The sequence below is a fragment of the Hordeum vulgare genome, chromosome 1H (genome assembly GCF_904849725.1).
Source record: "Hordeum vulgare subsp. vulgare chromosome 1H, MorexV3_pseudomolecules_assembly, whole genome shotgun sequence".
In the NCBI taxonomy this organism is placed as follows: Eukaryota; Viridiplantae; Streptophyta; class Magnoliopsida; order Poales; family Poaceae; genus Hordeum; species Hordeum vulgare.
The window spans coordinates 328275451-328419629 of NC_058518.1; positions in this window are offsets into that span (position 1 = coordinate 328275451).

Genomic DNA, 144179 nt, shown 5'->3' on the forward strand with positions numbered 1-144179 from the left:
GAACATTCGCTTTAATGAGGTGATTAAAGCGTTTGGGTTCATACAGGTTTACGGAGAAGCCTGTCTGTACAAGAAAGTGAGTGGGAGCTCTGTAGCTTTCCTCGTACTATATGTGGATGACATATTATTGATGGGGAATGATATAGAGATGTTGGAGAGCATAAAGGCCTATTTGAACAAGAGTTTTTCAATGAAGGACCTTGGAGAAGCTGCATACATATTAGGCATCAAGATCTATAGAGATAGATCGAGACGCCTCATAGGTCTTTCGCAAAGTACATACCTTGACAAGATACTGAAGAAGTTCAATATGGAAAACTCAAAGAAAGGGTTCTTGCCAGTTTTGCAAGGTATGAGATTGAGTAAGACTCAGTCACCGACCACGGCAACAGATAGAGAGAAGATGAGTTCTGTCCCCTACGCTTCAGCCGTGGGCTCCCTAATGTATGCCATGCTATGTACCAGACCTGATATAAACCTTGCGATAAGCTTGGTAGGGAGGTACCAAAGTAATCCCGATGCAGAACACTGGACAGCGGTCAAGAATATCCTTAAGTACCTAAAAAGGACTAAGGAAATGTTTCTCGTTTATGGAGGTGACGAAGAGCTCGTCGTAAAGGGTTACGTCGATGCTAGCTTCGACACAGATCCGGATGACTCTAAGTCACAAACCGGATACGTATATGTGTTGAATGGTGGGGCAGTGAGCTGGTGCAGCAGCAAGCAAGAAGTCGTGGCAGCATCTACATGTGAAGCGGAATACATAGCTGCTTCAGAAGCGGCTCATGAAGGAATTTGGATGAAGGAGCTCATCACCGACCTTGGAGTGGTTCCAAGCGCGTCGGGTCCTATGACACTCTTTTTTGACAACACTGGAGCCATTGCCATAGCCAAGGAGCCCAGGTTTCACCGGAAGACGAAGCACATCAAGCGCCGCTACAACTCCATCCAGGACCATGTCCAAACTGGAGTGATAGATATTTGTAAAGTACACACGGATCTGAATATTGCAGACCCGTTGACTAAACCTCTTCCACGAGCAAAACATGATAAACACCATGATGCTATGGGTGTTCGATACATCACAATGTAACTAGATTATTGACTCTAGTGCAAGTGGGAGACTGTTGGAAATATGCCCTAGAGGCAATAATAAAATGGTTATTATCATATTTCCTTGTTCATGATAATCGTCTATCGTTCATGCTATAATTGTATTAACAGGAAACAGTAATACATGTGTGAATGAATAGATCACAATGTGTCCCTAGCAAGCCTCTAGTTGGCTAGCTCGTTGGTCAATAGATGATCATGGTTTCCTGATCATGGACATTGGATGTCATTGATAACGGGATCACATCATTGGGAGAATGATGTGGTGGACAAGACCCAATCCTAAGCCTAGCACTAGATCGTATTGTTCGTATGCTAATGCTTTTCTAATGTCAAGTATCTTTTCCTTCGACCGTGAGATTGTGCAACTCCCGGATACCGTAGGAGTGCTTTGGGTGTATCAAACGTCACAACGTAACTGGGTGACTATAAAGGTGCACTACGGGTACCTCCGAAAGTGTCTGTTGGGTTGGCACGAATTGAGATCGGGATTTGTCACTCCGTGTGACGGAGAGGTATCTCTGGGCCCACTCGGTAGAACATCATCATGAGCTCAATGTGACTAAGGAGTTAGTCACACGATGACGTGCTACGGAACGAGTAAAGAGACTTACCGGCAACGAGATTGAACAAGGTATAGGTATACCGACGATCGAATCTCGGGCAAGTTCTATACCGACAGACAAAGGGAATCGTATACGGGATTGATTGAATCCTTGAAATCGTGGTTCATCCGATGAGATCATCGTGGAGCTAGTGGGAGCCACCATGGGTATCCAGACCCCGCTGATGGTTATTGGCCAGAGAGGTGTCTCGGTCATGTCTGCCTGTCTCCCGAACCCGTAGGGTCTACACACTTAAGGTTCGATGACGCTAGGGTTATAGGGAATTGTTGTACGAGGTTACCGAAAGTTGTTCGGAGTCCCGGATGAGATCCCGGACGTCACGAGGAGCTCCGGAATGGTCCAGAGGTAAAGATTGATATATAGGACGGATGGTTTCGGACACCGGAAGTGTTTCGGGCATCACCGGTAACGTCCCGGGACCACCGGGACCACCGGAGGTGGTCCCGGGGGACCACCGAAGGGGGGCTGCGACCCCAAGAGGTAAGATGGGCTAAGTGGGGGTGGGAACCAGCCCCTAGTTGGGCTGGTATGCCTCCCCACTAAGCCCATGGCGCAGGGGAAAGGAAAAGAGGGGGGGGGGAACCCTAATTTAGGTGGGCCTTAGGCCCACCAGAGGGGTGCGCCACCCCTCCCCCTTGCCCTGGCCGCCACCCCTTCCCCATCTGAGGGCTGCCGCACCCCTTAGGGGTGGGAACCCTAAGGGCTGCGCCCCCTCCCTCTCCCCCTATATATAGATGAGGTTCGGGGCTGTTTGAGACACGGTTTAATCTCTCTCTCTCTCGCAGCCCTGCCCTCTCCCTCCTCCTCTCTGCCGGTGCTTGGCGAAGCCTTGCCGGGAGACCTCGTCTCTCCACCAACACCACGCCGTCGTGTTGCTGGTCTTCTTCCCCAACCTCTTCCTCCTCCTTGCTGGATCAAGGTGCGGGAGACGTCACAGGGCTGCACGTGTGTTGAACGCGGAGGTGCCGTTGTTCGGCACTAGATCGGAATCGCTGCGAGTACGACTCCATCAACCGCGTTCTAGCAACGCTTCCGCTTAGCGATCTTCAAAGGTACGAAGATGCTCTTACCCCTCTCATTGCTGGTCTCTCCATAGGAAGATCTGAATATGCGTAGGAAAATTTTGAATTTATGCTACGTTACCCCAACATATTTGACATACAAAGAACTCATTATCATATGATTTTGTGAAAAGAGTTGGATCGAGTGAACCAGGTTTGAAGCCTTTCTTCATGAGGAATTCCTTCAATGTATCATACCATGCCCGAGGGGCTTGCTTGAGGCCATACAGAGCCTTTTTTAGTCTGAAGACTTTGTCTGGATTCTTTGGATCCTCAAAACCCGAGGGCTGAGCAACATATACTTCTTCCTCAAGCTTACCATTGAGGAATGCACTTTTCACATCCATTTGATATAAGGTGATGTTATGATGATTAGCATAAGCAAGTAGAATTCGAATAGCTTCAAGTCTAGCAACAGGTGCAAAATTTTCATCGAAATCTATTCCTTCAACCTGGGTGTAGCCTTGGGCTACAAGTCGTGCCTTGTTCCTCACCACTTGACCGTCCTCATCTTGCTTGTTTCGGAAAATCCACTTGGTGCCGATGATGTTATGCTTGCGAGGATCTGGACGTTTGACGAGCTCCCATACGTCATTCAGCTTGAATTGAAGAAGTTCGTCTTGTTGGAAATATGCCCTAGAGGCAATAATAAAATGGTTATTATCATATTTCCTTGTTCATGATAATCGTCTATCGTTCATGCTATAATTGTATTAACAGGAAACACTAATACATGTGTGAATGAATAGATCACAATGTGTCCCTAGCAAGCCTCTAGTTAGCTAGCTCGTTAGTCAATAGATGATCATGATTTCCTGATCATGGACATTGGATGTCATTGATAACGGGATCACATCATTGGGAGAATGATGTGGTGGACAAGACCCAATCCTAAGCCTAGCACTAGATCGTATTGTTCGTATGCTAATGCTTTTCTAATGTCAAGTATCTTTTCCTTCGACCGTGAGATTGTGCAACTCCCGGATACCGTAGGAGTGCTTTGGGTGTATCAAACGTCACAACGTAACTGGGTGACTATAAAGGTGCACTACGGGTACCTCCGAAAGTGTCTGTTGGGTTGGCACGAATCGAGATCGGGATTTGTCACTCCGTGTGACGGAGAGGTATCTCTGGGCCCACTCGGTAGAACATCATCATGAGCTCAATGTGACTAAGGAGTTATTCACACGATGACGTGCTACGGAACGAGTAAAGAGACTTACCAGTAACGAGATTGAACAAGGTATAGGTATACCGACGATCGAATCTCGGGCAAGTTCTATACCGACAGACAAAGGGAATCGTATACGGGATTGATTGAATCCTTGACATCGTGGTTCATCCGATGAGATCATCGTGGAGCTAGTGGGAGCCACCATGGGTATCCAGACCCCACTGATGGTTATTGGCCAGAGAGGTGTCTCGGTCATGTCTGCCTGTCTCCCGAACCCGTGGGGTCTACACACTTAAGGTTCGATGACGCTAGGGTTATAGGGAATTGTTATACGAGATTACCGAAAGTTGTTCGGAGTCCTGGATGAGATCCAGGACGTCACGAGGAGCTCCGGAATGGTCCGGAGGTAAAGATTGATATATAGGACGGATGGTTTCGGAGACCGGAAGTGTTTCGGGCATCACCGGTAACGTACCGGGACCACCGGGACCACCGGAGGTGGTCCCGGGGGACCACCGAAGGGGGGCTGCGACCCCAAGAGGTAAGATGGGCTAAGTGGGGGTGGGAACCAGCCCCTAGTTGGGCTGGTGCGCCTCCCCACTCAGCCCATGGCGCAGGGGAAAGGAAAAGAGGGGGGGAACCCTAACTCAGGTGGGCCTTAGGCCCACCAGAGGGGTGCGCCACCCCTCCTCCCTCATCTGGCCGCCACAAACCCCATCTGGGAGGGCTGCCGCACCCCCTAGGGTGGGAACCCTAGGGGTGGCACCCCCTCTCCCCTTCCCCTATATATAGTGGGCACTTTTGGCCTTTGGAGGATACAATTTTCCCTCTCCCTCGGCGCAGCCCCGCACTTCTCCCTCCTCCTCTCTGCCGGCGCTTGGCGAAGCCCTGCCGGGAGACCTCGTCTCTCCACCAACACCACGCCGTCGTGTTGCTGGTCTTCTTCCCCAACCTCTCACTCCTCCTTGCTGGATCAAGGTGCGGGAGACGTCACCGGGCTGCACGTGTGTTGAACGCGGAGGTGCCGTTGTTCGGCACTAGATCGGAATCGCCGCGAGTACGACTCCATCAACCGCGTTCTAGCAAACGCTTCCGCTTTGCGATCTTCAAAGGTACGAAGATGCTCTTACCCCTCTCTCGTTGCTGGTCTCTCCATAGGAAGATCTGAACATGCGTAGGAAATTTTTTGAATTTATGCTACGTTACCCAACAGTGGCATCCGAGCCAGGTTTTCTATGCGTAGATTCTATGCACGAGTAGAACACAAAAGTTGTGGGCGATGGTTTGTCAATTTGCTTGCCGTTACTAGTCTTATTCTTTTCCGGCGGTATTGTGGGATGAAGCGGCCCGGACCGACCTTACACGTACGCTTACGTGAGACTGGTTCCACCGACAGACATGCACATCGTGCATAAAGGTGGCTAGCGGGTGTCTGTCTCTCCTACTCTAGTCGGATTGGATTTGATGAAAAGGGTCCTTATGAAGGATAAATAGCTTTGGCATATCATCGTTGTGGCTGTCACGTTGGTAAGAAGGCGTTCTTGCTAGAAACCCAAATCAGCCACGTAAAACTTGCAACAACAATTAGAGGACGTCTAACTTGTTTTTGCAGGGTTTGACATGTGATGTGATATGGCCAAAGTTGTGATGTTGCATGTATGATGTATGAGATGATCATGTTATTGTAATAGGTTTCACGACTTGCATGTCGATGAGTATGACAACCGGCAGGAGCCATAGGAGTTGTCTTAATTTATTGTATGAGATGCAACGCCATGTGCTTGCTACTTTTACTTCATTGCTAACGGTTAGCCATAGTAGTAGTGATAGTAGTAGTTGGCGTGACGACTTCACGGAGACACGATGATGGAGATCATGATGATGGAGATCATGGTGTCACGCCGGTGACGATGATGATCATGCGATGCCTGAAGATGGAGATCGAATGAGCAAAGATGATAATGGCCATATCATGTCACTATATGATTGCATTGTGATGTTTATCATGTTTTACATCTTATTGCTTAAAACGACGGTAGCATAATAAGATGATCCCTCCTAAAATTTCGAGAACGTATTCCCCTAAGTGTGCACCGTTGCGAAGGTTCGTTGTCTCGAAGCACCACGTGATGATCGGGTGTGATAGATTCTAACGTTCGCATACAACGGGTGTAAGCCAGATTTACACACGCAAAACACTTAGGTTGACTCGACGAGCTTAGCATGTACAGACATGACCTCGAATACAAGAGACCGAAAGGTCGAACATGAGTCGTATGGTTGAATACGATCAGCATGAAGTTGCTCACCATGGTGACTAGTCCGTCTCACGTGATGATCGGACACGGGTTAGTCAACATGGATCATGTATCACTTAGATGACTAGAGGGATGTCGATTTAAGTGGGAGTTCATACTTAATTTGATTAAATGAACTTAATTGTCATGAACTTAGCCTAAAAGTTGTCTTTATAAATATTGTAGATGTCCAACGTCAACCTCAACTTCAACGCATTCCTAGAGGAAAACAAGCTGAAAGATGATGGTAGCAACTATGCGGACTCGGTTCGCAACCTGAAGCTCATCCTTGAAGCAGCTAAAAAGGCTTATGTCCTTAATGCGCCGCTAGGTGACCCTCCCGCTCCCGCAGCAGCCCAGGACGTTCTAAACGTCTGGCAAGCGCGGAGTGATGACTACTGTCTGGTTAGGTGTGGCATGTTATACAGTTTAGAAACGGGGCTCCAAAGACGTTTTGAGCAACACGGGGCATATGAGATGTTCCAAGAGCTGAAGCTAGTTTTTCAAGCTCATGCCCGTGTCGAGAGATATGAAGTCTCCGACAAGTTCTTCATCTGTAAGATGGAGGAGAACAGTTCTGTCAGTGAGCACATACTCAAAATGTCTGGGTTACACGGTCGTCTGACTTCACTTGGAGTCAAACTTCCGGATGATGCTATCATTGACAGAATCCTCCAGTCTCTCCCACCAAGCTACAAAGGCTTTGTGCTTAACTACAACATGCAAGGGATGGAGAAAACCATTCCCGAGTTGTACTCGATGCTCAAGTCTGCAGAAGTAGAAATCAAGAAGGAGCATCAAGTGTTGATGGTCAACAAGACCACTAGTTTCAAGAAAGGCAGGGGTAAGAAGAACTTCAAGAAAGACGGCAAAGCTATTGCCGTGCCCGGTAAACCAGATGCCGGGAAGAAGAAAAAGAACGGACCCAAGCCTGAGACTGAGTGCTTCTACTGCAAGGGAAAAGGTCACTGGAAGCGCAACTGCCCCAAATACTTAGCGGACAAGAAGGCCGGCAACATTAAAGGTATATGTGATATACATGTTATTGATGTGTACCTTACCAACGCTCGTAGTAGTTCCTGGGTATTTGATACCGGTGCTGTTGCTCACATTTGCAACTCAAAGCAGGAACTGCGGAATAAGCGGAGACTGGCCAAGGACGAGGTGACGATGCGCGTCGGGAATGGTTCAAAAGTCGATGTGATCGCCGTCGGCACGCTACCTCTACATCTACCGTCGGGATTAGTTTTGAACCTCAATAATTGTTATTTAGTACCAGCTTTAAGCATGAACATTGTATCAGGGTCTTGCTTAATGCGAGACGGCTACTCATTTAAGTCAGAGAATAATGGTTGTTCTATTTATATGAGTGATATGTTTTATGGTCATGCTCCACTGGTGAATGGTTTATTCTTGATGAATCTCGATCGTGATGTTACACATATTCATAGTGTGAGTACCAAAAGATGCAAAGTTGATAATGATAGTCCCACATACTTGTGGCACTGCCGCCTTGGTCATATCGGCGTTAAGCGCATGAAGAAGCTCCATACTGATGGACTGCTAGAGTCTCTTGACTTTGAATCATTTGACACATGCGAACCGTGCCTCATGGGCAAGATGACTAAGACTCCATTCTCAGGAATAATGGAGAGAGCCACCGACTTATTGGAAATAATACATACTGATGTGTGTGGTCCAATGAACGTTGAAGCTCGCGGTGGTTATCGTTATGTTCTCACTCTCACCGATGATTTGAGTAGGTATGGGTATATTTACTTGATGAAGCACAAATCTGAGACGTTTGAAAGGTTCAAGGAATTTCAGAGTGAGGTTGAGAATCAACGTGACAGAAAAATTAAATGTCTACGATCTGATCGTGGAGGAGAATATTTGAGTCACGAATTTGGCACACACCTAAGAAAGTGTGGAATCGTTTCACAACTAACGCCGCCTGGCACACCGCAACGCAACGGAGTGTCTGAACGTCGTAATCACACCTTATTAGATATGGTACGATCTATGATGTCTCTCACCGACTTACCGCTATCATTTTGGGGATACGCATTAGAAACTGCAGCATTCACTTTAAATAGGGCACCGTCTAAATCCGTTGAGACGACACCGTATGAACTGTGGTTTGGCAAGAAACCTAAGTTGTCATTTCTTAAAGTTTGGGGCTGCGATGCTTATGTGAAGAAACTTCAACCAGAAAAGCTCGAACCCAAAGCGGAGAAATGCGTATTCATAGGATACCCTAAGGAAACTATTGGGTATACCTTCTATCTTAGATCCGAAGGTAAAACCTTTGTTGCCAAGAACGGATCCTTTCTAGAGAAAGAGTTTCTCTCGAAAGAAGTAAGTGGGAGGAAGGTAGAACTTGATGAGGTAATTACACCCCCTCTCGAACAGGAAAGTAGCGCAGCGCAAGAAGTTGTTCCTGTGGTGCCTACACCGACTGAAGAGGAAGTTAATGATGATGATCATGAAGCTTCGGATCAAGTTACTACTGAACCACGAAGGTCCACAAGGGTACGCTCCGCACCAGAGTGGTACGGCAACCCTGTGATGGAAATCATGTTGTTAGACAACGGTGAACCTTCGAACTATGAAGAAGCAATGGCGGGCCCGGATTCCAACAAATGGCTTCAGGCCATGAAATCCGAGATAAGATCCATGTATGAGAACAAAGTATGGACTTTGGTGGACTTGCCCGATGAACGGCGAGCCATAGAAAATAAATGGATCTTCAAGAAGAAGACTGATGCAAACGGTAATGTAACCGTTTACAAAGCTCGACTTGTCGCAAAGGGTTTTCGACAAATTCAAGGAGTTGACTACGAAGAGACTTTCTCTCCCGTAGCGAAGCTGAAATCAGTCCGAATCATGTTAGCAATTGCCGCCTTTTATGATTATGAAATTTGGCAAATGGACGTCAAAACAACGTTCCTTAACGGGAATCTTAAGGAAGAGTTGTATATGATGCAACCAGAAGGTTTTGTCGATCCTAAAGGTGCTAACAAAGTATGCAAGCTCCAGTGCTCCATCTATGGGCTGGTGCAAGCATCTCGGAGTTGGAACATTCGCTTCAATGAGGTGATTAAGGCGTTTGGGTTCATACAGGTTTACGGAGAAGCCTGTCTGTACAAGAAAGTGAGTGGGAGCTCTGTAGCTTTCCTCGTACTATATGTGGATGACATATTATTGATGGGGAATGATATAGAGATGTTGGAGAGCATAAAGGCCTATTTGAACAAGAGTTTTTCAATGAAGGACCTTGGAGAAGCTGCATACATATTAGGCATCAAGATCTATAGAGAAAGATCGAGACGCCTCATAGGTCTTTCGCAAAGTACATACCTTGACAAGATAGTGAAGAAATTCAATATGGAAAACTCAAAGAAAGGGTTCTTGCCAGTTTTGCAAGGTATGAGATTGAGTAAGACTCAGTCGCCGACCACGGCAGCAGATAGAGAAAAGATGAGTTCTGTCCCCTACGCTTCAGCCGTGGGCTCTCTAATGTATGCCATGTTGTGTACCAGACCTGATATAAACCTTGCGATAAGCTTGGTAGGAAGGTACCAAAGTAATCCCGGTGCGGAACACTGGACAGCGGTCAAGAATATCCTTAAGTACCTGAAAAGGACTAAGGAAATGTTTCTCGTTTATGAGGTGACGAAGAGCTCGTCGTAAAGGGTTACGTCGATGCTAGCTTCGACACAGATCCGGATGACTCTAAGTCACAAACCGGATACGTATATGTGTTGAATGGTGGGGCAGTGAGCTGGTGCAGCAGCAAGCAAGAAGTCGTGGCAGCATCTACATGTGAAGCGGAGTACATAGGTGCTTCAGAAGCTGCTCATGAAGGAATTTGGATGAAGGAGCTCATCACCGACCTTGGAGTGGTTCCAAGCGCGTCGGGTCCTATGACACTCTTCTGTGATAACACTGGAGCCATTGCCATAGCCAAAGAGCCCAGGTTTCACCGGAAGACGAAGCACATCAAGCGCCGCTACAACTCCATCCAGGACCATGTCCAAACTGGAGTGATAGATATTTGTAAAGTACACACGGATCTGAATATTGCAGACCCGTTGACTAAACCTCTTCCACGAGCAAAACATGATCAACACCATAATGCTATGGGTGTTCGATACATCACAATGTAACTAGATTATTGTCTCTAGTGCAAGTGGGAGACTGTTGGAAATATGCCCTAGAGGCAATAATAAAATGGTTATTATCATATTTCCTTGTTCATGATAATCGTCTATCGTTCATGCTATAATTGTATTAACAGGAAACACCAATACATGTGTGAATGAATAGATCACAATGTGTCCCTAGCAAGCCTCTAGTTAGCTAGCTCGTTAGTCAATAGATGATCATGATTTCCTGATCATGGACATTGGATGTCATTGATAACGGGATCACATCATTGGGAGAATGATGTGGTGGACAAGACCCAATCCTAAGCCTAGCACTAGATCGTATTGTTCGTATGCTAATGCTTTTCTAATGTCAAGTATCTTTTCCTTCGACCGTGAGATTGTGCAACTCCCGGATACCGTAGGAGTGCTTTGGGTGTATCAAACGTCACAACGTAACTGGGTGACTATAAAGGTGCACTACGGGTACCTCTGAAAGTGTCTGTTGGGTTGGCACGAATCGAGATCGGGATTTGTCACTCCGTGTGACGGAGAGGTATCTCTGGGCCCACTCGGTAGAACATCATCATGAGCTCAATGTGACTAAGGAGTTAGTCACACGATGACGTGCTACGGAACGAGTAAAGAGACTTACCAGTAACGAGATTGAACAAGGTATAGGTATACCGACGATCGAATCTCGGGCAAGTTCTATACCGACAGACAAAGGGAATCGTATACGGGATTGATTGAATCCTTGACATCGTGGTTCATCCGATGAGATCATCGTGGAGCTAGTGGGAGCCACCATGGGTATCCAGACCCCGCTGATGGTTATTGGCCAGAGAGGTGTCTCGGTCATGTCTGCCTGTCTCCCGAACCCGTGGGGTCTACACACTTAAGGTTCGATGACGCTAGGGTTATAGGGAATTGTTATACGAGATTACCGAAAGTTGTTCGGAGTCCCGGATGAGATCCAGGACGTCACGAGGAGCTCCGGAATGGTCCGGAGGTAAAGATTGATATATAGGACGGATGGTTTCGGAGACCGGAAGTGTTTCGGGCATCACCGGTAACGTACCGGGACCACCGGGACCACCGGAGGTGGTCCCGGGGGACCACCGAAGGGGGGCTGCGACCCCAAGAGGTAAGATGGGCTAAGTGGGGGTGGGAACCAGCCCCTAGTTGGGCTGGTGCGCCTCCCCACTCAGCCCATGGCGCAGGGGAAAGGAAAAGAGGGGGGGAACCCTAACTCAGGTGGGCCTTAGGCCCACCAGAGGGGTGCGCCACCCCTCCTCCCTCATCTGGCCGCCACAAACCCCATCTGGGAGGGCTGCCGCACCCCCTAGGGTGGGAACCCTAGGGGTGTCACCCCCTCTCCCCTTCCCCTATATATAGTGGGCACTTTTGGCCTTTGGAGGACACAGTTTTCCCTCTCCCTCGGCGCAGCCCCGCACTTCTCCCTCCTCCTCTCTGCCGGCGCTTGGCGAAGCCCTGCCGGGAGACCTCGTCTCTCCACCAACACCACGCCGTCGTGTTGCTGGTCTTCTTCCCCAACCTCTCCCTCCTCCTTGCTGGACCAAGGTGCGGGAGACGTCACCGGGCTGCACGTGTGTTGAACGCGGAGGTGCCGTTGTTCGGCACTAGATCGGAATCGCCGCGAGTACGACTCCATCAACCGCGTTCTAGCAAACGCTTCCGCTTAGCGATCTTCAAAGGTACGAAGATGCTCTTACCCCTCTCTCGTTGCTGGTCTCTCCATAGGAATATCTGAACATGAGTAGGAATTTTTTTGAATTTATGCTACGTTACCCAACACGTCTTGCATGGCTTGGATCCACTCCGGTTCCAGAAAAGCCTCAGCTACTTTTGAGGGTTCTGTGATGGATACAAAGGAAAAATGCCCACAAAAGTTAACTAAGTGTGAAGCTTTTGAGCGAGTGAGAGGACCTGGCGCGTTGATGTCGTTGAGGATTTTGTCAAGTTCTACTTCATTTGCAATCCTCGGATGAGCTGGTTGAGGATTTTGTCTGGGCTGAGGAAGTGGTGCTGTTGCAATTTCCTCAGGAGCATCTTCTTGGTTTTTATCAGCTATGGGGATCGTTTCTTCACCAATTTCCTCAGTGGGGACAATGTCTTCAGTAGGCTTAAGCTTTATTGCTTCCTCAGGAGACAATTTATCTGGATCAGAAGGCAATTGCTCTCTTTGCGAGCCATCTACAGTTTCATCAAACCGCACATCTACAGTTTCAACAACTTTGTTGTGATAGTTGTTGAAGACTCTGTAGGTGTGCGAGTCCTTTCCATAACTGAGCATAAAACCTTCATGTGCCTTAGGTGCAAATTTTGAGCTATGATGGGGATCTCTAATCCAGCATTTTGCATCGAAGACTTTGAAATAACTTACATTGGGTTTCTTGTCAGTGAGGAGTTCATATGAGGTTTTCTTGAGGAATTTGTGAAGATATACCCTGTTGATGATATGGCATGCACTGTTGATTGCTTCAGGCCAGAAGCGACGAGGAGTCTGATATTCTTCAAGCATAGTTCTTGCCATTTCAACCAGAGTCCTGTTCTTTCTTTCGACGACACCATTCTGCTGAGGAGTATAAGGAGCAGACAATTCGTGAGTAATACCAAGTTCATCAAGATAATCATCAAGACCAGTGTTTTTGAACTCGGTTCCATTATCACTCCTGATATGTTTGATCTTGATGCCGAAGTTCGTCGAGGCCCTTGAAGAAAATCATTTGAAGATTTCTTGCACTTCAGTTTTATACACTATAATATGCACCCAAGTGTATCTGGAATAATCATCAACTATGACAAAGCCATATAGAGATGCTGCATTGGTTAGTGTGGCATAGTGAGTAGGTCCAAATAAATCCATATGAAGCAATTCGAATGGACGTGTAGTGGTCATGATGGTTTTGGAGGGATGCTTGGATCTGGTCATTTTCCCAGATTCACAAGCACCGCAGAGATGATCCTTGAGGAATTTGACCGATTCGATGCCGATGACATGCTTCTTCTTAGCGAGCGTATGCAAATTCCTCATGCCTGCATGACCTAGTCTTCGGTGCCACAGCCATCCTTCTGAGGTTTTTGCTAGTAAGCAAGTGGCTGGTTGAGGACCTGTAGAGAAATCAACAATGTACAAATCCCCTCTTCTTACACCTTCGAAGACTTTGGATCTATCAGATTCCATGATGACTACACATCTATATCTACCAAAGATAACAATCATATCAAGATCACAAAGCATTGAGACTGACATAAGGTTAAAACCAAGGGATTCAACAAGCATCACTTTGTCCATATGCCTATCCTTGAAAATAGCCACTTTGCCAAGTCCCAATACCTTGCTTTTACCTTTATGAGCATATGTGATTTGCTTCAGAGGTGATGGAGTTAGTGGCATATTCATCAGTAAGCTTTTATCACCAGTCATGTGATGTGTGCAGCCAATATCGAGAACCCACTCAGTATTTTTGGGTTTGTCATCCTGCAGATGAATTAGTACAGCTTACCATCTCATATACTTCAGATTTAAAGAATATGATACTAATTTCATCAGATCACTAATTTCATCATAACAGAAATGTAAGGACATGTGAAATATTTCTATTTCATCAATCATTAGCTTGCGTCCTATCAAGCATTTCTTCAGGTCTCCAGCAAATTCTTCAGATGATGATTTTCATCTGGAGACCTGACCTGTAGAAGTGATTAGTTTGATTTCTTCACCAGCCACATCTGAAGGGGTGGCAAAGCGTTCATCATCCTGTGAGCACCATATGAGAAAGGTGACATTGAAGCTAATGCACTTCTCTTAACAGTAGGGGGATTAAAGTACTCATATGAATATGTAGAGAACTGGTTTGAGGATTTATGAACATAATGATTTGAGGAATAACGCTCATATTCATATTCCTTATAGTTTCCCTGCATGTTAGACGCATAAGCACGGGTACGAGCATAGTTTTGACCAGCTGAGGACTTTGATCCTCTTGAAGACTTTGGTCCTCCCGAGGAATTTGATCTGGGGTTCAGATTCTTCAGTGGTGGTGTCATGAGGACATTTACCTGAAAATTTTCAAGACAACTTTTGGGAACCCAGATTTTCCTCAAAGGAGGGCCATTCCTGCAGTTAGTTCCAACATATCGAGCAAATACTTCACCAGATTGATTTTTGAACAGTTTATAGTTGGAATCAAATGACTCATCCGAGGAATAGGATAATTCACATGCAAAGCCAGTTAGATTAGATGGATCAAAAGGAGGCCCAGTAGCAGCAACCCATGAGGTTTTGGGATACTGCTTAGGTTTCCAATAAGATCCATCATCATTTAATTTCCTCTCAAAGGCAATTCCTTCCTTCCTCGGGTTCCTGTTCAAGATCTGCTTTTTGAGCACATCACAAAGGGTTTGATGTCCTTTGAGGATTTTGTACATGCCTGTCACGTACAATTCCTTCAACCCTGCATTTTCATCAGTAACATTTGTGTTTTCCTCAAGTGAGGAAATAGACACAACAGGTGCAGTTGAAGAATTTGTAGCAATGGTAGCATTTGATGATTCTGGTGAGGAATTAGCAGTTTCGCGTTCAATGCATTTAAGACATGGAGGAATAAATTCAACTTGACTAGCGCTAATCTGTTGAGCTAGTAATGAATCATTTTCCATACGAAGATCATCATGAGACATCCTCAGCTTCTCAAGATCAAGCTTCCTTTGAAGAAATTCGTAGGAAAGCTTCTCATGATCAGTGAGGAGTGTATCATGACGATCCTGAAGATTATCAAATCTAGACTGAAGATTTTTCATGTCATCATCGAGGATTTGATTGAGATTCATTTCATCATTCAACAGATCATCACTTTTGTCTAGGAGTTTTTGAAGTTTTTCCAGAGCAGTTTGTTGTTTAGTGGCAATTATAGCAAGTTTACTGTAACTGGGTTTCTTATAATCATTATGTTCACAGTCACTTGAATCAGAGGTGGAGGCATGATTTGATAACTTTGAACCTTTTGCCATGAAGCAATAGGTTGGAGCGATGTCATGAGGATAGTCATCAGTATGGATGGTGCACTCATTTTCTTCAAGATTGAAGATTGACTTGCTGACGAAAGTGGTAGCTAGTGCAAGACTAGCCTGTCCGGATTCTGAGTCTTCTCCAGAGCCTTCTTCTTCATCACATTCCTCTGATTCTGCCTCGGAATCCATTTCCTTGCCAATAAGTGCCCGAGCCTTTCTGAAGCTAGTCTTCTTGTGTGAAGAGGACTTTGAAGATGAGGATTTTGAAGATTTCTTCTTCTTCTTCGAGTCATCAGAACTGTCATCCTTATATTTCTTCTTCTTTGATTCCTTTCCCCAGCGGGGACAATCAGCAATGTAATGACCTGATTTCTTGCACTTGTGACAGGTCCGTTTCTTGTAGTCCTGAGATGCAGATTCTGATTTCCTCATGTCTCTTCTTGATGATTTACCGAACTGGCCTCGTCGTGTAAATCTCTGGAATTTCCTCACAAGCATTGCAAGCTCCTGACCAAATTCTTCAGGGTCACAACTGCTGTCATCTGTGTCTTCTTCTTCAGATGAGGAAATTGCTCTTGCCTTCAGTGCACGTGGTCTGGAATAGCTTTGTCCATATAGATCTCTCTTTTATTCTAGCTGGAATTCATGAGTATTTAGCCTTCCGAGGATATCAGCTGGATCTAGCATCTTGTAGTCTGGTCTTTCTTGAATCATCAGAACTAGAGTGTCAAATGAAGAATCTAAGGATCTCAGCAGTTTCTTCACAACTTCGTGATCAGTGATGTCTCGAGCTCCGAGTGCTTGCAGTTCATTTGATATGTCAGTGAGGCGATCAAAGGTGTCTTGGCAGCTTTCATTGTCATGTCTCTTGAAGCGATTGAAGAGATTGCAAAGAATATCAATACGAGAGTCACGTTGGGTTGATACTCCTTCATTTACCTTGCATAGTCTCTCCCAGATCAGTGTTGCAAAGCCCAAGGCACTTACTCTTCCAAACTGGCCAGGGCTCAGATGACCACAGATGATGTTCTTTGCTTGAGAATCGAGTTGCTTGAATTTCTTCACATCAGCTGCAGTGACACTGGCAGAGATGATGGGGACTCCATTTTCTACAATATACCATAGATCATTATCAATAGCTTGTAAATGCATTTGCATTTTGTTCTTCCAGAAGGGAAAGTTCTTTCCTTCGTAGGTAGGACATCCTGCAGTCAACTTAAACATGCCTCAGTCGACATAACTAAAACTCCAGGTGGTTAAACCAAAATCACACAGAATAAGGGAGTACCTTGCTCTGATACCAATTGAAAGTGCGTTATATCGACTAGAGGGGGGGGGGGTGAATAGGAGATTTTTAGAATTTCATCGCTGAGGAAATTCCTTTTGAGGAAATTCCTCACCGATGACTAACTTACAGCGGAAACAGTTACGGATCAGACATGCAAACTTTCACAATAGCAGTATTACAGAGTGAAGAATGTGAAAAACAGATTGCACAATAAGCAGGCACGCAGAATACAGATGATGATTAACTTAAGTGAAGAATTTGGGGTTGAGGAAATTCAGAGAAAGTCTTCAGCAAATTCTTCAAACAGTCACAGTGAAAGTCATCAACACATAATACAGAGAAAGTAAAGAGTTGAGGAATTAGAACCCGATTCTTGGTGAAGACTGTTGTTGATGACCCAGTTCCAACTGCTCTGACAGTCGTACGTCTGGTTTGGAGCGGCTAGGTATTGAAACCAAAGGACACCCAGTCCCGGGACACACAGTCCCTACCGTATTCTCCTTGAGCTAAGGACACACAGTCGTCGCCCAACACTCGTGGTAAGTCTTCAGGGCAGACTTCCAAACCCTCACAAACTCGGTCACCCGGCGATCCACAATTGACTGCTGGATTGCTCTAGACCATGACGCCTAACCGTCTGGAGGATGCACAGTCCTCAAAGGTAAAAGGCTTCAGTCCCACACAGGAACAACTTCTTCAGTGATGCTCAATCACTAGGTTTGGTTTGTGGTTTCGGTGGGTGGTGTATTTCCTCACTGATGATTTACTCTCGAAGGCTCTGAGGAATTTGGGTTGATCTTATGACAAGTGTCAGTTTCTAACGGAGCAGCCAACCAGCTAGTGGTTGTGGGGGGCGGCTATTTATAGCCTGGGAGCATCCCGACATGATTTGACAATAATGCTCTTAAATAATATGACCGTTGGAGTGGATAAGACCAGTGACTTGGCGTGGTTATTGAAACGGTCGGGACCCTCAACTGTGAGAGTCCTCATGTCACTCATATTCCTCACTTGAGGCTTTTGGTAGGATTTGGCTTGGGTTGAGCATCATGAGGAAATTCATTCCATAGTGTTACTTTGACCCCCTTTAATAGTACGGTGTCCCTATTCATCAAATGCGAAGAAAGTAAAAGAGAAAACATAAATCTTCATGCTTCAATTTCTTCAGAATGATTTTATTCAGGAACCACCGGTATTTTCAATATCAGTGTCTTCACGAGGAATATCAATTTCATCGCAGATTCCTCGTGATTCATTTCTTCAGCTTCAAACCAATTTCTTCAACTAAAGATATACATTTTTAGGGGTCGATATTCTTCAAATATCTCAAACTCCTCAATGACTTATAGATCCTGTGTATACTCACAAACACATTAGATACTTAACCTATAAGTCTTCAAACCACCAAAATCACTAAGGGGCACTAGATGCACTTACAACTCCCCCTGAAGATGTGCATATTAAAGAATTTGCCTTGGACTGCAAATGCACATGACAGGATGAAATTTGGAGATCTGTCCCCATATATTGGAATCCATTCATGCACTGAACATATAATTTGAAGAATTTAAAGTGCATGATGCAAAATGGTGTGTGTCGAGATTCAACATGCGTGCATACATAAACTTGAGGAATAAGCATGCAGAAAACAATTCAAAAGAGTCAGACCACCATCAAACTTAAGTTTACAACTCGTTACAATAAACACAACAGAATAACAAGACTTGTAAATTAATCAAAACTATCAGCAGATACTTGTGATCTACGTTGGCCCCCGAAGAGGATGGAATGATGCATCACGGTATAGATAAGTATTTCCCTCAGTGAGAACCAAGGTTATCGAACCAATAGGAGAACCACGCAATTTCCCGTCTTCAGTGCCTACACACAACACACACTTGCACCCAACGCGGGCAAGAGGGTTGTCAATCCCCTTGAACTTGTTACTTGCAAGCGATAAGTAGTGATATATAGATAGATAAATAGTTGAAATATATTAAATATAAAAAGTAAATGCGAATAACAAAAGGTAACAAGGTATTTTACATTTTTTTAAATATATTTCTGAATAGACTCGGGGGCCATAGTTTTCGCTAGAGGCTTCTCTCTCGTAGAAAGCATACGGTGGATAAACAAAATACTGTTGGCCAATTGATAGAAAAGCGCATAGTTATGCAATATTTATTCATGGCAATGATCATTACATATAAGCATCGTGTCCGTAAGCCAGTAGACCGACTCCTGCGTGCATCTGCTACTATTAGTCCACACATCGACCGCTATCCAGCGTGCATCTAGAGTATTAAGTAAAAGAGAGCAATTCCTCGAGAACAATGACATGATGTAGACAAAGAAAATCCAATTAATATGAATCAACCCCATCGTTTTATCCTTAATGGCAGCAATACAAATACGTGTCTTGTCCCCTACTTTGTCACTAGGATATAGAGCATCACAAGATTGAACCAACTACAACGCACCTCTCTCACTGAAGATAGATCAATCTAGTTGGCCAAACTAAATATATAAATCATGGAGAATTACAAATCTATCACAATCATGCATATAAGAATTCAGACAAGACTCAAATATATTTCATGAATAATCTGAACATAAACCCATAATTCATCGAATCCCAAACGCACCACACAAAAGTGATTACATAAGATAGATCACTGCAACAATCGCGGTGGTCATGGCAATGAAGAACATATAGAGAAAGAGAGAGAGAGATCTAGGTACAAACTATGGACGTGTAGGTCTGTGTTGAACTACTCACACATCACCATGGAAGCAACAAGATTGATGTAGAGGTCCTCCTTCATCGATCCCCCCTCCGATCGGGCGCTGGAATGGGTCTCCATATGGGCACACAACGGAACAGATACTTGCAGCGACGGATAAGTGTTTCGAGAGGCTCCTTAGGGTTTTTGGGATTAATCTGAATTTATAGGACACACATGAACGCCGGAGGCCAAGGGAGGTGGCCCCAAGCCATGAGGGCGCGACCACCCCCATAGGCACGCCCTGTTGGCTTGGAGCCACTGATGACTCACAATGTAGGGGATCTATCGTAGTCCTTTCGATAAGTAAGAGTGTCGAACCCAACGAGGAGCAGAAGGATCTGACAAGTGGTTCCAGCAAGGTATTCTCTGCACGCACTGAAATTATCGGTAACAGATAGTTGTGTGATAAGATGATTTGTAGCAAGTAGCAAGTAACAAGTAGCAATAGTAACCAAGGTGCAGCAAAGTGGCCCAATCCCTTTTGTAGCAAGGGACAAGCCTGGACAAACTCTTATAGGAGGTAAAGCGCTCCCGAGGACACATGGGAATTCTCTCAAGCTAGTTTTCATCATGTTCATATGATTCGTGTTCGTTACTTTGATAGTTTGATATGTGGGTGAACCGGTGCTTGGGTGCTGCCCTTACTTGGACAGTCCTCTCACTTATGATTAACCCCTCTCGCAAGCATCCGCAACTATGAAATAAGAATTAAGACAAAGTCTAACCATAGCATTAAACTAGTGGATCCAAATCAGCCCCTTACGAAGCAACGCATAAATTAGGGTTTAAGCTTCTGTCACTCTAGCAACCCATCATTTACTTACTACTTCCCGATGCCTTCCTCTAGGTCCAAATAATGGTGAAGTGTTATGTAGTCGACGTTCACATAACACCACTAGAGGAAAAACAACATACAACGCATCAAAATATCGAACGAATACCAAATTCACATGACTACTTATAGCATGATTTATCCCATGTCCCCAGGAACAAAAGTGACTACTCACGAAGCATAATAACATTCATCACCAGAGATGTATTGAATAGCATCAAGGATCTGAACATATAATCTTCCACCGAGTAATCCAACTAGCATCAACTACAAAGAGTAATTAACACTACTAGCAACCTTACAAGTACCAATCGGAGTCGCGAGACGGAGATTGGTTACAAGAGATGAACTAGGGTTTGGAGATGAGATGGTGCTGATGAAGATGTTGATGGTGATGAGTCCCCTCCGATGAGAGGAGTGTTGGTGATGACGATGGCGGCGATTTCCCCCTCCGGGAGGGAAGTTTCCCCGGCAGGACGACCGTGCCGGAGCTCTAGATTGGTTCTGCTCAAGTTCCGCCTCGTGGCGGCGGCGAATCCTCCCGAAAGCCTCCTCCTGATTTTTTCTGGAACGAAACCCTCCTTATAGCAAAAGAGGGGAGCCATAGGGCCAACAGGGAGCCCACAAGCCCCCTAGGCGCAGCCAGGGGGGTAGGCCACGCCTAGCAAGCTTGTGGCCTCCTGGTGGCTCCCCTCTGGTACTTCTTCGGCCCAGTATTTTTTATAAATTCCAAAATTATTCCGCGTTGATTTTCACGGCTTTTGGAGTTGCGCAGAATAGGTATCTCAAACTTGCTCCTTTTTCAGGCCAGAATTCCAGCTGCCGGCATTCTCCCTCTTCACGTAAACCTTGCAAAATAAGAGAGAAAAGGCATATGTATTGTACCGTGAAGTGTAATAACAGCCCATAAAGCAATAAAATCAACATAAAAGCATGATGCAAAATGGACGTATCAACTCCCCCAAGCTTAGACTTCACTTGTCCTCAAGCGGAAACCGAGATCAATAAATATGCCCACATGTTTAGAGAGAGAGGTGTCGACTAAACAAGATATGGACATGCAGGCATCATGATCATAATTAGAACAGAAATATCATCATATAATCTCTTATGCTAAAGTGCTAATTCCTTCACAAAGTAAAGTATGGATCAAGAACTTTATTGACAATTAACAACAAATAGCCTTTAGTCATTGAAGCAATTGCAATTTATCATAACATCGGAAAGAGCCAAATAAGAGCTTGTAAAGAAAATCCACATACTCAATCATCCTTTCGTCTCCTACAATTGCTACAACTCACGTGGTACTCATGAGATCAAAGTTTCAGTCGGACACAGAGAAAGATAGGGGCTTATAGTTTCGCCTCCCAACTGCTTACCTCAAGGGTAATGTCAACAATAATAATTCACGAGTACTTACTTCCAAGTTGACATATGAATATAGATCTTTCCCTAACATATGACGTTAGCCAAGATAAAGGAAAAATAAGGAATTGGTGTAGATCACCATGACTCTTTCAAGGGCAAAAAGTAAAGGTACAAGATAGGCCCTTCGCAGAGGGAAGCAGAGGTTGTCATGCGCTTTTGAGGTTTGGATGTGTATCCTCTTAGTGTGAAGGAACGTCACTTTATATTGCCTTCTGTGATAAAGAACTTTATTATGCAGTCTGTCGCTTTTATGTCTTCCTCATCACAGGTTCGTACAAAGCTTATTTTTCCACACACTAATAGATCATACATATTTAGGGAGAAATTTTTATAGCTTGCACCGATGACAACTTACTTGAGGGATCTTATTCTATCCATAGGTAGGTATGGTGGACTCTCATGGCAAAACTGGGTTGAAGGTTTATGGATGCACAAGTAGTATCTCTACTTGGTGCAGAAGTTTTGGCTGATATGAGGTGGAAGCAAGCGTCACATGCTAAGGGACCTCTAGTCATATAACATTGTTCGGAACCAAGCAAACATAATTCATTATGTTGTCTTCCTTGTCCAACATCTACTTCTAAGCATGCAATAGTTTAGTGAGTGTTCACAATCATAGATGGTGTCAAAGATGATATATTTATATGTGAACCTCTCTTTCCTTATTACTTCCTATTAATTGCAACAATGACCAAGGTCTACGTTTGTCCACCCGCAACAAGTTTCAATCAACATTCTTTTTATATGTGAAGCCATCACTTCCCATAAGATCATTACATGATCTTTCATGCTTTTGTTCTTTCATCATTCTTTTCTTTCAAATCATGGCATGAAGCAAGGCCCTTAACTAAAACACTCTTTATTATATGACTCACGAACTCGAATACATCGGGGGTGACACAAAGAAAAACTCAAGCCTAAAACACTAAGAACTTTATTCTACTAGAGAAAGATAAAACCAAAAAGGATCGAACTAAGAAAAGGTAAAGACAAAAGATGTGATGGTGAGACGATACCAGGGCAACTCCCCCAAGCTTAGCACAAGCCAAGGGGATTGCCCATACCCGTGCTTAGTTGTCTTCCTTCAGAGGTGATGGTGGTGAAGTGGTTGCAACCTGGGTTTGATCCTCCGTCTTCCAAGGCATAGGTGCTCCATCATGGACAGATGATCGAGTCTCCGGAATCCTCAAATCTGCAGCCAACCATATTGATTTAAATCTATACTCATACTCACAGTTTTGGTTTTGCAGGTCATAGATCTGGGCTTGGAGGTGATCAATTCTGTCATAGAGCCTGGAGAGGTTTTTCCCGATGTCATTGGCATCGATCTTGTGCTTGTTGGTGAACTCCGTGATCATCATGTGGTTGGCGTTGAGTCCGCGTTCCACCATCCCTTGGCACTTGAAGACTTGTTGCTCCATTGCTTCGAGCCTCGCCTCCATGCTTCCGGTCTTCTTGGGCCCCTCAACATCACGGATGTGCAGCACCCCCTCACGCATCTGGATAGATTGAGGGTGTAGCAGCACTCCCGTGAGATAGGGATTGATGACCTTCTCGAAGAACTTGTCCTTCGGAGCTTTTGGGGACGCCATAGCGATCTAGATCTGTCTGCACAACAGCTCGAAACGAAAACAAAGGAAATTTGCGTGATACGAGGGTCGGACCTTTCGAGAGAATATATAATGATTTTTTCCCGACCAGAAGGAGTACTCCGCAAGGAAACGGAGTCCGGGAGGCACACGAGGTGGTCACAAGCCCCCCAGACGCGGCCAGGGGGTGGCCCACGCCTGGCAGGCTTGTCGCCTCCTCGTGCGCTTTCCGGACTACTTTAAATTTTTCTATTTTTCTAAAAAAACCCAAAACGGAGAAAAATTCCTACTGGAAAAGTTTTGGAGTCGGTTTACTTACCGAATCACATACCTCTTCGTTTTTGGAGTCTGAAACAGGCTGATAAATATCCCTTATGTACTCCTCCGGAGTTATGGTATTGATAATATTGCTTTCAACATTTATGGGAGTACCTGAGATATAATGCTTGATTCTTTGCCCATTTACCACTCTCGGAAAATTACCTTCCATGTTATTGATCTTGATGGCACCGGAACGATATACTTCCTCAACAATGTAAGGACCTTCCCATTTAGAGAGAAGCTTGCCTACAAAAAATCTTAAACGAGAATTATATAGAAAGACATAATCACCTACATTGAACTCACGTTTTTGTATACTTTTATCATGCCACCTATTAACCTTTTCCTTAAACAACTTGGCATTTTCATATGGCTCAGCTCTCCATTCATCAAGCGTGCTAATATCAAATAACCTCTTCTCACCAGCAAGTTTGAAATCAAAGTTGAGCTCTTTGATTGCCCAATAAGCCTTATGCTCTAGCTCAAGAGGTAAATGACATGCTTTACCGTAAACCATTCTGTACGGAGACATGCCCATGGGATTCTTATAAGCAGTTCTATAAGCCCACAGTGCATCATCAAGCTTCTTAGACCAATTCTTTCTAGATCTATTGACAGTCTTTTGCAGAATTAGTTTAATCTCTCTATTACTTAGCTCTACTTGACCACTGGACTGAGGATGATAGGGAGATGCAATTCTATGATTGACATCGTACTTAGCAAGCGTTTTATGGAAAGCACCATGAATAAAATGTGAACCACCATCAATCATTAGATATCTAGGGACTCCAAATCTAGGGAAAATAATTTCTTTAAGCATCCTGATAGAGGTGTTGTGATCAGCACTATTAGTTGGGATAGCTTCTACCCACTTAGTAACGTAATCAACAACAACTAGGATATGAGTATACCCGTTGGATTTTGGAGAAGGTCCCATATAATCAAAGCCCCAAACATCAAATGGTTCAATGACAAGTGAATAGTTCATAGGCATTTCCTGACGTTTACTGATATTACCTATTCTTTGACATTCGTCACAAGACAAGAGAAACTTACGGGCATCCTTGAAGAGAGTGGGCCAATAGAAACCTGATTGCAATACCTTGTGTGCAGTTCTATCTCCCGCATGGGGTCCTCTATAAGCTTCGGAGTGACACTTCTGTAGGATCTGTCCCTGTTCATGTTCAGGTACACAACGTCTAATAACACCTTCTACTCCTTCCTTATAAAGGTGAGGATCATCCCAAAAGTAATATCTCAAATCAAAGAAGAATTTCTTCTTTTGCTGGTATGTGAAACTAGGTGGTATGTATTTGGCAACGATATAATTTGCATAATCAGCATACCACGGTGTACTACGTGAAGTATTGATGACATTCAATTGCTCATCAGGAAAGCTATCATCAATAGGTTGTGGGTCATGAAGAACATTCTCCAACCTAGACAATTTATCTGCTACGGGGTTCTCAGCACCCTTCCTATCGACAACATGCAAATCAAATTCTTGTAGCAGGAGAACCCATCTGATAAGTCTAGGTTTAGCGTCTTTCTTTTCCATGAGGTACTTAATAGCAGCATGATCAGTGTGAATAGTGACTTTGGAATCAACTATGTAAGATCTGAACTTTTCAGATGCAAACACGACTGCTAAAAATTCCTTTTGAGTAGTAGCATAGTTTCTTTAGGCACTGTCTAGAGTTTTACTAGCATAATGAATAACATTCAACTTCTTATCAACTCTTTGTCCTAGGACAGCGCCAACAGCATAATCACTAGCATCACACATGATTTCAAAAGGTAAGTTCCAATCAGGTGGTTGAATAATAGGCGCAGTTATCAAGGCCTTTTTAAGTATTTCGAAGGCTTCCTCACAATCATCGTCAAAAACAAAAGGAATATCCTTTTGCAAGAGATTGGTAAGATGCCTAGAAATCTTAGAGAAGTCCTTAATGAACCTTCTATAGAAACCAGCATGACCAAGGAAACTTCTTATACCTTTGATATCTGTGGGGCATGGCATTTTCTCGATCGCATCAACCTTAGCCTTACCGACTTCAATACCTCTTTCAAAAAAATTTATGTCCTAAGATGATGCCTTCATTAACCATAAAGTGGCACTTCTCCCATTTCAAGACAAGATTGGTATCTTTACATCTCTGCAAGACTCGATCAAGGTTGCTGAGGCAATCATCAAAAGAAGACCCGTAAACGGAGAAGTCATCCATGAAAACCTCAACAATCTTTTCACAAAAGTCAGAGAATATAGCCATCATACATCTTTGAAAGGTAGCAGGTGCATTACATAAGCCAAAAGGCATACGTCTGTAAGCAAAGGTACCGAAAGGGCAGGTGAAAGTGGTTTTCTCCTGATCAGATTGTGCAACAGGTATTTGGGAGAAACCAGAATAACCATCTAGAAAGCAGAAGTGTGTGTGTTTAGACAGTCTTTCTAGCATTTGGTCGATAAAAGGCAAATGGTAATGATCTTTCCTAGTGGCTTTATTCAATCTCCTCAAATCGATCACCATCCTATAGCCAGTAATAATCCTCTGTGGGATCAATTCATCCTTATCATTAGGGACAACGGTAATACCTCCCTTCTTAGGGACGCAATGCACCGGACTCACCCAATCACCATGAGCAACAGGATAGATAATACTTGCTTCCAGGAGCTTTAGTATTTCTTTTCTTACTACCTCTTTCATCTTAGGATTCAATCTCCATTGATGATCGGCAACTGGTTTGGAATCAGGATCGGTTTTAATCTTGTGCTGGCATAGAGTGGGACTAATGCCCTTAAGATCATCAAGGGTATATCCAATAGCAGCACGGTGCTTCCTCAGAGTTTTTAGTAACTTATTTTCTTCATGCTCTGAGAGGCTAGCACTAATAATAATAGGATATATCTTTTTTCCATCAAGATAAGCATACTTAAGAGTATCAGGTAACTGCTTCAGCTCAAACAAATGATCACCCTTTGGTGGGGGTGGATCTCCAAGCAGTTCAACAGGCAAATTATTCTTAAGGATAGGATGTTGTTCAAAGATAACTCTATCTATCTCATTCCTTTCATCCATATGCATATCATTTTCATTCTCAAGCAACTATTTCTCTAAAGGATCAGTAGGAGGCACAACAATAGAAGCTAGGGCAATAATTTCATCCTTACTAGGCAACTCTTATTCATGGGGTTGTCTACCAAACTTGGAGAAATTGAACTCATGTGACACACCTTCAAAGCCAACAATGACAGTTTGCTTCTCACAGTCAATATGAGCATTGACAGTATTGAGGAAAGGTCTACCAAATATGATGGGACAAAAGCTATCTTGTGTGGTAGCAAGAACGAGAAAATCAGCAGGATACTTCGTTTTACCACACAAGACTTCAACATTCCTAACAATTCCCAAAGGGCAGATAATATCTCTATTGGCAAGCTGAATAGTGACATCAATAGGTTCCATCTCAACAGCTGCAATATCGTCTTTAATTTCATCATATAGGGATTGAGGTATTGCACTAACACTAGCACCCACGTCACATAAACCATGATAACAATGATCTCCTATCTTAACAGAAACAACAGGCATGCCAACAACAGGCCTATGTTTGTCTCTAGCATGAGGTTTAGCAATTCTAGCAGCATCTTCACAGAAGTGAATATCATGTCCCTCAACGTCGTCGGACAAGAGATCTTTGATAATAGCAATGCTAGGTTCAACTCTAATTTTCTCAGGGGGTGTAGGTGTTCTAATGTAGCCCCTATGTATCACAATTGAAACTTTAGAATGATCCTTTATCCTAACAGGGAAAGGTGGTTTCTCAATGTAAGCACTGGGAACAACAGGATCATTATAAGCGATGACTTTCTCTTCAACTGGATTGGGTTTAACTACATTGACTTCTAAGGGAGGATGATATTTAAACCACTTCTCTTTAGGGAGATCAATATGAGCAGCAAATGATTCACACAATGAAGCTACTATCTCAGAGTCAAGTCCATATTTAGCGCTAAAATCACAAAAAGTATTTTTTTCAACAAAGGATTTAACGCAATCAAACTTGAAATTCATACCTGACTCCTTACCTTCATCAAACTGCCAATTTTCAGAGTTGCGTTTAACTCTTTCCAATAAATTCCAGTTGAAGTCAATATCTCTCTTCATAAAAGAACCGGTACAAGAAGTGTCAAGCATGGTGCGATCATCATGAGAAAGCCGAGCATAGAAGTTCTGAATGATAATTTCTCTCGAGAGCTCATGGTTGGGGCATGAATATAACATTGATTTAAGCCTCCCCCAATCTTGAGCGATTCTTTCTCTATCACGAGGCCAAAAATTATAAATATAATTCCGATCACGATGTACTAGATGCATAGGATAAAACTTTTGATGAAATACCAATTCCAACCGGTTGTACTTCCATGATCCAGTATCATCACATAACCTATACCATGTCAATGCTTTATCCCTCAAAGATAAGGGAAAGAACTTCTTCTTGACCTCATCCTCGGGCAAACTTGCAAGCTTAAATAAACCACAAACTTCATCTACATAGATTAGATGCAAGTTGGGATGTGAAGTTCCATCTCGTGTAAAAGGATTAGCCAACAGTTTCTCAAGCATACCCGAAGGAAATTCATAGAAAATATTTTCAGTAGGTGCAGCAGGTTGAGGAGAAACTCCTTGTCCTTCCGTTCGAGGTGAAGATACCCCGAACAAGGTCCTCAAAGGATTAGTTTCCATAGTGACAAGTGACAATAAATTTCAGCACACTATATAAATGTTTCCTCACCAAATTCCACTTACCAAAGGCGCTTCACTCCCCGACAATGGCGCCAGAAAAGAGTCTTGATGACCCACAAGTGTAGGGGATCTATCGTAGTCCTTTTGATAAGTAAGAGTGTCGAACCCAACGAGGAGCAGAAGGATCTGACAAGTGGTTTCCAGCAAGGTATTCTCTGCACGCACTGAAATTATCGGTAACAGATAGTTGTGTGGTAAGATGATTCGTAGCAAGTAGTAAGTAACAAGTAGCAATAGTAACCAAGGTGAAGCAAAGTGGCCCAATCCCTTTTGTAGCAAGGGACAAGCCTGGACAAACTCTTATAGGAGGTAAAGCGCTCCTGAGGGCACATGGGAATTTCTGTCAAGCTAGTTTTCATCATGTTCATATGATTCGCGTTCACTACTTTGATAGTTTGATATGTGGGTGGACCGGTGCTTGGGTGCTTCCGTTACTTGGACAAAATTCCCACTTATGATTAACCCCTCTCGCAAGCATCCGCAACTACGAAAGAAGAATTAAGACAAAGTCTAACCATAGCATTAAACTAGTGGATCCAAATCAGCCCCTTACGAAGCAACGCATAAACTAGGGTTTAAGCTTCTGTCACTCTAGCAACCCATCATTTACTTACTACTTCCCAATGCCTTCCTCTAGGTCCAAATAATGGTGAAGTGTTATGTAGTAGACGTTCACATAACACCACTAGAGGAAAAACAACATACAACGCATCAAAATATCGAACGAATACCAAATTCACATGACTACTTATAGCATGATTTATCCCATGTCCCCAGGAACAAAAGTGACTACTCACGAAGCATAATAACATTCATCACCAGAGATGTATTGAATAGCATCAAGGATCTGAACATATAATCTTCCACCGAGTAATCCAACTAGCATCAACTACAAAGAGTAATTAACACTACTAGCCACCTTCCAAGTACTAATCGGAGTCGCGAGACGGAGATTGTTACAAGAGATGAACTAGGGTTTGGAGATGAGATGGTGCTGATGAAGATGTTGATGGTGATGAGTCCCCTCCGATGAGAGGAGTGTTGGTGATGACGATGGCGGCGATTTCCCCCTCCGGGAGGGAAGTTTCCCCAGCAGGACGACTGTGCCGGAGCTCTAGATTGGTTCTGCTCAAGTTCCGCCTCGTGGCGGCGGCGAATCCTCCCGAAAGCCTCCTCCTGATTTTTTCTGGAACGAAACCCTCCTTATAGCAAAAGAGGGGAGCCATAGGGCCAACAGGGAGCCCACAAGCCCCCTAGGCGCGGCTAGGGGGTAGGCCGCGCCTAGCAGGCTTGTGGCCTCCTGGTGGCTCCCCTCTGGTACTTCTTCGACCCAATATTTTTTATAAATTCCAAAATAATTCATCGTTGATTTTCAAGGATTTTGGAGTTGCGCAGAATAGGTATCTCAAACTTGCTCCTTTTTCAGGCCAGAATTCCAGCTGCCGGCATTCTCCCTCTTCATGTAAACCTTGCAAAATAAGAGAGAAAAAGCATAAGTATTGTACTGTGAAGTGTAATAATGGCCCATAAAGCGATAAATATCAACATAAAAGCATGATGCAAAATGGACGTATCAGCCACCCCATGGGGCCTCTGGTCTCTTTCCGAAGCTTATAGATCCTTATTTTGTCAAGAAAAAATCGTTAAAAGTTGTGGGGTATTCGGAATTCGTTTGGTGCAGTATTTCTAAAAAGCCAAAAACATGCAGAACACAGCAACTCTCACTTGGCATTGGTTTAATAGGTTAGTGCTAAAAATAATATAAAGAAGAATGTAATTGCCTAAAAAGCATCCTAGAATGATAATATAATAGCATGGAACGATCAAAAAATTATAGATACGTTGGAGATGTATCAGCATCCCCAAGGTTAATTCCTGCTCGTCCTCGAGTAGGTAAATGATAAAAACAGAATTTTTGATATGACATGCTACCCAACATGTAATCTATTGTGGGTATGATCATTGAGAAATGATGAATTAACAAACATCAACATTGTAATATCCATGAACATAAGTAACATAAACATTAATGTTCAAAATATCCGATCCTTCAAGAATGTTTACCCCCCATTCATTTTATCATATTAACATGGCATGGCTCCATCTTCACCACATAAATACAAATGTCAAGAAGCATGGTGTTAAGCCACACAATTGGACAGTACTTTTAACGCGCTTTAGCTTTTTATTACTCACTCAATACATGAGCGTGAACCATGGACGTAGTATATAGGTGGAATAGAATATGATGGTAGGTTTCAAAGGGGTAACAGTGGACAACAAGAAAGTCTCGCATCAAATAGGCGGCTCAATGGTCTTTGGAGATGCTCATTAATTGATATGAATGTGAATAGTAGGGGTTACCATGCAACAGACGTCCTAGAGCTATAAGTGTATGAAAGCTCAACTGAAGCTAAGTGGGTGTGCATCCAACTTGCTTGCTGATGAAGACTGCGGGCATTTGAGGAAGCCTGTCATGGGAATATACAAGATAAGTTCTATAATGAAGTTCCCACTAGCATGTGAAAGTGGCAAAACATGAGACTCTGTATATGAAAAACATGGTGCTACTTTGAAGCACAAGTGTGAAAAAGGAGGTAGCAGCACTGTCCCTTCTCTATTTTCTCTTTTTTTCCTATTTCCCTTTTCCTATTTTTTCTTTTTTTTCGTCCAGAGTCTCATCCCGACTTGTGGGGAATCATTGTCTCCGTCATCCTTTCCTCACTGAGACAATACCCTAATAACGAATAGCATCACACTTATATTTACTTACAATTTGATATGAAAAACTACTAAGCAATATGAATCTATATGAATGCCTCTCGCAATGTGGTTGTTTTAAGGATGATATAAGGTGGCTTATGTGCAACAGAACATATCATGTCATGGGGTTTGGATGTACATGTGAAGTTTTCCCTGATCCTCGAGGTGCGAATGTGCAATGAATGGTACCAAAGAGGCTAGCAAATATGAGGCATAGAGTAAGTACATACATGGATTCACATTATTCATAAGGAACTCGCATACTTATCACGAGTTTTTATTAGCTCTCTCGAAGCAAAAATATTACTCGCATGGCCCTAGGGAGGAGGTTGGTAGGAATTAACCATCGCATGCCCCCGACCTAAACAACACTAGGATTTCAATGAGGAATAAGAATGCTCACACATCATCACCATGCCATAAACAATATTTAGATGAACAACAAATTAACATACTTTAACTGTCGATATTTTTACTAACCAATAACCATGCACTCGCGCCCTTTCATATTACCACATCAATATCATTAACTCACAATTTCTCTTTTATGTGCTACATGTGGTTTTGGTTATGCACTCCTTGAATACCTATTATTTTTGGACTACTCTTATAACCCATGCAAATTACCATCACTATTTATTAACTCTTAAACAAATTTAAATGAAGAACGAGAGTGCAATCTATAAAATCTACACACTACTATGCTCTAAAAGATATAAGTGAAGCACTAGAGCAACTGCTTAGCTTAAAATATATAAGTGAAGCACATAGAGTATTCTAACAAATCATGGTGAACATGTGTCTCTCTCAAGTGGGCTTGTCCAGAAAACAATGATTGTGGAAAACTAACAAAAGCAAACTATAACAATACACAACGCTCCAAGCCAAACTCATATCATGCGATGAATAAAAATATAGCTCCGAGTGACATACCGATGGATTGAGACAAAAGAGGGTATGTGTCGGGGATATACCCCGCGGTGTAACCCGGCTTGGAGTATGACCCGCCAAGGACTTGGCGACTCACCGGTGACTCAGCAGTGACCTGGCGAGTGACTCATACTTGTCCCCACAGGCGACTGAGATAAATGACGAAGGCCCAAGGCCCGGCGTACACCCTGGCATAAGGCAACTCATAAGAGAGGCCAGGAGGGCCGACTTACATAGAAGGCCCAAGAAGAGGAGAGACTCCCTCACAAAGGAAACAAGACCTGGATTAGGATTCAAGAGAGACTAGTCCTATTCCTACTTCTAGTAGGACTCTACATGTAAACCTACCCCTTCCACCTATATAAGGAGGGGTAAGGCGCCCCAAGAGGAGGAGGGGGGACACAACTTAGGTCTAGACAAGACAGATCATGAGATAGACATATTAGACACCCACGAGATTAGAGGTGGCAGTCTGCACCCTTGTAATCAAGATCATCATCTCCATCAATGGAACACAAGCAGGACGTAGGCTTTTACCTCCATCGGAGGGGCCGAACCTGGGTAAACTCGCGTCTCTCGATTTCGACCAACCCCTTCAAGCCGCCACATGGTTGCGATGGCCTCACACCTAAGTTCTCTGACGAGGACATCTGTCGTGACAAAACCACGACAGTTGGCGCCCACCGTGGGGCTGATTGCACGGTGGAATTCTGTTCTTGGAGGGAGATTCTCATAGATCAAGGAATCAGCGATTGTTCAGATGAAGAAAAGCGAGGACTTGTCAATTTGGCATTAGGGTTTGCTGTTCTGCCCGCTCGGATGCGACGCGATGTTCTGAAGCCTGAATAGAAGATCTGTTTCTACTGTTGATATCGCGTGTCGCGGAGTTGGTTAGGATCTTTTGCTGAGCCGCCGTATGCTGCGCCGCTGCACCGCCGACCGAGATCGATTCTATGGTGCACCTGCCATGCAAAATTATCTACTGCATCCAAGGCATATGATCGATTGCGTTTCATGTGGAACCATACAATCGCAGGGTTACACAGAACTACAACGTCACGAGAGGATTAGGCGACTGTTTCCTGAGATCAAATTAAAAGCAAAACAACATCCAGTATCAACATCGCATACTAGCAGCTATTGGAAGAAAGACCACAGTCAGAGGCGGACTCGGTCGCGTCGCGCCTGCAGCTGGATTCGCCGCAAGCCAGCCGCAACCTGGACACGGGCTCAGCACTCCGCCACCGTTTGCCTCGCCTCGCGTGTCCGCACCTTCCTGACTCCGCCACGCGCCCGCGCCCGCGTGTTGCTGTGCCACCCCGCCTGCGCTGCTCCGGCTCACCTCGCTCCGTCGCGCTAGTTGCACCACTCCACACCGCCGTGGCCTCGCCTCGAATCGCCTCGTTCTGAGCCAACCTCCTGTCCGAGTCAACCCAGCTTTGCTTTCCTCTATAGCTGGATGGATACCTGGGTGTGTACGCAACATGCTGAGCGGGTTAATGGATGGAAGTGTGGGTTATGGATACAATGGATGACTCATGTGTGATGGATCGATCTATGCCTGCCTTAGCGGAGGGATATTGTGAACGATAGATGGCAAGCTCTGACCTATGTAGTCGTGCCGCGCCCCGGCCGGCTCCGTCATGGCTCACACACCCGCACCGCTTCGACCGCTCTCGCGCGACCCTGCATCCGAGCTGGTTTGGCCCTGTCCGCGCCTGTTGCCGCCGTCGAGCCAGAGCCGGTCTCACCAAAACCTCTTCCACACCTACAGTTGCTGCCGCGGATTCTCACCTCGTCCGCTCCCGCACCTCGCCTCTGCTGCGCCTGTGACCTGGTCGCCGTGGCCCGCTCCCGTTTTGCTCGCCCACCGAGCCAGCACTCCGCCACGGCTAACGACACCAAGTCACAAGGACACGCCACGAGCAAGACCAAGCCCTGAAATCAATTTGCCTCATGGGCGGGAATATATGATTACTACCGATTTTCTCTCCACAAATATTCCAGTCGGCGTCTCCGGCGCCACTGTGTCCCTGACCTGCATCCCGGAGGATGAGCTTCGGACCTCCGGTCCGAGCACACAGACGCTGGGGAGCAGGGCCACCAACTGCGGATGCCTCGGGCGTGCATGGAGCTCCAACACCAGCCGCCAACACACTCAGCAAGCCTCACGTTCGAGTCGCGATCGAGTCATGGTTTCCTTTCCCATCAGGAAAGAAGAAAACAAGAAGAAGAGGGCACTACATGGAGAAACTTGGAAGCTGTACATGAGCTAGTTCTACAGTTCTACTCACGTATGAGGCGTACGGCCACTCCATGAATATGGACGCCGAGCTCTGAAAATACTGCATACCACTCGTCAGCTGTCAATTCCCAAGGCAATTACTACTAGTTGGTGCTGCAAGCGGTGACGTGAAAATCGACATTTGATGGATCACCCAGCCCATCACCACGTGATGCAATGTCCAAGCAAAATAGTATCAAGGACTGATCATATCATCAGGACATGTTCGAAAATTTGAAGCCAGAGGCAATACTTGCGTACAGAGGAAAAATCAACCGGCCGCTACTCCAATGCTCTCGCTCGATTCTCTCCAGCATTATCAAACACCAGCGTCTAGGTTCACCCGACAAAAATCTCAGGTGATATTCATCCTATCTATTTTTTCACATACATATTAATTCATCCAAAGAACAATTACTCTGGCGTATAGTATTTTTTACGCAGGACAATTACTCATTACAAAAGCGGCGTCATATTATGAGTACGAAGCTCGTGTCAATCAAAGCCACGGGCGACTCACTATCCTTGTCGGCCTACAATGCCGTGGGCGATTCACCGTCTGCGGCGGTCTACAACAACACGGGCGACTCACCGTCCAAGGCGGCTTACAATGACGCGGCCAACTCTTACATCCGCGCAACCAAGACGGCTTACAATGATGCGGCCAACTCTTACGTCCGCGCAACCAAAACTGACAGACGCAAGGCGCCACCCTTACAGCCCGGATTATGACAACACGCCGGTACAGAGCTCGCCTGTACGAGCCACCCAACAAATGGATGCAAGATGCCGCCGTCCAGATGACATCAACATATCGACGCAGTGCTCGCTGATACGACCCGCCCAACAGACATGTGCAAGCCATCGTCCCTACGGTTTGTTCTCCATCAACATATTGGTACAGTGCTCGTATATACGAGCCGCCTAAGAAACGGACGCAAGTCGCTGCCCCAATGGTCCGGAAAACATCAACTTGCCGGTGCAGTGGCTTTATATCTCGGAGATGGAGCAAGTACTGGTATCTTTTCTCTGCCGGTTTATATCACAATCAAGTATGGAGCCTCTCAAGCCGCCTCCTTGAGTCGATTTAAGACTCGGGGGCTACATGGACATGGCTTGACAGACTCAACTGGGATCAATAATTCAAGAACCACAGGTCATGACAGAAAAATTATCATCTTAGGGTGGCGCTTGAGCTTTCTGACTCGCCCCATCCTGTCGCGACCTTATGAGCCGACGAAACCTGCATTTTAGGGTGTGTGCTTGAGCTTTCTGACTCGCCTCATCCTATCGCGACCTTATGAGTCGACGAAACCTGCATTTTAGGGTGTGTGCTCGAGCTTTCTGACTCGCCTCATCCTGTCGCGACCTTATGAGCCAACAAAACCTGCATTTTAGGGTGTGTGCTCGAGCTTTCTAACTCGCCTCATCCTGTCGCGACCTTATGAGCCGACGAAACCTGCATTCTAGGGTGTGTGCTCGAGCTTTTTGACTCGCCTCATCCTGTCGCGACCTTATGAGCCGAGGAAACCTGCATTTTAGGGTGTGTGCTCGAGCTTTCTGACTCGCCTCATCCTGTCGCGACCTTATGAGCCGACGAAACCTGCATTTTAGGGTGTGTGCTCGAGCTTTCTGACTCGCCTCATCCTGTCGCGACCTTATGAGCCGACGAAACCTGCATTTTAGGGTGTGTGCTTGAGCTTTCTGACTCGCCTCATCCTGTCACGACCTTATGAGCCGACGAAACCTGCATTTTAGGGTGTGTGCTCGAGCTTTCTGACTCGCCTCATCCTGTCGCGACCTTATGAGCCGACGAAACCTGCATTTTAGGGTGTGTGCTCGAGCTTTCTGACTCGCCTCATCCTGTCGCGACCTTATGAGCCGACGAAACCTGCATTTTAGGGTGTGTGCTTGAGCTTTCTGATTCGCCTCATCCTCTCATGACCATATGAGCCAACGAAACCTGCATTTTAGAGTGTGTGCTTGAGCTTTCTGACTCGCCTCATCCTGTCGCAACCTTATGAGCCGACGAAACCATCATCTTAGGGTGGCGCTTGAGCTTTCTGACTCGCCCCATCCTGTCGCGACCTTATGAGCCGACGAAACCATCATGTTAGGGTGGCGCTTGAGCTTTCTGACTCGCCCTATCCTGTCGCGATCTTATGAGCCGACGAAATCATTATCTTGGGTGGTGCCACCGTGACTCACTGAGCCGGCTTATTTAAAATAGCTTGATTCCATACTTATCATATCATATACATGCATCATATTGCATTGCATCACACATCATACATACATATCATGCCGGTCTTCAAACCGGGTCAAAGCATAAATTCTTGTAGGTGCAAATAAATATTTGAATAGCCAATTTGGCTGGATTTTTATCATGGTTTATCATAACCAGTGTTAAATGATTGGGGGTTTTTAAAGCCAGCTCGGAAGAATTGATTATTGTCAAAGAGCCGCCCTATCACATATAATGCGGAGTCATCTAATTGACCGACCCTTGGATTTCTTCAACTTGTGTTCTGTAGTAAACTACAACACTTATGGATTTCTCCGACATATGGATTTCTCAAGGATATATTTGCCGGGTTACATTGCAACCACGGTCAAGGATTTCTTTTATCACAAAGGCATCATCAGCTTACAGAGTGGATATGATTTTATTCTACAATGGAAGGAATAGCCCCGAGTCGCTGCAGGCACACAACCCGACACTTGGGGGCTACATTATTCAAATCAAGATTACATCAAAGTATGAAAGTCCCATGTCGTTGCAAGCATGCACCATGACACTTGGGGGCTAATGCAATCCGCTTTTCAAATGATCACATCATCAACAGACCCGGCTATTGCAAGAAGATAAGCCGGCCCTAGGGGGCTAGAGGTCGCTCATTATTCAAGTATGGATTCAAGGAAGAACCGACTCATCATTTTTATAATGACCCGGCCCTTGGGGGCTACACATTGCTTCTCAAGGAGAAGAACAAGGAAGTCCCGAGTCGCCGCAAGCAATCGACCCGTCACTTGGGGGCTACACTATTCAGATCATAATTTTTAAAGTCCCAGGTTGCTGCAGGCAAGACAACTCGGCCCTTGGGGGCTACATCACTAAGTTGTTTCATAGATCATGAGGTTCAAATTGGAGACCCGGTCCATCACACACTGATGACCCAGCCCTTGGGGGCTATAGGTAATATGGATATATCAAAAAATTGAAGAGCACATTTCATTATGTCATGGAGATGAAGCATTGGGAGACCGGTTCAGCATTTTTTTATCTAGTTGAAGCACTGAAAGACCGGCTCAACATCACACGGATTTGTCAATTGGAGTTCAGTTGTTTGACGGGGCACTACTAATTATGATGACCCGCCATTGTCAATCATGACCCGCCATTGTCAATCATAACCCGCCGAAGCAAGAGAAGCTAGTTGAACATTGTGTGGATTTCTTATTTCCCAAATTTTCATCAAGCCAAAGCATTGGAGGCCGACTCAATGGCATATGTATTTTATTACAAAATACACGTACCTACGAGATGATTGAAGGCGGTTCGAAGAAACCCGGATTTTTCAAGGAGCCACTTCAGTAAATCAAGCCGGCCAGAGGAGCAAGCCGGTCCCTTAACTTATTTATTATTCTTATTTCAGGAGCTTACCATGAATAAATTCAAGCTAACCTTGGGGGCTAATGTCGGGGATATACCCCGCGGTGTAACCCGGCTTGGAGTATGACCCGCCAAGGACTTGGCGACTCACCGGCGACTCAGCACTAGTGACCAGGAGGGCCGACTTACATAGAAGGCCCAAGAAGAGGAGAGACTCCCTCACAAAGGAAACAAGACCCGGATTAGGATTCAAGAGAGACTAGTCCTATTCCTACTTCTAGTAGGACTCTACATGTAAACCTACCCCTTCCACCTATATAAGGAGGGGTAAGGCGCCCCAAGAGGGGGAGGGGGGACACAACTTAGGTCTAGACAAGACAGATCATGAGATAGACATATTAGACACCCACGAGATTGGAGGTGGCAGTCTGCACCCTTGTAATAAAGATCATCATCTCCATCAATGGAACACAAGTAGGACGTAGGCTTTTACCTCCATCGGAGGGGCCGAACCTGGGTAAACTCGCGTCTCTCGATTCCGACCAACCCCTTCAAGCCGCCACATGGTTGCGATGGCCTCACACCTAAGTTCTCTCACGAGGACATCTGCCGTGACAAAACCACGACAGGATGCCTTACGGGGCATCCCCAAGCTTAGATGCTTGAGTATTCCTAGAATTTAACTTGGGGTGCCTTGGGCATCGCCAAGATTAGGCTCTTTTCCGCTCCTTATTCCTTCATCCATCGTGATAGCACCAAAAACTTGAAAACTTCAGCACACAAAACTCAACAGAAAACTCGTGAGATCCGTTAGTAGGATAGGCAAACCATAAACATTAGTTAATGTTGTAAATTGATTAATATTTTATTATTGCATAAGGTAATGTATTCTAACTTCTCCATGACTTACAAACCCCGATATAATCCATAGCATTATCGAAACAAGCAAACTATGTAAGCAAAAATAAAATCTGTCTACAACAGAATAGTCTATAGTGATTAGCAAAGACACCCTACTTTTGTAACTCCAAAAATTCTGAAAAATTAGTAAAGTCTGGGGATTTCGTATAGAAATACTGTGTAAAAAACATAGATCAAAAATACATTACAGTAAAATCAAAGAAATTCTGCACTGGACACAAAAGGTTTTTGTTTTTGCATCGTATCAATTCTACTCATCATTCAAATCATCCCAAAGGCTTTACTTGGCACAAACACTAATTTAAACATAAAAACACAATCATTGCACTAGAAATAATTTTTTAACACAAATTAACACAAAGTATTGGGTTGTCTCCCAAGAAGCTCTTTCTTTATAGCCATTAAGATAGGCTTGTGATAATAATGATGCTCACATAGAAGATGAGAATTGAAGCAAAAGAGAGCACCATATAGCAAGCAATTAACATATTTAAGACGATCATACTTCCTATGCATTGTCATTTTATAAGAAACAAAATTACCAAGACAATAAGGATCTAGCATATGCAAATAGGAAAGCATTAATAAATTGAACATTGAGAGTGGTAAGCTAGTAACATGGAAATTTCTATAACCATATTTGCCTCTCTCATAATAATTACATGTAGGATCATATTCAAATTCATAAAGCTATCATATAAAATATATTATCCATTATCCACATGCACAAAGTTTTATAATCTTCCAAGATAGTGGGATTAACATCAACTAAAGTCATGACCTCTCCAAACCCACTTTTATTAAAAACTTCATTACATTCAACACTCTCCGAATATGTGGGGTTATTTCTACCTAAAGTTGACACTCTTCCAAACCCACTTTAAATATTATTGCAAATATTATTATCAATAACATACTCATCACAAGGCTTAAATGAATTTTCAAGATCAAAAGAAACATTATCACACTAATCACGATCATTGCAATGGGTAGTGGTCATAACAAAATTATCATCCCCAAGCTTGTAGCTTTTAATATCGTTGGCACAATTGACATTAACATAATTTATAGTAACATCATTGCAATCATACTTTTTGGGTGCAATAGCAATACTTTCATTTTAAACATAAGGAACTATAGCAAGTTCATCTCCATAAGCATCATTAATACTAGGATCATGGCCGCAAGAATAACAAGCATCACGTTGAGCAAGAGGGGATATTGCAATTGAATCAATGAATTAGAATTTTCTTCCAAAGCATCAGACATTCTCTCAATAAATTATTTAAAATAGGCATTAGGGGCATAATTTTCACAACAATATTTAAGTGTGGTAAAAATCTCATATTTGTAGAGACTCACATCATACCTCTCAATCAAACAAGTGACTTCATAAGAACCCTTAAAAGCAACAAATTCTTCAATTTGTTCGATACCAAAGTAACTATAAACACCCTTGGCATAAGAAGATAAGATTTCATTATCATTAAACTCACATAGGTAGGGAAGGTGTATTTTAGGATTCTGACATCAATAAGTAAAATAATATATTTCACACACATTCCAAGCATAACATAGCAAACCGTTTATGTGATTCCATAAGAGTTTCCCCTTTTGAGACAATCGGCGATGCACAAAATGAGCATGCTCATCTAATGATTTTACCTTAACTAGGCTACTTTGGATTTCAGCACGAGCACAAACGGATCAAAGATGATCCAAGTGGAAAACTTTATGTGGGTCCATAAGTCTTTATTTTCTGTTTTTTTGTGTTGACATGATTATTGCAAGAAAACGAGCAAACTAGCAAGGATAAATATTTTTGTATTTTTGATTTTTATAGAAATAAAAATATAATAGCACATAAAAAGTAGAACAACTGAATGATAATTTGTGAGAATGTACTTGATAGGAAATTGGTGATACTCCCTCGCAATTGTGCCACAAATCCTTCCTGATACTTCTGATCTCTGTTGGATTTTCCCCGAAGAGGAGGGTATGATGCAGCACAATATAGATAAGTATTTCCCTCAGTGAGTACCAAGGTTATCGAACCAATAGAAGAACCACACAATTTCCTGTCTTCGGAGCCTACACATAAAAGAGCACACACTTGCACCCAACGCACGCAAGAGGGTTGTCAGTCCCCTTGAACTTGTTACTTGCAAGAGATAAGTAGTGATAGATAGGTAGTTCAAATATAATAAATATAAAAATTAAATGCAAATAATAAAGGGATTTTTGTTTTTGTGCCCCTGGTTCGTTAGTTATACTCATTCATCCCCACGCTCTTAACTTTTGCTCACTTTTCCCCACTCCCTTGCCCGAAACCCTCAGAACTGGTCACAGCGGACATTGTCGTCGGGTCAATGGGGCTGAGGCCAGCCCCGATGGTGACGCACTGCTTCGGGTTAGCAGGATCGAGTGGGACCTACTTGGTCTCTTTAGCCGGCTTGAAAGAGCCCTCGCTGGCCGATTGGGACGGAGGAGAAGGAATCGCCGGCTGCTCGGTAGCCTGGGCCACGAGCCGGTCGATCTGCCGCTTCTCCTCAGCAATCACCAAGGCGTTGACGAGGCGGCTGCTATCTTGGGGACACTCGAGCGACTTGTTGTAGTCGCCAACAACAATGATGATGCCCTTGGGACCCGCCATCTTCATTTTCAGGTAGGCGTAATGCGGAATAGCCATGAACTTGGCTAGAGCCGGTCTTCCCAACAGGGCGTGATACGGGCTACTGAGGTCCACTACCACGAACCATATGGACTCTCGGCGGAAGTGGGCCTTGTCGCCGAAGAGGACGTCCAGCTGGATTTTGCCGATGGGCGAGCATGACTGCCCAGGCACGATGCCATGGAAGACAGTGCTGGTTGGCAGGACGTCCGTCCCCTTGAGCCCGAGCTTGAGGAGAGTGTCAAGGAAGAGGATGTTGATGCTGTTGCCGCCATCGACCCGCACCCGGGAGAATCGGCAGGTGAGCCTTTTGGAGGTGAAGGTGGGGTCAAGGACGAGTGCGTATGACCCTGGGTTGGGCATCACTGCAGGATGGTCCAACCGGCTCCATGTGATTGGCTTGTCAGACCAATGCATGTACTGGGGAACCAGGGGGATAGTGGCGTTTACCTCGCGTCGTCTTTGGCGCAGGCTGTGTTTGTTGTCGCCTTCGCTGGTGAAGACGATGAACGTTCCGTCTTGATGAGGATAGTCGTCAGGGTGAGGACTGTCATCGCGAGGCGGTGGCGGCGGAAGCAGAGCGTGGTTGGGAGCCGGTGCACGGGGCGCCGCCTGCGCACCCGGAGGAGGCGGTAGGCCATCCCCTTGCGACAGCCGGCGTGCGATGCTGCACTGTCGAAGGGTATGGGTAGACGGCGTCGCCCCAGAATGTATCTTGCAGGGGGCATCAAGCAGCTGCTCGAGGGACTGCCTGGGCAGCCAGTTGGGGTTGCCCCGATTGGGACGCTTTCGTGGAGGGCCGGCTTGAGAAGCCGACGCCTCGCCCTCCACATTGGCCACTAGCTTGTTGTTGGAGGAGGGATCCATCTGATCCACCTTGCGCTCGTAGTTGTTCTGGCCGCCTCGGTTGTCCCCAGCCGGCTTGGGAGTAGCCGGCGTAGGCATGACCTTGTCCAAGGCAGTCACCTTGATGCGCATTGCGGAGTCGGTCGTGGCGTACTTGTCCGCCTTGGCCATGAGCACCGCCAAAAAGGTGGGCTCGGCGCACATGAGCTTGTACTTGAGGAGGGTGCCGTCTCGACATCCGTCAATGAAGTACTGGATGGCTTGTACCTCATGCACCCCCTCGCAGGAGTTGCGGAGCTCAGTCCACCGGGTGACGTAGTCGCGGACGGGTTCGTCGGCCTTCGAGACGCACATGGCCAGCTCGCGGGGCCGGCCAGGGCGCTTGTAGGTGCTAGTGAAGTTGCGGACGAACGCCTCCTCGAAGTCCACCCAGGAGTTGACACTGCCGGCCGGGAGCCTGCTAAGCCAAGTCCGGGCCGAGCCGGCCAACATGAGTGGCACGTAGCGAACCGCGACGCGCTTGATGCCTCTGGCGATGCCTACGGCTGTGATGTAATTGATCAGCCAGTCTTCTGGCTTGGCCGTGCCGTTGTGTTTCGGCGTATCCCGAGGCAGGGTGAAACCTCGGGGGAACGGCTCCCCTCGGATCCGGGTGCCGAAGCATGCCGGACTAACGGGTCCGTCTTCCTCTAGAAGGGCTGACTTGGCCAGGATGACGATACGCCGGCGGGCGTCCCGCTCATCCTGGGTGTCGGGGGCGCCAGCCCCGGTGGCGAGAGGGGAGGCGCCTCGGGAGCCAGAGGCATGAGTTCTTCGCGGGGGAAGATCCCCACACTCCGAATCGCCCTCGTCGCCACCGCGACGCAAGCCCGATGTGTGCTCGCTCTGGCGCTGGGAGCGCCGGTCTTGGCTTCCCTTGCCCCTCCGTCCGGAAGGGCGATGCGAGGAAGATCCTTCCGCATGGTGTTGGCCGCTAGGGTTGCGGCGAGCCCCTGAGTTCGGTCCTGGGGACTCTGATTGAGCCTGGCCGGGGTCAAACCGAGCGTGTTGCTGGTTGGCGGCGTCAAGGAGATCCTTGACACGCTTCTCCTGGAAGGCACGCTCCTCGCCTTCCAGGCTTGCCATCTCCTCCATGCCCGCCTGCGCCGCTCGCATGTTGGCCGCAGGAGTCTCGTAGGTGGGCAGATCACCGCCTAGTAGCTCGGCGACGAACCTGCCGCGGCTGCGGACCGATCCAAGCCGGCTGGGAGCCTCGGAAATCGGAGTGAGACCGTAAGCGGAGTTATACTCGCGCCGCGTAGCCTCCAACTGACGTTTCGCCGAAGCTACAGCGATGCCCTCCTCCAAGATGCGCTTGCGAGCCTCCTCTAGCGAGGTCCGAGCGTCGGCAGGGTCGGCGGAAGCGGTGATAGGTGTATTCAGGCCGGCGATGGCGTCCCGAAGGGCATCGGCGGTGGCAGCCGCGGGCTTGCCAGCCCCTACGGAGGCCTTGCCGGGAGCCGTGCTGGTGCAAGCGCCGATAACCATCACCTCCACGGTGTTGGAGACGACAACAACGTGGTATGGGGTGAAGAACCCCACCAATGGCGGGGGGCCGTCGAAGATGAGGACGTTGCTGGGGTAAACGTTGTGGGCAGGCATCTCAACGATAGAGAGCCTGCTGAAGCTGGCGCACAACACCTCAACGTCGAAGTCCTCACCGAAATAGCGCGTGCCATCGTTGAGACGAAGGTCGCTGAAGAGAACGCCGAGGTTCTCCATAGCCGCGACGACGATGCTGGGGAGCGCCTCGTCATCAGAATCTTCGTCCGAATCCGCATGGCGGACGGGGACGTCGATCATCATGGGTGTTATCTCATCGAAACCGGGCTCCACGGGCATGCAGACTGATCCGGACGCGATGCATCTGGTGGTGTAGGTGCGGGGCCCCACCCAGCGCGTAAAGCCAGCCGATGCCGCGATCGGCCCCACGGTGGGCGCCAAATGTCGGTGAATACTCACAACATATGCCATAGGTGGGCTAAAGTCGGTGAGAACCGAAGGGACAAAGGTGGGCGCTGGGAACGAGGTTGGTACACGCATGGGACGCACGATGTACCCAGGTTCAGGGCTCTCCGTAGAGATAATACCCCTAATCCTGTCGGAGTGTTTGATGTATAGGAACAAAGTACAATGTCGCTCCTGGAGCTGTGTTGGGAGGAGGAAGAGGGGGGCAGCCGGCTCGTCTCTACCTCTCTCTATGTGGTTGGTGAGTGTGTAGTGTTGTATGATTGGTGAGTGATCGCCCCCCTTGCATGGGGGGCGACCGGGGGGTTTTATAGACGAACCCGCCGGCCTACAATATGGATAAAGGGTACAAGCGTGGGACCCGGCTGGCTGCTTCGCCGGCTGGCCAGGGGCCCACAAGGGTCTTGTCTTGTCGATGAGGGGCTCGCCGGCTGCATGGTCTCGATTGCCTGTGGGACCCGCCGGCTGGCCAATGAGGCTCTCACGTAAGGCTGGCGCTGAGCACGTGATGTACGTCCAGCGTCGCCCCACGAGATTCTTCATGGGCAGGTAGTACGACCGCCTCCACTGTTCCCCACGCTGAGTGTAGTAATGGAGTGGGAGTGTGACGGTCCGACACTATGCTAGGTGATGGATCAGAGCCGGGGTAGGTCAGCGGCGTGGCCGCCGACGCTCGTACCTGCCGGGCGCCCTGATCCTGTACCTTTGCTGACGCGTAGCTACCTTTAATCATGAGGTCTCTTCCTGACCTACGATCTGATGTGAGTTGTGATCCTTCACCGGCTAGCATGCTTGGCCAGCCGGCTTGAGCGTGGCCTCCTCCTCCCCAGTACGGCTGGAGGGACCAGGCCGGCTCTGAGGGGGAGGCCGCCTGGATTCTAGCCGGCAGGGGCTGCCTGGCCAGCCAGAAAGGTGGCCGCCTCATCCTCCAATCGGCAGGTGATGCCTAACCGGCCAGAAGACTTGGGCCCTGGGAATCTTCATACGTTCATGTCCATTGGGCCGAAAATGAAGGAATAGGCTTGATGAGCCTACCCCGGGGTTATCCCCCCGACAATTATGTGGGCTGTTTTGTATTTATTTTGCAGCTTTTGAAAACCCCTTTTGAATCAGCAACTCCACTTTTCAAAATCACCACAATTCTGTTAACACAAGAGCATTTTTAAAAGAGGAAAAGAAGAAGATATTTTTAACATAGAATAATTAGGGAGGGAGTGAAGATGGTTTGTTTTGAAAACTAAGCACTTGCTAACACATGCTTCACTCCACACAAGTCACACATCACATGATCACAAGTCTCCACACTAAGACAAGGCAGGTATAGATGCAAGTCAAACAAGGCATTGCATGGCATGGATGCATGCATGCAAAAGAAGAACACAAATTGACACATGAAATCATAGACACAAAATGACATCATCATATCCATGACAAGGTGTACCCACATGCAATAGGTTCCAAATATGGCAATTACACACTTGGGGCATTACAAACTCTCCCACACTACAAAGAATATCCCGCCCTCGAGATCTAAGACTGAAAGAAATCGGGAAATTCGGAATGGAGGTGATCCTCGCGTTCCCAAGTCGCCTGTTTATTTGAATGGTGTGACCACTGCACTTTGAGAAATTTGAAAGTCTTGTTACGGGTCTTGCGCTCAATCGCCTCGAGAACCGCAACTGGATGCTCACGATAAGAAAACTTAGGCTGAAGGTTGATGTCTTGAAGATGCATAGTGCGCTCGGGGTTCTTGAAGCACCTCCGAAGCTGAGAAACATGGAACACATCATGGACATTTGCAAAGTTTGACGGGAGCTCAAGCTGGTATGCAAGGTCACCTCTCTTGCCAACCACTCTGAACGGACCAATGAAACGAGGCGCAAGCTTGCCTTTGACGCCAAAGCGCTGCATACCCTTCATAGGCGACACCTTGAGATAGACAAAGTCATCAAGCTCATAAGACATGTCATGGTGCTTTCTATCATAATAGCTCTTCTGACGGGACTGAGCCGCTCTGAGGTTGTCGCGAATGATCCGACACATCTCCTCAGCTTCTTCTATCATATCATTGCCAAGGATCTGACGCTCGCCGGTCTCGGACCAGTTGAGCGGAGTACGACACTTCCCGCCATAAAGAATTTCAAACGGAGCCTTGACAGAACTAGCTTGATAACTGTTGTTATACGAGAACTCCACGAAAGGCAGACAATCTTCCCACTTCATGCCAAAAGAGATAACACAGGCTCTCAGCATATCCTCAAGAATTTGATTCACTCGCTCCACTTGACCACTAGTCTGAGGATGGAACGTTGTGCTGAAGCGGATCTTCATGCCCATAGCAGACTGAAAAGAGTCCCAGAACTTGGAAGTGAAGATACTTCCGCGATCTGAAGAGATCATCATAGGCATGCCATGCAAAGAGACAATCCTAGAGGTGTACAACTCTGCCAGCTGAGCTGCTGAAATGGACTCCTTGACTGGAAGAAAATGAGCCACTTTACTCAACTTGTCGATGACGACGAAGATAACATCATTACCCTTCTTGGACTTCGGAAACCCGGTGACGAAATCCATCTCAATGTGATCGAACTTCCACTCGGGAATCGGCAAAGGCTGCAAAAGGCCTGCTGGGCATTGATGCTTTGCTTTCACCCTTCGACATACATCACATTCATTTACGAATTGAGCAATCTCACGCTTCATACGAGTCCCCCAGAAGGTCTGCTTCAAGTCGTGGTACATTTTGGAGCTACCAGGATGAATAGAGAGTAGAGAGTTATGAGCTTATTCCATGATTACCTTCCTGAGATCACCTTTCGGGATGACAAGGCGATCCTCGAAAAACAACGTGTCCCTGGCATCAACAGTGAATCACTTATACTTGGGGAGACTCTTTCCCACACCAATCTTGACCTTCTTCACCATAGCGTCAAGAAGCTGTGCTGCTCGGACCTGATCCTCCAAGATAGGAGAGATCTGAAGGTTCGCAAGAAATCCCTGAGGTACTAGCTGAAGGTTGAGCTTCCTGAAAGACTCACAAAGACCAGGCTGGAGAGGTTGCAGAATCAGACTGTTGCAATATGCCTTCCTGCTCAAAGCATCCGCCACGACATTAGCTTTGCCTGGCGTGTACTCAACACTCGGATTAAAATGCTGGAGCATTTCCACCCAACATGTTTGCCAAAGATTCAAGTTAGGCTGAGTGAAGATGTACTTGAGACTCTTGCGATCGGTGAAAACTTCAACCTTACGTTCCAACAAGAGATGTCTCCAAGTCATCAGAGCGTGAACCACAACTGCTAGCTCAAGATCATGCACAGGATAGTTCTTCTCCGCTGGCTTCAACTGCCTGGAGGTATAAGCAACCACCTTCTTATCTTGCATCAGGACTGCACCAAGACCCTGGAGAGAAGCGTCGCAGAAGACCTGGTAAGGCTTGGAATCATTCGGAGGGACCAAGACTGGAGTGGAGGTAAGCTTCTCTTTGAGTGTATCGAAGGCCAGTTGACACTCTCGAGACCAAGCATACTTAACACCCTTTTGAAGAAGACTTGAGAGCGGCTTGGCGATCTTGGAGAAGTTCTGAACGAACCTTCTGCAATAGACAGCAAGCCCGAGAAAGCTTTGAAGCTGCTTCACATTCTGCGGAGGCTCCCATTCAACAATGGCCTGAACCTTGGACGGATCAACTTTAATGCCCTCGGCAGAGATCATGTGCCCAAGATAAACCACTTCTTTCAGCCAGAACTCGCACTTGGAAAACTTGGCATACAACTTGTACTCTCTCAGCTTATCAAGCACCAACCTGAGATGTTCTTCATGTTCTTCCTCAGTTTCAGAAAAGACCAGAATGTCGTCGAGATAGAGCAAGACAAAGTCATTCTTGAACGGAGAGAATATATGGTTCATCAATCGACAGAATGTCGGAGGAGCATTTGCCAGACCAAAAGACATGACCGTATACTCATACGAGCCAAAACTAGTCCTGAATGCAGTCTTCAGAATATCTTCCTCGCGAATGCGAATTTGATGATAGCCCATCCTGAGATCAAGCTTGGAGAAGACCTTAGCACCTTTCAACTATTCGAACAACTCAGTTATGTTCGGAAGTGGATTTTTGTTCCTGATTGTCTTCTTATTCAATGGACGGTAATCGACACACAGTCGGTCCATGCCATCCTTCTTCTTGACAAACAGAACACCACAGCCCCATGGAGACGAGCTCGGTCTGATCAAACCCAAATGTTCCTGCTCATCGAGTTGCCTCTTAAGTTCCTTCAATTCTTCTGCACCCAGCTTGTACGACCGTTTGCACACTGGCTCTGTGCCTGGCTCAAGCTCAATGACAAACTCAACTTCTCTGTGCGGAGGCATGCCTAGCAGCTCTTCAGGAAACACATCTTCATATTCGCAGACCACTGGGACTTGCGCAATAGGATTGATCTCACCCTTTTCGTTCAAAGAAAACAGACGGATTGTATCATCGCGCGCCGCGAATATTATCACGTCCTCCGAAGAGTGGGTAAGCTTCACTTCTTTCGCTTCACAATCAATTGATGCCTTGTTCATGGCCAGCCAGTCCATACCAAGAATCTAGTCGATGTCGGAATTGCCCAAGACAATAGGAGACACCACAAAAGCATAAGCACCCATCTTGACAGAAATATCAGGAATGAACAAACTAGAACTTAAATGCTTTGCAGGAGAAACGACTACCAATGGCTTAGGCAACTGCTCCTAACGCAGATTATGCTTGGATGCAAATGGATATGACACGAAGCAATGCAAAGCACCAGAATCAAATAACACTTTAGCAGGAATATCATTGACGAGGAGGTTACCCATGATCACATCTGACGAGTTCTCTGCCTTAGCTGCATTCACCATGTTGACTCGAGCTGATCTGGGGTTGAACCTGACAAGAGCGTTGCTTGGAGGTTTGCCTGGAGGAGGAGGCGGCATTCGGAGCTGAGAAGTACACTTGTTGGCATAGTGACCCTTCTGCCCACACTTGTGACAAGTGACATCTGCTGGCTGCCGGTACTGAGTCTGAGGAGGCCCTTGCTTCTGATGCTCGTATCTCTGCTGGAAGACAGGGTTGGGTTGGTGGGAAGAACCACGACCACCTGAGTGCTTAAGCTGCTGCGAGTGTCGAGGAGGAGGAGGAGAAACACAAAACTTATGTTGCTTCTAAACCACCTGAGTCGAGGAAGAGCTGGAATCTCTGAAGCGCTTCTTAGGATACTCCACCCTGAGCAAGGCTGCCTCTGCTCTGAGAGCTAGGCTGTAGAACTTGTCGAACTCCTCAGGATCGTGCAAGGCAAGAGCTAACTGCAAATCTTCTTTCAAGCTACCCCTGAACTGATAAATCTTGCTCTTCTGATCCGGGATATCCTGCAGCGCGTAACGGGCCAGCTCGTGGAACTCAACGTTGTACTTGTACACGGAATTGCCACCCTGCTTCAAACGCCTAAACTTCTCACGCATATCCTACACAAAACTGGAAGGGATGTAGTGGGACCTGAAGTCACGACAGAACTAATCCCAAGAAATCACCCTGGCGCCTCTGGAGTCCTTCAGCTGCTGCCACCATATAGAAGCCTGTCCCTTCAACTGAAATGTTGCAAACTTGACATAATCCTCCGAACACACATTGCTACACTCGAAATGTTTGTTCATATCACGGATCCAATCTTCTGCATCAAATGGCTGGTCGCATGAAGTGAACGTCTTAGGCTGGTTTGACAGGAACTGACTCAGACTCGCAAACTGATTTCCACCATGCTGAAAATTGCCTTGCTGTTGGTTGGCTCTCTCTTGCACCAACTGAATCAGCATCTGGGTGTTTGCATTAGTAGATTCTATCACCGCTTGCCAGGCCTCTGCAGGAGGAGGCGGCGACAGCGGAGGGTTCTCCGGAGGAGGTGGTGGAGGCGGCATATCCTCACGCCCTGGGTTCTGAAGAGTCGGTGGAGCCATCCTGAAGACGGACAACATATTAGCCCATAAAGTAGTTGAAGATATTGCTGAATCAAAAGACAGGAATATCTGAACAGGAATAAGCAATGCACTCGAATAAATTAGTAAGAATGCTTCCTCAAAGTGACGGACGACAAAATTCCGATTAAGACCACTGCGAACAAGTATGAGCTAGAACTGCTCGGAACAAACATATGATCGAGATTTCCCCAATCTCAATCATGCATCTGTAGGAAGATAGTCCTATAAGATACTACTTGATATCCCACCTATGAATTCCCGAAATAACTGGTCATGCAATCTGGTACACGGATACAAGGAGTAATATCACACAACTCCTATACTAACCCGTCACGTGTATCACATCCGTCAACACACAACCAACATCTCGGACCTTCATCTACCACAGTCCCTCGTGATCACAACGATACTAAGTATGGCAGTACCCCCGAACAATCTGCACCAGTACTGGGGACATCGGGGTTATCTCGCCACAACCAGTATTGAAGCAATAACGAACATCCTTTGTTCTTAGATACTTAGAAATCTGAATGATGGCGATGTGCGCAAGAGTCCCCTGGAGCTCAACTCCCCGGAAGAAACTCAAAGCAAACAGGAGGCACCAAGACAGGACTCCGTCACATCGAAATTATATAGATTTCACAAATACCCGCGTGATCCTAAATTTTTTTTGAGCAAGAAGAGGAGTAGAATTAAAGATTTCCTAAGTCGGGAACCTCACCAGAGCATAGAAGAGGAGAAAAAAGAATCCTACTCTCCGATATAACTAAGACTCAAAACATTTTCTAGACTCGACTCGGCCAAGTACGATCACACAAAGGCTCCTATGGTCGTAAGGCTCTGATTACCAACTTGAAACGACCAAGATGCGGTCCTTTCCGATCTGGGGATGGAGGCCCCGAATGGAAAGGAGCGCATCTAAGCGTCTCGCAAACAGGTAACACAGCACATACATAATAATAATAAAGAGACAATCAGGGGTTCAATTGCCTTCTCATAAATATATCAGAGTACGTCACGCATACAATCGAAGTAGTTCCGCTCCAAACTACAAACAAGAGAAAAATGACTATGCTACCCTGCCTGCTGGCCCACGATCACGACCACGCCTCAATCTTCTGGATAGTTCATGTACAGGCGGTCTATCTCCTCATTGTACTGCCACGCCAGCTGCGTGCCGTCGGGATCATCTGTCTCTGGGGTACCTGAACCTGTTGGTATTGTGGAGGAATCCGTGAGCCACGGGGACTCAGCAATCTAAGACCTTGGTGCCAGAACTAGTCAAGTTATTAGGTTGGATAGGGTAGAGTGTTTAAGGTTGCAGCATCCTAAGCTTGATTTGGTGCCTAGCTTACGTAGAGCATTTATGAAGGTGGTCTATACTAGCGATCGTGAATACTTGATCACTAAGTGATCCTGAACACCTACCTACGTCAATCATAATCCCACCGTGTTCCCGATCGAAGAGAGATCTTCGAGGGGACAGTCACGGTTACGCACACGGTTGGCAGTTTTATTAGATTATGTTTAAGTTATCTAATACCGGATGTCAACAAAATATTCCAAGTTGCCACATAACCGCGGGCACGGCTTTCCGAAAGATTAAACCCTGCAGGGGTGCTCCAACTAGTCCATCACAAATGTACACGGGCCGCAAAGTAATCCTCTATCACGAATCTCGTGATCTCGTCGGATTCCTTAGAGGAAAACCTCAACTCTGGGGGAACCAAAGCTTCACCGGGATTCCTATACGCAAGATATATCGCTAAGGTAAGGCAAGACTAGCAGGACCTCCCTTCGTGTCGACGACCCCGATAAGAGCCGCGTATCTCGGTCTCAGGACACGACACATGGAAAAGCCTACAGGAGCCAAACCTCAAGTTTCCCTGTGGTGGCCCCCGCAGTCTGTCCATTTTGGACCAACACTCATGAGGAGCACTGGCCCGGGTTGTTGATTAAAGATCCTCGGGGTGATCATTCCCTATGCAGATTATTATTAAGTGATTAGCAAATTAACACCAATGTTGGGTCCTGCCGGACAAGTCTTGGCACTACGCGATTTATCGAGGGGGTCCCCATAACAACCCCGAACATGTTAGGAACGATCAATATGGAATCAAACACCGGTAACCGATAACTATGGCGGCAATAATGGAACAAAGCACCCGGCAAAAGGCTAGGCCTTCCGTCATTTACCAAGTGTATAGGTGCATTAATTAAATAACAGAATTTAAGATAATGATATCAAGCTCATGTTATCACACAAGTCAAGCACCTGCATCTGGCAACGCTAACATTAGTAGCTGAGCAAAGCCTACTTAGCCATTCAAGTTTGCTAGGAAGGGATCAGTGTTTGGGTTCATGGCATATCAAGAGGCAAATATTTCAGTGGTAGGCAGAGAGCATATGACAAAGGAAACGTAATCTGGCATAACAAGTCTAGAGATGGAATCAAGGTCATATCATCTTGCCTGTGATATCCTCAGCTTGGAATGGTTCTTGATCGTCCTGCACGTACTCTCCTGAATCCACGTACTCGTTCTCCGATCCCGGTGCTAACCAACATAAGGATAACATCCAATGAACAACAGCACCTCAAGATGCAACAAACACATGATGCATGAGATGAATATGAGCATGCATCACTAATTCTATCACTAGCACAAGCATAAGGAGTAAATACATGTTCCTGGACAGAACTGGATGCTAACCTATTTTGACATGCATGAGAATGACATGATCAGATGCGTCTTGTGAAAACGATGCAAAACCATATAAAGAACAATACAATCGGAGCTACGGACCAACGGGAATTAACGAAACAAGATATGAAGCCCTACGTAACAAAAATCATTCCCTCACACTCAAATGGCACAAATCTGGTATTCCCAGGTTGCCAAGACATAAAACAATCCATCATGGATGGGGTGGAGCAAATAAGGACACCACAACATCAACTAAGCACTCACAAACATCAAAATGACAAAACTACACAATCTGCCATAAACTGCATCATAGCACTTTGTGAGCTACATGCAAAGCACCTACAGCCACCCAAACATGACAAATAATATATGTGGTTGTAGCTAACCAAGAATACTACAAGCACCAGGAAGAATCACACAAAAAGGAATTAAACTCAGAAAGATACAAGGCTGCAAAGTTGCCCAAAAACATCAGTTTTCAGGGACTTAGTGAAAATTCCAGATTTCCACTTTCTGTCTATGCTCTGAAGCATTTTGACAGCAGCCAAAACAATATCTACAGGTCTCCAAATGACACTAAATTTTACAGGGAGCTAGAAAAACATATCCGGTCCAACTTTCAAGTTGAAAGCTAAGGCTAGATCACAACACAATGACCAGCACAACCTCATCAACAGGAGAAGAAAATATAAACAGATTCTCAGACTTTGTGAAAATCTCAGATTTTCACTAATCTGGAATTTCAGCCACATGCCTACTTTGAGTGGGCATAACTTGCACATATGGAATCCTAATCATGAGATGAAACCAACATGAGGTAAAGGGGGTCACCCTCTACTACCACAACCAAGAAACAATCCCAAAAGCTCACCACAACTCATGGAACCAAGCTCCAAACATAGAAGAAAATGTAAATATGTCATCTCCAGAAAATGTTCCAATGGCAAAAATGATTTCACCATTGGATTCCTGGGATATTTCTACCCCAAAACCATATATAAAACGTATGCACTTTCTTGGAGCAAGTGAGCTCAAACTAGGAAGGAAAAACTACATAGAATCCAACATAGTGAATAGTGCAACATTTCATGCAACTCTCACTAGAACAACTATCACATAGCTATGCTCATGTGCACAAAGACAATATGGACATGAGGGTTTGGATCCCATGTTGGCGTCATGCACATCAACAACAGAAACACTTCTCTCACTATATCACCCACACACACACACACACATCATGCCCTTTCTCATATTTAACATGAGGAGGTGCACAAGTTGCAAATGGGGCTGTTTTCACCACACACATATCATCTTGAAAATCCTTATCACAAGCACATGACCCCAAGAACAACAATAGGGAAAAACTACCATGCAAGTAATATGGAAGCATCACTTACATGCACTTACTAGGAACCACATGTGTGTACACCACCTACACACACATCATCTCAACACACACACACCTACTCATATGCATACCATCTAGTAGCCACCAAACCACCTACACATGCTAGCAAAGCAAAAGATTACTAACACATGCATATGACACATACACACACATACATACATACACTAGCACCACCACATGTGTGTGCAACACACACACACACAATCTGCCATATATCTAGCCACATAAGCAAAAACAAACCATGCCACCTACACACGCATCATCTACAAGGGGAAGCTCCACACACACTTGTGCTAGCTTCACCACACATCATCTTGTACACCCTACCATGCCACACACACATGAACACACATACACACACACACACAATCTGCCACTTCTCTAGCAGGCAAAAGGAAAATAAAACGCCACTTTGTTACCTATTGAATTAGGCACAAAGTATAGCAAAAAATGGCAAAGGAGAAAAAATAAGAAAAGAAGGAAAAAGAAAAGGGGTCTGCCCTGGGATCGAACCCCAGTGCCCCTGGTGCACCACAATAGCACAAGCCACTGCGCTACTGCTATCTGATCGATAGAGAAGGGGAAGCAAGCATGGTAACTTGTTCCCTACTACTACTGTGCAGGAGCAAAGCAAAACAATAAAAAAGGGTGCCGAGGGGGATCGAACCCAGCACCTCCAACAGGCACAAGACGAGCAGTACCACTACGCTACGATACGATATCTGACAAAGAAGGTGCATCGAAACAGAAGAAGAACCCCCACTTCTACTCTGCTGCCGACGGCTTGCTGGAACAGGGGAGGGTTCTCGCCGGTGCTACAAGTTAAATCGAGCTTCGGCTCGTGGATGGGAGGATGCCCGCGCTCCCACGGTCCCATTCCTACACCTAGCTACGCCCAAAGGGCTCTACATCGACGTGCTCACGGTGAGCGGCGGCTTCGGCGACAGAGACACCGTGGGCTTCGAATACCCTGCTACTGCGCTCGATCTAAGGTAGGGAGAGAGGGAGGAGAAGCACTACCTCACGTACGGGTCGAGGAGGAGGAGTCCCGTAGAGGAAGCAGTGGAAGAAGAGCGCGGTGTGGCGGAGCTCGTCGGAGAAGGTGCGCCTCCGGGAAGAAGAGGAAGCAGGGCCGGGGAGGACGATCCAGCGGCGGGAACGGGCTCCTGGAGATGCCCTCGAGCAGCTGGGACCTTCGCCGAGGAGGAAGACGACGTAGGATGATGGCGATGATGAGCTTCACCCGTCGGCCATGGCGGATCCGGTTGCTCTTACCTTGCAGCGTCATTACAGAGAGGAGGGGGAAGGGATCTGGGTGGAGCGGCGACGGGGAGGAACCCTAACAAGGCACGGACGCCAAGGGGGGTCTGTATAGCGCGAGGGGAAAGCGTGGGGCGTGCCGCCGGCCATGTGCACGCGCTCTCTCCTCGGTGGAGCAGAGGGGAACATGAGAGAGAGGATGACAAGTGGGACCTCTGCCTCGCTGGAAAGGGGAGGAAGACGACTCCGTGCGCGGCTCCTGCGCGAGGGGGAGAGCAGATTGGCTGCTTAAGTGGGAGCAAGCCCACTTAGGAGCGGCAGATAGAGGAAAAGAAAAAGGAATTCCTCATTCCCATTTACAGAAAAACACAGAAAGAAATTAAAGCACAGAATAAAACACTGGGGGTAAAATCAAACAAAAATATCCCTTGGTCATAGAAAAATGTGACCTAATTGAATAAAATGCAAAATCACTTTTAGGGGCAAATGAATATTTACAAAACAACATTATGTGGGCTGTTTTGTATTTATTTTGCACCTTTTGAAAACCCCTTTTGAATCAGCAACTCCACTTTTCAAAATCACCACAACTCTGCTAACACAAGAGCATTTTTAAAAGAGGAAAAGAAGAAGATATTTTTAACATAGAATAATTAGGGAGGGAGTGAAGATGGTTTGTTTTGAAAACTAAGCACTTTCTAACACATGCTTCACTCCACACAAGTCACACATCACATGATCACAAGTCTCCACACTAAGACAAGGCAGGTATAGATGCAAGTCAAACAAGGCATGGCATGGCATGGATGCATGCATGCAAAAGAACACAAATTGACACATGAAATCATGGACACAAAATGATATCATCATATCCATGACAAGGTGGACCCACATGCAATAGGTTCCAAATATGGCAATTACACACTTGGGGCATTACAAGTTACTAGGAAAAGGCCTAGGAACATAGTTTCCTCTAAAAGCATTGTTGTTGCCAAAATTGTTCCTACCAACAAAATTCACGTCCAAACTAGCGTTGCTACTCTCAATCAAAGAAGATAGTGGCATGTCATTAGGATCTACGGTAGCGTTTCTACTAGCAACCAAATTCATCAACTCGTCCATCTTAGCACTAAGCGAGTTAATCTCTTCTATAGCATGCACCTTTTTGCTAGCAGGCGACCTTTTAGTGTGCCACTGAGAGTAGTTGGTCATGATATTGTCTAGGAGTTTTGTAGCGTCTCCTAACGTGATTTCCATGAACGTTCCACCTGAGGCGGAGTCCAAGATATTGCGAGAAGCGAAATTCAAGCCAGCGTAAAAGATTTGTATAACCATCCACAAACTCAAGCCATGAGCGGGACAATTTCTAATTATAAGCTTCATCCTCTCCCAAGATTGTGCAACATGTTCATGATCAAGTTGCTTGAAATTCATGATATCGTTACGTAAGGAGATGATCTTAGCCGGCAGAAAATACTTGGATATGTAAGCATCTTTGCACCTATCCCAAGAATCGATACTATTTTTAGGCAAAGAAGAAAACCAAGTTTTTGCGCGATCTCGCAACGAGAAAGGAAAAAGTTTCAACTTAATCATGTCATTATCCACATCTCTTTTCTTTTGCATATCGCAAAGCTCAATGAAGGTATTGAGATGGGATGCAGCATCTTCACTAGGAAGGCCAGAGAATTGTTCTTTCCTAACAAGATTCAGCAAAGCTGCGTTGATTTCATACGATTCCGCACTAGTGGCGGGAGAAATCCGAGTACTAATAGAATCATTATTATTAGTGCTCGAGAAGTCGCAAAGTTTGGTGTTTTCAGACATGATGTCTTCAACAAACAAACAAGCACACAACCAAGCAAGAAACCGGCAAAGGAAAACGACAAGGGCAAACGAAAACGGGGAAGGAGAAAGGCGAATGAAAACGGCAAATGTGAAGTGGGGGAGAGGAAAACGAGAGGCAACTGGCAACACAAGTAAATGCAGGAGATGAGTTTGTGAGACCTACTTGGATAGATCTTGATCTCTCCTCCCCGGCAACGGCGCCAGAAATACTTATGCTACTGCAACAAAAGACCTTCCAATGGCGCCAGAAATAGGCACGTCGACGGGAGAATACTTGGCTTGATCCTTCTGCTGTGGCTACGCCTTAAGGGACTTCCTAGGCAAGTATGCAAAGTATTTCCCCCGTGGCCTTGGAGCCTTGCGTTGGTGTTCCCTCGAAGCAGAAAGGGTGATGTAGCGTAGCGGTGGTAAGTACTTCCCTCAGTTTGAGAACCAATGTATCAATCAAGTGGAGGAGTATCTCAAGATCGTGCACAAACACAAAAACTTGCTCCCAATGCTATGAAGGGGTTGTCAATCCCTTATAGATTGTTTGCCAAGTGAGAACTGAAAGTAACAAAGTAACAAAGCAAAGTAAAAGTGGAGGTGTAAATGATGGATGTGAATAGACCCCGGGGACGTAGTGTTTACTAGTGGCTTCTCTCATGAAAGCAAGTAGACGGTGGGTGAACAAATTACTGTCGAGCAATTGATAGAACCGCGCAAAGTCATGATGATATCTATGCAATGATTATTTCTATAGGTATCACGTCCGAAACAAGTAGACCGATACTTTCTGCATCTACTACTATTACTCCACACGTCGACCGCTATCCAGCATGCATCAAGTGTATTAAGTCCATAAGAACAGAGTAACGCCTTAAGCAAGATGACATGATGTAGAGGGATAATCTCAAACCAATGATGAAAACCCCATATTTTTACCCTTGATGGCAACTACTTGATGTGTGCCTTGCTTCCCCTACTGTCACTGGGAAAGGTCACCACATGGTAGACCCCAAAACCAAGCACTTCTCCCATTGCAAGAATCATAGATCTAGTTGGCCAAACAAAACCCAAGACTCAGAGAGACTTACAAGGAAATCAAATCATGCATATAAGAAATCAGCAAAGACTCAAATATATATCATATATAATCTGATCACAAATTCACAATTCATCGGATCTCGACAAACACACCGCCAAAGAAGATTACATCGGATAGATCTAGCTACTAACTACGGACCCGTAGGTCTGAAGTGAACTACTCACGAGTCATTGGAGGGGAGATGATGATGATGAAGAAGCCCTCCAACTCCAAAGTCCCCTCCGGCAGGGCGCCGGGAAGGGTCTCCAGATGAGATCTCGTGGAAACGGAATCTTGCGGTGGCGGAAAAGTATTTTCGAGGCTCCCCTGTTTTTTTGCGGAATATTTGGGAATTTATAGGCGAAAGACCTAGGTCAGGGGGCGGCCAGGGAGGCCACAAGCCTGCCCACCGCCGCCTCCCCCTGGTGGCGGAGTGGGGGCTTGTGGGCTCCCTGGAGCCCACCTGGCTTGGCCCAAAAGCCCCCTGGTCTTCTTCCGTTCGGGAAAAAGTCATTTCGGGGTTTTTCTTCCGTTTGGACTCCGTTCCAAAATCAGATCTGAAAAGAGTCAAAAACACGGAAAAAACAGGAACTGGCACTTGGCACTGAATGAATAAGTTAGTCCCAAAAAAGATATAAAAGGTACATAAAACAACCAAAGAAGACAAGATAACAACGTGAAACCATCAAAAATTATAGATACGTTTGAGACGTATCAAGGAAGCATGAGCACCATTTGAGAGTGTTGTATGCTCATAATCCTTTGGTGGAGGAGTACATGGATGAACATCATGGCAAGCTGTGGTCAAGAAGCAAATTCAATGAAATCTGCAAAGTAGACTATGTGACCAATAACCTCGCTGAGTGTTTCAGTACAAAGTTCAAGTGAGTGAATTGGCTTTTGTTGTGGCAAGCATTTGATAAGATCAGGCAGATGATCATGGTAAATATGGCTCTTCCTAAAAGAATTGCAGAAACACAATATGTTGGCCATCTTATGCTCCCATATCTGATTAAGGCATTGCATGCCAAGGCAAGAGGACTAAGAATGAAATGCATTCGACCGTCGACATACAAGGCTGAGGTGACATACACTAACAGTAAAAATAGGGAATGGAGATATCCAGTGAACCTTGCAACCAATGAATGCAGCTGTAGGCAATGGCAGATCCGCGGGAAGCTGTGCATACATGCCCTACATCTCATGACTGTTATTGGAGGTGAAGATGGTGAAGTTGATCAGTATTGCTCTGAATATTTCTCTGTTGCCAAATTTAGGGCTGCTTATGTTGAAAATTTGACTGCACTCTTGGGAAAAGACCAATGGAACATAGTAGACCCAGGGTTCAAACTCCATTCTCGTGTACTGACTAGACCACAAGGAAGACCAAGGAAACACATGATAAGATCTGGTGAAGAGGGTCGTGTAAAAAAACAGCATAAGTGCAAAAGATGTGGTATCTTAGGGCATATTGCTAGGTGTTGTACCAATCCAGTTGATGCATCATTTGGAGAAGAGGAACAATGGGCAGCAGCAAATGTAGAGGAGCATGCAGCAGCAGAGGAGAATGCAACAAGTTTAGAGGATAATGCAGCAGCAGAGGAGAATGCAGCAAGTTTAGAGAATGAAGCAACTGAAGTAGGTATAAGAGAGGAGGAAGTTATTTTGTCTATAAGAGAGAAAAGACCTAGAGAGGAAGAAACTCCGGTTGAACCATCATCTGATGCGGAACTTGAAAAACCATGGCTTACGAAGGTTTTGAAGCTATAAGAGACGAGGAAGTTATTTTGTCTGAAGTTCCTTTAAAGATTAGTGAGCCCACAGATGACCGTCAACTGGTCATCACTTGCTCGATCAGTCAAAGCTCAACAAAACCGCCACCACCAGAAGTGAAGATTAGAAGCAACAAGACAAAGTTTTCAAAAGCACAAAATATCCCAGCCAGGGAAACCAGAAGCAAGACGGTTAACCCATCCCTAACACAAGGAGCAACGCAAAGATTTGAATTTGAACTTGAATGCAAGTCATAAACTTTGAATAATTTGTAATAAGGATTTTCTTGTCAATTTGAAGTACTGTGAAAACTTGTATCTATATGTAAACTTTGAATTTGAAGTACTGAGGCAAACTTTGAATTTTAACCAACACTTTAGTCCATTCCCCTGTGGTGTGAGTTGCACAGTTTGCTGAACTATTATAAAAGTTAGGTGATCAATCCGATCTCTTTTGCGTCTACAAAACTTGTAGTCATGAGAAATGTGCTCCAAATGAGCTCCCAAGCTAGGGTAAACATCCCCATTTGTAATCAAGTTTTTTTGGACCTACTCCAAATGAGCCAAATATTTTTTATTAACACCAAATCAATCTATATAGTGTAGATTCAAAGAATCACTATTTATTGAATTAATCTTTCTATTTGTACATTTTTTTTTCAAAAAATATACTTTAATAAAAAACCCACTAAAAACACGTTTACAATATGAAAATGGAAAACTAAGTTCAGATCCTTCTTATTCACTTTGAAATCAAGCTTTGGTGATTTTTTTGATTTTTTTAAAATTTTCAAAAAACGAAGGGAAACCCTACCTTCTCTCCTTGGTTTCTATGAAATGTTGTACATGATAGCTCATTTGTGTGAAGGTTTTTTCATGAAAATGTCCATAGACAAAGTTTACGAATTTTGGTTAGGAACATGTCACACAAGACAACATTGTGTGCAGGTTTCATATTTTTTTTTATTTTTTTTAAATTAATGGTGCTCATTTTACCTCGATCGTGCCAGTTAGGATTTTTTCATGAAAATGACCAGAGACCAAGTTTAGTATTTTTCCTCGTTAGTGTGTCTTATAAAACAACGAACGGTGAAGGTTTCATATTTTTTCGATTTTTTATAATTAGTTATGCTTAGTCAAAGATTTCATAACCCCGTTGACCAGCTCAAAACTCCTCTAAACCCCGCGGGGTTTCGCCTAACCCTAGCTCCCAACGTCAGCCGTCCGATCATACCCTGGCGCCAAGCGACAACCCTCAGATGTGGTCTTCTAGAAGTAATTCCGAGGGCAGGCTGCGAGCATGCTCCGCGCCGTTGGATCACATGGACGGCTCCACATCGTTGGATCATGAGGCGATCCACGAGACTTGTTGGTTGTGCCTCCCCTTTCTTCGGGTACCCCCTCCCTTGCTTCTTCTTCTCCGGCGATGAGAGGAGCCACTCTTCTGCTTCTTCTTCTCCGGCTACTTTGGGCGATATGTCGAGCTCCACTTCAGCCACCCGCCCCTCATGGACCCAGTATGGTCCACTTCCCTTGGAGCGATGTCCTGACTGCCCACGCAGCGTGCCACTGATACGGTTGACTTCGAAGGAGGTCAAGAATGGCAACTATAGGCGCGAGTTCGTGAAATGCGAGAGCAAGCCAGAGGGGCAGGTTAGATCTCATGATTTTTCTCTGATTTCTTTTTCTATTTGCTTTTAATTCTTTTTAGATCTGGGATTTAGGGTTCATGTTTTTGTTTCAGATCGTGAAGAAATGCACACATTTTGAATGGCTGGTTGACTACATTAAGCGGATTCAATTCAATGGGCCCCCACCCCGAGAGCTCAATCTGCCGTCAGCAACAATGAATTTGGTCTCCGAAAGTGCTGCTTTGACAGTTGGGGATGTAGATCTGTAGGGGTAAATAAAGAAGAAGAACAAGAACTTGAAGAAGATGATTTAATTGAACAAGCAGGCGAATCTGATAGCTTTAGGATTTTATCCCTTTTATTTTTGTGTAGTTGCTCTAGGATTTTCTTACTTGCTGGTCATCACTCGTTAGAGATGTTATTAGTGTGGTGTCATGTGCTCTAGGATTTGGTTAAATTTGTGGATCATGTGCTCTATGCTCTATGTTGCTTAATTTGTGGATCATGTCAGTTTCGGGTGCCCGTCAGTTTCGTCACTTTTGTACACTTTCAGTTTCTTCAGTTTCATTGCGTTGAGTGTCATTGTGTCACTTTTGTACACTTTCAGTTTCTTCAGTTTCGGGCCGTCTCATTGCATTGAAACTAAGCTCTGGTCGGGCCGTCTCATTGCGTGAGTGTCGAAGGCCCACGCGTTGGCTCTGTTTTTCCCTTGATTATTACCATGGTAAATCCATTTATTTCCATGCCAAACAAAAATAGTGCATGATGGTAAATTGATTTATTGTTGGACTTGCACATGTCAAATTTATTTGTACTCCACATATCATGGCAATTTCCTTCTGTATATTGCCTATGACACAACACTTTCAGTTTTTGACTGCAGGTATTATAAACACGTTTTTGTTGGAAGAAAAATATTGTATACACAATTTTTTGTTTTTGTTTTTTTTATTAAGAACATGTCAGACTTAATTATGTAGATCATGATATCCATCTCAAATCACGTCTAAAATAAAGTCCAGTGGCACCATTAGCCAACATATCAATCTAGAGAGCATGTCTAGGCTCGGCTATGGCACCATATCCATCTAGAGAGCTTGTCTACGGCTCGGCTACGGCACCATATCCACCAACCATAGCATACTTCTTACATAAAACATAGGGTACCCTAGACCATACCAGAGTCCACAAACTATTCAAAATTTAGCTTGTTTTTGTTCATACAATATACGGAATAGGGCCACCAACAATTCAAAAAAAATAGATTTTCTTCTTCATCTTTTCAACATCAACATGGCTCATTTTTTTAGCTTTAGTTTCCTTTTTGACACTTCAACTGCTCCATTATCTGCGCGTTCAAAAACTTGACCCTACTCTAAATGGGCGAAAACTTGCTGGTTTCATTGAGGAATGCAGAAGGGCTCGTGTACGGCACCATATCCATCTAGCGATTTATCTCACGTCAAATAAGATAGAAATAGCAAGCAAAACCAATGATAACCAATGACATATCAAATAGGGATAGAAATATATAGCAAGCATAACCAAGTTCATGGTACAACCAACAACATAATTAAGTTTAAAATATATAAAATATAAAAAGCCCTAACACCCTAGGGCAAGACCGGGACCGGGACTTCACCACCATCTTCACTGTGCCTTCTCTTCACTGCTCTCTCTCCATGTTGTCCTGGCCGATGTAGTGGGGGAGGTTGTGCATACCATCACGGGTGGGGATAATGCAGTCGAAGTTTGTGTAGATGTTGTGGGTTGTGAATGCGATGAATTCACATCCACACCAAAACACCTTGCCGAGGAGGTAAGACGCATCAAAACTGTTGGTGAAGGTGACGGTGAGCCCTATCAACGGAGTCCTGGAGTTTGGATCCACGTCGTCCAGTCGAAACATCACCGGCGAGCCCGCATGGAGGAACCACTCGGCAAACCCCCTTGAACCCCTCCAGCATGAGATCGACCACACGCGGAGCGTCCTCTCCACGACGACGCAGGGCGAATATAGTCGCTCCGGCACGGTCGGTGGGAGCTCGAAGGTGGGGCCATTGTACTGCATCCTCGCCTCGCTTTGAGAGTGCTCTGGGTTTGGGGGCGGCTCAAATGGATGTGTGGATAATAGGTGGAGGGGTGGTGGTTTAAATAGGGAAAGGGGAAGGGAAGGGGAGTGGCACCGACCGCGCTTTGGATTTGCTACGTTCGAACGAGTCGCGTCGATCGATATGCCACTTTAATTGCCAACAGGTTTTAATTTCCACGTTGAATAGATGCGAGTGGATCGAAGAGTGTGAAACAATGCTCTCTACATCGTGGAGACACGCGTGGGAGATGATACGAATGAGCGGCAGCAACCGTCCCTACGTGTGTGGCGGCTCGCATGAAAAAGAGGTCGGTCAGCGTTCGTGGCGGCTCGCGTGAAAAAGAGGCCGGTCAGCGTCCGTGGCGGCTCGCGTGAAAAAGAGGCCGGTCAACGCATCATGGCGGCGGGCGGCGGCGCATGCAGGTAGGCTAGCTACATGCATGCATGTAGGCTAGTTGGACATGTCGTGCATGCATAACAGGCTTCTGTCATTGCAGCGCACGCACGACCCAATTCTAACCACGACCCAACGGGCTAACCGTGGCACCATCCGCCGCGACCCCACTCATCAGGGCCAACGGGCGACACAGTCAACACGACCCCACTCGTCAGAGTTAGCGGTCAAAGCACTGACCCGACGACATCCATCGTTTGTGACCAGTTGTGAGGGTTTCGGCCAAGGGAGTGGGGAAACGTGAGCAAAAGTTAAGAGCGTGAGGATGAATGAGTAGAGCTAACGAATGAGGGGCACAAAAATAAAAATCCCAATAATAAAAGGCAGCAAGGTATTTTATATTTTTGTAAATATATTTGTGAATAGACCCAGTGGTAGTTTGCGCTAGAGGCTTCTCTCTCGTGGGAAGCATACGATGGGTAAACAAATTATTGTTGGGCAATTGAAAGAAAATAGCATAGTTATGTAAATAATTTACTCATGGAAATGATCATTACATATAGGTATCACATTTGGAAGCAAGTAGACTTACTCCTGCTTGCATCTACTACTATCACTCCACCCATCGACCGCTATCCAGCATGCATCTAGAGTATTAAGTAAAACAGAGTAATGCCTAGAGAACAATGACATGATGTAGACAAAGAAAATACAATTAATATGAATCAACCCCGTCGTTTTATCCTTAGTGGCAGAAAATACAAATACGTGTCTTGTGCCCTAATTTTTCACTGGGATATAGAGTACCGCAAGATTGAACCCACTACAATGCATGTCTCTTAGTAAAGATAGGTCAATCTACTTGGCCAGACCAAATCAATACATCGAAGAGAATTACGAATCTATCACAATCATGCATATAAGAATTTAGAGAAGACTCAACTATATTTCATGAATAAGTTGAATATAAACACACAATTCATTGGATCCCAACAAACGCACCGCACAAAAGTGATTACATAAGATAGATCACCGTAAGAATCACGGTGATCATGGCAATGAAGAACATAGCGAGAGATAGATAGCCATCTAGGTACTAACTACAGACTCATAGGTCTATGGTGAACTACTCACCCATCACCATGGGCGTAACAAGGTTGATGTAGAGGCCCTCCGTGATCAATCCCTTGTCTGATAGGGCATCGGAATAGGGCTCCAGATGGGCACACGACGGAAGAGAGACTTGCGGTGGTGGAAAAAGTGTTTCGGGAAGCTCCTTTGTGTTTTTGGGATTAACGTGAATTATAGGAGAGACAGGAATGCCGGAGGTCAAGGGAGGTGGCACCAAGATATTAGGGCGCTCGCATGCCCTGTTGGCTTGGCGCCACCCCATGGGGCCTCAGTTCTCCTTCCAAAATGTTTTATGTCCTTATTTTATCTAGAAAAAGCGTCAAAAAGTTTTAGGGTGTTTAGACTTCGTTTGGTACAGTATTCTTGAAACGCCAAAAACATGCAGAAAACAACAAGTGGCACTTGGTAGTTGGTTAATAGGTCAGTGCTAAAAAAACAACAAGTAAATGCCTAAAAGGCATCCTAAAATGGTAATATAATAGCATGGAACAATAAAAAATTATAGCTAAATTGGACACGTATCATCAGCCCATATAGAAAGACCCACTTGAAGATTAAGCTCAAAATTCTCCCCCTTTGTCATTAAATATCCAAAAGGAGATGAAATTGGAGACTAACAACCTTGAAGAATTTCATCTTGAATGTGGTGGAGGAGCGCCAGTGTTGTTGTTGGGGTTCATGGTTAAATAAGGGTCGACAACAGTGTTGTCAAGGTATTCAACTTCATCGGTTTTGTGCGATGACGACTATCAGTTGGGGACGAGTTGAGGAACTTGAACTTTCTTGAACTTCTAATTGGGCGTCCAAGACCACTCAAAGTTCTTCTCAAAGTCTATTTCGTCAAGTTCTTCATCCGTCTTGAGGTGTGAAAGAATGACCCAGCAGCGGTCAAATGTTTCATGACCATAATAGTGGTTCTTCGTCACTAAGTTTTGCGTCACTGTCATGCTTGCAACAATGGTAGTAAGCTGATGCTTAACCTAGTTGTCATTGTGATAGAATTCCTAACAAACACTAATGAGAAGCTCACGATAAGTCATCACACGAGGAGCAGAACCTTAAGGAGTTGGAGCTAAGGTCTTGGAAGTTGTGTCTTGTGAGGTAGATTTGTCATTGGTAGACTCTAAAGTTGGTTTACAAAACTGACCATCAAGCGGATGAGTGCCTTCTTTAATAACAACCTTGCCTTTTCCAGGAACTGAGGAAATAGTACTTTGAAGAATTTCAACTTGAGGCAGATAGCTAGATGATTCTGAATGTCAACCATGTCGTGGACTGAAGATCTTGTTCTAATGAATCGCACGAGGCATGGAGCATAAGGCTTCAAATCAAAAGGTAAGTGTGCAAGAGTGGCCAAAGTCCCCAAGAAGAAATCATGTATGTTGATTGGAATGCCATGTATGATATAGAACAACAGATTCATAATGACGTCAACAACTTCTTCATCATCTGAGTTGTGGCCTTTGATACGACTGAGGGTCTTGGCCATGATGTGACAGGCCGTCCTTGGCACATAAAGAATTTCCTTCACAAGGAAGGTTGTTCCAGCAGTTTTACCTTTAGCCACTGGCTACATGAGCACTTTGATCAAGTGATGTAGAATCTCAGGTTCATCATAGACACCTTTTGCTTCATCCTAAGGGGGGTCAACAGGGAGATCTTAAAGTAGTGCACTGGCGGGGCCTTGTAGTGTGTGTTGAGAATCATCCAGTTAAGAACCCAAGAGTGAATGTCTTCAACTTCACCACACAGATGCACTGTTGCATAGAATTGAAGAATCAACTCTTCATTCCAGTCACAGATATCGCAACAAAGTTCTAGAAGCCCTGCATCATGAAGAACTGACCGCACGGGTGTGAAGCAAGAGATAGATTCCATATCCACATGAGGAGTATGGCGATATGGGAAGACTTTATTCTTTTCAAATAACACTAAGGAATAAATGTTCATTTGTTGTATTGTCCAGAAGCGTTGACGCCTTATCTTTCCTGAGTCATATGGTGATTCGCTATTGAAAAATTTCTTGTCTAGGAATATACAAACTTGAGGAATTTTGGTCTTCTTGCATTCTTGCCTTTCGTGAGTAGCAATTTTTTTGGTTGAAGATTTAACTTGTTTGGCCTCACATCAAATATTGGCCAAGGAAAACCAATGGAGTCATTCTTGTCAGTGATTGCACCAAACTTGGCTATTTCTTCAGATGTTGCACGAGGCACCGTTTCAGTGTCACAAGAGCGCACAGATCCTTCAGGCTGAGGAGTTTGGGTAGATCTTTCGTCAACAGTAGCCTGCTGTGACAGTTCTTCAGCTGTTGCGGCTTGAACTCCTTCAAGAACAATTTGAAGGTGGGAGTGACGTCTTTAGATCCAGTTGTCAATTCTTTACTTTGTGCATGGGACTGAGGAAATTGGGAGAGAGGGGTGGTGATGGGTGAATTTGGGTGAGCTATTTCCCAATATTAATCATTAATCAGTGGAGTTATGGAGCCATCAATATCCACGTCATCCTCAACTTCTTTAATATCAGCCTCTTCACTAGTCAACTGAGGCTGGGGCGATGATACCATCTGAGGTGAAGCATTGTCTTCAACCTGCTACGGTAACAAAAGTCCTTCCTTGGCACTAGGAATTCTTCTTGCTACTTCTCTTGTTTGTGTCGGTTTTTCCCTTGAAGAGGAAAGGGTGATGCAGCACAAGAGCAGTAAGTATTTCCCTCAGTTTGAGAACCAAGGTATCGATCTAGAAGGAGGGTGTCGTGGGTATAAGTCTGACAGTAGATGTGTAGGGTACGAAAGGATGGGCAGAGCCTTAGCTACGGCGAGGTTGTATGAGTTCAGGCCCCTCTATGGTGGAGGTAAAAGCCCTACGTCTTAGTGCTCTTGGGAGCTTAGTGTCGAGTGGAATATAGGATTACAGTAAATGCCAACCCCTGCGCTAGTGGGGAAGGGCGGCTTATACAGAGTGCGCTGCCCTTCACAACGGCCCGGTGGACAGGGGTGGAATAGTGGCGAATAAATGCCTATGTTACAGGTAACGTATGCCTTAAATGCTAATAATGGTGTATGAAAACGTATGACCATTGCCCTCCTGGGAGGTTACGATGTACAGAGTGGAATTCAGTCGGTACGTTAAATACATTCCGAATGCTCGTCACCGACTGGATGATGGGGGAGTCCTTAGTTCAGTCGGAACTGACTAAGGGCCTTGTCCTTTATGAAGGGTAGTCCTTGGGTAGGACCTATAGGGCAGGCCTATGACCCTACCCTCGGACTATAACCCCATCATTAGTCCCTGAATGGATCAGGGTTGGAACGATGAAGTGATGCCTGGAGTAAGGATCCGACTGGTATGGATGTGACTTTGGCGTTGTTTGCCTCGATCCATTTTATCCTCTCAACCAGTGATCCGGGTGAATATACCAGTGAAACGAACCGTCAGGGACCGAGTGCTTCCGCGGAATCTTTCGATGTGACCGGTCAAATTGACAGCGGCGGATTTTCTGGGATCCTCAAATTTCGGTTGCTGCGCGCTCAGCGGGGATGTCGACAGCGCCATCGACTAGTTTCTGCCACCTCGATTACCGCGCCTTTATCTTCTCCACTAACATCGCAGCAGTCGGTCGGGGGATAAGATTTCGGGGCCACCTGTTAGTGACTCAGTCGGAAGCTTATTTAAGTCTCTCCGGCGGGGGTTTCTTGTTGCGCTGCCCTTGTTACTCACATTCACCTCGCTCCTCCCGTAGCTCCCTGCACGCTCCAAGCCTCCTCCTTCCTCTCCTCCTCGCCGGATCTGTTGCCTTCACCATGACGAAGGGGCAGACCAGCAAAATCGAGTCGTAGAAGAAGAAGAAGAAGAAGGGGGCGGCCCCTGCTCAGCGGCGACAACGGGCACTGCCGGCGGGTTGGATCCAGGGGGATTTCCTCCCCTCCACGGTGACGACGGACGACTTGCTGGAGCTAGTGGAGCACGGCATGATCGCCAACAAGTCGTGGAGGCTGCCGGCGGAGGGTGAGACGGAGCCGGCGCCGCAGGAGGGGGAGCGCGTCCTGCTGCTCAGCCACGTGTTCAGGGGCTTCTCCTTGCCTCCCCACCCCTTCTTTAGAGGTATTATGAATCACTTCGGGGCGCAGCTCCATCATTTTCCTCCAAACGCGATAGCCCATCTTGCCGCATTCGTCACCCTTTGCGAGTGCTTTATTGGATGTCCCCCCCATTGGGGGCTCTTTAATTACATCTTCTCCGCTAGGTCCCAAACTGTCAAAAGGCTTAGCCAGTCTGACGATAAAACCCATCTCCTCCAGCTCTACGGGGGCTTAGGCTTCCAGAAGAAAACGAAGAGTAGCTACCCCCCTCTCCAGTTGTCCGAGTCAGTTAGGAACTGGCAATCGACCTGGTTCTATTGCTAGGACATCGCTTGTCCGAATGCCGCGACTGGGTTGCCCCCCTTTAGCCTAGACCGTCCGGCCCCTCCCAGGAAGCTTGCGCTCTCAAAGGTGGAAAAGATCCAGATCCAACCTCTGGTCGACGCGCTGATAGCTGTCGTCCGCAAGGGAGTCACCGGCATAGATTTGCTGGAGACTTTTCTGGGTCGGCGCATCCAGCCGCTGCAAGCCCAACACCACGCCATGTGGCACTACACGGGGCCCGAGGATTCCACTCGGACTCATCGAGAATGCGAGACCGGGGAGGTTGTGACCGCATGGGTCCGCGGCATCATAGGCGCATGCGACAACCCCAGAGGAGCCCGGCGGGTGAAGCCCTTCCGCGCCGATAATCCTCCTCCGAATGAGGTGAGAACCTCTTGTCGAGTGCTTTCAATCTTCTTAGATTTATCGCTTTTCTTGTATCACCGCCTGACGTCTGACGTTGCCGACTGTGTTTTGTGCAGGAGTGGACCAACTGGTATTCTCCCGTCTCGAACGGGAATCCGACTGAGGAAGAGGAGGGCAGCCAGGAGGGCAGCGTGGATAGCGCCGAGTACGTCTCCGACAGTGGGGAGACGGAGGAGGAGACTGAAGAGGAGGAGGGGGAGGTTGGGGAGCAGAGCTCGCCACCTCCACCATCAGAGCCTCGAACTAAGCGCCGTCACGAACCCGCGGCTCCAGCGGCTCCTCCAGCGGCCCCGAGTGCTCCGCCAGCCTCTCCCGTGGCTCCGAGTGCTCGGAGCGTGAAGAGGACTAGGGACACTGCTGCTGAGCCCACGGACCAGTCATCCAAGGTGGCCAAACCTAGCGGGCCCAAGCCTCGGAAAGCTTTGCCTCGGATGAGGATCGCTGTTCCAGTCGCCTCAGCGTAAGTGTCTTGTTCTCCCATGTTCCTTCAGTATCTAGTTGAACTCATGCTTATCCGTCGAGTGGATTTTACTCGACAGAGCTGCTACCTCCGCCACATCTCTGCCGCGCCAAGACGATGATCCCATGGATACGGATAACGCTGCCACATCCCAGCAAGGTACGTTGTCGCGACTCCGAGAGCTTGTATTATTGTTTCGCGAGCGTTGTCTTTAATCTTGCCCTTTTTCTGTAATTTCATGTTGTTCAGTCGGGCTTCCTTCGGAGGTGATTCACCTGGAGGACGACGACCAAAGAGGGTGAGGGCCAGCTTTGGCGCCTGTCCTTGAGGTTGTCCCATCTGCTGCTGCTCCCACCATGGACGTGCCGCCGACCGAGACGATGCTGCCGACTGAGACGGTGCCCCTCGCGGCGGAACCGACTGGAGCGGAACTTGGGATGCCCAAGGAGTCTTCTGTCGTGCCGGGTCCGTCGACCGTCCAGTACGACGTCGACACCTCCCGGAAGACCAAGTGGGGGCCGCCAAGGAGGCCATGGTGCAGGTGGAGCTGATGGTGGGTGACGCCAAGGGAGCGTATGACTGCATCACGTATTTGTATAAGAGAAGCTTGGAACTCCGGGACGATATCCGAGTAAGTGCGCTAGTAAGTGTTTACTTTCCTCTTGTTACCCATTGGGGGTTTAAGTGATATACTCGGATACGGTAGGATTAGTTTGCAGTGGGTTCACTCCGAGTGAACCCAGTGGGTGTAGTCCCCGAGACTTTTGTCGAGTGCTTGCACCAGCAGTTGTCTTTATATGCATTTTCCTGACCTGATCAGATCAGAGCTCATCTGCCCAATGGTACCAGTGGGGGCACTCCGAGTGCACCCACTGGGTGTAGTCCCCAAGAGTAGTGTTACTCAGGTCGGGTAATAGTAGTCTCATAGGCTTGTCTGTTTGTCATGTAGCTCAATAGGGACGGCCTGTTCGAGCTTCATGCCAGTGGGGTCACTCTCAGTGAACCCACTGGGTGTAGTCCTCGAGACCGCTGTCGATTGCTTGCATCAGCAGGGGTCTGAAGAACTTTGAGCTTTGTTTGTTTTGCTTGTTGAATGTGTCTGATCTTCCCTTTGCGCTGTTTTGGCAGAAGACTTGCGAAATGGGATCCGCGTACAATGCTGTGAAGGCTGAAAAGATTCAGCTTGCTGCAGAATTGGAGGCGGCTGTGAATGACTTGGCTGGTGTGAAGGGGGCTCTTGCTGACCGAGAGAAGTCTTTGGAGGAGTCCTGGGAGACCAACAAGGCATTGATGGCCGAAATTGAGAAAATGGGCAAGCAAAGAACTGAACTGATGGGTCAGATGAAGGTGATGAACAATCGGTGCATGGCGCAGGAGAAGTACGTCAGCGACTGGGCAAGGAAGATGATTACACTGCTTGGTAGTAAGTTTTATGCCGAGTGGTTCTTGTCTTTGGAGTTTATTCTACGCTTACTTTCTGCTTGTCTTTTCTTGCAGATTTTTGTCTGGACACTGAGGCTGAAGCAACCGACATTGAACGGTCGGTTGTTCCGAATGTTCCACTCGGCGACGAAGCCAACCGGGACATGCTCCGAGCGCATATTCGCCTTGCTGGAGTGGGACCTTTCATTGGACGCCTGAGAGAAGTCATCGGCCGGATCGACAAGGAGTTGTGGCCCGAAGACGATTCCCGGCAAGAAATAGAAGGGTTGATGACTCGGCTGGAGGACGTCCCGAACCGAGTGCAGGCATGGAAGAAGACTCCCGCTCGTTGTGGTGCGGACGTGGCGCTATCTCTGGTCCGAGTGCACTGCAAAGAAGCTCGCGAAGAAAAGCTGAAGGCATTGCAGGTCGCCAACACCAAGAAGCTTCGATTTGAAGATTTCATGGAGACCTTCATCGACACAGCCACTCGCATCGCAAACGGGATCGACCTTGACACCTTTGTGGAGCCTGCCAGTCCTGGTGATGCTTGAAAAACTTTATGGTGAACGCACTTTTGCCTCGGAATGCCGAGTGTTATCTGTATCAAACTTTGGCCACTTCTGTTGGCATTCACATTCATGGTTCGGTGTGGATAAGATTGATCCACACCGAGCCGACTGATCGTAGATCCAACTTTGAATTCGAAAAGAATATTTTGCTCTTCTTTCGCCAAGTTTTTTTTGACACGATTTTGGCTCGTGGTTTTTGTTTGGCGTTTCTTGGTGAAGCCAATGGCAAACATGCGGAGCATGTAATTGTCAGTTGTCTTCACATCCACATGAGCCTCAATGTGGGTCTGCTAAGCCTCCGAGTGGATCTCGAGGATACACTCGAAGGAAGCTTTTTACTTAGGCGATTCTGGATCGCAGCTAAGTCCCCGAGTGCGGCATCTCGTGCGCACTCGGAGTGAGTTGATACTCATGTAGTTGTCAGTTGTCTTCACATCCACATGAGCCTCAATGAGGGTCTGCTAAACCTCCGAGTGGATCTCGAGGATACACTCGAAGGAAGCTTTTTTACTTAGGCAATTCTGGATCACAGCTAAGTCCCCGAGTGCGGCATCTCGTGCGCACTCGGGGTGAGTTGATACTCATGTAGTTGTCAGTTGTCTTCACATCCACATGAGCCTCAATGAGGGTCTGCTAAGCCTCCAAGTGGATCTCGAGGATACGCTCGAAGGAAGCTTTTTTACTTAGGTGATTCTGGATCGCAGCTAAGTCCCCGAGTGCGACTTTTAGTGCGCACTTGGGGCGAGTTTGTACTTAGGCGATTCTGGGTCACAGCTAAGTCTCCGAGTGCGGCTTTTAGTGCGCACTCGGAGCGAGTTTGTACTTAGGCGATTCTGAGTCGCAGCTAAGTCCCCGAGTGCGACTTTTAGTGCGCACTCAGAGCGAGTTTGTACTTAGGCGATTCTGGGTCACAGCTAAGTCTCGGAGTGCGGCTTTTAGTGTGCACTCGGAGCGAGTTTGTACTTAGGTGATTCTGGGTCGCAGCTAAGTCCCCGAGTGCGACTTTTAATGCGCACTCGGAGCGAGTTTGTACTTAGGCAATTCTGGGTCACAGCTAAGTCCCCGAGTGCGGCTTTTGATGCGTACTCGGAGCAAGTTTGTACTTAGGCGATTCTGGGTCGCAGGTAAGTCCCCGAGTGCGGCTTTTGGTGCGCACTAGGAGCGAGTTTGTACTTAGGCGATTCTGGGTCGCAGCTAAGTCCCCGAGTGCGGCTTTTGATGCACACTCAGAGCAAGTTTGTACTTAGGCGATTCTGGGTCGCAGCTAAGTCCCCGAGTGCGGCTTTTGGTGCGCACTCGGAGAGAGTTTGTACTTAGGCGATTCTAGGTCGCAGCTAAGTCCCCGAGTGCGCCTTTGAGTGCGCACTCAGAGCGAATTTTTTAGACCGGAGTCTGCGAACACGGAAGAATTTTGAACCTGCAAGAAATCAATCTGCTTTGTATTACTTCAATGATACTTGTTCTTTACATTTCCCCCATCGGCGGTCACGTGTAGAAGCGCTTCAGGAGATCTCCGTTCCATGCTCGCGGCTCGTACGTTTCTCTGTCGAGGTTGTAGAGTCGATATGCTCCGTTGTTCAGCACCTTAGAGATGATGAAGGGTCCTTCCCAGGCGGGAGCTAACTTGTGAGGCCTCTGCTAGTCCACTAGGAGCACCAGGTCGCCTGCTTGGAATGTGCGACTCCTGACGTGCTGCGCGTGAAATCGCCGCAGATCTTGTTGATAAATTGTTGAGCGAGTCAGTGCCATCTCACGCTCTTCTTCTAGTAGATCCACTCCGTCTTGCCTGGCTTGCTCTGCTTCGGCTTCGGAGAAGAGTTCGACTCGTGGAGAGTTGTGAAGCAAGTCACTCGAAAGGACTGCCTCGGCTCCATAAATGAGGAAGAACGGGGATCGCCCTGTAGATATATTCGGAGTTGTGCGGAGGCCCCACAACACCGAAGGCAGCTCGGTGACCCATGCGCCGGCGGCATGTCCAACTTCTCACAGGAGTCGAGGCGTCAACCCTTGAAGAATAAGTCCATTCGCCCGCTCTGCTTGCCCGTTTGTTTGGGGGTGCGCCACAGATGCAAAATCCACTCAGATACCTTGGCCTGTGCAAAAACCTTTGAATCTGTCCGAGTCAAAGTTTGTGCCATTGTTAGTGATTATGCTGTGCAGGACTCCGAATCTGGCGATGATGTCTCTGACAAATTTGATGCTCGTAAGGGCGACGAGCTTCTTGATGGGCTTGGCTTCAATCCACTTGGTGAACTTGTTGACTGCTACCAACAGATGAGTGAATCCCCCTTGGCCTGTTCTGAATGGTCCGACTATATCTAATCCCCACACTGCGAATGGCCAAACAAGAGGGATTGTCTTCAGCGCAGATGTTGGCTTGTGGGAATTGTTTGAATAGAACTGACATCCTTCGCATAGCTCGACCATATCTTTTGCCATTTCATTCGCCTGCAACTAGAAGAAACCAGCTCTGAATGCTTTGGCGACGATTGCTCTTGAGGAGGCATGATGGCCGCAGGTTCCCGAGTGAATTTCTTCCAGGATTAACTGTCCCTCCTCAGGGGATATGCATCGCTGAAGGACGCCTGAAACACTTTCCTTGTACAACTGGACATCAATGACGGTGAAGGACTTCGACCTGCGGACGATCTGTCTTGCTTGGACTTCGTCTTCCGGTAATTCTTGCCTCATGATGTACGCAATGAACGACACAGTCCAATTGGGAATGAGAGCAAGAATCTCCATGATCAAATCAACCACAACAGGGACCTCGACTTCAGTCGGATCTGTTGAGCTCTTCGGTTGTACTGGTTCTTCTGTGAAAGGATCTTCTTTCACCGAAGGGAGGTGTAGGTGCTCGAGGCAGACATCACTTGGGACTGGTCTCCGAGTGGATCCGAGCTTTGCCAACTCATCACCTGCTTGGTTTTTCAGTCGTGGAACATGGTGAAGTTCCAGACCTTCAAACTTCTTCTTGAGCTTCCTTACTGCGTTGCAGTATGCAGTCATGGTGGGGTTCCTTACATCCCACTCCTTCATCACTTGATTAACCACCAGATCTGAATCGCCATAGACCATCAGGCGACGGACGCCGAGTGTGATGGCCATGTGCAATGCATAAAGGAGAGCTTCGTACTCTGCCTCATTGTTGGAACAATCAAAATGTATCTGCAACACATACTTAAGTTTATCACCTTTTGGCGATATGATCACTACGCCAGCACCGGAGCCATTCAACATCTTGGACCCATCGAAGAACATGGTCTAATGAGCCGTGTGAGTCGGTTGCTGTTGTTCTACCCATTCTGTTATGAAGTCAGCCAGAGATTGAGACTTTATAGCCTTCTTGGATTCGAACTTGATGTCGCAGTATAACATCTCCATTGCCCACTTCGCCACTCGGCCTGATGCGTCTCGATTATGGAGGATTTCCGACAACGAAGCATCAGAAATGACAGACACCGAGTGGTCTTGGAAATAATGAGCCACCTTCTTCGCAGTCATGTAGATCCCATAAATAAGCTTTTGATAATGGGGATACCTCTTCTTGGAAGGAGTCAGGACTTCGGAGACATAATATACTGGCCGCTGAACCTTGTACGCTTTGCCTTCTTCTTCGTGTTCGACTGTGAGAACAGTGCTAACGACTTGATTTGTAGCCGCGATGTACAGAAGAAGGGGTTCTTTGCCGAGCGGGGCAGTAAGAACCGCCTGGGTGGAAAGCAGGGCTTTGAGGTCGTCGAATGCAATTTGGGCTTCGTCTGTCCACTCGAAAGTATCTGATTTCTTCATGAGTCGGTACAGAGGTAGCGCCTTCTGGCCGAGTCGAGCGATAAACCTGCTCAAAGCTGCTAGGCAACCTGTGAGCCTTTGAACATCATGTATTCTGACCGGCCCCTCCATTCGGACGATGGTTCCGATCTTTTCGGGGTTCACATCGATCCCTCGTTCGGAAACGAAGAAACCGTATAACTTTCCGCTGGGAACATCGAATGAACACTTGGCAGGGTTGAGCTTGATATCGTACCTACGAAGGTTGGCGAATGTTTCTGCAAAGTCAGTCAGCAGGTCGGAACCTTTGCGTGACTTGAGTACGATATCGTCCATATATGCTTCCACATTTCGAACGATCTGGTCAAGGAGGCATTTTTGGATCATGCGCATAAAAGTTGCTCCTGCATTCTTCAAACCGAATGGCATAGTGATGTAGCAGAAACACCGGAATGGGGTGATGAAGGCTGTTTTTAATTCATCCGGCCATACAAACGGATCTGATGATAGCTCGAATAGGCATCAAGGAATGATAAACGCTCGCAGCCCGCAGTCGAATCAACAATTTGATCAATGCGGGAGAGCGGGAAATGATCTTTCGGGCAGACCTTATTGAGATGTTTGAAGTCGATGCACATACGAAGGGACTTGTCCTTCTTGGGCAGCATGAAAACATTGGCGAGCCACTCGGAGTGGTGTACCTCGTGAATGAAGTTGGCTGCCAAAAGTTTAGCCACCTCTTCTCCGATTGCCTTCCTTTTGTGCGCGGCGGACCGACGCAGGCGTTCTCGGACGGGCCGAGCAGCAGGATCCACATGCAGTCGGTGCTCAGCCAACTCCCTGGGTACACGTGGCATGTCAGCAGGCTTCCATGCGAAAATGTCCCAGTTCTCACGGAGGAATTGGATGAGCTCGGCTTCCTATTTTGGATCAAGGATGGTGGAGATGTTCATCGGGGCAGCGGTGTCGTCCGTCGGGTGGATGCTGACTTTCTTCGTGTCGCCCGCCGACTGGAATGCGGACTCCGAAGCTGGCTTCTTCGAACGCATCAAGTCAGCGGGGTCGACTGTCTTCTTGTACTCATCCAGCTCGAGGATAGCCATCTGCTGATCGGCAATCCTCGACCCCTGCTGCAGACACTCCTCGGCCCGCTGCCGATTGCCCGTGACCGTGATCACACCTTTGGGACCCGGCATCTTCAGCTTCAAATACACGTAACATGGACGGACCATGAAACGTGCATACGCCGGATGGCCCAGAATTGCATGGTATGCACTCTGGAAGTCCACCACCTCGAATGTCAGCTATTCCTTGCGGAAGTTCTTGTCGGAGCCGAAAACGACGTCCAACGCGATCTGGCCGAGTGACTTGGCCTTTCGTTCTAGGACGACTCCGTGGAACTGCATGCCGCTCTCGCTAAGTTTGGACATTGGAATGCCCATCCCCTTGAGAGTGTCGGCGTACATGATGTTCAAGCCGTTGCCGCCGTCCATGAGGACTTTGCGCAGTCGGACTCCTTCCACCATCGGGTCGACGACCAGAGCTTTCCTCCCTGGGGTGGGCACGTGTGCTGGATGATCCGACTGATCAAAGGTGATCGCAGTCTGAGACCATTTGAGGAACGTGGGGTTGGTTGGGGTTGCCGTGTTCACCTCCCTGTTCACCAGCTTCAATCGACTCTTGCTTTCCACGTCAGCAAAAATCATCAATGTTGCATGGACTTGGGGGAATGGATCCTCCTTGTCCTCATCATCCTGCTCGTTGTCCGTTTCACTCGGCTGCCCTTCGCCAAACACTTGGATCAGGAGGCGACATTGCCGAGTGGTGTGCTTCGGGAATATGGCGTTGCCTTCTTCGTCCATCTTCGTGTGGATTGGACATGGGTGATCCAGGATGGAGTTCCCAAACTGTTTCTTCTTGGGGGTATACTGAGCTTTCCCTTACCCTTGAACTTGGCATTGGTAACGACTGCTGCCTCTGCCTGTGGAGTGGACGGAGCTTTCTGCTTCTGCTTCCGATTGCTGTTCCCATCTCCATCGGCGACTGCCTTATGCTTGCCGCTACGTATGCGGTCCTCTTCTTCGCCATTTGCATAGCGTGTGGCTATCTCCATCATCTTGCTCATGGAGATGTCGCCTGTCCGACCGAACTTCACGTACAGATCTCTATACCACACGCCTGCCTTGAAGGCGCAGACTGCTTGGTGCTCTGTGACGTTCTCCACCGTGTGGTAGAGGGTCGTCCAGCGCTGGATGAAATCGCACAGGGGCTCATTCTGCTTTTGGACACAGTGCTGGAGCTCCACGAGACCAGCAGGGCGTTTGCACGTGCCCTCGAAGGTCCTGATGAAGACTCGGGACAGATCTGCCCAGCTGTAGATGCTTGATGGAGCCAACTGGTTCAGCCACGCTCGTGCCGAGCCGTCAAGCATCAGGGGGAGATGTTTCATGGCGACCTGGTCATCCCCGCCACCGATCTGGACTGCCACTCGGTAGTCGTACAGCCACGTTTCTGGCTTGGATTCTCGTGTGAACTTGCTGATCCCTGTCGCCAAACAGAAGTTGGGAGGGATGTCAGCTGAATGGATGGCTCGACTGAAGCACTCGGGGCCAGAGACGATGGTCCTGCTTCCACACGGACGGTCTCTATCGTGACCATCACGGTGGGCTTGACTCCTGTCGACCTTCCTCTGGGCGATGTACCCTCTTGCATCGGGCCTTGGATCATACATGTCACCGACTGAACGCCGATCATCGTGATGTCGGGGCCCGTAAGGCCCACCCCGCGGAGGGGTGCGTGAACGGCGACGATCTTCGGGATTCATGGAACGGCTGCCCCCTCTGCGTCGCTGATGAGAGTCGGGGCTGAAAATCGATCGATGCATGTTCGCGTGAACAGAACTGTTGTGGATCCTGTTGTGCGACTCGTAGACCGCTGAATTCTGCTGCTGCGCCATGTGCAACAGGGCATGGATCTGCTTGATCCCTCTACCAGCCTCTGAATCAGTCGGTTGGAGGGAATCGGCTATCTTGGCAGCGGCAGCCAGGTTGAGGACAGGTGTGCGGAACACCTCGATGTTGCTCTGACGAGTGCGTCGACTGGCAGAACGGTGGTGTTGACGGCGAGCGCCGGATGATTCGCCGACCTCGTGCTCGTTCTGACCAGCCCGGTGGGGACTTTCATGGGAATTGGACATGAGAACTTCGGCTGCAGGCCCGCGACCCAAGTACTCGGAAAGGTAACTCAGTCGGAACTGAGTTGAAGCACTGGGACGGCGGCGCGACCACAACCGACTCGAGGACCGCCACTTGAGAAGACGCGCTCTGTCGCGCCTGGGCGTGTCGCACCCAACACTGAAGCCGCAGACGGCGGGACCGCTTGTTGCGGCGCGTGCCGGGGGCGAAGATTGACACCGGGGCCGATTGCTGGAGAAGAAGGACGCCGCGGGCACCGGCACGGAAGTGCGTAGCCCCGCGACTGGTGAGCGCCTCGACGTCGAGGGACGCATCCCGAAGCCATGCCGAATCGTCGACGATGAAGAAGAGTGCGCCGAAGAGGATCTCACGACCCATGCATAAATCTCCGCCGGACGACATGATGAAAAGATGAAGTTGCAAACTCGCCGGAAGTCGCTTAGACACCTGCCCCATGGTGGGCGCCAATTGTCGTGGGTATAAGTCTGACAGTAGATGTGTAGGGTACGAAAGGATGGGCAGAGCCTTAGCTACGGTGAGGTTGTATGAGTTCAGGCCCCTCTACGGTGGAGGTAAAAGCCCTACGTCTCAGTGCTCTTGGGAGCTTAGTGTCGAGTGGAATATAGGATTACAGTAAATGCCAACCCCTGCGCTAGTGGGGAAGGGCGGCTTATACAGAGTGCGCTGCCCTTCACAACGGCCCGGTGGACAGGGGTGGAATAGTGGCGAATAAATGCCTACGTTACAGGTAACATATGCCTTAAATGCTAATAATGGTGTATGAAAACGTATGACCGTTGCCCTCCTGGGAGGTTACGATGTACAGAGTGGAATTCAGTTGGTACGTTAAATACGCTCCGAATGCTCGTCACCGACTGGATGATGGGGAGTCCTTAGTTTAGTCGGAACTGACTAAGGGCCTTGTCCTTTATGAAGGGTAGTCCTTGGGTAGGACCTATAGGGCAGGCATATGACCCTACCCTAGGACTATAACCCCATCAGAGGGTCTCGTCAAGTCCAGAGTACATGCGCAAACACAAACAAGCTTGCACCCAACGCTTCAAAGGGGTTGTCAATACCTTCAAGATTGTTTGCAAAGTGAGATCTGAAGGAGGAAAGTGCAATGAAGTAAAAGTGTAAGGCTGAAAATATTGTGTGGAGTAGACCCGGGGGCCATAGTGTTCACTAGAGGCTTCTCTCAAAATGGCAAATATCACGGTGGGTGAAAAAATTACTGTTGAGAAATTTATAGAACCGCGCAAAGTCATGACGATATCTAAGGCAATGATCATACATATAGGCATCAGGTCCGAGACAAGTAGACCGATACTTTCTGCATCTACTACTATTACTCCACACATCGACCGCTATCCAGCATGTATCTAGTGTATTGAGTTCATGACGAACAGAGTAATGCCTTAAGCAAGATGACATGATGTAGAGGGATAGTCTCAAACCAATGATGAAAACCCCATCTTTTTACCCTTGATGGCAACAACACGATGCGTGCCTCGCTACCCCTTATGTCACTGGGTGAGGTCACCGCAAGGTATGAACCCAGAACCAAGCACTTCTCCCATTGCAAGAATCATAGATCTAGTTGGCCAAACAAAACCCACAACTCGAAGAGAATTACAAGGATATGAAATCATGCATAAGAGAGATCAGAAGAAACTCAAATAAGATTCATAGATAATCTGATCTTAATCCACAATTCATCGGATCTCGACAAACACACCGCAAAAGAAGATTACATCGGATAGATCTCCATGAAGATCATGGAGAACTTTGTATTGAAGATCCAAGAGAGAGAAGAAACCATCTAGTTACTAGCTATGGAGCCGTAGGTCTATGGTGAACTACTCACACATCATCGGAGAGGTCATGTTGTTAATGAAGAAGCCCTCCGTATTCGAATCCCCCCTCCGGTAGGGCACTAGAACGCGCCCCAGATGGGATCTTGCGGAGACAGAAGCTTGCGACGGCGAAAAAGTACTTTCAATGATCTCCTGATTTTTTTGGGATTTTTAGGGAATATATAGGCGCAACCCCTAGGGAGAGGGCGCCCAGGGGGCCCACAAGCCTGTGGGCAGCGACCTCCCCCCTTGACGCGGGGTGCGGGCTTGTGGGGCCCCTGAGGCCCCCCTGCCTTGGCTCTCAAGCTTCCTGATCTTCTTCGGTTATGGAAAAAATCTTTTCGGGGATTTTCTTCCATTTGGACTTTGTTTCAAAATTTCCACTGAAAGGGGTCAAAAACATGGAAAAAACAGGAACTGGCACTTGGCACTGAGTTAATAAGTTAGTCCCAAAAAATATATAAAAGGCATGCAAAGCATCCAAAGTTTGACTAGATAATAGCATGAAACCATCAAAAATTATAGATACGTTGGAGACGTATCACAACCTCAATTTCTTCATCCACCTTCTCTAAGTAAGAAGCAGAGTGGGTTTGTTCATCTTCTAATTTGAGATGACATATTCTTCACAAAATGGGACTGTCTCATATGGAGGCACGATAGATAGAGGAGATGCACCAATTGGCTCAGTTGATGACATTGGGGTCGACTTCAACTTCTTCATAGAAGGGGCTTGAACACATCCTGATGCCTTTCTCTTCTTGGTGGCCTCTTTCTCAACAACATTTGTTTTCTACACTTTTGATGCAGAAGGAATTGTGACTTTCTTCACCTTTGAATATTTTGCAATAGTTGTTGAGGATGATAGTGGTGCAATTTGTTCACGCACGATTGATGCAGTCGCCCTGGGAATTTCTTTAGAAGGAACCTGAGATGTTGCCATGTTGGTTTTAGGTTCTTCAGGCACGACAGATTCATTAGTTGGCCTAGCAATTTCTTCACGCGCAAGAGTGGAGGTTCACCTGGCAGATTCGTTAGCAAGTGGTGTTGAGAAACTCATCTGAGGAATCTGTGGTTGCGAGCATGATGTAGCCCTTGAGTTATGATCATTTATAACTTCATTCGTCCTCGTGACGAATTTGTCCCTGATGCCTTTCCAGTGAGCATATCGACGATTATAGTCATCACATGGTAATCAATTGCTCGGGCATGTTTAGGGTGTTATTCTTCAAATTACACTCTTTTTTATAGTGACTTCCGTGAATTGACGGGCTTGATCAATCTTGTATTTTTCTTCCATGATGGAAGCAGTCGCTATGTGGCAAGCACCAGGAGGAAGATTCAAGTTGTCAAGAGGCATATTTGGATCCTTTTGCCAGATGTCTATGAAGTCAAGAACCTTCTTCGGGTCCAGAAGAGAGGGACTAGAGAGCCCTTTGCTTCAACAACCTCTTGTTGCTTGTTTCTAATGATCCCTACAAGTTCTTAATCACGAGCCTCTTTATCGAGTCAATGGGCTCATTGATGACCACAATATTCTTCTTTGGACTCGGTCTTGGACCATGTTGATATCTCTATGTCGTACCTATAATTTTTTATTGTTTCATGCCAATATTCTACAACTTTCATATAATTTTGGCAACATTTTATATTATTTTTTGGACTAACATATTGATCGAGTGCCCAGTGCCAGTTTATGGTTAGTTTGCATGTTTGATAATTTTTTTAACAAAGTCCAAACGCGATAAAAATTTATGGAGATTTATTTTGGAATATATGTTAACTTTTGGAAGAAGAATCAATGCAAGGCGGTGCCCGTGGTGATCCGAAGATAACCCGGTGTTTCCAGGGGTTATGGGCGTGTCGGGTTGCCTTAGGACTCACTTGTAAGTCGGTTGGGGCCCTTCTTTCACCGAAATAAAGATAATTTCCCGAGAAAATTCCATCAAAATTTCATCCCAATCGGAGTTATGGATCTTTGGATATTTAAGAAATGGTGACACAAAAACATCAGAGAAACATAGAGAGAGGGGGAGAGAGATACAATCTTGGAGTGGCTCCTGTCCTCCGGGAGCCATGGAGGCCATGGACGAGAGGGGAAAATCTCCTCACATCTAGTGGGATACCAAGGAAGAATAAGGAGGAGGGGCTCTCTCCCCCTCTCTCCCGGTGGCGCTGAAGCATCGCCGGGGTAACCATCTTGACGACGATCTACACCAACAACTTCGACGCCGTCAATACCAACTCTCTCCCCCTTTATGCAGTGGTGTAACACCTCTTTTCCCGCCGTAATCTCTATAAACATGGTGCTTAATCCTATATATTATTACCCAATGATGTATGACTATCCTATGATGTTTGAGTAGATTTCTCTTGTCCTATGGGTTGATTGATGATTGTGATTGGTTTGAGTTGTATGTTTTATTTTGGTGTTGTCCTATGATGCCCTCTATGTTGCGCAAGCGTGTGGGATTACCATTGTAGGCTGTTGCAATAAGTTGATAATTTGCTTCTAGTGGGTTGCATAAGTGACTGAAACACAAACCCAAGTAAGGGTGTTGTTGCGCATGGGAGTAAAGAGGACTTGTTACATAATGCTATGGTTAGGTTTTACGTTAGTGATCTTTAGTAGTTGTGGATTCTTGCTAGCGTTCCAATCATAAGTGCATATGATCCTACTATGGAAAGTATGTTAGCTCATGCCTCTCCCTCATATAAAACTGCAATAACGATCACTGGTCTAGTTATCAATTGCCTAGGGACAAATATTTCTCTTGTGTTACAAAAAGCTTTCTACCAAACAACTAACTTACATTATCTTGCAAGTTACTCATAGTTTTATTCTCACTAAGTACTTCTAGTTTTTTCCTTGCAAACTTATCCTTACACCTACAAAATAGTTTCATACTTGTTCTAGGTAAAGCAAACGTTAATTATGCGTAGAGTTGTATCGATGTTCGATAGAACTTGAGGGTAATATTAATTCTACCTTTAGCTCCACGTTGAGTTCGACACTCTTACTTATCAAAAAATGCTACAGACGATCCCTATACTTGTGGGTTATCAAGACCTTTTTCTGGCACCATTGTCAGTAGCAATAGCGTCTGGTTGATATTCTCGTGTGTGCTTGTCTGCTTTATCACTAATAATTTTACTTTATATTCTAAGTTGTTTACTATCTTTAATGATGGGTAGGAAATGCAAAATACTAAAAAAATAGTTGTACTTGATAACACGGTGGTTGAGGAACCACCCAAAATCTACCATATTGCTGAAGATTTTTACTTGAATCATCTTTAATCCCTTTGTCTCGTGCTGGAAACCCAACTATCTTACTTGAGGGAAAATCATTAGATGAACATGCTTATTTTGTGCGATTCCACTTATCCCAAAAAGGGAAACTCTTATGGCATCAAATTAATTGTTTGCATTGTTATGCTTCTAATCTATGTGAAATATATTTTTTTACTTGTTGATCAGAAGACACAAAAAATCACCTACCAGACCAATGTGAGTTTAATGATAATGAAATACTATCTTCTTATGCCAAGGATGTCTATAGTTAATATGATATTGAAAAAATGAAGAATTTGTTGCTTTTAAGGGTGCATATGAAATTGCTTCTTTGATTGAAAAGTATGATACTATTCTTTAGAAATCTATTTTTTTTCATACTTCAACATTGTTATGAAAACCATGCTTCTAATGCTTATATTAAAGAATTTATTGAGAGAATGTTTGCCACCTTGGAAGAGATTAATATTTTGCAGGGACCTATAAAGAAGAAATTGCTGAAATTCTAGGCTCATTAGATGAAAAAGACAAGGTGGAGAGCGAAGAACAAAAGGAGGAGAGCCGATTGATCACCTGTGCCCATCTTCTAATGAGAGTAACTCTTCAACTCATACATTGTTAATTTTCCTTCGTACTTACCAGAGGATGAATGCTATTGTTATGATCCCTTGGATTCGCATGAAATGTCCCTTTTTGATGAAGTTGATGCTTGTTATGCTTGTGTCCATGATGCCAATTTGAACTATGCTTATGGAGATGAACTTGCTATGGTTCCTTATGTTAAACATGAAATTGTTTTTATTGCACCCACACATGATATTCCTATTGTCTTTTTGAATTCCTCCAACTACACTATAACAGATAAGTTTGCACTTATTAAGGATTATGTTGATGGGTTGTGTTTTAACATTACCCATGCTGATTTTGATGAATATAATATGCATGTTATTGCTGATCCTACTTGCAGTTATTATGAGAGAGTAACAAAATCTTCACCTCTCTATTTTTCTAATACGATAAAAATGAAAGAAACTACGCATGCTACGTATTGGCCTTTACTTTGTGTGAATGAATTGTTCTTTTGTGACATGTCAATGCATAGGAAGAGAGTTAGACTTTGTTGCTACATGACATATATTACTTTGTTCTCACTACTTAATTACAAATCATTGTTAATTAATATTGGCTTTGATATAGCTTGGGATCTGGTTGGATCAATTACTTGAGCACTATATGCCTAGCTTAATGGCTTTAAAAAAAGCTCTGCTGGGAATACAAGCTAGAATTTTTATAGAGTCATTTTATTCTGTCGTGTGATTTTAAAATAATTTAAAACAAAAAATAAAGTGGGGAACTTAAAACATTTTCAAAGAGAAAAGTGAAAGTGAGAAGGACGAGCGCCGTTGAAGTGGTGGCTAGACTTGAACAATGTTCATGCCCATGGAAAGTTTGTGAATCTTGATTACAGAAACTTTTCAACAAAAATAATTATAACTTCGTACAAATCCATTGTACTATGAAAATAATGTGCCAATATTTACCTTTAGGGTGTTTAAATTGCTTGTTTGATGTGTGCTATGCAAAAAACAGAAACTTTTGCTGTAGTGTTTGATTTTTCATATTTTACTCGAATGTCAAAATATTCTGAATTTTTGACATGGTACTGATATGCAAATGTTTTCAGTCCTTTTTTGCATAGGTTGCTGTTATAGTTTCTTTGTGTGCTTATGTTTGAAATCTAGTTAAGGCCCATTAACTTGGGAGCCATAGAATTGTGATAGCATGCATTAGGTAATGTTATATTATAATTTTACAATAATTTTATGGCATGGCATGATGGGATTTAATGTTATATGTACTAACCTTTGTAATGAAAGTTCTATTAAGTTTTGTGTGGATGACGTGTTCGAAGATCGAGGAGGTATCGATATGAGAAAGATAAGGAGAGGCAATAGTTCAAGCTTGGGGATTCTCAATGAATACCAAGTAAATATGCACGTATACTCAAGCATCTAAGCTTGGGGATGCCCTGGAAGGCATCCCATCTTTCTTCCTCAATAATTATCGGCATGTCTCGATTTTTGTTTTATTCACGTGATATGAACAAATTCTTGGAGCTCGTGTGCCTTTTAGTTTTCTTATAGCAATGCACCATGCTAGTATGGGATAGTCCTTGGTGTATTTATAGAATTCTTCTGCACTTCGCTTATGTCTTTTGAGTGGCTTTATAGAATGCTTCGTGTGCTTCACTTATATCTTTTGAAGTTTGGATGCCTTTTTATCTACAAATAGAAACCCATCATTTGTAGAATGCTCTTTTGATTCACTCATATTTATTAGAGCATGGTATTTTGTAGAAATAAATTAAACTCTCATGCTTCACTTATACCTATTTAGAGAGTTAACATGAATTGGCCATTCACATGGTTAGTCATAAAATCCTACATAAAACTTGTAGATCACTAAATATGATAAGTTTGATTCCTTACAATCGTTTTGCGATATTAAGATGATAATATGTGGGGTTACTAGTGAATGGTTGTGGTTCAGTAAGAATATTGGTGTTAAGGTTTGTGATTCTTGAATCACACACATACAATATCTAGTTATGTGATGAAGTTGGGGCATAATTTATCCTTGATCGTAATCCTTTGTGCTATTATAACCGGGGGCACATGATGGTTAAATCCTACCAACCTCCTCCCTAGGGGAATGCGGGTAGTACCATGCTTCGAGAGAGCTAATAGGCTTTACAAGTCCTTGAGTTCTTTATGACTAATATGAATCAATGGATATATGCACTCCCACCTTCCATAATTACTAGCCTCTTCAGTACAGTGCATTCCCATTCTCATCTCAAGGATCGGTGTAGCCTTTGCCGGTGCATCCAAACCCCGTGTTATAATACACTCTATCACGCATAAGCCATCCTATATCTTTCTCAAAATAGCCACCATACCTACCTATCATGGCATTTCCATAGCCATTCTGAGATATATTGTCGTACAACTTCCATCATCATCATATAACTGACTTGAGCAATCATCATCATATTGCTTTGCATGATCGTAAGAGAGCTGTCATGATATTTCCATGGCTTGTCCGTTTTTGATATCTTTGCTACGCTAGATCATTGCACATCCTCGTACACTACCAGATGCATTCATATAGAGTCGTCTTTTATAGGTTTATCATTATATAAGTTGTACGTAAATAAAAGTGTGATTATCATCATTATTAGAGCATTGTACAAGTGAGGAAAGGATGATGGAGAATATGATTCCCCCACAAGTCGGGATGAGACTACAGACGAAAAATGAAAAATGGGGGAGGCCAAATGAGCCCACTAAGAAAAAAAAGAAAAAAGAGAAAAAAAGAAAAAAGAGAAAGAAAAAAGAGAAAAAGGAGAAATAAAATAATAATAATAAGAATAATAAATTAATGAGAAAAAATAAAGAAGGGTCAATGTTACTATCATTTTACCAAATTTGTGCTTCGAAGTAGCACCATTTTTTCATATATAGAGTCTCGTGAGTTGTCATTTTCATATGCTAGTGGGATTTTTTATTATAGAACTTGGCTTCTATATTTTGATGACGGGCTTCCTCAAATGCCTGAGGTCTTCATGAGCAAGCAAGTTGCATGCACACCCACTTAAGTTCCGTTGAGATTTCATACACTTATAGCTCTAGTGCATCCGTTGAATGGCAATCCCTACTCCTTGCATTGATATTGATTGATGGGCATCTCCATAGCCCGTTGGTCCGCCTAGTTGATGTGAGACTTCCTTTCCATTTTCACCATTTTTGATCTCTACCACCATACACTATTCCACCCATATTCTATATCAATGGTTCACCCTCATATATTTTGTGAAGTTGAGAAGGCTGAAGCGCGTTAGAAGTACACGTTAATTGCTTGGCTTGACACTGAGGTGCTCAATAATCCACAAGTGTAAGGGGTATTTTGTAGCCTTTTTTGATAAGTAAGACTGTCGAACACAACAAGGAGCTAAAGGTAGAATTAATATTCTCTAAAGTTCTATCGACCATCGATACAAATCTATGCACGCTAACGCTTACTTTACCTAGAACAAATATGAAGCTACATTGCGGGAAGGAAACTAGAAGTACTTAGTAGGTGTAATAGATAGTTTTGCAAGGTAACAAAAAACACGAAAACAAAAGTTAGGTTTTTTAGATAAAGATTAATTAAGTTAGTTGTCTAGTAGAAAGATTTTTTGTAACACAAGAGAAAGATTTGTCCCTAGGCAATTGAATATACCACGATAAATACTTATCATATGCAATGAGGGAGAGGCATACTCTAACACACTTTCCGTATTTGGATCATATGCACTTATGATTGGAACTATAGAAAGCATCCACAACTACTAAAGATCATTAAGGTAAAACCCAACCCTAGCATTAAACATCTAGTCCCCTTTACTCGCATATGTAAACAACCCCCTTGATCGGTGTAAGATTATGTCACTCTAGCCACCAACTATAAGCGAATCATAAACATATTGCAACACCCTCCAACGGGAATACCTCACGTGTGTGCGACACGGAAGGCACCTTAGGATAACACCATATTAACATATAACTTATATCAATCATGCCATACCACAACTAACCCGTAGGACAAAAGAGATCTACGTACCCAAATATCATAGAATAGCGACACATCATTGGATAATAATATATAGCATTAAGCACCATGTTTAAGTAGGTATTATAGCGAGGGAAAGAGGGTTTAAACAACTGCATAGAGGGGGAGAGAGTTGGTGTTGACGGTGACGAAGTTGTTGGTGTAGATGGTTGCCCCAACGACGCTCTGGCACCACCGGGAGAGTGGGCGAGATCCCCCTCCTTCTTCTTCTTCATCGCCCCCGAGATGGGAGGAGAGTTTCCCCTCTGGTCCATGTCTGCCATGGCACCCGGAGGGAAAGATCCCCTCCCAGATTGGATATCCCTCTTCGTTTCTCTCATTTTTCGCGACTATTTTCTCGCCCTTCAGTGTTTCTTAAATATCCGAAGATTCGTAACTCTGATTAGGCTGAAACTTTGAGGGGATTTTTTATCAAGAAATTATCTTTCTTTCGACAAAAGTAGGGCCACAACTGACTTAAGGGGTGGACAGAAGCTATCAGGGCGCAACGAACCCCCTGGTCACACCCTGTTGGCTTGTGGGCCCCTCAGGCACCGTATTGTGTGATGCATCTCCAATATATCTATATATTTTTATTATTCCATGCTATTATATTAGCATTCTAGGATACTTTTTGGGTATTTATTTACTGATTAACATTATTTTTAGCACTAACCTATTAACCTGATGCCTAGTGCGAGTTGTTGTTTTCGACATGTTTTTTGATTTTCACGTTTACAGTGCCAAACAAAGTTCAATTGCCCAAAAGAAGACTTGGAAGCTTCGGGGGGAGATCGGAGGCCTCACGAGGGAGGCATCACACATCAGGGCATGCCCAGGGGGGTGGTCGCTCCCTGTTGTTTGGTGGATCCCCTAGCACCTCCCGACGTCCCTCTTCGTCCTATAAATTCGAATAAATCCCCAAAACCCAAGGGAGCCTCCCGAAACACTTTTTCCACCGACACAAGTCTCTGTTCCACCGTGTGCTCATCTGGAGCCCTTTTACGGTGCTCTATCAGAAGGGGTCCATCACGGAGGGCCTCTACATCATCCTTGTTGCTCCCATGGTGATGCGTGAGTAGTTTACCACCGACCTACGGGACCGTAGTTAGTACCTAGATGGCTATCTCTCTCTCTTGATCTTCAATACAATAACCATCACATATTTGCTTTGATCTATTCGATGTAATTCTTTTGTGCGGTGCGTTTGTTGGGATCCGATGAATTGTGGGATTATGTTCAAATTATTCATGATAAAAGATATGAATCTTCTTTTAATTCTATATTTGATTATTATTTGCATAATTATTATAGCTTCATAAATATCTCCAATGTGTTGATTTAGTTTGTACAACTAGATTAATCTTTCTTAAGTGGGAGGTGTGCGTTGTAGTGGGTTCAATTGGATGGTGCTTTTATATCCTAGTGACAAAAAGGGACAAGACACATATTTGTATCGTTGCCACTAAGGATAAAACAATGGGGTTAATTCATATTGATTGAATTATCTTTGTCTACATCATGTCATTATTCTCCAAGCATTACTATGTTTTACATAATATTCTAGTTGCATGTTGGATAGCAATCGATGGTTGGAGTAATAGTAAATGGTGGAGGAAGAAGTCGACCTATTTGCTTATGGATGTGATGCCTATATACACATGATCATTGTCGTGAATATCACATAACTATGCACTTTTCTATCAATGTCCCAACAGTAATTTGTTTACCCACCGTATGCTTATTTTATGAGAGATGCCACTAGGGAAAACTATGACCCCAAGTATATTCACTAATATATTTACAAAAACTAAAATTACCTTGCTGCCTTCATTTAATTTTTAGTTATTTTTCAATTATCAACTATAATCTAAACAATTCACTTGCTTGCAAATAACGAGTCCAAGGGGATTGACAACCCTCTTTCCCGCGATAGGTGCAAGTGTTTGTTTCTCTGTGTTTAGTCGTTGAAGACGGGGGTTTCTTGTTACTCATATTGGTTCGATAATGTTGGTTTGCTCTCATGGAAATACTTATCTATATTGTGCTGCATCACTCGTTCCTCTTCAGGGAAAACACAATGTAGATTACAAGTATCCTTGTGTTGATTCTTTTTCCCAAAATTCACATATATTCCAAAAACATCTCTGTAAAATTTTATTGCGTTTGGACTCCATTTGATATGGATTTTCTACGAAACAAAAACACACAAAAAATAGCAATTGGCACTAGGCATTAGGTAACTAAGTTAGTCCCAAAAATAATATAAAATATTGCGAAAAGTATATGAAAGTTTTAGAATATTGGCATGAAACAATCAAAAAAGATAGATACGGCGGAGACGTATCAGTGCTCATGATTTATACTTTATGCTAGGAAGACCAGGCATGATAGGATATATCATATTGTTGGGATAACATTCTTTAGTATTGTAATTTTGATAGACATGATTGTTTGTTGGTATGCTTGAGTATTGGTGTCTTTATATCAAACAATAGACTATTGCCTTTAATCACTTGTACCTTAATATTCATGTCAAGATTAGACGTTCGTTCAAGATTATGTTAGGTAGCATTCCACATCGAAAATATTTTCCTATCATTTACCTAGTTGAGGACGAGCATGAATTAAGTTTGGAGATGTTGATACGTCTCCATCGTATCTATAATTTTTGATTATTTAATGCCAATATTCTACAACTTTAATATACTTTTGGAAACATTTTATATTATTTTTGGTACTAACATATATATCAACTGCCGAGTGCCATTTTTTTGTTTATTTTGCATGTTTGGCAGAAAATCCAATGAAGTCGAAACGTGATTTTTTACGAAGATTTATTTTGGAATATATGTGAATTTTGGTAAGAAGAATCAATGCAAGATGGTGCCCAAGGTTGTCCTATCTCGGCATGGCCAGCGGGTATGGGCGTGCCGGTTTGCCTTGGGACTCCCTCATAGGTTGGTTGGGGCCCTTCTTTCATGGCAATGAAGATATTTCCCGAGAAAAATCTCCTCAAACTTTCAGCCCAATCGGAGTTACGGATCTCCGTATATTTAAGAAATGGTGAAACACCAGAATAAAGGAGGCGAAAATAGGAAAGAAACAAAGATAGAGATCCAATCTTGGAGGGGCTCCTGCCCTCCGAGAGCCATGGCGGCCTTGGACGAGAGGGAAACTCTCCTCCCATCAAGGGGGGATACCAAGGATGAAGAAGATGGGGGAGGGGGTGTCGGGGTGCCGTGGCAACCATGGTGACGATGATATACAGCAACAACTTCGCCGTTGTCACCAACAACTCTCTACCCCTCTATGAAGCGGTGTAACACCTTTTTCCTGCTATAGTCTCTACTTAAACGTGGTGCTAATGCTACATATTATTACCCAATGATGTGTGGCTATCCTATGATGATTGAGTAGATTACTTTTGTCCTATGGGTTGATTGATGATCGTGATTGGTTTGAGTTGTATGTTTTATTTTGGTGATGTCCTATGGTGCCCTTCGTGTTGCGCAAATGTGTCAGATTAACGTTGTTGGGTGTTGCAATATGTTGATAAGTCTTTTCTATTGGGTTGTGTGAGTGATTGAAACACATACCCGAGTAAGGGGGTTGTTGTGTATGGGAGGAAAGAGTACTAGATTTTACCTTAATGATCTTTAGTAGTTGTGGATGCTTGTTAGAGTCCCAATCATAAGTGTGTATGATCCAAGTACCGAAAGTATGTTAGCTCATGCCTCTCCCTCATATAAAACCGCAATAATGATTATCGGTCTAGTTATCAATTGCCTAGGGTCAAAGCTTTCTCTTGTGTTACAAAAAGATTTCTACTAAACAACTATCTTATATTATCTTGCAATTTACTTGTAGTTTTATTCTCACTAAGTACTTCTAGTTTTATCCTTGGAAACTTATCCTTACACCTATAAAATAGTTTCATACTTGTTATAGGTAAAGGAAACATTAAGCGTGCATAGAGTTGTATCAGTGGTCGATAGAACTTGAAGGGAATATTAGTTCTACATTTAGCTCCTCGTCGGGTTTGACACTCGTACCTATCAAAAAAGGCTACAAACGATCCCCTATACTTGTGGGTTATCACACCTCCAGTAGTGGCCTTTACTTTCAGCACAATGGCACTTGATGAACTGTGTACACTGGATGAGGCACATGCTTATGCCCGTGAGGCAATTGAAAAGCATGTTGTGTGCTCATGATACTTGTGATCTGTGTTGTGTTTTCAGCAAAGAGAAGCTAGTGATGTGATAATACCCGAGTGCAAGGAATCATCTTAGCACTTTCCAAAGATGGAATTGATAAGTATGGAGTGTCGAACCCACGAGGAGCTTGTCGGGACCCCGATCCTAAGCCATAGGAATCCAGCCTGTAACACATCGCATCCCTTTGCGGTCTCACGCACGGTTAACTCCACGGCTGCAGCCTTACCTTAGCCGGGACCGTTTGCGTCTTTTGACTCACATATGCAATAGTTTCGCTAGCATTCCAATGTCAAAGAACCCGGATCGACAAGTCTAGTCATAAACCAAAGTGGCAGCACCGCACAAGGACAGGCATACATGACCCAACAAAGCAGGTGTCGGTCACCAGCGAGTGTAGACGAGTCGTAGCAAGCTACCAGGACTCCATTACATCGCGTGACATTTCCCCAAAGGGGACAGACACAGCAGCTAAGAAGGATACATGCCGGTCAACCAATGTGTCCGGAGCAGTAGCGAGCTACCATGCCTCGTTGGATCACAAAGGGGCATTTCCCTATAAGGAGTGCTACTAAAATTCATGACTAGGCAATCGAACCCCATACATATCAAGTACGACACACGTACGCATGGCATACCGATATGTATAGATACATCGATGGCATCACAACATAACCATAACATACAAGCTTTATTTAAGAGGCTCGGAAGAGCCACACACATAATATTACACAGTAAGGGTCTCACGACCCATAATAGCAGTCATTCAGTTACAAGCCAGCGGAAGAGTTTAACACTATCTGAGTACAGACAGGTGCAACTAAAAGGCACATGGCCTGACTATACTACAGACCCAACCTAGGGCCAGATCGTAGCTGGGACACTAGCTACTCGTCGTCGTCGATGTCTATGAAGAACCCTCCGTTAGGGTCATTAGCAACCTCTGCAACATTTATTAAGCAAACATGAGTACGGAGGTAGTCAGCAAGACTTCAGGATAACTATCTACTCATGCAATGTATCAATAAGGTATGGTGGGGTTTCATGCGGAAAGCCAGCATCTGACACGTGGCTAGACAACTTGCATTTTTAAATAATTTTGACAACTTGATTTCTCGCACACGAGTCCACTAACACCACAACAATACACCATCGTGGATGCCGTCCACGACACTCACGCTTATCTTGAAAATTTTATGAGTAGCCATTGAAGTTATCTATGAACAACATATGTCTCCAAGTAGTCCATATCCGCGGACGCGGCTATTCGAATAGATCATAACCCTGCAGGGGTGTACTTCGTCACACACGCTCTCGCCACTTATCACCATGTGCACGTCATGCACCTCGGCAACCTTCAAGCAGAAGCCCAGCGAGGGAGTCGGCCACGACCGTTAACCACACTAGTACCTAGTCCAGGTTTATCGCCTATCTGAGAGTAACCCGTATGGAAGTCCGGCCGAGGTTTCTGCCACGACCTCAAACAATGTGCGCAGGGTTCCCAAGCCCACCATCCGGGTGCCACTTGGTACACCATGCCACTTCCTACCGCATCACAGCCCACCTCTTAGGTCAGCACCATGCACGGCCTCCAGCATGACTATAAACACCAGAAACTACTTGCAACTCCTGGACCGAGTACTAAGCGATTAATAAGTCGAGAGGGTCAATTAAGTATCCCAACGTGTGGTAGTATCTAGTCTTGGATTACATACACGGAACTCAGTTCCTAAGGACGGTTCCAATGAAACAACCCGCCATGTACTCCTACACAGCCTTTCACCTGTACCTTTACCAAATCAGGTTCAACACACAACCTTTGCTTACCGAACACATTCTCACAATTCTGTTCATCTCCCAGATGACAGACCATACACAACTCTAAGCATAGCAAGCATAGCAGGATAAGGCACATCACGGCTCAAGCAACTACCAGGTATGCTAGGTTGCAAGGTTCAGCTATTTACTGTGACAAGGATAGGTCATGCAAAGGAAGTGGGTTCAACTAACGTGGCAAAAGCAGTTGAAGCATTTGATCCTAATGCAATAAGTAAGTGCAGGAGCAAGAACATGGGATTTATCGGAATGATCAAAATGGTTGCTTGCCTTGTTGCTCAGAGGAGTGACAATATCCGTCAGACGGATATTCGGTGGAATCCGGGGGAGCGAAGCCTACCAAAAGGAATGACATCAATCAATATCAAGCATATGCAATCAAGATGATGCAGGACCATGGCATGAGAATGCAAGGTGATATACTATTATAACTAACATGTATTAGGTTTGAAGTTGATTTGAATCAAATTCAAATATCACTTCAAACGAGGTATTCTCGAATACCATTTTAATTGATTCGACCTGATGCTCAGATCAACTTGATGTTAACATGCATGGAATGACAAGTTAGGTTGCTGGTTTGTAATTAGGACAGTATTTGATCATGTCAATCATAGTGAAATTTAAATATTTTCCATAATACATTTATAAAGTATTTATAAGAATTGACTTATTCATTAATCTACATGTTTGGGTTCTGTAACATTTTCAAACATGTTTGAAAATGACATATTCCGATTCCTTGAATTTTTCTGATACTTTTTCATATATAAATTCTTTTCATTGGAGTTACAGATTAATTTCTATGAACTTTTGAAGTTTTAAACATTTCTGGAATTATTCTTATACTGGAAAATCCCTTTACTGCATCAGCATGACATCAGCAGGTCCAACTGGCCGTTGAAAGTCAAACCTGACCAGTGGGACCCACTGGTCAGTGTCTCTGGTCAGTTTTAGATTAAAATTAAACTTAATTAGCTAATTAATCTCACTGGACCCACATGTCAGTGACTTATCAAATTATTTGATTTTATTTTTATTATTTCTAAACTCCCAGAGGATGGCCCCACACGTTAGTGGCTCAGGCCAGCTGAGATCCACCGGCGGCGAGGTCGTCCTCGCCGGCGGGGAGCCTCCGACGAGCACTAGTACGTCGGAGGGGCTCGGAAACGGCGCATAGGGGGCCAAACTCGGCGCAGAGAGCACCAGAGGAACGACATTTCTCCCGCGGGTTCATTTTTGCACTTGGCTGGGGCTGATATGGCCGGAGATGACGCCAGCGACGAGCTTGGCGGCAGCCAAGGTTCGGGCGTCATCGGGGTCTTTGATACAGAGGGAGTTACCCATGGGAGTTAGCTCCTACGACACCCGATGGCCTGAAGCTACTGGTGGCCTCAGAAGGACGAGTTGATCACCGGAGGGCTACCGACGACGAGCTCCCGCGGCAGATCTCGTCGGGCTCCGATGGAACTAGGCCTAGAGGAGGGGATCGACGGGGAGATCTTAGGGGAAAGATGCACAAGCTCACGAGGAGGGCAGCGGTGGCGCTAGCTTGCTCGGGGACGGCCTGGAGAGGAAGAACGCCGGCGACGAGCTTCGGCGACCCGAGGAAGAAGACGACTGCGTCTCGTCGTTTCACTGCGTCTCGGCGTCGGGGTCGTGGCTAGAAAGCTTCAGGGAGTAGCGACGGACCTATTGCGCGGCTCAGGAGGGAGAAGGGTAGGCTAGAACGACGGCGAGCTCGAGCTCTGCTCGGGCTCCAATGGCGGCACAAAGAAACGAGGCAGAGGGGGAGAATGAGTTGGGGAACGGATAGCTACGAGCTCGGGGAGGTTATCCCCATGCTTGCCAGCGCGAAGCGGCGGCCAGGCAGCCAGGGAGCTGCGTGGAGGCGCGCGGCGACGCGGCGGCCACCTCCTGCTCCTACTGGCGAGGAGGAAGACGACAGGAGCAGATGGGCCGGGCCAGGTGAGCGTCAGGTAAGGTTTTTCTCATTTTCTTTCTGATTTCTTTCTGTTTTGCTATTTCATTTACTTGCTATTTATTTCAGCTCCCAAATAGTTTGTAAAAACTATTTTGAACACACCAGAATATTTGTTGGAATATTTCCAACCATTCCCAAAGTTTTCAACCTTTTTGAAAGTTTAAAGTTTCTGATTTCAAATTTAAAACTTGAAACTAGTAGCTTTTTTGCATTTATTTAAAATGCTTAAAGCGTCAAGAAAAAGGTTTTCTTCATTGCTTATTTACTTTCATGATTTATCAGAAAGATTGAACTTTTCTTGAGGCCATTTTGGGTTCATTGATTTTAACTAGTTTGAATTTCCTTTAATTTGAGAAGTGGCTAGGGTTTGTTGAATTTTCCTTCACCACTTACTTTGTTCTTGTTGAGAATTTCCTAGATGCAATGCAAAGAAAACATGAGCACAAAGCTAACTTGCTTAAGGGGTCAGGGATGTGACAGAGCTAAGGGTAAGGTCAATATTCTCTCAAGTCCTATATGTCACTGATATGAGTCTACACACACTGAACATTTGTTTCTATGTAGTAACGAGAAATAAAATTGTGTTGTGGGTATTGATACATCTCCAACTTATCTATAATTTTTATTGTTCCATGCTATAATATTATCATTCTAGGATACTTTTGGGGTATTTATTTACTGATTAATATTATTTTTGAGCACTAGCCTGTTAACCCAGTGCCTAGTGCCACTTGTTGTTTTCTGCATGTTTTAAGCTTTTCAGGTTTCCAGTACCAAATGAAGTCCAATTGCCCCGAAAGTTTTTGATGATTTTTTTCTAGACCAAAAGAAGACCTGGAAGGTTCGAGAGGAGACCAAAGGCATCACAAGGGAGGCACCACACATCAGGGCACACCCAGGGGGTCGGCGCGCCCTGTTGTGTGGTGGGTCCCCCTGGCGCCTCCTAACGTCCCTCCCCATCCTATAATTCCAAGAAGTCCCAAAAATCCTAGGGAGCCTACCAAAACACTTTTTCTGCCGTCGCAATTCTCTATTCCACTGTGTGCTCATATGGAGCCCTTTTTCGGTGCCCTGTCGGAGGGGGGGATTGATCACGAAGGGCAATTACATCATCATTGCTACTCCCATGGTGATATGTGAGTAGTTCCCCACCGACCTACGGGTCCGTAGTTAGTACCTAAGTGGCTATCTCTCTCTCCTCTCTCTCTCTCTCTCTCTCTCTCTCTCTCTCTCTCTTTATCTTCAATACAATGATCATCACATATTCGCTTTGACCTATCCGATGTAACTCTTTTGTGCGGTGCATTTGTTGGGATCCGATGAATTGTGGGTTTATGTTCAGATTATTCATGATAAAATATTTGAGTCTTTTATGGATTCTATAATTGTTTCTTATTTGCATGATTATTATAGATTCGTAAATCTCTCTAATATATTGATTTAGTTTGGCAACTAGATTAATCTTTCTTTGGTGGAGGTGGGCGTTGTAGTGGGTTCAGTCTGGAGGTGCTCTATATCCTAGTGACAGGAATGGACAATACACATATTTGTATTGTTGTCACTAAGGATAAAACGATATGGTTAATTCATATTGATTGAGTTCTCTTTGTGTACATCATGTCATTGTTCTCCAAGCATTACTCTATTTTACTTAATACTCTAGATGCATGCTGGATAGCAGTCGATGGGTGGGATAATAGTAATCGATGCAGGCACGAGTCGGCCTATTTTCTTATGGACGTGATGCCTCTACACACATGATCATTCCAGTGAATATTACATAACTATGCGCTTTTCTGTCAATTCTCCAACAGTAATTTGTTTACCCATCGTATGCTTATTTTGTGAGAGATGCCACTAGGGAAAACTATTACCTGGGGTTTATTCACTAATATATTTACAAACTCTAAAATTACCTCACTGCCTTAATTTACTTTTAATTTATTTTCAATTATCAACTATCATCTACACAATTCACTTGCTTGCAAATAACGAGTCCAAGGGGATTGACAACTCTCTTGCCCACGTTGGGTGCAAGTGTTTGTTTCTTTGTGTACAGTCGCTGAAGACGGGGGTTGCATGTTACTCCTATTGGTTCAATAACCTTGGTTCTCAGTGAGATAAATACCTATATATATTGTGTTGCATTACTCATTCCTGTTCACAGAAAACCCAACGTAGATCACAAGTATCACGAAGGATTTTTGGCGCCGTTGCCGGGGAGTATCATCAATCAACTATCAAGTACCTTCGCTCAAATTGTCATTCACTTTTTCCTATTTTTATTTGTTGTTATATTTTTCTTCCTTCATAAAAAACAAAAAGTCAAAAATATTTATCTTTGCTAGTTGCTAGTGTACTTCTTTGTCTACTAGTTTACTTGTCTTGCTTGTTACTTTGCTTGCTCGGTCACCATGTCTCAAGATAATACTAAGTTGTGTGACTTTTCAAATACTAATAACAATGATTTTATTAGTACGCCTATACCACCCACTAATAGTGTGGAGTCTTATGATATAAATGCTGCATTGCTAAATCTTGTGATGAAAGAACAATTTTTGGGAAGCCCTAATGAGGATCATGTTGTTCATCTTTATACCTTTGTTGAACTATGCTATTTGGAAAATAAAAAGGACATGTATAATGATGTGGTTAAATTAAAATTATTTCCTTTTTCTTTACGAGATAAATCTAAATTTTGGTTCTCATCTTTACCATGTAATAGTATTGGAACATGGGATAAGTGTAAAGATGCTTTTATTACCAAGTATTTTCCTCCTGGTAAGATCATCTCCCTTGGAAATCAAATTAGGAATTTGAAACAACATAACCAATAACATGTTGCACAAGCTTGGGAGAGGATGAAATAAATGATTAGAAATTTCCGTACTCATGGTTTAAACTTATGGACGATTATTCAAAATTTCTATGTTGGGCTAAACTTTGTTTCTATAAATGTTCTAGACTCTGCTACAAGTGGAACCTTCATGGAGGTGACATTAGGAGATGCCACGATACTTCTGGACAGCATCATGATAAACTACTCTCAATGGCATACCGAAAGAGCTCCAACTGGTAAGAAGGTAAACTCTGTTGAGGAAATCACTACCTTGAGTGAGAAAGTTGATGCTCTTATGAATATGGTTGCTAGTAAAAATGCTCATGTTGATCCTAATGACACGCCTTTGTCTACTTTGATTTGTAAAATTATAATTCCATTTATGTGAATTGTATCTCGTGAAACAATTTTAATAACAATTCTTATAGGGGTAATTTCAATGCTAGGCCATATCTCGGTAACTCCTCTAATATTAATGGCAAATTTTATGCCAACTCTTATGGAAATAGTTCTACCAATAATAATAAGTTATTCTCTGATCCTGAGAACACCATTAAATAATTCATTAGTTCTCAAAAAGTTTTCAGTACTATGGTAGAGGAAAAATTGCATACAATTGATGATTTGGCTAAAAACAGGATATAATTGCTCTTTACGTGGAAAATCCTAGATTTTTTTGCCACCAATTCATGACTTTAATGGGACTATTAAATCTATCCAAATGTCTATCAATGAAAGTAAGGATAGGACTACCAAGTTTAAAGCTAAGCAGTAATTCCTAGAAAAAGATCTTCCACCAGTTTTTATCATAATCATGATGAAGATCTTAGAATGCTTGGGACTTCTCCCATTGAATCTTTATTTGATAATCTTAAAGTAAATGATAAAGGGACTATATGTGAGTCAACTTTATATAGAGTGCGTCCAAATTGCTCGGAGGGTCATGACTATAGTGATAAGACTGAAAAAGTTGGTTTGGAGAGGTTAAAACTTTAACTAGTTATGTGCCCACTATCTTGGATCACAAGGATTTTAATTATGATAATTGTTCTTTAGTAGAATTTATTTCCTTGATGCAATCCATAATTATCTCACCCAATGCTAAATGAACAAAATAAAGCTTTTACGCAACATACAGTAGAAGCTATGGTAAAAGCTCATGATGAAAAACTTGAGTTAGAAGTCTCTATTCCTAGAAAGTTGCATGATGAGTGGGAACCTACTATTAAAATTAAGATCAAAGAATATGAATGCAATGCCTTGTGCAAACTAGGTGCTAGTGTTTCAACTATACCTAAATCTTTATGTGATGTGCTTGGTCTCACTAATATTCATGAGTGTTCCCTTAATTTACATCTTGCAGACTCTACTATCAAGAAACCTTTGGGAGAAATAAATGATGTTCTCTTAATTGCTAATATAAATTATGTGACTTTTGATTTATAGTTCTTGATTTTTATAGCAATCCATATTGTGAAATAATACTTGGTAGACCTTCTCTACAAACTATAGGTGCAATAATTGATATGAAAGAGGGAAACATACGGTTCCAATTTCCATTAAAGAAAGGGATGGAACATTTCCCTAGAAAGATAATCAAACCACCTTAGGAATCTATCATGAGGGCTACTTACGGTTGGAGTTTAAAACATGGAAACACTTGAATCATATGTATTATGCCTAGCTAGGGGCATAAAACAATAGCGCTAGTTGGGAGGCAACCCAATAGTTATGTTAATTTTTTTTGTTTTCGCTTTCTGTTTGTGTGTGATAACATGATTATTGCCTCTTTACTTATTGTGTTTTCATGTTTAAATTAGTTTTTGTGCCCAGTAAATCCTTTGGATGATTTGAATGATAAGTAGAATTGATACGGTACAAAAACATAAAATTTAGCGTCCACTGCAGAATTTGTCTAATTTTACTTGAAGGTCTCGTTGATGTGATTTTTTTACACAGTATTGGAATAAAAATACCTAAGGTTTTACTAAATTTTCAGAATTGTTGAAGTTACATAATGAAGATACCTAACTATATTATTACAAACTATTCTGTTTTAGTCAAATTATTTTTTGCTTGCATAGTTTGCTTGTTTTGATCATGCCTTGGATTGTATCGAGGGGGGGGGCTATAAGTCATGGAGAAATCAGAATACAAAAACTTATGCAATAATAAAATATGAATCAATTTATAACAATACCTAAAGTATTTGATATGTTTATTATCCTAACGGATCTCATGAAATTTCTGTTGAGTTTTGTATGCTGAAGTTTTCAAGTTTCGGGTGATATCACGATGGACGAAGGAATAAGGAGTGAAAATAACATAAGCTTGGGGATTCCCAAGGCACTCCAAGGTAATATTTCAGGAACACTAATACTTGTGATCTGCATTGGGTTTTCCGTGAAGAGGAACGGATAATCGCAGCACAATGTGGTTAAGTATTTCCCTCGATTAAGAAACTAAGGTTTATCGAACCAATTGGAATATCAATCCTCAACCATCTTCAATGGCTGCACACAAAAGAGCTAACAACTTGCACCCAACATGGTCAATAGTGTTGTCAATCTCCTTGATCTCGTTATTTCCAAGCAAATGAGGTGTGTAGATAATTGTAGATAGTTGTGACTTGCAAAATAAAATAAAAAACAAATAATAACAGCGAGGAAACTATAAGTTTTCTGAATATATAAGTGAATAGACCTAGGGGCCATAGTGTTCTCTAGTGGCATCTCTCATGAAATCAACATATGGTGGGTAAACAAATTACTTTTGAGCAATTGATAGAACAGTGGATAGGTATGCGATTTTGACGACAATGATCATGTGTATATATGCATCATGTCCATAAGCAAATAGGACGACTCCTTCCTTCACCAACTACTATTACTCCACCCATTTACCGCTATCCAACATGCATCTAGAGTATTAGGTAATACAGAGTAATGCTTGGGAATGATGACATGATGTAGACAAAGTAAACTCAACCAATATGAATAAACCCCATTGTTTTAAGCTTAGTGGCAGCAACACAAAGACGCAACTTGTCCACTTGTGTCACTGGGATATAAAAAATCACCAGGTCGAATCCACTACAACGCACCCCTCTCACTGAAGAAGTACCAAGCTATTTGGCCAAAGCAATTAAATATATTAGAGAGAATTACGAAGTTATTATGATCATGCAAATAAGAATAATAAAACTTACTCAAGACTCAAATATTTTTCATGAATAATCTGAACATAAACCCACAATTCATCGGATCCCAGGAAACACACCATACAAAAGAATTACATCGGATAGATCAAAGCAAAGATGTGATGACCATTGTATTGAGGATCAAGAGAGAGAGAGAGAGAGAGATCCATCTAGATACTAATTACGGACATGTAGGTCTATGGTGAACTACTCACACATCATCACAAGGGCAACAAGGTTGATGAAGAGGCCCTACATGATCGATCCCCCTCCGAGAGAGTGCCGGAACGAAGCTCCATATGGGGTCACGGTGGAACAGAGACTTGCGACAGCGTAAGAAGTTTTTGGTGATGATATTTAGGGTCTCTAGAATATTTGTGAATTTATAGTCCAGAGAACGCAGCAAGAGGGTCCACAGGGGAGTCACAAGCCATCAGGGCGTGGCCACGCCCCTATTCGTGCCCTGTTGGCTTGTGGGCCCCACGTGTGGCTTCAAGTCTCGTCCTGAAGCTTCTAGGTCTTCTTTTGGTCTAAAAACATAGAAAAGTTTCGTGGCAATTGGACTTCATTTGGTACTGAAAACCTAAAAAACAAAAAAACACGTAGAAAATAGCAATTGTCCATGGGCATTGGGTTAATAGGTTAGTGCTCAAAAATAATATAAATTGGTGAATTATGACCCAAAAATTATACTAGGATGATAGTATAACAACATGGAATAATCAAAAAATATAGATACATTGGATCAAAGACTCAAGCATCTAAGCTTGGGGATGCACCGGAAGGTATCCCCTCTTTCGTCTCAATCCATCGGTATGTCACTTGGAGCTATATTTTTATTCATCACATGATATGAGTTATCTTGGAGCAATGTGTATTATAGTTTGCTTTTTTACTTTTCAACACTCATTGTTTGCTGGACACACCCACTTGATAGACATACATTTTCACCATGATTTTTTAGAATACTCTATGTGCTTCACTTATATCTTTTGAGCTAAGCAATTGCTCTAGTGCTTCACTTATACCTTTTAGAGCACGGTGGCATGTGTATTTTATAGAAATAATTGCACTCTCATTATTCACTTTTTTGAGAGTTGATAAATAGTGATGGTAATTTGCATGGGTTATAGGACTAGTCTAAAAATAATAGGTATTCAATGAGTGCACAATCAAAACCTTCATGTAGAACATAAAAGAGAAACCTTGAGTTAATGATATTAATGTGGTAATGTGAAAGGGCATGAGCGCATGATCATTGGTTAATAAACTATCATGAATTAGAGGTGTTAACTTACTGTTCATCTAAATAGTTTTATCTCATGGTGATGATGTGTGAGCATTCTTATTCCACGATGAAATCCTAGTGCTATTTAGGCCGGGGCGCGCAATGGTTAACTCTTACCAACCTCCTCCCTAGGGGCATGCGAGTAGTGCTTTGCTTCAAGAAAGCTACTAAAATCTTGCACTAAGTATTTGAGTTCTTTACGAATAATGTGAATCCATGGATATACGCACTCTGACCTTCACATATTTGCTAGCCTCTTCGGTACCGTGCATTGGCCATTCTCACCTCGAGGATCGATGCAACCTTCGCCGGTGCATCCAAACCCCGTGACATGATATGCTCTGTTGCACGTAAGCCTCATTATATCTTCCTCAAAACAACCGCCATACCTACCTCTCATGGCATTTCCATAGCCATTCCGAGATATATTGCCATGCAACTTCCACTGCCACATTATATGACTCTTGCTTTCATTGTCATATTGCTATGAATGAATCATCATCACCTATATCCAACTGGATATATGTGCCTCGATCTTTCCCCACCACATGATGCTTGCCAACTCAAGAATTAATAGATTGGAGTAGGGATGAACATTATTGACTCATGCGTAAAATTAAATTTAGAAAAGTAATACATAAAAGTAAAAGATATGCCCTTCGCAGAGGGAAGCAAATGTTGTCATGTGCTTTTTATTTTTGGATGTGCAATCTCTTAAAGAAAAGGAACATCACTTCATATTGTCCCTTGTGATGGCAAACTTTATTATGCAGTCTGTTTCTTTTATTACTTCACCATCACAAGTTCATACAAAGCTTATTTCCCCTTCCAATAAAAGAGCATACATATCTAGGAGCAATTTGTATTGCTTTTTGCACCGATGACATCTTACTTGAAGGATCTTATTCAATCCATAGTAGGTATGGTGGACTCTCATGTCAAGAAACTGGGTTCAAGGGTTATGTATGCACAAGTAGTTTCTCTACTTAGTGCAATTTTTTGGCCTAGAAAAGGATCTAAACCAAGCATCACATGTTAGAGGATCCATGATAATATAACTTCTGTGTGAATATAAGAAAACATAACCATTACATTATCATCCTTGTCCAACGTCAACTACTTGATCAAGTTTGGAAATAATTAATGGCGGTTCATCATAGAAGATGTCCAAGATAGTATATTTATATGTGAAATATCTCTTCCTTCAATACTCTTTCATGAATTGTTGAAGTGACCAATGATATGTTTGCTAACCTCCAATAAATTTTATTGCTTATACTCTTAGTATGTGAAACACACAAGTGATCATCAAACTACTCTAAAATACATATAAGTGGAGTTTGTCGGATTTCAGGCTCCGCAAAACCCCAAGGATTCGAACACAGGGGCACGCGCGGAGGCCACTTAACAGATTCGAGTCACGAGACCCGTTACTCGGTGAGCAAGGCTCAGAACCCACGAGATGGTGAGTAAGATAGGGAACACATCAGTTTACCCAGGTTCGGGCCGCTAGGAAGCGTAAAACCCTACTCCTGCTTTAGTGGAATGCCTCTTGTGGAAGTTGATGAGTGATCCAGTACAGTGTTCTCTGGACTCCCGAGGTTAGGTGGACTCAGCGGTGTGATGGTGGGTGAGCTGATGGTTAGGGCTTCGATCCCCCTCTACGAAGCGACCTATCATGTATACATAGCGGCGGACACGGTCCTCTTCCCTTATCGTTTTGGTGGGAAGGGATCCCACAATGGCCAATTTTAAAGGGGGAAAGGGGAACGTGTTCCCCTGTCCAAAGGTGGTTTTCGCCTGCAAAGTGGATGCCCGCGTTGCAGGGATGTCGTCCGCCCTGCCGGCGGGCAGTGGTGGCTTGGTTACAACAAAGTGGAAACCTTTGGAAGATGCCTTCGGGTCCCGTGTACGTCTTGGCCCCCTTTGCAAGGGAGCTGCACTACTCTATGATCTGTGGTATGCCTGTCCTCCTTCTGCGTCACCCTTGACTCCTGAGGCTCGGCCTTGCATCAGAATGTTGATACGTCCATTTTGCATCATGTTTTCATGTTGATATTTATCGCTTATTTTGCTATTATTTCACTTCACGGTACTATTCTTATGCCTTTTCTCTCTTATTTTGCCAGGTTTACATGAAAAGGGAGAATACCGGCAACTGGAATTCTGCCCTGAAAGTGGAGCAAAGTTGAGATACTTATTCTGCGCAACTCCAAACACCGTGAAAATTAATGGAGATTTTTTTCCGAATATATAAAAAATATTGGGCCAAAGAAGCGCCAGAGGGCTGCCAGGGGGTGGCCACAAGCCTGCACGGCGCGGCCATACCCCCAGGCCGCGCCATGGGGGCTTGTGGGCACCCTGCTGGCCCACTTTCCCGCCTCTTTTGCTATATGGAGGGTTTTGTCCAGAAAAAAAAACCAGGGGGGAGCTTGTTCGTGGTTTCGCCGCCGCTACGAGGCGAAACTTGAGCAGAACCAATCTAGAGCTCCGGCAGGACGATCCTGCCGGGGAAACTTCCCTCCCAGAGGGGGAAATCGTCGCCATCGTCATCACCAACACTCCTCTCATCTGAGGGGACTCGTCACCATCAACATCTTCATCAGCACCATCTCATCTCCAAACCCTAGTTCATCTCTTGTAACCAATCTCCGTCTCGCGACTCCGATTGGTACTTGTAAGGTTGCTAGTAGTGTTGATTACTCTTCGTAGTTGATGCTAGTTGGATTATTTGGTGCAAGAGTTTATGTTCAGATCCTTGATGCTACTCATTACACCTCTGATCATGATTATGATTATGCTTTGTGAGTAGTTACGTTTGTTCCTGAGGACATGGGATAAGTCATGCTAATAATAGTCATGTGAATTTGGTATTCGTTCGGTATTTTCATATGTTGTATGTTGTTTTTCCTCTAGTGGTGTTATGTGAACGTCGACTACATAACACTTCACCATTATTTGGGCCTAGGGGAAGGCATTGGGAAGTAGTAAGTAGATGATGGTTTGCTAGAGTGACAGAAGCTTAAACCCTAGTTTATGCGTTGCTTCGTAAGAGGCTGATTTGGATCCACAAGTTTAATGCTATGGTTAGACTTTGTCTTAATTCTTCTTTCGTAGTTGCGGATGCTTGCGAGAGGGGTTAATCATAAGTGGGATGCTTGTCCAAGTAAGGGCATTACCCGAGCGCCGGTCCACCCACATATCAAACTATCAAAGTAACGAACACGAATCATATAAACATGATGAAACTAGCATGACAGAAATTCTCGTGTGTCCTCGGGAGCGTTTTTCCTCCTATAAGACTTTGTCCAGGCTCGTCCCTTGCTACAAAAGGGATTGGGGCACTTTGTTGCACCGTTGCTACTTTTGTTACTTGTTGCTTGCTACGAATCATCTCACCACACAATCACTTGTTACCGACAATTTCAGTGCTTGCAGATTTTTCCTTGCTGAAAACCACTTGTCAGATCCTTCTGATCCTCGTTGGGTTCGACACTCTTACTTATCGAAAGGACTACGATTGATCCCCTATACTTGTGGGTCATCGAGACTCTTTTCTGGTGCCGTTGCCGAGGAGTGAAGCGCCTTTGGTAAGTGGAACTTGGTAAGGAAACATTCATATAGCGTGCTGAAATATCGTGTCACTTGTCACTATGGATACTAATCCTTTGAGGGGCTTGTTCGGGGTATCTTCACCTCGAACGGAAGCACAAATAGTTTCTCCTCAACCTGCTGCACCTACTGAAAATATTTTCTTTGAATTTCCTTCGGCTATGCTTGAGAAACTGCTGGCTAATCCTTTTACAAGAGATGGAACATCACATCCAGACTTGCATCTAATCTATGTACATGAAGTTTGTGGTTTATTTAAGCTTGCAGGTGTGCCCGAGGATGAGGTCAAGAAGAAGGTATTTCCTTTATCTTTGAAGGATAAGGCGTTGACATGGTATAGGCTATGTGATGATACTGGATCATGGGACTACAATCGCTTGAAATTGGCATTTTAACAAAAGTTTTATCCTATTCATTTAGTACATCGTGATCAAAATTACATTTACAATTTTTGGCCTCGTGACAGAGAAAGCTTCGCTCAAGCTTGGGGGAGGCTTAAATCGATGCTATATTCATGCCCCAGTCATGAGCTCTCGAGAGAAATTATCATTCAAAACTTCTATGCTCGGCTTTCTCATGATGATCGCAGCATGCTTGACACTTCTTGTACCGGTTCTTTTATGAAGAGAGATATTGACTTCAAGTGGAATTTATTGGAGAGAATTAAACGCAACTCTGAAGATTGGGAGCTTGAAAAAGGTAAGGAGTCAGGTATGAATTTCACGTTTGATTGTGTTAAATCCTTTGTTGAGACAAATACCTTTAGTGATTTTAGCGCTAAGTATGGACTTGACTCTGAGATAGTAGCTTCATTGTGTGAATCATTTGCTGCTCATATTGATCTCCCCGAAGAGAAGTCGTTTAAATTTCATCCTCCTTTAGAAGTCAATGTAGTTAAACCCACTCCAGTTGAAGAGAAAGTCATTGCCTATAATGATCCTGTTGTTCCCAGTGCTTACATTGAGAAACCACCTTTCCCTGTTAGGATAAAGGATTATTCTAAAGCTTCAAATGTGATACGTAGAGGCTATATTAGAACACCTACACCCCCTGAGCAAATTAGAGTTGAACCTAGCATTGCTATTATCAAAGATCTTCTGTCTGAAGATGTTGAGGGACATAATATTCACTTTTGTGAAGATGCTGCTAGAATTGCTAAACCTCACGCTAGAGACAAACATAGGCCTATTGTTGGCATGCCTGTAGTTTCTGTTAAGATAGGAGATCACTGTTATCATGGTTTACGTGACTTGGGTGCTAGTGTTAGTGTGATACCTCAATCCTTATACAATGAAATCAAAGATGAGATTGCACCTGTTGAGATAGAGCCTATATATGTCACTATTCAGTTTGCCAATAGAGATACTATCTGTCCTGTGGGAATTGTTAGGGATGTTGAAGTCTTGTGTGGTAAAATGAAGTATCCTGCTGATTTCCTCATTCTTGCTACCGCACAAGATAGCTTTTGTCCCATCATATTTGGTAGACCTTTTCTCAATACTGTTAATGCTCATATTGATTGTGAGAAGCAAACTGTCACGGTTGGCTTTGAAGGTGTGTCACATGAGTTCAATTTCTCTAAGTTTGGTAGACAACCTCATGAAAAGGAGTTGCCTAGTAGGGATGTAACTATTGCCTTAGCTTCTATTGCCGTGCCTCCTACTGATCCCTTAGAGCAATACTTGCTTGAGCATGAAAATGATATGCATATGGATGAAAGGGATGATATAGATAGAGTTGTCTTAGAACAATATCCTATCCTTAAGAATAATCTACCTGTTGAACTGCTTGGGGATCCACCCCCACCAAAGGGTGATCCTGTGTTCGAGCTTAAACAGTTGCCTGATAGTCTTAAGTATGCCTATCTTGATGAAAAGGAGATATATCCCGTTATTATTAGTGCTAGCCTCTCGGAGCATGAAGAAAAGAAGTTACTAGAAACTCTAAGGAAGCACCGTGCTGCTATAGGATATACTCTTGATGATCTTAAGGGCATTAGCCCTACCCTATGCCAGCACAAGATTAAAACTGATCCTGAATTCAAACCAGTTGCTGATCATCAAAGGAGATTGAATCCTAAGATGAAAGAGGTAGTAAGAAAAGAAATACTAAAGCTCCTGGAAGCGGGTATTATCTATCCTGTTGCTCATAGCGATTGGGTGAGTCTGGTGCATTGCGTTCCCAAGAAGGGAATCATTACCGTTGTCCCTAATGATAAGGATGAGTTGATCCCACAGAGGATTATCACTGGCTATAGGATGGTGATTGATTTTAGGAAGTTGAATAAGGCCACTAAGAAAGATCATTACCCTCTGCCTTTTATCGACCAAATGCTAGAAATGCTGTCCAAACACACACACTTCTGCTTTCTAGACGGTTATTCTGGTTTTTCCCAAATACCAGTTGCACAATCTGATCAGGAGGAAACCACTTTCACCTGCCCTTTCGGTACCTTTGCTTATAGACGTATGCCTTTTGGCTTATGTAATGCACGTGTCACTTTTCAAAGATGTATGATGGCTATATTCTCTGACTTTTGTGAAAAGATTGTTGTGGTTTTCATGGATGACTTCTGAGTTTACGGGTCTTCCTTTGATGATTGCCTCAGCAACCTTGGTCGAGTCTTACAGAGATGTAAAGACACCAACCTTGTCTTGAATTGGGAGAAGTGCCACTTTATGGTTAATGAAGGCATCGTCTTAGGACATAAAATTTCTGAAAGAGGTATTGAAGTCGATAAGGCTAAGGTTGATGTAACTGAGAAAATGCCATACCCCACAGATATCAGAGGAATAAGAAGTTTCCTTGGTCATGCTGGTTTCTATAGAAGGTTCATTAAAGACTTCTCTAAGATTTCTAGGCCTCTTACCAATCTCTTGCAAAAGGATATCCCTTTTGTCTTTGACGATGATTGTGAGGAAGCCTTCGAAATACTTAAGAGGGCTTTGATAACTGCACCTATTGTTCAACCAGCTGATTGGAACTTGCCTTTTGAGATCATGTGTGACGCTAGCAATTATGTTGTTGGTGCTGTTCTAGGGCAAAGAGTCGATAAGAAGTTGAATGTTATTCACTATGCTAGTAAGACTCTAGACAGTGCCGAAAGAAACTATGCCACCACGGAAAAGGAGTTCTTAGCAGTCGTGTTTGCATGTGAAAAGTTCAGGTCTTACATAGTTGATTCCAAAGTCACTATTCACACTGATCATGCTGCTATTAGGTACCTCATGGAGAAGAAGGACGCTAAACCTAGACTTATCAGATGGGTTCTCTTGCTACAAGAATTTGATTTGCACGTCGTTGACAGAAAGGGTGCTGATAACCCTGTAACAGATAACTTGTCTAGGTTGGACAACGTTCTTGATGACCCACAGCCTATCAATGATAGCTTTCCCGATGAGCAATTGAATGTCATCAATACTTCACGTAGTGCACCGTGGTATGCTGATTATGCAAACCATATTGTCGCCAAATATATACCACCTAGTTTCACATACCATCAAAAGAAGAAATTCTTCTTTGACTTGAGACATTACTTTTGGGATGATCCTCACCTTTATAAGAAAGGACTAGATGGTGTTATTAGACTTTGTGTACCTGAAAATGAATAGGGACAGATCCTACAGAAGTTTCACTCCGAGGCCTACGGAGGACACCATGTGGGAGATACAACTGCACACAAGGTATTGCAATCAGGTTTCTATTGGCCCACTCTCTTCAAGGATGCCCGTAAGTTTGTCTTGTCGTGTGACGAATGTCAAAGAATAGGCAATATTAGCAAACGTCAGGAAATGCCTATGAACTATTCACTTGTCATTGAACCATTTGATGTTTGGGGCTTTGATTATATGGGACCTTTTCCAAAATCCAATGGGTATACACATATCTTAGTTGCTGTTGATTACGTCACTAAGTGGGTAGAAGCTATCCCCACTAGTAGTACTGATCACAACACCTCTATCAAGATGCTGAAAGAAGTTATCTTCCCTAGATTTGGAGTCCCTAGATATCTAATGACCGACGGTGGTTCACACTTCACTCATGGTGCTTTCCGTAAAATGCTTGCTAAGTACGATGTCAACCATAGAATTGCGTCTCCCTATAACCCTCAGTCCAGTGGTCAAGTAGAGCTAAGCAACATAGAGATTAAACTGATTCTGCAAAAGACTGTCAACGGGTCTAGAAAGAATTGGTCTAAGAAGCTCGATGATGCACTGTGGGCTTATAGAACTGCCTATAAGAATCCCATGGGCATGTCTACGTACAAAATGGTGTATGGGAAAGCATGTCACTTACCTCTTGAGCTAGAGCATAAAGCTTATTCGGCAATCAAAGAGCTCAACTTTGATTTCAAACTTGCGGTGAGAAGAGGTTATTTGATATTAGCTCGCTTAATGAGTGGAGAACTCAGGCATATGAGAATGCCAAGCTTTTCAAAGAGTAGTTAAGAGGTGGCATGATAAGAGGATACAAAAGCATGAGTTCAAAGTAGGTGATTATGTCTTGCTATATAACTCTCATTTCAGATTCTTTGCAGGCAAACTTCTCTCTAAATGGGAAGGTCCCTATGTTGTTGAGGAAGTATATCGTTCCGGTGCTATCAAGATCAACAACACAGAAGGTAATTGTCCGAGAGTGGTAAATGGGCAGAGAATCAAGCATTATATCTTAGGTACTCCCATAAATGTTGAAAGCAATATCATCAATACCATAACTCCAGAAGAATACCTAAGGGACATTTATCAGCCTGTTTCAGACTCCGAAAACGAAGAGGTATGAGATTCGGTAAGAAAACAGAGTCCAAAACATTCCCCATAGGAAATTTTCTCCGTTTTCGAATATTTGAAAAAATACAAAAATTGGAAGTAGTCCGGAAAGTGCGCGTGGAGGCGACAAGCCTGCACGGCGCAGGCCCACCCCCTAGCCGCGCCGTGAGGGTTTGTGGCCACCTCGTGCGCCTCCCAGACTCCGTTTTCGTGCAGGGTACTCCTTCTGGTCTGGAAAAAATCATTATATATACTTCGGTTTGGTCTGACCCCTGGATCACACATATTTCCTCTGTTTTTCGTTTCGAGCCTGTTTCTGTTGCAGATCTAGATCGCCATGACTTCTACAAAAGCTCCAAAGGATGAGATCTTCGAGAAGGTCATCAATCCCTACGTCACGGAAGTGCTGCAACACCCTCAATCTATCGAGATGCGCGAGGGGATGCTGCACATCCGTGATGTTGAGGGGCCCAAGAAGACCGGAAGCATGGAGACGAGGCTCGAAGCAATGGAGCAACAAGTCTTCAAGTGCCAAGGGATGGTGGAGTGTGGACTCACCGCCAACCACATGATGATCACGGAGTTCACCAACAAGCACATAATTGATGCCAATGATATTGGGAAGCACCTCTCCAAGCTCTATGACAGGGTTGATCAACTCGAGGGCCAGATCTATGACCTGCAGAACAAAAACTGTGAGTATGAGTATAGATTTAAATCAATAAGGTTGGCTGCAGATTTGAGGATTCTGGAGACTCGTTCATATTTCCATGTTGGAGCACCTATGCCTTGGAAGATGGAGGATCAAACCCATGCTTCAACAACTCCACCATCCTCACCACCAAAGGAAGACAAGTGAGCATTGGTATGGGCAATCCCCTTGGCTTGTGCCAAGCTTGGGGGAGTTGCCCCGGTATCGTATCACCATCACATCTTTTGTCTTTACCCTTGTTTTAGTTTTCCTTTTCAGTTTTTCTTTTTCTCTAGTAGTTTAAAAGTCTTAGTGTTTTAGTCTTGAGTTTTGCTTTGTGTCACCCCCGATGTATTCTTGCTCCTAAGCCATATAATAACGAGTGTCTTAGTTGAAGGGCTTTGCCTCTTGTCATGATCAAAAGAGTGAGAATAGAACAAAAGCATGAAAGATCATGTAATGATCTTATGGGAAGTGATGGCTTCACATATAAAAAGAATGAGGATTGAAACTTGTTGAGGGTAGGCAAACGTAGACCTTGGTCATTGTTGCAATTAATAGGAAGTAATAAAGAAGGAGAGGTTCACATATAAATATATCATCTCTGACACCATCTATGATTGTGAACACTCATCAAATTATTGCATGCCTAGAAGTAGATGTTGGACAAGGAAGACAACGTAATGAATTGTGTTTGCTTAGCTCTGAACAATGTTATATGTTTAGAGATCCCTTAGCATGTGACGATTGCTTCCACCTCATATTAGCCAAAACTCCCGCACTAAGTAGAGATACTACTTGTGCATCCATAAACCTTCAAACCAGTTTTGCCATGAGTGTCCACCATACCTACCTATGGATTGAATAAGATCTCTCAAGTAAGTTGTTATCGGTGCAAGTAATAAAAATTGCTCTCTAATATGTATGATCTATTAGTGTGTGGAAAATAAGCTTTGTACGAACCTGTGATGAGGAAGACATAAAAGCGACAGACTGCATAATAAAGTTCTTTATCACAGGAGGCAATATAAAGTGACGTTCCTCCGCACTAAGAGGACACGCATCCAAACCTCAAAAGCACATGACAACCTCTGCTTCCCTCTGCGAAGGGCCTATCTTGTACCTTTACTTTTTTCCCTTGAAAGAGTCATGGTGATCTTCACCAATTCCTTATTTTGCCTTTGTCCTGGCTACCGTCACATGCTTGGGAAAGATCTATATTCATATGTCAACATGGAGGTAGGTATCCATGAATTATTATTGTTGACATTACCCTTGAGGTAAGCAGTTAGGAGGCAAATATAAGCCCCTATCTTTCTCTGTGTTCAGCTGAAACTTTGATCTCATGAGTACCAAGTGAGTTGTAGCAATTGTAGAAAACGAAAGAATGGTTGAGTATGTGAATTTCCTTTACAATCTCTTACTAGACTCTTTCTGATGTTGTGATAAATTGCAATTGCTTCAATGACTAAAGGCTATTGGTTGTTACTTCTCGGTAAGGTTCTTGATTCATGCTTTACTTTGTGAAGGAATTATCACTTTAGCATGAGAGATTATATGTTGGTATTCTGTTCTGAGCTTGATCATGATGGATGCATGTTCGTATCTTGTTTTATCGACACCTCTCTCCCTAAACATGTGGACATATTTATTGAGCTAGGCTTTTGCTTGAGGACAAGCGAGGTCTAAGCTTGGGGGAGTTGATACGTCCATTTTGCATCAAGTTTTCATGTTGATATTTATCGCTTCTTTTGCTGTTATTTCACTTCACGATACTACTCTTATGCCTTTTCTCTCTTATTTTGCAAGGTTTACATGAAGAGGGAGAATACCGGCAATTGGAATTCTGGCCTGTAAGTGGAGAAAAGTTGAGATACCTAGTCTGCGCAACTCCAAACACCGTGAAAATCAACAGAGATTTTTTTCCGAATATATAAAAAATACTGGGCCGAAGAAGCGCCAGAGGGCCGCCAGGGGGTGGCCATAAGCCTACACGGTGCGGCTACCCCCCCCCCCCCCCCCCCCCCGAGGCCACGCCATGGGGGCTGGTGGGCGCCCTGCTGGCCCACTTGCCCCCCTCTTTTGCTATATGGAGGGTTTCGTCCAGAAAAAATTTAGGGGGAGCTTTTTCGTGGTTTCGCCGCCGCCACGAGGCGGAACTTCAGCAGAACCAATCTAGAGCTCCGGCAGGACGATCCTGCCGGGGAAACTTCCCTCTGGGAGGGGGAAATCGTCACCATCAACATCTTCATCAGCACCATCTCATCTCCAATCCCTAGTTCATCTCTTGTAACCAATCTCCGTATCGCGACTCCGATTCGTACTTGTAAGGTTGCTAGTAGTGTTGATTACTCTTTGTTGTTGATGCAAGTTGGATTATTTGGTGGAAGAGTTTATGTTCAGATCCTTGATGCTACTCATTACACCTCTGATCATGATTATGATTATGCTTTGTGAGTAGTTACTTTTGTTCCTAAGGACATGGGATAAGTCATGCTAACAATAGTCATGTGAATTTGGTATTCGTTCGGTATTTTGATATGTTGTATGTTGTTTTTCCTCTAGTGGTGTTATGTGAACGTCGACTACATAACACATTACCATTATTTGGGCCTAGAGGAAGGCATTGGGAAGTAGTAAGTAGATCATGGGTTGCTAGAGTGACAGAAGCTTAAACCCTAGATTATGCATTGCTTCGTAAGGGGCTGATTTGGATCCACTAGTTTAATGCTATGGTTAGACTTTGTCTTAATTCTTCTTTCGTAGTTGCGAGAGGGGTTAATCATAAGTGGGATGCTTGTCCAAGTAAGGGCAGTACCCAAGCGCCAGTCCACCCACATATCAAACTATCAAAGTAACGAACGCGAATCATATGAATATGATGAAACTAGCATGACAGAAATTCCCATGTGTCCTCGGGAGCGTTTTTCCTCCTATAAGACTTTGTCCAGGCTTGTCCCTTGCTACAAAAGGGATTGGACCACTTTGCTGCACCGTTGCTACTTTTGTTACTTGTTGCTTGCTACGAATCATCTCACCACACAATCACTTGTTACCGACAATTTCAGTGCTTGCAGATTTTTCCTTGCTGAAAACCACTTGTCAGATCCTTTTGCTCCTCGTTGGGGTCGACACTCTTACTTATCGAAAGGACTATGATTGATACCCTATACTTGTGCGTCATCAAATGTCCACCGCTCCGGAGGGGTCCTGAGGAGGCCCCCTGCGGGTCTTGATGTCGTTCCTCCTCGTGAGGCGTGTCCCCTCACGAGGGCCTTGCCAAGCCTGCTGATGCTTGGTCGATGTAGGGGGATAGCCCTGGGCCGCAGATAGGCGAGTCTGGGTACCCCCGTTCCCAGAACAGCGATAGAGTTCATAAAGCATTCTTAAATGAATATAAAGAGATCAATATCTAAGCTCAAAATATATAAGTGAAGCACATGAAGCATTCTATAAAGCCATACTCAAAAGATTTATGTGAAGCACATGAAGCATTCAATAAATCATCCAAGGAATATCTCATACCAGCATGGTACACAAATTAAAAGGGAATAATAAACACAAAATATGTTCCAACAATAGCACATGTGAATGAATGAAAACTTAGGATCAACATTAGCTAATCGATAATTGTTGACGAAGAGAGGTGGGTGTCGGTGTCAAAACCGGCAGATCTCGGGTAGGGGGTGCTAAACTATGACCTTGGAACGATGGGTAACAAGGGGCAAGGGAGATGATGTTTACCTAGGTTTGGGCCCTCTTGATGGAGGTAATACCTTATGTCCTGCTTTGTTTGTATTGATGATAATATATCGAGTACAAAATTGATCTACCTCGAGATCGTATGATGTGGTCTAAAACCCTAAGAGTAATTATTTTAATCTCCCTTACGGACTAAAACCCTCTCGTTTATATATATACCAGGGGTACCTAGGGTTACACAATGTCTATCATGTCAAGGAGTAAACATGCTGAATCCATCATCGTGACTTGGAGCATACACCAAGGCTTCAGAAGATTCCATTCTCGACACGACGTAATATTGTTGTTTGGCCCTTCAATGATAATCATAGGGCAGCCTATGAGTCCAGCCCGTGAAGTTAGGTCAGCGGCTTGAGGACCCCTTAGTCCCGGACTATCTGAGTAGCCTCCAAACTGGCCTTCAACGTCGTAGTCTTGATTCCTTGGAGCTTCTTGCGTCCAAAGTATTTAGTTTGCGGGGCGAGTTCCTCTCCTCATTTATATTCGGCCGGTAATAGTCGCCCACCGATGACTTCCCTGTTTTCGAGCAATATATGTGATTTAGCATCAAAGGACAACTGTTCGAGTGTGAACAGTGCTTCTTTATGACAACTTTTTAGTGAAAGGTTGTGGCCGGTCATGACCACTGACCATTTGCAAAAAGTTGATCAGTGGTTCGAGGCAGCTTTTCCATTGGCACGTTTCATCAATATGGAGATCGTGCCCCGCTTTTCAGGGGATATGGTTGATTCGGGCTATCCCACGTGCGCATAACTGCACGATTTATCAGGAAGTAGCGAGATCCGCAGCGTAGCATAGGGGCTCTTGGTATTACAACGGCTTATAAAAAAAGGAAACTTCCACCATAGCCTCCACACGCTTCTCACTTCTCACATCGCCATCGCCTTCCCTAACCCTCTGGGCTCCAAGCTCCCAAGCTCCATCCTCCCCAAATCTCTTCAAACCTTTTCCCCAATTAGGCCATGGCTTGCTCGGGTTCTTAAGGCAAGTGGGAGGCCTCATGTGTCATGAACAACGGTATTTTGGAGTTGAAGCTCGCCGGCCACTTGTTGGCGATCGTTTTTCATTGTGCTCGAGAGAAGGGCCAGGTCATCCCCACACTAAAAGAAGGCGAGAGGGTGGTCCTCATCCCCACTTCCTCTTGGGCCTCGGCTTCCCCCTTCACCCCTTTGTGAGGGGTTTGATGTTTTACTATGGGTTGGATTTCCGTGACCTCCCCTCAAACTCTTTTATGCATATCTTTGCTTTCATCACCGTCTACGAGGCCTTTCTGCGGTTCCAACCCCACTTAGTCTTGTGGTTGAAAGTTTTCAATGTCAAGCCGGAGGTAGTTAGTAGCGAGCAGGTAGACTGCGGGGGAGTGATTGTTAGCAAGCTTCCACTGGTACAATGGTCGGACGGTTCTTCCATAGATATCGTCAAGGTCTCGTAGTACGAGTGGTTATACATCACCGAACCACGTCACGTGGAGCGGGCATCATCCCTCGGATTTAGATCCGGACCTCCCACGAGACTAGTGTCATGGACGAAGAAGGGGCTCGATTGGGGGGGGGGAAGCTGCGGAGGTGGAGGCGCTACAAAGGTGCGTCTCCATCCTGGTGAAGAAGAAGATTGAGCTGACCAATGTGGTTCAGGTCATGCTATGCCGCCGCATCCTCCCCAATCAACATCAGGCTGCCCCTATGTGGTCCTATAGTCTGGATGACCTGGTCACTATGCATCACTTCTACCACATTACCCATGACAAGCTATCGAAGGTGTTGCTCCAGCCGCAAAAGACTTGGCCAACCGAGGAGGAAGACATTGGCATCGACGCCACGAATCCTCCCGAAAAGGTAAAATTTCATTATCTGTGTTCAGATTTTTCCCTTTGATAAGGCACTTACCCCCCTTTCATCCGTATTTGCGGATCTGGTCGGAGAAATCCAAGCGGATCAACTACCCGGCACCGCTGACGACCATGCTTGTCGAAAAGCCGTACACAATGCCAAAGAAGAAGGAGGCCCGCAAATGCCTTCGTTCAAAAGGACCTTCGGACTCTAGATCTGAAGATACATACGTCCCCTTTGTTGTTGAGAGAGAGCAAGAACAAGACGGGAGGAGAGCAGCTCCGCCCACACAAAGAAGAGGGCAGCGTCCAAAGACGTCGAGGGAGATCTAGCTCCCACTGACCCAAAAAGACAATGCGGAGCCAAGGTGGCCGTGTTTGATGATGGCCCGGACTCCACCGAGGAGTATGAGAACTTTGAAAGGGTTCCTCAAAGGACCCCTCGGGTCAAGCCCCCAGTGCAAAGGTATGAATCTGGAGATCATATCACTTTCCCGCTTAAAGGTTTTGTTATTGACTGTATACATACTTATCCCATTGCAGTCTGTTGCACAACTTCCCCACCGACCAAGCCTTGAAAGGGGACTCTCCGCCAACCGAACTAGCAAAGAGTGGGACCAGATCCCATAACTCCCTTCCCCTAGCTGTCAAGAAGGTAGGGGAGGTGGTGTCACGGAAGACCCTCCCCGAGCTGGACGCAAGGTGCGGGGATGATGATATCATGGCCAAGGCTAAGACCTTGGTCACCGAAGACCAAGAGGGTGAATCCCTCCTGACAAGCAAAGAGGGAGAGCCCGGACAGCCCGAGCTCTATCCGAAGACAGTTTCAAAGACCTACAAGCCTGCGGAATCATGTACACCAGCTTCTCCAAGAGGAGAAACTACAATGCCACACTAGGATCCGCCCGTAACAAAGCGGCCCCAAATTGAGTGTCCAGCCATGATGGAGGAGAGTTTGATTGACTCCTCCATCGCTGAAGAACATCACACTCTTCTGGGTGCGGTATTACAAAGCATTCGATCTATTGAATGTGGATTGAAGGAAGATTTGGACTTCAAGGTAATTTACTTAGTATCTTTTTTACAAAGTAATTTCAATTTATGGGTTTATTTGGAATCCCCATATTCAATAGCCCCAGAGACCTGTGTGATTTTGAAAAACTCATGCGGGGGTCAAAATAGTGTGGCAAACACACTTATAATATTAAAATGAGCCATAGCCCCAATACTCTAGTAGGATGATATAAAACCGAGAAGAGGGTTCAAAATTCCGATGAGTTTGGACACTGACACATGTGAATTGTTTATGCAGGCCTTGTCTTTGGTAGCAGCCCCCAACATCGTATAGTCGGTGGAAATGAATCAGAAGCTTAAGAGCTCCAAGTAGGAGCTCGACCTTCTTAACAAGTTGTTCGATGATGCATAGGGTAAGTCTGAACTAGACTACTACCAGTTGTTTACTCATTGAAGCAAGGTATTTTTACTTGTATCCTTAAATGTGGGGTGTTTTTATGAAAACTCTATTTGTCACGGCAGAGGTCGATAACCTCAAGGCCGAGCTAAACAAGGCGAGGCAAGAGGCTACCGAACAAAAGGCGACAGCTGAATGGTGACCCACAAGTATAGGGTATCTATCGTAGTCCTTTCGATAAGTAAGAGTGTCGAACCCAACGAGGAGCAGAAGGATCTGACAAGTGGTTTTCAGCAAGGTAATATCTGCAAGCACTAAAATTATCGGTAACAAAAGTAACAACGGTGCAGCAAAGTGGCCCAATCCCTTTTGTAGCAAGGGACAAGCCTGGAAAAAGTCTTATAGGAGGTAAAACGCTTCCGAGGACACATGGGAATTTCTGTCAAGCTAGTTTTCATCATATTCATATGATTCGTGTTCGTTACTTTGATAGTTTGATATGTGGGTGGACCGGTGCTTGGGTACTTCCCTTACTTGGACAAGCATCCGACTTATGATTAACCCCTCTCGCAAGCATCCGCAACTATGAAATAAGTATTAAGACAAAGTCTAACCATAGCATTAAACTAGTGGATCCAAATCAGCCCCGTACGAAGCAACACATAAACTAGGGTTTAAGCTTCTGTCACTCTAGCAACCCATTGTCTACTTACTACTTCCCAATGCCTTCCTCTAGGCCCAAATAATGGTGGAGTGTTATGTAGTCGACGTTCACATAACACCACTAGAGGAAAAACAACATACAACACATCAAAATATCGAACGAATACCAAATTCACATGACTACTTATAGCAAGACTTATCCCATGTCCTCAGGAACAAAAGTAAATGAGTAGCATCAAAGATCTGAACATAAAATCTTCCACCAAGTAATCCAACTAGCATCAACTATAAAGAGTAATCAACACTACTAGCAACCTTACAAGTACCAATCAAAGTCGCGAGACGAAGATTGGTTACAATAGATGAACTAGGGTTTGGAGATGAGATGGTGCTGATGAAGATGTTCATGGTGATGAGTCCCCTCCGATGAGAGGAGTGTTGGTGATGACGATGGCGATGATTTCCCCCTTCGAGAGGGAAGTTTCCCCGACAGGATCGTCCTGCCGGAGCTCTAGATTGGTTCTGCTCAAGTTCTGCCTCGTGGCGGCGGCGAATCCTCCGAAAAGCCTCCTCCTGATTTTTCCAGACTGAAACCCTTCTTGTAGCAAAGGGGGGGGCAGAGGTCCAGCTGGGAGCCAACAAGCCCCTTAGGCGCGGACAGGGGGGTGGCCTCGCCTAGCAGGCTTGTGGCCCCCTGCTGGCGCCCCTCCGGTACTTCTTCGGCCCAGTATTTTTTATAAATCCCAAAAACAATCCACGTTGATTTTCAGGGCTTTTGGAGTTGCGCAGAATAGGTATCTCTAACTTGTACCTTTTTCAGGCCAGAATTCCAGCTGCCGGCATTTCTCCCTCTTCATGTAAACCTTGCAAAATAAGAGAGAAAAGCATAAGTATTGTACCCTGAAGTGTAATAACAGCCCAAAAAGCAATAAATATCAACATGAAAGCATGATGCAAAATGGACGTATCAACTCCCCCAAGCTTAGACCTCGCTTGTCCTCAAGCAAAAGCTGAGATCAATAAATATGCCCACATGTTTAGAGAGTGAGGTGTCGAGAAAACAAGATACGAACATGCAGGCATCATGATCATGATCAGAACAGCAACACCATCATATCAACTATTATGCTAAAGTGACAATTCCTTCACAAAGTAAAGCATGGGTCAAGAACCTTACCGAGAATCAACAACCGATAGCCTTTAGTCATTGAAGCAATTGCAATTTATCACAACATCAGAAGGAGTTAAATAAGAGCTTCTAAAGCAAATCCACATACTCAATAATCCTTTCATTCTCTACAATTGCTACAACTCACGTGGTACTCATGAGATCGAAGTTTCAGTTGGACACAGAGAAGGATAGGGGCTTATAGTTTTGCCTCCCAACTATTTACCTCAAGGGTAATGTCAACAATAATAATTCATGAAGACTTACTTCCAAGTTGACATATGAATATAGATCTTTCCCAAGCATATGACGTTAGACAAGATAAAGGTAAAATGAGGAATTGGTGAAGATCACCATGACTCTTTCAAGGGCAAAAAGTAAAGGTACAAGATAGGCCCTTCGCAGAGGGAAGCAGAGGTTGTCATGCACTTTTGAGGTTGGGATGTGTGTCCTCTTAGTGTGGAGGAACGTCACTTTGTATTGCCTCCGGTGATAAAGAACTTTATAATGCAGTCTTTCGCTTTTATGGCTTCCTCATCACAGGTTCGTACAAAGCTTATTTTCCACACACTAATAGATCATACATAATAGGGAGCAATTTTTATTGCTTGCACCACTGACAACTTACTTGAGGGATCTTATTCAATCCATAGGTAGGTATGGTGGACTCGCACGGCAAAACTAGGTTGAAGGTTTATGGATGCACAAGTAATATCTCTACTTGGTTCGGGAGTTTTGGCTAATATGAGGTGGAAGCAATCGTCACATGCCAAGGGATCTCTAGTCATTTAACATTGTTCGGAACCAAGCAAACACAATTCATTATGTTGTCTTCCTTGTCCAACATCTACTTCTAAGCATGCAATAGTTTAGTGAGTGTTCACAATCATAGATGGTGTCAAAGATGATGTATTTATATGTGCCCCTTTCCTTCTTTATCACTTCCTATTAATTGCAACAATGACCAAGGTCTACGTTTGTCTACCCTCAACAAGTTTCAATAATCATTCTTTTTATATGTGAAGCCATCACTTCCCATAAGATCATTACATGATCTTTCATGCTTTTGTACTTTTCTCGTCCTTTTGATCATGGCATGAGGCAAGGCCCTTAACTAAGACATTCTTTATTATATGGCTCACGAGCTCGAATACATCGGGGGTGACACAAAGCAAAACTCAAGACTAAAACACTAAGACTTTTATTCTACTAGAGAAAGAGAAAACTGAAAAGGAACAAACTAAAACAATGGTAAAGGCAAAAGATGTGATGGTGATACGATACCGGGGCAACTCCCCCAAGCTTGGCACAAGCCAAGGGGATTTCCCATACCCATTCTTAGTTGTCTTCCTTTGGAGGTGATGGTGGTGGAGTTGTTTTGTCCTTTGATTCCAAGAGGGCCATCAATCTTTGATTTATACCTTGGAGATCTGTGATATGTTTCTCAAGCAAAACAACTTCACGAGTGATATAAGTATTGCGAGCACGAGTTGTTTCACAAAACCTCAAGAGTTCAATCAGGGATGGAGACAGTAGGTGAAGGTAGGGTTGGAGGAAATCCACATCTTCAACTTCTTCCTTGTTGAACACAGATTGTACTTTGTCCCACGCCTGATTCTTCTCCTTAGCTTTGCCCTTGGTTTCTTTAGGTAGCCTTTCCTTGGCCTCCATGAACTCCATTCTTTTCAGATCAACATTTATTTCTCCATAGAATTGAGGGAGATTGTTCTCCCCCACAGATTCCTGAGACGACATCTTGCTCTAAATCTGCGGCAGAAAACAGGCTCGAAACGAAAACAGAGGAAATCTGCGTGATACGATGGTCAGACCTTTCGGGAGAATATATAATGATTTTTTTCCGACCAGAAGGAGTACTCCGCAAGAAAAGAAGTCCGGGAGGCACACGCGGCAGCCACAACCCCCCCAGGCGCAGCTACGGGGGTGGCCTGCGCCTGGTAGGCTTATCGCCTCCTCGTGCGCTTTCCGGATTACTTCCATTTTTTCTATTTTTCTAAATATTCCAAAACTTAGAAATATTCCTACTGGAAAAGTTTTGGAGTCTGTTTACTTACGAAACACATACCTCTTCGTTTTCGGAGTCTAAAACAGGCTGATAAATATCCCTTAGGTATTCCTCCGGAGTTATGGTATTGTTAATATTGCTTTCAACATTTATGGGAGTACCTGAGATATAATGCTTGATTCTCTGCCCATTTACCACTCTCGGACAATTACCTTCCGTGTTGTTGGTCTTGATAGCACCGGAATGATAAACTTCCTTAACAATATAGGGATCTTCCCATTTAGAGAGAAGCTTGCGTGCAAAAAATCTTAAATGAGAATTATATAGCAAGACATAATCACCTACATTGAAATCAAGCTTTTGTATCCTTTTATAATTCCACCTCTTAACCTTTTCTTTGAACAACTTGGCATTTTCATATGCCTGAGTTCTCCATTCATCAAGCGAGCTAATATCAAATAACCTCTTCTCACTAGCAAGTTTGAAATCAAACTTGAGCTCTTTGATTGCCCAATAAGCTTTATGCTCTAGCTCAAGAGGTAAATGACATGCTTTAGCATACACCATTTTGTACGGAGACATGCCCATGGGATTCTTATAGGCAGTTCTATAAGCCCACAGTGCATCATCGAGCTTCTTAGACCAATTCTTTCTAGACCTGTTGACAGTCTTTTGCAGAATTAGTTTAATCTCTCTATTGCTTAGCTCTACTTGACCACTGGACTGAGGGTGATAGGGAGACGCAATTCTATGGTTGACATCGTACTTAGCAAGCGTTTTAAAGAAAGCACCATGAATGAAATGTGAACCACCGCCGGTCATTAGATATCTAGGGACTCCGAATCTAGGGAAGATAACTTCTGTAAGCATCCTGATAGAGGTGTTGTGATCAACACTACTAGTGGGGATAGCTTCTACCCACTTAGTGATGTAATCAACAGCAACTAGGATATGAGTATACCCGTTGGATTTTGGAAAAGGTCCCATATAATCAAAGCCCCAGACATCAAATGGTTCAATGACAAGTGAACAGTTCATAGGCATTTCCTGACGTTTACCGATATTACCTATTCTTTGACATTCGTCAAAAGAAAAGACAAACTTACGGGCATCCTTGAAGAGAGTGGGCCAATAGAAACCTTATTGCAATACCTTGTGTGCAGTTCTATCTCCCGCATGGTGTCCTCCTTAGGCCTCGGAGTGACACTTCTGAGGATTTGTCCCTGTTCATGTTCAGGTACACAACGTCTAATAACACCATCTACTCCTTCCTTATAAAGGTGAGGAACATCTCAAAAGTAATGTCTCAAGTCAAAGAAGAATTTCTTCTTTTGCTGGTATGTGAAATTAGGTGGTATATATTTGGCAACGATATAGTTTGCATAATCAGCATACCACAGTGCACTACATGAAGTATTGATGACATTCAATTGCTCATCAGGAAAGCTATAATCAATAGGTTGTGGGTCATAAAGAACATTCTCCAACCTAGACAAGTTATCTGCTACAGGGTTATCAGCACCCTTCCTGTCGACAATGTGCAAATCAAATTCTTGTAGCAAGAGAACTCATCTGATAAGTCTAGGTTTGGCGTCTTTCTTCTCCATGAGGTATTTAATAGCAGCATGATCGGTGTGAAAAGTGACTTTGGAATCAACTATGTCAGATCTGAACTTTTCACATGCAAACACGACTGCTAAAAATTCCTTTTCCGTAGTAGCATAGTTTCTTTGGGCACTGTCTAGAGTTTTACTAGTATAGTGAATAACATTCAACTTCTTATCAACTCTTTGCCCTAGGACAGCACCAACAACATAATCACTAGCATCACACATGATTTCAAAAGGTAAGTTCCAATCAGGTGGTTGAAAAATAGGTGCAGTTATCAAAGCCTTCTTAAGTATTTCAAACGCTTCCTCACAATCATCGTCAAAAATAAAAGGAATATCCTTTTGCAAGAGATTGGTAAGAGGCCTAGAAATCTTAGAGAAGTCTTTAATGAACCTTCTATAGAAACCAGCATGACCAAGGAAACTTCTTATACCTTTGATATCTGTGGGATATGGCATTTTCTCGATTGCATCAACCTTAGCCTTATCGACTTCAATACCTCTTTCAGAAATTTGATGTCCTAAGATGATGCCTTCATTAACCATAAAGTGGCACTTCTCCCAATTCAAGACAAGGTTGATGTCTTTACATCTCTGCAAGACTCGATCAAGGTTGTTGAGGCAGTCATCAAAAGAAGACCCGGAAATGGAGAAGTCATCCATGAAAACCTCAACAATCTTTTCACAAAAGTCAGAGAATATAGCCATCATACATCTTTGAAAGGTGGCAGGTGCATTACATAAGCCAAAAGGCATACGTGTATAAGCAAAGGTACCGAAAGGGCAGGTGAAAGTGGTTTTCTCCTGATCAGATTGTGCAACTGGTATTTGGGACAAACCAGAATAACCGTCTAGAAAGATAAAGTGTGTGTGTTTAGACAGTCTTTCTAGCATTTGGTCGATAAAAAGGCAAAGGGTAATGATCTTTCCTAGTGTCCTTATTCAATTTACTAAAATCGATCCCCATCCTATAGCCAGTAATAATCCTCTGTGGGATCAATTCATCCTTATCATTAGGGACAACGGTAATACCTCCCTTCTTAGGGACGCAATGCACCGGACTCACCCAATCACTATGAGCGACAGGATAGATAATACCTGCTTCCAAGAGCTTTAGTATTTCTTTTCTTACTACCTCTTTCATCTTAGGATTTAATCTTCGTTGACGATCAACAACTGGCTTGGAATCAGGATCAGTTTTAATCTTGTGGTGGCATAGAGTAAGACTAATACCCTTAAGATCATCCAGAGTATATCCAATAGCAGCACGCTGCTTCCTCAGAGTTTTTAGTAACTTCTTTTCTTCATGCTCTGAGAGGCTAGCACTAATAATAATAGGATATATCTCTTTTTCATCAAGATAAGCATACTTAGGAGAATCTGGCAACTGTTTAAGTTCGAAAACAGGATCACCCTTTGGTGGGGGTGGATCCCCAAGCAGTTCAATAGATAAATTGTTCTTAAGGATAGGATATTGTTCTAAGACAACTCTATCTATCTCATCGCTTTCAGCCATATGCATATCATTTTCATGCTCAAGCAAGTATTGCTCTAAGGGATCAGAAGGAGGCACATCAATAGAAGCTAAGGGAATAATTTCATCCTTACTAGGCAACTCTTTTTCATGAGGTTGTCTACCAAACTTGGAGAAATAGAACTCATGTGACACGCCTCAAAGCCAACAGTGACAGTTTTCTTCTCACAGTCAATATGAGCATTGAAGGTATTGAGGAAGGGTCTGCCAAATATGATGGGACCAAAGCTATCTTGGGTGGTAGAAAGAATGAGGAAATCAGCAGGATACTTCGTTTTACCACGCAAGACTTCAAAGTCCCTAACAATTCCCACAGGGCAGATAGTATCTCTATTGGCAAGCTGAATAGTGATATCAATAGGCTCTATCTCAACACGTGCAATCTCGTCTTTGATTTCATCATATAAGGATTAAGGTATTGCACTAACACAAGCACCCACATCACATAAACCATGATAACAATGATCTCCTATCTTAACAGAAACAACAGGCGTGCCAACAACAGGCCTATGTTTGTCTCTAGCGTGTCGTTTAGCAATTCTAGCAGCGTCTTCACATAAGTGAATATCATGGCCATCAACATTGTCGGACAAGAGATCTTTGATAATTGCAATGCTAGGTTCAACTCGAATTTGCTCAGGGGGTGTAGGTGTTCTAATGTAGCCTCTACGTATCACAGTTGAAGCTTTAGAATGATCCTTTATCCTAACAGGGAAAGGTGGTTTCTCGATGTAAGCATTGGGAACAATAGGATCATTATAGGCAATGACTCTCTCTTCAACTGGATTGGGTTTAACTACATTGACTTCTAAGGGAGGATGATATTTAAACCACTTCTCTTTGGGGAGATCAATATGAGCAGCAAATGATTCACACAATGAAGCTACTATCTCAGAGTCAAGTCCATACTTAGCGCTAAAAGCACAAAAGGTATTTGTTTCAACAAAGGATTTAACGCAATCAAACTTGAAATTCATACCTGACTCCTTACCTTCATCAAGCTCCCAATCTTCAGAGTTGCGTTTAATTCTGTCCAATAAATTCCATTTGGAGTCAATATCTCTCTTCATAAAAGAACCGGTACAAGAAGTGTCAAGCATGGTGCGATCATCATGAGAAAGCCGAGCATAGAAGTTCCGAATGATAATTTCTCTCGAGAGCTGATGGTTGGGGCTTGAATATAACATTTATTTAAGCCTCCCACAAGCTTGAGCGATGCTTTCTCTGTCACGAGGCCAAAAATTATAAATATAATTCCGATCACGATGTACTAAATGCATAGGATACAACTTTTGATGAAATTCCAATTTCAACCGATTGTAGTTCCATGATCGAGTATCACCACATAGCCTATATCATGTCAACGCCTTATCCCTCAAAGATAAGGGAAATACATTCTTCTTGACCTCATCCTCGGGCAAACCTGCAAGCTTAAATAAACCACAAACTTCATCTACATAGATTAGATGCAAGTCTGGATGTGATGTTCCATCTCTTGTAAAAGGATTAGCGAGCAGTTTCTCAAGCATACCCAAAGGAAATTCAAAGCAAATATTTTTAGTAGGTGCAGCAGGTTGAGGAGCAACTCTTTGTGCTTCCGTTCGAGGTAAAGATACCCCGAACAAGCCCCTCAAAGCATTAGTTTCCATAGTGACAAGTGACAATAAATTTCAGCACACTATATAAATGTTCCCTTACCAAATTCCACTTACCAAAGGCGCTTCACTCCCCGGCAACGGCGCCAAAAAAGAGTCTTGATGACCCACAAGTATAGGGGATCTATATTAGTCCTTTCGATAAGTAAGAGTGTCGAACCCAACGAGGAGCAGAAGGATCTGACAAGTGGGTTTCAGCAAGGTAATATCTGCAAGCACTAAAATTATAGGTAACATGTAGTTTTGTGGTGAGATGATTCGCAACAAGTAGCAAGTAACAAAAGTAACAACGGTGCAGAAAAGTGGCCCAATCCCTTTTGTAGCAAGGGACAAGCCTGGGCAAAGTCTTATAGGAGGTAAAACGCTCCCGAGGACACATGGGAATTTCTGTCAAGCTAGTTTTCATCATGTTCATATGATTCGCGTTCGTTACTTCGATAGTTTGATATGTGGGTGGACCGGCGCTTGGGTACTGCCCGTACTTGGACAAGCATCCCACTTGTGATTAACCCCTCTCGCAAGCATCCGCAACTATGAAAGAAGAATTAAGACAAAGTCTAACCATAACATTAAACTAGTGGATCCAAATCAGCCCCTGACGAAGCAACGCATAAACTAGGGTTTAAGCTTCTGTCACTCTAGCAACCCATCGTCTACTTACTACTTCCCAATGCCTTCCTCTAGGCCCAAATGATGGTGGAGTGTTATGTAGTCGACGTTCACATAACACCACTAGAGGAAAAACAACATACAACACATCAAAATATCGAACGAATACCAAATTCACATGACTACTTATAGCAAGACTTATCCCATGTCCTCAGGAACAAAAGTAAATGAGTAGCATCAAAGATCTGAACATAAAATCTTCCACCAAGTAATCCAACTAGCATCAACTACAAAGAGTAATCAACACTACTAGCAACCTTACAAGTACCAATCAAAGTCGCGAGACGAAGATTGGTTACAATAGATGAACTAGTGTTGGTGATGACGATGGCGACGATTTCCCCCTCCGGGAGGGAAGTTTCCCCGGCAGGATCGTCCTGCCGGAGCACTAGATTGGTTTTGCTCTAGTTCCGCCTCGTGGCGGTGGCGAATCCTGTGAAAAGCCTCCACCTGTTTTTTTCCAGACCAAAACCCTTCTTGTAGCAAAAGGGGGGGGGGCAGAGGGCCAGCAGGGAGCCCACAAGCCCCCTAGGCGCGACCAGGGGGTGGCCGCGCCTAGCAGTCTTGTGTCCCCCTGCTGGCGCCCCTTCGGTACTTCTTCGTCCCAGTAATTTTTATAAATCCCAAAAAAATCCACGTTGATTTTCACGGATTTTTGAGTTGTGCAGAATAGGTATCTCTAACTTGCTCCTTTTTCAGGCCAGAATTCCAGCTGCCGGCATTTTCCCTCTTCATGTAAACCTTGCAAAATAAGAGAGAAAAGGCATAAGTGTTGTACCGTGAAGTGTAATAACAGCCCAAAAAGCGATAAATATCAACATGAAAGCATGATGCAAAATGGACGTATCACTGAACGAGCAACTCCCAAGCTGCTGTGCAACAAGAGCTCAACGATGCCTTCACTAAATGTGGGGTCCTTGAGAAGAAGAATAAGGAGCAAGCTTCTCAGTTGTCCTCTTTGACCGCACCGATCCAGGAGGCACGGATGGAGGAGCAAGGTCGCGAGAAGGAGATCCACCAAATCAAACGACTCGTGGATGGTAAGTGATTCTTACCGCAATCTGCCTTTGGTGAGAAAAGGTTCGCATTGCTCACCCAAGTATGGCATTCTCCACGCACGTTTGTGGACCTCCGGAAGAGTGTGTCAGATGCGGCAAGGCACTATGCATCCTAGGAAGGGGATGCCAAGTTGAAGCTTTTCTCGGCGCAATTAGAAGCTCCCAAGAAACCTCTCCTCGTCTCCGATGAGCTAAAGCAGCTCATGGAGTTGCACTGAATGGCAGAGCCAACCATGAAGGACCTCTGCATCACGCTATGGCCTACAGAGCTGCTGCTGAGCAGCTACTTCATCTTGGTGCCGAAGCTGATCGCCGCCGCGCCACGGATTGACGTCCTAAAGTGCTCCTTATGCATTGAGGGTGCTCGGATGGCGTTTGCGAAGACCATGTTGCATTGGCCGAAATTAAAGCCAACCGAAATGGCCACCAGACATCTGCCGCCCGGAAAGAAGCATAGGCACCACCATTATGGATGGTGCTCGGGCAATAGAAACGTAGTGCTCGAAGGATGTAATTCTTGAGTGAAAATATTATCCTATATTGGTATTTAAACTTCTGTGTCTTATAATATTGATGATTTGCATGGTATATCATGTTGTGGTTTGTTTAATTTTGACTCCTGTGTGGATGTTTTAACCTGAAAATTTCTAGTCGTCAGCATCAGCCCCTTAGAAGATTCTAGGAGGGGTGGTTTCGACTTCCGCACTGTTACCCTTAGCCAACATCTTGGTTCTCGGAGGTGCTAGTGCGGAAGGAAACAGGGCAATCAGACTATGTGGCTTAATGTTTTCACTTAACCATAGGAGCTTATCTGTGGGGACTAGTTACTAGCCCTTGTATTTTGTGATGTTTGGATATACCGAGGTAAAAAAACCATTATCACGTGGTTTGTGTAACATCAAACCCTTCGTATAACACGGGTAACCTCCATCGATTGTTGGTTTAACACTTGTCATCGGATTGCAGACCGGTTCATGCTTACTATGCTAGTCAGTTTTTGGATTTCTCCACTGAGGTACTTAACCAGGAGGGCTAGAAGTATAATCGCAGTGGTTTTCCCTTTACTCTTTTAGCCGAACATGCGGAACGTAAAAGGGTAAGCATAGGAGTCGTGCAACCCAACTATTAACCCAAGACATAATTTTGAACCGAAGCATATAACGCAACATCCAAGATGCCCAACACACGGGGTAGAGAATGGTGTTGGGCTGATGCTTAGGGCGAGCTTTATGGTTGAGCCCCTGGCCGATCAGCCGGTCGCGTTTAAAATATGTATCGAACTGTCCTGTTTTGGTGTCAAATAATAGAAAAAAGGGAAAAGGGAAAAAAGGATATGCAATATCAATGATTGCCATGGGACCACAAAAATTGGTCTTTATTTCTGATGAACTCGTGACGTCTATCCGTACAATCCGAACTGCTCAAGCAACTGTTATTGATACTATAATAATAAATTTATTGAGGAAAGGTTTACACAGGGTCTTTTACGAATGGCTTTATGTCCTTTACTGCGCCCTGCTGCACATCTGCGCCTTTGCTCTCCAGGAAGTGCTCATTTAGAGGAGGTAGTAGTCCTCGAGCGGGCCTTTGTGAGAGAAGGTCTTGAGAAGTCGCTGAAGTGTGTTAGCTTGATTATGAATAGGTTGTTAATGGTACCTAATATTATCCGAGGACATGTTTTACCATAGCTCGATCAAGTTGGATACTTGGTACATATGTATTCAATCCCCATAGCTTCACATGGTATTTTGAGTGCTAAATTGTGCCTCCGGGGCATGTATTTTATGGCTAACAAATCAATGTTGTGGGGAGTGTATCCCTATTTGTGTTGAGCATGGGAGGAATCCGGGAACTGCTATGGGACTCGGGCTCGCTTATTCACCCGTCATTCCTTAATGGCAAGCTGGGACTTTGGAGCCTTATTGCTGGTCTGGACTTCGTCTACCAGAGCCGCTGTATGTGTAAGTGCATCTAGTGTCCCTTAGTGATTTTGGTGGTTTGAAGACTTATAGGTTAAGTATCTAATGTGTTCATGAGTGTACACATGATCTATAAGTCACTGAGGAGTTTGAAATATTTGATGAATATCGACCCCTAAAAATGTATATCTTCGGTTGAAGAAATTGGTCTGAAGCTGAAGAACTGAATCGCGAAGAATCTGCGATGAAATTGATATTGCTCATGAAGATATCGAAATTGCGGAATTCGGTGTGTCCTGAAGAAAATCATTCTGAAGACTTTGAAGCATGAAGATTTACTATTTCTGTTTTGTTTTCTTCACACTTGAGTAATAGGAACACCGTACTGTTAAAGGGGGTCGAAGTCACACTTTGGAATGAATTTCCTCATGATGCTCAACCCAAGCCTAATCCTACCAAAAGCCTCAAGTGAGGAGTACGAGTGACATGAGGACTCTCACAGTTGAGGGTTCCGACCGTTTCGATAGCCACACCATATCATTGGTCTTATCCACACCAACAGTCATATTATTTAAGGGCATTAGTGTCAAATCATGTCGGGATGCTCCCAGGCAATAAATAGCCGCCCCCACAACCATTAGCTAGTTGGCTGCTCTGTTAGAAACTCACACTTGTCATAAGAGCAACCCAATTCCTCAGAGTCTTCGAGAGTAATTCATCAGTGAGGAATTACCCCAAACACCAAACCACAAACCAAGAACCAAGTGATTGAGCATCACTGAAGAAGTTGTTCCTGTGTGGGACTGAAGCCTTTTACCTTTGAGGACTGTGCATCCTCCAGACGGTTAGGCGTCATGGTCTAGAGCAATCCAGCAGTCAATTGTGGATCGTCGGGTGACCAAGTTTGTGAGGGTTTGAAAGTCTGCCCTGAAGACTTACCACGAGTGTTGGGCGAGGACTGTGTGTTCTTAGCCCAAGGAGAATACGTTAGGGACCGTGTGTCCCGGGACTGTGTGTCTTTTGGTTTCAATACCAAGCCGCTCCAAACCAGATGTACAATTGTCACAGCAGTTGGAACTAGGTCATCAACTACTGTCTTCACTGTGAAACGGGTTCTAATTCCTAAACTCTTTACATTCCTCAGATTATGTGTTGATGACTTTCACTATTACTGTTTGAAGATTTTGCTAAAGACTTTCTCTGAAATTCCTCAACCCCAAATTATTCATGCTAGTTAATCCTCATCTGTTTTCGGCATGCGTGCTCACTATGCAATCTGTTTTCACATTCCTCACACTGAAAAACTGCTGTTGTGAAACTTTGCACTTCTGATCCTTTACTGTTTCCGCTGTAAGTTAGTCATCAGTGAGGAATTTCCTCAAAAGGAATTTTCTCAGTGATGAAATTCTAAAAATCTCCTATTCACCCCCCTGTAGTCGATATAACGCACTTTCAATTGGTATCTGAGCAAGGTACTCCCTTGTTCCGTGTGATTTTGGTTTAACCACCTGGAGTTTTAGTTATGTCGACTGCAGGCATGATTAAGGTTACTGCAGCATGTCCTACTTTCGAAGGAAAGAACTTTCCCTTCTAGAAGACCAAGATGCAAATGCATCTACAAGCTATTGATAATGATCTCTGGTATATTGTGGAACATGGCGTCCCCATCATATCTGCTAGTGTCTCTGCTACTGATGTGAAGAAATTCAAGCAACTTGATTCTCAAGCGAAGAATATCATCTGTGGCCATCTGAGCCCAGGCCAGTTTGGAAGAGTGAGTGCTTTGGCCTCAGCAACACTTATCTGGGAGAGACTGTGCAAAGTAAATGAAGGAGTATCAACCCAGCGTGATTCTCGTGTTGATGTTCTTCACAATCTCTTCAATCGCTTCAAGAGGCATGACAATGAAAGCTGCCAAGATACCTTTGATCACCTCACTAACATATCAAATGAACTGCAAGCACTGGGAGCTCGAGACATTATTGATCACGAAGTTGTGAAGAAACTGCCAAGATCTTTGGATTCTTCATTTGATACTTTAATTAGTTCTGATGATTCAAGAAAGACCAGACTACAAGATGCTTGATCTAGCTGATATACTCGAAAGACTCAATACTCATGAATTCCAACAAGAAGAAAAGAAAGATCTTTATGGACCAAGCTATTCTAGACCACGTGCACTGAAGGCTAGAGCAATTTCCTCATCTGAAGAAGAAGATTCGGATGATAGCATTGGTGACCCTGAAGAATTTGGACAGGAGCTTGCAATGCTCGTGAGGAAATTCCAGAGGTTTACATGACGTGGCCAGTTCGGTAAATCTTCAAGAAGAGATATGAGGAAATCAGAATCATCATCTGAGGATTACAAGAAAAGAACCTGCCACAAATGCAAGAAGTCAGGTCACTACATTGTTGATTGTCCCCGTTGGGGAAAGGAATCAAAGAATAAGAAATACAAGGATGACAGTTCTGATGTTTCGAAGAAGAAGAAGAAATCTTCAAAATCCTCATCTTCAAAGCCCTCATCGCACAAGAAGACTAGTTTCAGAAAGGCTCGGGAACTTATTGGCAAGGAAATGGATTCCAAGGCATAATCAGAGGAATGTGACAAAGAGGAGGGTTCTGATGAAGACTCAGAATCCGGACAGGCCAGTCTTGCAGTTGCAACCACTTTCATCAGCAAGCCAATCTTCAACCTTAAAGAAGATGATAATACCATCCACACTGATGACTATGCTGATGACTTCGCTCCAACCTATTGCTTCATGGAAAAAGGCTCAAAGGTACCAAATGATGCTTCCTCCTCTGATTCAAGTGAATGTGAACCTGATGATTATAAAAAACCCAGTTACAGAAACTTGCTATCATTGCGAGTAAACAACAAACTGCCCTGGAAAAGCATCAGAAACTGCTAGATAGAAGTGATGATCTGTTGAATGATGAAATGAATCTTACCCAAATCCTCACTGAAGATGTTAAAAGTCTTCAGTCTAGATTTGATAATCTTCAAGATCGTTATGTTACTCTCCTCGCTGATCATGAGAACTTTCCTATGGATTTCTTCAAAGGAAGCTTGATCTAGAGAAGCTGAGGATTTCTCATGATGATCTTCATATGGAAAATGATTCATTACTAGCTCAACAGATCAGCGCTGCTCAAGCTGAATTCATTCCTCCATGTCTTAAATGCATTGAACGCGAAACTATTAATTCTTCACGAGAATCATCAAATGCTTCTATTGCTACAAATTCTTCAACTGCTCCTGTAGTGTCAATTTCCTCACTTGAGGAAAACACAAATGTTACTGATGAAAATGCAGGGCTGAAGGAATTGTATGTGACAGGCATATACAAAAGCCTCAAAGGACATCAAACCCTTTGTGATGTGCTCAAAAAGCAGATCTTGAACAGGAATCCGAGGAAAGAAGGAATTGCCTTTGAGAGGAAATCGAATGCTGATGGATCTTATTGGAAACCTGAGCAGTATCCCAAAACCTCATGGGTTGCTGCTACTGGGCCTCCTTTTGATCCATCCAATCTAACTGGCTTTTCATGTGAATTATCCTATTCCTCAGATGAGTCATTTGACTCAAACTATAAACTGTTCAAAAATCAATCTGGTGAAGTGTTTGCTCGATATGTTAGAACTAACTACAGGAATGGCCCTCCTTTGAGGAAAATCTGGGTTCCCAAAAGTTGTCTTGAAAATCTTCAGGTGAATGTCCTCATGGCACCACCAATGAAGAATATGAACCCCAGATTAAAATCCTCAGGAGGACCAAAGTCTTCAAGAGGATCAAAATCCTCAACTGCTCAAAATTATGCTCGTTCCCGTGCTAATACTTCTAACATGCAGGGAAACTACAAGGAATATGAATATGAGCGTTACTCTTCTAATCATTATGTTCATAAGTCCACAAACTAGTTCTCTGCATATTCATATGACTACTTTAACCCCCCTACTGTTAAGAGAAGTGCATTAGCTTCAATGCCACCTTTTTCATATGGTGCTCGCAGGATGATGTATGCTTTACCACCCCTTCAGATGTGGGTGGTGAAGAAATCGAACTAATCACTTCTGCAGGTCAGGTCTCGAGATGAAAATCATCATCTGAAGAATTTGCTGGAGACTTGAGGAAATGCTTGATAGGACGCAAGCTAATATTGATGAAATAGAAATATTTCACACGTCCTTATAATTCTGTTGTGATGAAATGCTTATCTGATGAAATTGATATCATATTCGTCAAATTTGAAGCATATGAGATGGTAAGATGTACTAATTCATCTGCAGGATGACAAACCCAAGAATACTGAGTGGGTTCTTGATAGTGGCTACACACATCACATGATTGGTGATAAAAGCTTGCTGATGAATATGCCACTAACTCCATCACCTCTGAAGCAAATCACATATGCTGTCAAAGGTAAAAGCAAGGTATTGGGACTTGGCAAAGTGGCTATTTCCAAGGATAGGCATATGGAGAAAGTGATGCTTGTTGAATCCTTTGGTTTTAACCTCATGTCAGTCTTGATGCTTTGTGATCTTGATATGATTGTTATCTTTGGTAGATATAGATGTGTAGTCATCATGGAATCTGACAGATCCAAAGTCTTCGAAGGTGTAAGAAGAGGAGATTTGTACATTGTTCATTTCTCTACAGGTCCTCAACCAGCCACTTGCTTACTAGAAAAGACCTCAGAAGGATGGCTGTGGCACCGAAGACTAGGTCATGCAAGCATGAGGAATTTGCACACGCTCGCGAAGAAGAAGCATGTCATCGGCATCGAATCAGTCAAATTCCTCAAGGATCATCTCTGCGGTGCATGTGAATCTGGGAAAATGACCAGATCCAAGCATCCCTCGAAGACTATCATGACCACTACACATCCCTTCGAATTGCTTCATATGGATCTATTTGGACCTACTCACTATGCCACACTAACCAATGCAGCATCTTTATATGGCTTCATCATAGTTGATGATTATTCCGGATATACATGGGTGCATATCATCGTATATAAAACTGAAGTGCAGGAAATCTTCAAACGATTTTCTTCAAGGGCCTCGACGAACTTTGGCATCAAGATCAAACATATCAGGAGTGATAATGGAACAGAGTTCAAAAACACTGGTCTTGATGATTATCTTGATGAACTTGGTATTACTCACGAATTATTTGCTCCTTATACTCCTCAGCAGAACAGTGTCGTCGAAAGGAAGAACAGGACTCTGGTTGAGATGGCAAGAACTATGCTCGAAGAATATCAAACTCCTCATCGCTTTTGGCCTGAAGCAATCAACATTGCATGCCATATCATCAACAGGTTATATCTTCACAAATTCCTCAAGAAAACCTCATATGAACTCCTCACTGATAAGAAACCCAATGTAAGTTATTTCAAAGTCTTCGGTGCAAAATGTCGAATTAGAGATCGTCACCATAGCTCAAAATTTGCACCTAAGGCACATGAGGGTTTTATGCTCGGTTATGGAAAGGACTTGCACACCTACAGAGTCTTCAACAAGAATCACAACAAAGTTGTTGAGACTGTAGATGTGCGGCTCGATGAAACTAATGGATCGCAAAGAGAGCAATTGCCTTCTGATCCAGATAAGTTGTTTCCTGAGGAAGCAATAAATCTCAAACCTACTGAAGACATTGTTCCCACTGAGGAAATTTATTAAGAAACCATCCCCATCACTGATGAAAATCAAGAAGATGCTCCTGAGGAAATTGCTCAAGAACCACTTCCTCAGCCCAGACGAAATCCTCAACCAGCTCATCCGAGGATTGCAAATGAAGTAGAACTTGACAAAATCCTCAACGACATCAACGCGCCAGGTCCTCTCACTCGCTCAAAAGCTTCAAACTTAGTTAACTTCTGTGGGCATTTTTCCTTTGTATCTATCCGGGAACCCTCAAAAGTTGCTAAGGCTTTCTTGGAACCGGAGTGGATCCAAGTTATGCAAGACGAACTTCTTCAATTCAAGCTAAATGACGTATGGGAGCTAGTCAAACGACCAGATCCTTGCAAGCACAACATCATCGGAACCAAGTGGATTTTCCGAAACAAGCAAGATGAGGATGGTCAAGTGGTGAGGAATAAGGCACGACTCGTAGCCCAAGGCTACACCCAGGTTGAAGGAATAGATTTCGATTAAACTTTTGCACCAGTTGCTAGACTTGAAGCTATTCGAATACTACTTGCTTATGCTAATCATTATAACATCATCTTATATCAAATGGATGTGAAAAGTGCATTCCTCAATGGTAAGCTTGAGGAAGAAGTATATGTTTCTCAGCCCCCAAGTTTTGAGGATCCAAAGAATCCAGACAAAGTCTTCAGACTCAAAAAGGCGCTCTATGGTCTCAAGCAAGCCCCTCAGGCATGGTATGACACATTGAAGGAATTCCTCATGAAGAAAGGCTTCAAACCTGGTTCACTCGATCCAACTCTTTTCACTAAATCCTATTCTAATGAGCTATTTGTGTGCCAAATATATGTCGATGATATCATATTTGGCTGTACTGACAAACGATACAGTGATGAATTTGCTTACATGATGAGTGAAGAATATCAGATGTCTATTATGGGGGAGCTGAAATTCTTCTTAGGTCTTCAAATTCGTCAACAACGCAATGGAATCTTCATATCACAGGAGAAATACCTCAAGGATGTTCTGAGGAAATTCGACATGCATGAATGCAAAGGTGCCAAGACTCCAATGCCTACCAACGGCCACCTCGGCACTAATGAAAATGGTAAAGAATTCGATCAGCAGGTATATCGCTCTATGATTGGCTCTTTATTGTATCTATGTGCATCTAGGCCAGATATAATGCTTAGTGTTTGCATGTGTGCACATTTTCAAGCAAAACCGAAGGAATCACACCATAAGGTTGTGAAGCATGTTCTTCGATACTTAGCTCACACACCAACACTAGGATTATGGTATCCCAAGGGCTCAAATCTTCATCTGGTAGGGTATTCTGATTCTGACTATGCTGGTGATCGTGTGGATCGCAAGTGAACTTCTGGTACATGCCATTTCCTCGGAAGATCACTAGTTTGCTGGTCCTCAAAGAAGCAGAACTGCGTATCACTCTCCACTGCTGAAGCTGAGTACATTGCTGCTGGTTCATGTTGTGCTCAACTGCTATGGATGAAGCAAACCCTCAAGGACTACGGCATCAACATGAAGAATGTGCCTCTCTACTGCGACAATGAGAGTGCAATCAAGATTGCATACAACCCAGTACAGCACTCGAAGACTAAGCACATCTAGATTCGTCATCATTTTCTTCGGGACCATGTCCTCAAGGGCAATATCCTCATCGACCATGTGAAGACTGATGATCAACTGGCAGATATCTTCACTAAGCCCTTGGATGAGAAAAGGTTTTGCAAGTTGCGTTGTGAGCTACATATCTTAGAATCTTCAAATGTTTTGTAAAAACATGCACACATCCTAACACTTATGCAAACTTGATGACTTAGATGTGCAACACATGATGAATCGATTTTCTTCAACTGATGAAGAATATCACTCTGAATGTGAAGAAATCAACGAAGAAATAGATTCTCAGGGCCCTATGAAAATTGTACGCGGCGTCTGTAATCAACATTGTTATATGGTGGGTCACGCCACCGCCCAACGTGAAATTCCTCAAGTTGATTTTCTTCAAAGTTCCATTTCCTCAAAACTTGTTTTTTTTCAAAACAGTTTTTCTTCATTGTGACGATTTATCACAAAATCCTCAAGTTAGTCAAATCTTCAAAAACACTTGATGACTTTCGTTTAACTAGATAGACTGTGATTTCAAGTCCTCAACAACATTCACTTATAGCTATTTCTTCAAGTTGATATTTCATCTAAGTGAATGTGATTGGACCCTACTTTCTCTCTATGCTATTCTCATCCAGTCTATTCAATTCTTAATATGCATTCTACTTGAAACTTTGTTCAAAATCCTCACTGCGTCCTTGTCAGTTGATGATTTTGTAACAAAATCCTCAAATCTTCAAAAATATCTCTTCAATGCACAGTAACTGAACCCCACTTCCCTCGTTCGGATAACCACGATCTCCACCGCCTTCCTCGGGAGCTACACGTGTCCTACGGAGACGTAGAGGCAGGGGCTATTTGGTCCGATTTCTTCGCGCCAACAGTAACTGCCTAGCTATAAATATGTCCTTATCCCCCTCGGCAAACACTTCTTCGCTCCATCGCTCTCCCGCTACAGCAAAAGCCCTGAACCCTAGCGCCACCGCTGGAAGTCTCGTCGCCGGCGAAGAAGAGCTTCACTGCCTCGACTTTTCTGTCACCGAAACCACGCCGGAGTCGGACCATCTTCGTCCGCCGCCATCGTAGACGTCCTCTGCTGCTGGGTTAGGGCGCATTGGCCACGCACCGAAGAGCTTCTCCCGACAACTCTTCTCTGTTCTTCGTGCGCGCCATCTAGGGTAAATAAAAACCCTATTTTTACAGCAAGTTAGATCTACTATTTTACATCTGAGATGTGAAATCTGTTTTCCCTCAAGAATCCATATGCATCTGATTCCTCAAACACTGCCTATCACCATACTATTGATGAACTTCACTAAGCATCTAAGATTTTCACGAGATTCCTCAATTGTGCGAATTTTCGGATCTGTACAACTCTGGAACCCATGAACAGTATACTTAGGAAAATTCCTCAACCACTGGTTAAATTCCTCAACTGTCAAACTTTTTCATTTTCTTCAAATCTAAGAACGCATATGACCTCTCCAAATTCCTCGCAACTATACTCTGTTCACAGGTACACACATGTCAGCTGATGAATCTCTCGGTTCTCATCACATTAACTCATTTGCAGCATTTCTTGAAGAAAATCTTCAAGTCTCATCAGAATCCTCAAGAGTTCAATCTCATCAGCAAAATCCTCAGCTGAAGAAAATGGACGATGACAGGAAACAGAAGGGAGGCAAGAAACTTGAGCAGAATACAGCTTTGGATATCCCTGAGGATATTTACTTGGACTATTGCACACCTGATGAAAATGAAACAATGGCCAAGAAAAAGATTCGGCTTCAGAAGATAGAACGCCGATGGGCTAAGGAGTGGAAGGAATACAGATTTTTCACTCCCAAGTATGCGAAGAAATTCGCTCTGAAGCCTCCTGGCAAACGGGCTCCACTTGAGGAACATCAAGAAGCACATCCCTCAAGCCTCCAGACCCTTGATGACTATCCTGATGAAAAGCACAAGCACTTGGCTAAACTTAAGAAGCAGGCAGAAGCTGCTGTGAGGAAATTCATCTGCTACAGCTTCAACTACAGCTACTTCCTCTGCCGCTTAGACCTCTGGTTCAACAATTCCTCAACAAAAGTCTGTGCTGTCAAAACCAAAGGCTCCAAAGCCTCAAGAGAAACCAGCTCTGGCATCAGTTACAAAACCATCAGCGCCAAAATCCTCAGCACCACCACTAGTTTCAAAATCAGAACAGAAGCCAGTCATGAAGCCACTGCCCGCTACCTCCAGCTCCTCACTCCCAGCTGCAACCAGCTCGGAGACAAAGTCTTAACCACCTCCTATGAAGACTCAGGTGTCTTCTAGAAGAGGAACAAAACCAAGCCCTAGCAAAATCATCACAGTCCCTTCTGCATCAGAGGGTAGTGATGAATATGATGATGAAACCCTGCAAGCTATAATCAGAAACAAGCAGGAGAGGGTAGCTCAAACTTCTGGCAGCGCCATTCCTCTATCCATGGACCCCAAAGTCCTCCTAGACTACATAAACATCTGGTATGAGGACCCCAACACTCCGCTTGATGATTTGAAACTTCCCCCTGGCATCAGCCACATGGTGGCCACATTCATCAACGAGGCCAAGTGGAAGGAGCAGCAAGCCAGACAGGCCAAAGTTGCTAAGCTCAAGAAGGAGAAATTCCTCAAGCAGAATCTCCTCAACCTGACGCCTGATGCACTGGTGTCAACACAGGATGAGTTGAAGACTTTGACAGATAAGTACTCCAAGCTATCTAATCGTTAGAGTCTCAAAAGCAGTTTCATCAAATTTTCCACTAAAGCTGTTGACGACTACAACAAGAAGGCTGCCCCTCCAGTACCAACTCCTTAGCCTCTGATTGAAGAGCCAGCCGACAAATCTCCTCAAGCTGATGAAACTCCTCAAGCTGAGGAAATACTACAAGAAAGCCGTGTGGATGTACCGACAATTGATGAAATCACCACGGAAAATCCAGCTGATGAATCTGCTACAGCTGGTGAGACTGCCCCTGGTCCAGCTGCTGCTTCAAAGCAAGCTGATGACTCTGATCCAGCTGGTTCCTCAAAGCCAGCTGATGAATCTGCTGAGAAAACACCTTCACCAAAAGCTTCAAAGGTGAAGAAGATGACTCCGTCCGCACCATACGTGAAGAAGACAAGGGCTGCTAAGAAGGAAGCCAAAAAGAGAAAGGCCTCCTCAGCAGAAGAAAACACTGAGGCCAAGCGCCTCAAAGCGCTTGAAGAAAATGCTCCACTGGACCCTGTGCCCC